Below are 113,427 nucleotides of genomic sequence, written 5' to 3'. Positions count from 1 at the left end.
AAAAATTTGCTTTTCACTTTTTGAAACTCTAACTTCAAGTCACAGCCAACGCCAATGCCAGCTTGAAACCAGAACGCTCTAAAGATTCGCCGGCACGTCGACTGGCCAACTAGTTTCAATTTTCGATGCGATTTTTTTTCCCTTTTTCTTGCATCTCCTACTCGTGAAAAAAAAATTAAAAAAAGATAAAGAAAAAATAAAAGAGGAAAAGTTGAGAATTAGAATATAATATTTATGAGCAAGAAACTTACAAATATCATAATTGATCGAGAACGCTTCTGCAATGACAACGCAAGAGAGAGAGTACGCAGACCCTAAATTCCATAAATGAACCAAGCAATCGACTCAAAGCGATCACTTCTTTTTCGTTTTCATCAAAAAGAAAATATATTACATTATTTCCTTCTTGCTGCTCATCAGAAGAAATAACAAAAACAAGAAAAGGAAAGCGGAAAGAACTTACATGGATGAAAAGATTATTAGGTAGAGAGCTGTCCGCGAGAGCATGCACAAGATTGATTCGTACAAACTCCAGAAGAAAGGAGGGTTCAGAATGAGGAGAGTTTTACATGATAATGGCTCGGTGTCTGGCCACCGAAGGAAAGCTGTTGAGCCCCATGACCGGGACGGCGCACGTCGCCTCCATCAGCATCCTCTGCTGGAGCGCCTCCACCGAGGCGCCGGCCTCGATGATGTCCGCGACCACCGACCTGTAGTACGCCTTGAGCTTCTTCAGCGCGCACGAGTACTGCAGCTTGAGCCACCGCAGCCTCATCTTCCGCCACAGGTTCGCCAGGAAAAGCCCCCGCCGCGGCCTCCTCCCGCCGAGCCGGACGGTCGGGAGCTTCCGCCGCCGCAGGAAGATGGTTCTCCGGCGAGGAGGCCGGCGGGGCGCGGCGGCCATGTGGGTGGTGGTGGTGGTGGTGGTGGTGGTGGTGGGGGTGGTTGTGGGATCTTGGTGAGCCATGTGGTTTTTGAGTGGCGAGTGGTTTTTTTGGTGCGGGGTGGGGGGGAGAGATGGAGAGGGTGGTTATATGGAAGGGTTGACTTGATGAGAAACGCATCTTTGAGTTTATTTATTTATTTTGTTTGTTGCATGGGACCAAAGTTGAGGGATAAGTTTCATGTACTACGCATTAAATTTGTTTTAGCAATTATTATGCGCCTACAAACACCAAAGTAATAAATTTCTGGCGGTTCTGCGTCACGACTTCGTGTGATTTTCGTTGAATCAAAGCTTGTGGGTGGCTTGTTGTTTTGTGGGCACCTGGTGTTTTCTCTCCCTTTTCTTATGCTTTGGCATCGGTGGTCAATGGGACGTGTGGCGGCTCTGGAGGTTACATTGCATAGGAATTATTGGGATATATACGGGAAGATTGGACGGAAATTTTTCTTCTATAAATTATTCGAAATAATGTTAATGACGAGGGAAGTGATCTATCTTATTTTTAGCCAGGTTTTCGTCATAACGGATGAGTAATGATCAAGACTTTTGCATTGTTTAGAAATAGGCTTAATGCATACGTAACACTCGCCAATCCTTATCTACTTGATATTCTAAGTTTTTTAAGATCAAGAACCGCAAGAAGTTTGATTTTCCTCGATTATAGATGCATGGGTTGGCGTATATAGATTTTGAAAGTTTTGCTTTTGTGAGTATGATAATAATTATTAATATCAATGATCGCATAGATCTTGCATGGCAAATCTTGTTTTGTTGGATTTGTTGGAAGACATCTCAAAAATGTGTTTCAATCTCTTCTTGGTCAAATTGCATTAATTTCATATTTGCAGTATAACACGCTAAATAATGATATTTTTGGATTAGACGAATATTTCATTACTTTATGTTGAATGTATTCCTAACTCTTTTGGAGGGTACATACACCTAACTCAACTTCGTTGTGGAGCTCCAGCACGTCCAGACGCATGACAGTGATCTTTTCCGGTGAATTTGATTTTCGATTACTCAAAAGCTCGAGTCATCTAGAGAGAGAATCTTCATAGCTTGACAAAATTTGATAGCCTCTTCCTCTCTTGTCACGACAGGACAGACAGATCAAAGAAATGCGGTCTGGCTAAGATTACATTTGTGCTGATCCAGCACAAGAGTCATCATCCCTTGCAGAGAAAACACCAAACTCTGCTCAAGAAAGCGTGCCCCTTTTGCTGTAGTGAGGTGAGCAAAGATGGAGGGAGGCGAGAGTAGGACGGGGATGTGATTAAGTGGAGTACTTTACCCGAAAAATTTAAGATTTGAGCAACAATGGCGGTGAAGTGACCTCTGCGCTTTGTCTGTTCTTTTCCTGACACATATTTAATGCCGAGCGTGACCAGCTGGATCCTCGTAGGTTTGGCATGTCCGGGCTGACCATTTGCATTTTAATAAAAAGATTTAGAGAGTTGCGTCTCTCCCTTGAATGCTTAAGGGTGGTCCTGCCTTGGAGACTGACGTGAGCGAGCGATAAATGGCCCTTAAAATGGGTGGTTTTGACATTTGAGGGTACCCTCTAGTGTTTTATCTGCAGAAGTATTTCGAGGGAGAGATTCTCGATGGGGTTTTGGTCTTTGAGACAAATTGGATTATATTCATTAGGTGGACAGGCGAGGTCTGCACGTTATGTGCCTTGGACACTCTAAAGCGTCGCCGTCCATGAGCCGTGAGGACCTGGAAACAGAGTCAAATGCTTCAGCAGCTTCAGTTGTTTTTCCCTTAATGTTTTACAAAGGTTGGGAGGAGATGGCTAAACTCGAACCCGATTTACAGCGTTGTGTGCAGACGTTGGATCGTGGAGTTTTGACGGTTTATAGCCTTGAGCCGATTGATCGGATGTAGCAAGTATGCGATGGAACTATTTCTCCAGCATGAGTTTTCTTACCTCCGGATGGAAATCTTTCTGATGAATCATTGAAACACTGAATTGTAACGAACATCCAAGCTCTAGGACTGAATGTCTCTCGATGAATTCCTATACTCTTCTGCATTTTGTTTCCCGCGTCGTCTGCTCACTGTAAAGCACGATGTGACCCCGACTCTCGCGAAGTTACTGCTTTCCTTACTGGAGTCTTCCTAAAATACACCTTTAACAGTGACTACAATTCTGTATCTTCAGCTGTAATTGGAAGTAGTGTCACATCTATCCTGCTTAAACATTTCATCCTTATTTCTATCCTGCATTGCTCTTTCTTTTGTCTTTTAATGTGACCAAGGATCACTAAAGATCTATTAAGCACTTGAGGCAAAATAGTTTCACAGTAGAATTTCATCTGTATGGGCAGAATTTCAAGGTCATTAAATTTAATAACTATATGAAATTACTGATGTTTATTTTAGTAATCGACTAACTTTCATGTGAATTTTTCTTTTTTGTCTCACTCTTCTCTTCTATATACATGAATGTGCGGTGCTCACGGAGATCTAACCTTGGGCCTCGTACTCTCGGGCCTCACCCCCATCCCTTTATCAGTAGGGCCGCATGCCTATTTGATTGCTCTATGTGAGTTATTGGCCAACTTTCTATGATAAAAAATCCATTTTTTATAACCATCGAAACTTGGTTTGGAAAGTGAATCGGACAAATAGTGAGCTAGATGCAAAGCATATCTACAAGATCTAAGCGGTAACCCTAGGTGACAAAACAAATATCTTTTGCGATGCGTGTACTTCAAAGAAAATTAATTAATTGAAAAATATTTCGTAAAAATAATTGCCCGTATCTTTTGGAAATAAAAATTAGGTGAAAAAATATTTCCATTTATCTTAATGACATAAAATATTTATCCTTAATCCAAGCAACGCCATAATTTTTGTGAAAGTATTAAGGAGTGGATGGAAAGAGAGCTGTGAGTCGATCCTTTCAAAGTGATTCCTGAAAAGCCAAGGCAACATCGGGTCCGGGATTGTAATTCTGGACACAAGATGTGTTCTTCAGTTTCATCTTTTGCTTGTGGAGTCGATTCGGATTCGGGTGCAATCACTTTGTCTCATCGACAGCTGCGGTTTCAATGCAAGAGCATCATCCAGGCTAACAACGGGCTATTTGCACGAGGTTTAGAAGATCAGTAGAAGTGTTTTCCTAGTCCGAAGGAGACCAATAGTAACCTATGTCCGAAAAGAGAATCCAGGAACAGAAGATTCTGGGTCTAGTATGCTTCTTGGTATTGCATATTTCCTCCTGCCTAATTTTTCCTCTAGATGCTAACATACCCTCTTCGATTTTTGTTCTCACTGAAGCGTCGAAGTTCCTCCTGGATTTGGACAGGTCTACCATCTGTGATCCCGGCTCTCCAACTGCATGATTTTGCGACTTGACACACAATCAATGTTGTGTTCGACTTTCGCATAAATCGTCCCTAAGCAGATCTCTTGGTCTCTGCAAACGAGTAATGTGCATCAAAAATGGAATGCCGATCAAGAAATCGAGGAATAAGTACAGCCATTCTAAAGATCAAAAGCGCAAACTCCATGGAAGCTAGAGATTCATCTTAAAAAGCGATGAAAAGCAAACATTACAGAGCCTTGATTTCAGCACACAAAGTGATGTTTTCTGCTCCGGCATGTCATTTCAAACCAGTCTAATGTAAACAAACACACCAGAAACTAACTAGGGAACTCCGAATCCAAGCCTAGAGCTATCATGATTTCAGTCGTCAAACACAACATAACTATTCGAGAATTGCCGAGGAATTTCTGCCACCGTTCCATGAATGGCGCGCTCCGTCCATTTTTGAGTTTGTAGTGCACAGCGGTGACTTTGCAAATTAGATAGATTCCACCAGCTCCTGATGCCACTTGACTGCAATCGGGCTCCTCACCCGGTGAGTCCCATCCGTCCACTCGATCGATCCAAATTTTGGAGTGGACGATCCCAATGCGATGCTTGAGAATGTAATCTCATAGGAAAGTATCTGGTTTTCTGCAGAAAATTCAAGCTTGCTCGGTGAAACACTGACTTCGACATTTTCAGGAGCATCCACCTTAACCTCATAAACTGCATCAGCAGAACTCCCGACATTCTTGACCACCCTCCTATACTTCACGACATCGCCATTGGATGTTAGAACGACCGAGAAGGATGGATAGTTCAATTCTCCAGGAGAAGCCATTCTATTCGCGCATACGGTAGAACTCATAGGCTCTCTAAGGAAGACTGCAATTCTTCGTGGTTCATAACCAATGGCACAGAGAAACCCCACATAGTCGTCGACATCAATGTCGTAAACCAACCCAGGATTAAGTGCCCTGTTCGGATCCACATGTCCTGCTCCGTGAACGAAAGGGCTGGATTCATCGCCACTAGCAAGATCCTTGATGTTCCTCCCCCCATTATCTAAGTTATAAGCAGTTGTCATCAGTGCAGATTTTATCGCCGCCGGAGACCAGTCGGGATAAGCCTTTCGAAGCAGAGCAGCTAATCCACTAGCATGAGGGCACGACATCGAGGTGCCAGAGATGATGTTGAACTCGACCCTTCTCGGGTCGATGTCAAGATCCGTCGGGCCATTGAAACCAGTCCAAGCTGCCAAAATATTAACGCCTGGAGCTATAACATCTGGTTTAAGGATCTCGGCAGTGAGATGGTTCGGGCCACGGCTAGAGAAAGCAGCGACTTTTGGAGCAGGCGGCGAGGGACCGATCACCGTGCCAATGAATTTGATAGCTGCTGTTGGGAATTGGTCCGAACTGGCATATTCTCGGATCTTATCTCCCGCAGTCTCGCCCACCATAGTGGCTGGTATGAGGTGCGAATCGGCAATCAATTCTTCACCACTCTCTTCAGTGTTGGCAAGAATCATTCCCACGCCACCCGCAAGCTTCACCGCACTTCCCTTGGCAACTCTCGCATTTCCTCCTCTATCACAAACGACAATCTTTCCTGCAACTTTGGTGGAATCGAGGCTGTCATCATAGCAATACCGACTTCCGCAGTCGCCGGCATAGACCAAAGGAAGTTTAGCATCGCCAAGCGGCTCGCCGGAGTAAAGGGACACGCCCTTGAAGATCCTCCCATCACCAAGAACCACATCAGCAGGAAACTCCCTGTCAATTGTGGAGGCACCCACTGTCAAAATCCAAGGAGCAATGTTCACAGCCGTGAAAGGGCCGGGACCAGAATTCCCAGCAGAGCAAGACACAAGAACCCCATGTTTCACGGCCCCGAATGCGCCGATCGCGATCGAGTCGTGATCGTACTGCGGCGCATACCCGTTCGCGCCCACGGATAAAGAAATTATGTGCACACCATCCGAAACAGCCTGATCCATGGCTGCTAATATATCCGAATCGAAACAACCTAAGCTCCAACATATCTTATAAGCAGCAATTCTTGCTTTCGTGGCCATACCTCTAGCTTCGCCCACCGCATACTCGTAGAAGCTCGCGTTCGAAACCACGGATCCCCCGGCCGTCGACGAGGTATGCGTGCCGTGACCCTCCGTGTCCCTCGGCGATTTCGACTCTTTGGTCTCGTCGATCGGCCTCTCCAAATAGGCCTCGTACCCTTTGTAAAAGGCCCTCGCGCCGATGATCTTCCGGTTGCAGGCCGAGGCGGGGAAGTCCCGCCCCACCTCACACGTGCCCCTCCACGCGCCGGGGACCGGGCCGAGGCCGGAATCGGAGAAGCTCCGCCGCTCGGGCCAGATCCCGGTGTCGAGAACCCCAATTATGATGTCGTCGGCATAATCGGAATTCGGCCAGAGGCCAAAGCTCTCGGTGAGACCGAGGAAGCGAGGGGACCGGGTGGTGTGGAGGCGGCGGATGCGGTCCGGGACGACGGAGAGGACCCCGGGGGCGCGGCGGAGGGCCTCGGCCTGCGGGGCGGTGAGGCGGGCGGAGAAGCCGGCGGCGGCGGCTCGGTAAGTGTAGAGGATGTGGGAAGGAGGGTGTGAGGGGGGCAGGGAGTGGAGGAGGGAGGAGTACCATTGGTGGTGGGAGGAGAAGAGGGAGGGCTTGTGGGAGGAGGAGGCATGGATGATGAAGGTCTGATGGTGGGATTGCTCTTGTGGGGTTGAGAGAGATGGAGAGATGGAGAGCAGGAGGATGAGGATGAGGAGGAGGGAGGAGGAGGAGGGAGGGAGATTGGCCATGGATGAGGATTGGCTATTCCTCAGGAATTGGAGGAGGAGCAATGGGTCTGTGTCTGAAATTCTGAATCTTTCTTGGAGGGTAAATGAGTGGCAATTGGACATGATGGGAATCTTTTTTGCCTTTTGAAGGAAACCAGGTCCACATCAGCATGGATGGAACCAGGTTCTGCAACTATGTTCATCTCTTGCAGTTTCCTCCTTTTTCTTTCTTCCTAATTATCTTGTTTTGGCGTTTCATGTGAATCATGGGGATTCATGTGCATCAGCACTTGCTGTCTGAATGGCATTGGATCCGACAGGGCCAATGAAATGGAATGGGGCTCGCGTGGGACCCACGGATGGGTAGTGGGGCCAGTCCTTTCTTGGCCATTGGCCAATCGGTTACTGACACCTCGTCGTTGAGCTGTTCCTTGATGATTTCTCTTTGCTTTTATTATCGTGGCAGAAGATAGGATCGGTGTGCAGAACGGTAAACGTCATCGCCTTCATGGACGAGAGGACAAGCGACCTTGGCGAAATTATTTGCGTGCCCGGACAGAATAAAATAAAGCCCAATTTGCTTGGAAATATCTTGCATTTCCCTTTGAAGTTGGTTCGTGATGGGCTCCTAAAATCAAGCTTAACCATGGGGCCGCTTGATTGGATATCTCATCGTTCCAAATCCTAGAAATCGCATGACAAAATTAATCTTCTCTCTTCTATAATGGAGTGCAAATGGGCTTGTTTTTTTTATAGACAATACTTAGAAATCTCTTCGAGACTAAGATTTTATTTGTTTCCTGAATAATATGACGTTCTTAAAAAATATTTGTTAAGAAGTAATCTTTTTCAAGAAATTTACAGTATTTTCCGGTGCTCGATTGAAATCTCAAAATGAAGTTGAAAATATTTTTCCGCCGTTTGGTAAGGAAAATTGTTTCCTTTGTGTGCTCCATTTAGTGATTTTTTATTATTTTCCTTTTGTTTCTTTTCTTCTTTTTCCTTAATCGATTGCTAACCACAAGATAGCTCGAGCCTCACCTAATTCAGTGAGACTGCAATCTAGGAGGGGCTCAAGTCTCCCTCAACCTCTAGCAATTTTAGGGGAGACTCGAGCCCCACCTAGCTTGCCAAATTTGGCAAGGCCTCAGTTTGCTCAGGCCTCATCAAATTTGGCAGGGCTTGAGCTCGCTAGAGTAGGCGAGGTGAGTGTGCCCAATGGCTGGCCGAGGAAGAAGAAAAAGAAAAGGAATAAGAATAATAAACAACTCGATTTAAAAAATAACAAAAATGAAAAGAAAAAAATGAAAATGTGTTTAGCGAAAGAAAGTGAGGTAAAAGAAGATAAAAAAAAAATGTCTTTCCTCTTTATAAAAAGCGGAAACTAATTTCCCCTATTTTAGAAAACTTTTTTGCGTTGATGGAAGATGTTTTCCCTTACAAGTTCATTTTCCATGAAATGAAACTTAATTTTCCTATACTTAGATCATAATCTTTTTGGTATATATACTTAGGATGCGTATGATAACCATTATATTTATCTGTTTTTTATTTTTCTATTTCTAGGAATAGGTTAGGATTTTTTTTTTTAGTAATGTAATTTCATTTTTCTAATTCCATAACATTTTTTTGCTAAATAAATATGTTTGGAATATAAATGAGAAGTAAAAATTTTCTACTTTCATTTATTTATTTTTGAAACAAAAGTGAAAAATAAAAACTCTTATCATCTCACTCTAACTATTAGTTGGTTGTTCATCCATCATTGTCTGCCAATGGTTGCTTATCGTCGCCACCGATTGCTTGCTGTCGATCGCCAAACGCTAACTGCTAGTCATTGGACAATGGCCACTGGCCATTGATTGTTGGCCGTCAATTGTCGAACGCTGGCCACTATTCACCGAACTTCAATTGCCTAATGTCGGCGGCCCATCGCTAATCACCCACCATCCGTTTGCAATTGCCTCCCACTGCAGGTTGCTAGATACCCACCGATGGTCGCCGGACGTCAATCGTCGGACATTGGTTGCTGAACGTCAGATGTTGAACTCCAATTGGCTGATGTCTGCCGGATGTCGGACGAGCATTGACCATTGATTGTTGATCAGCAAATGCTGGCGGCGCGTTCACTAGATGTCAAATGATGGTCACCCACCACTAGTCGCCAGACTTCAGTTGCTTAACATTGGGCACTTGCCGCTGATTGCTTGTCGTCCATCTGCAACCACCTTCAATTGATGATTGTTGGATGCCTGCCGTCGATTTTCCGAACATCAAAGGATGGCTGCCCGCCCCCTAGACACTGATCATTGGACATCGGTCATCAAACGCCGGCCGCCAAACTCAAGTCGCCTGACATCTACCGTCCATTGTCGGTTGCCCCCCATCCATCGGCAATTACCTCATATTGCCGCTTGAGAGGAATAAATTTTGTGTCATTATTAAACGAATTTCAAATATTATAATAGAAATATTGCGTGGTTATCAAATGCATAATTTTTCTCAGAAACTCATTAAGAAATAAAAACTTGTCAAAAATTAGTTTCTAGAATAAAATGACTATCGTTGGCACTTGTGGCATTACCATCCGAGAAGGATCCCCCGGACAGAATTTAGCAGTTCCCATCAAAGTCAAGAAACATGCAACACAAAAGAAGGAAAAAAAGGTTTGTCTTTTATTATAGTTAGTCCAGGTCTAGAATTGATGACTTTTTTTTTTTTGGTGGTCGGTTAGAATTGATGACTTGACCATGACCTGCTTCGTTGTCTAAGAAAGTGCAGAGTCATTTGTGTCTCTCGTGGTAGGTGAGCTGATCTTTTCCTGGAAAGTGGGGAGATGAGGCCAGGAAATTTTGCCCGGTCTCCATATTCTTTAAATTTATCGGCAGGCAAAAAGGACCATTTCAAAGGGAAAACGACGCCTCGTTTTGTAATATTAGGATCTCTGTCAGCCTTGCTGGAGCTCATATCTTCACCTAAATATGTAATATTACATTTCAATTCCTTGTGCTATTATATCAGAGTGGACTAGGAGTCGTCCAGAATTAAACCTCATGGTTTTGCTCGGAAGGAGGAGCAAGACCAAGAAAGCTAATTGAACAATTTTCTTGAATAGTTTTTTCAATGCATCCTCTTGAAAATGACTGAAATACTTCTTTTTCCCTTCTAAAGATCAGCAAGAACTGATACTTCCGTGTTTTTGGTCTCGAATCGAAAGAGCTAAAGTGCCTTGTATTTACTGGTTCTGACCAAAATGGGAAAACAGATTTGAAAACTTTAATTACAAGCATTTTCCAGGAAAAAACAGTGATATAGAGGAGACCTTGTCGATCTTCTTTTCCACTTGACCTCAATTGTGTTTATCATAAACTGCATTTCCAAGAAATAAAAAAAGTCCCATTTTTTCTTCATTTCAGTATCAGCTGTTTCATGGCATGGACAGCCATCCCAAGTGAATCATGATCAAGCCCTCAAACCAAACAAATGAAACATGTTCTAAGATAATCATGGTCGCGTTCTGGAATTTCATTTATTTATATACATTCTCACCCTTTCGTATACTCCCCTCTTTTTTTTCTTTTAGATTTCTAACAATTCTCTGCCTCTGAGTACATATACTGATATCAACCAAACCACCACAGTGAAAAATCTTTTTTTTTAATCTCCGTTTCCCTTTTGTTGCTATACCTGTCACATATTATATGAACCATACCCAATTGCAATTTGCACCTATTTTTAAAGTCTGTAATTCACTCCTGTCCACCCCACCGTATTAATCAGCCTTTGAAAACAACTCTACGATCAGACCAGTGCGCGAACAGCGGGGATTTCCGTCAAGTTCCTAGAAGGGCTTCCAGGAGCCGATCTCGAGTCCAAACCCCTCTTCAGGATCTGCCTCACCGCAGATATCAGAAGCACGGTCGGATTTGGAGGCGGCCCTGTCGAATCACTAGACCTCTTGCAAAAACTCCTGAGCTTGGCCATTGCCTCTTCAGTGCCCGCGGCGCTCTGGCTCTCCTTGTTTCTGAGGATTTCATCCTTCACGGCCTCGGCGCACAGCCCGCATATCCATTTTCCATGGTGGCGCTCCCGGACACGCTCTATGTAGGCTGGCGTGCACTCCTCGGTAAGGCCGCAGCAGTCGCATACAGCAATCGAGGACTCTGGGTCCATATTGGGAACGACCATGGACGACTGCGTTCCCAGGGCCAGTATGATCACGGGGTCGTGAAACACGGACGTGGCCATTGCCGGATCAACTCCTGTGCTCAAACGAGGGAACGCGATCGCCTGTAAATGCGATAGCTTGTTCAAAACATAATATGGGGAAGCCAAAAATAGAAAAGGTTTTCGAATTACTAAGGAAACACTCAAAAGTTTTTCACAAGGCATCCTTCAAAACTCAGCATACGAACAGGATGACACGATCAGCAAAACAACCCAGTAATCGAACAGAGCCCGTGATGAGAATTACCTGCAGAAACAGATCGAAAACAGGGACACCGGATCACTGCCTCCTACCTCTCCTTCTCCCACTCCAGATCCCGAACAATCGCTTCTTCGGCAATAAAAAACTCAAACATCGAAATCAAAACCATTTCATTTACTCCCATCTCGCTCCTCCTTGTCACGAATTCTTGCTCTGTAATAGTCACGTTCTCATCCCGATCACCCGAAAATCCTCAACTCCCTCTTTGATGGTGTTGGGCAATCTTCGCAAATCTTGCTAATTAACTAGAGAAGAGAGAGAGAGAAAGAGAGAGATTGGTTTTCTCTTGTTCTTTTGTGGGTCATGAAAATTTCTGCACATGGGGCCTTTATATACTGGAAGAAGGTCTTGGACTAGCGTGGGGAGAAGATCTTGCGGGTTTCAGGGAAAGAGGGGGGGATGGCCATTAAAGAAAGCTGAATGATTGGGATTAGGAAAAGTAGACAGGTTTGAGTAAACAACAGGATCCACGTCGGTCCTGACATTGCATCCGCTGTGCTGCCAGCTCAGGTTAATCCTAGCTGACCTGCTCTAACGTCTTTGACTACATAATCGATTCTGCTGACATTGAGACGGCGAATTGGAGTTTTGATCATGGAGAAGGAGATAAGTTTAACACTTCCGTTTGTTTCGCGTTCCAAAAATATTTTTTTAAGCAATAATTTTTCATTATTTACTTAAAATAGTTAACCGATGAAAAGTATTCTCATACTTAATGATGATTTATATTTAAATATTTTTAAGATGATGAATATATTTTTTGTTCATTGATTTTTATAGTGCAAGCGATTATTTTTAAATCGTTTATTTTCTGTGAAAGAGATGGAATTTGTAAATAAATTGAGATTGTAGTTCATAGAAGATAATATACTATTTTTCTACGTGATATATAGCAGGTCAGCCTATGGGAATACCTGAATATTCGCAAAAGCCAATTCAGAGGCATACACATGTCTATGAATATTATCACAATAGTACTTTGGAACTGTTGACTTGCCCCACTTTCTCATCAAATTCTTGACTTTTTCTCTTGAAGCTTCCCCACAAGAAAACGAAACGTGCCGGAAAAATAAACGCAACTTTGCTTGTGCTTGCATAATGATTTTGTGGTGCAAACTCATGAAGCCTAATCGCTAACCCCAAAAAGGGAAATTGCAATTCTTCATGAACTAATTTTTTTTTTTATTCTGTATATTGTAAAAAAATAATAATAATGCTGAACATTCCCAGAAAAATGCACTCAGTAACAATGTCCTTGACATTTAATCGATTTAGCCACTACATAGCTAATTTATGTACCTTTTCAATTTGTTAAATCTCATCGGTATTCTTTATGTTTATAAAAATTTTCATAAATATCCCTTCGACTTTGACCAAACTTGGCTAATTTGTTCATTTTCCATGAAATAAATGAACCATAACTCTTAGATTACTCTCCGCCACAAAAATAAAAATAAAGATAAATCATTTTCGTTTAAATCTTTTGAAGAACCTTTGTGAGATCCACTAGTTTGAGTTCTTTCTTCCACGCAAGAAATCTAAGAACTCTCATAAATGAGAAAAATATCAAAGCCCAAAGAGAGTGGCGGAGCACAAAAGATGACCCCATCAGTTAGCTAATAGTCAATTATCGATTCACATTAAATGAAGTTTCACATACAGTGAGCAATTACAAATCATTTTCTATAAATTAATGCTGTTTATTGTTTTGGTTTCGTTACAGAGTTTTCATAATCAATAGAAAAATGCACGATCCTCACGTGTTATTAGAAAATAATTATTGAATTTTGGGGGCGTGATTTTGAATTAACATTGCTTTTCACATATTTTCTGGACGATGGCGTGATTATGAAAATTGGAATGATTACACTGATTATTTTCGCAATTGGTGATGGGATTGATATGAAAGTTTCCACCACATCTTCAAATTGTCACAGTGATTCAATTCATTGGCGATGGGATTGATATTGAAAGTTTCCACCACATCTTCGTATCGTGGTTCTTTAAGGTAGATGCATTGAATTGGAAACAGCTGGAACTAGCCATAACGAAACACCCAAGTCGCAAACGATCTAGTTGCAAGGACGATTGCAATTCCATATTCTAAGTATCTACTAACGGATATAACTCACCACATGTATAATTGGTGTCGAATTGTTTTTATCATTGTTTAAAGTTATTATTTTTACAGTAAATATTAATTGGAGAGTCAGTGACTATCCTTTTATCCGAAGCACGTAACCTCATAGATGACTAGCATATGTGCACTTGTTAAGTGGCAAGCTAGTTAGATGGCATGGGGTTTTGATGTCCAATAAAAAGAACGAGTACATCTCATCGGTTTTAAATTAGGAAATTTAAAAAGACCAAATTATTTTATTCATCTTTGATGATTAATGAAACTAAATTTGACATAAATTACTGTACAAATGAAAATATGCACCCTTCACAACTGCTCTTATCTTATTCGGTCGTAGCTTTAAAACCTTGAAAAGATCGAATGGAATAGTATAGGCAAACCATAGTTCGGTAAATAATATTAATATCTTTTAAGTATATCGGACAATCATTATGCATTTGTATGAAAAATGCACACCCACTAAAAAATACAAATCCAATTATAATATATGTAAAAGACCATATACGAGGTCTATCATTTCAACACTTTTATGTATTAGAATTACTTATTTGATCAATAATTCTAAGGCAAGCATCAATTATCCAGTCTTGTGGTTAATTGAGATAATTGTCTAAAATCCTAAATATATCATATGGCAATTAATTCAGTCATAAATATTTTAACGACCTTTTAATGTAGTATATTTGGTCATTTTTGGCTGAGAATTGCTAATTTGATGTTAACCATCTTACATGACATAGTTAATGTTGATGTGGATGATCTTTGCAATTTTATTTCTTTTAATGAAATGTTATGTTATTTTCCTCCTTTTTCCTTCTTCCTCAGGGGCCTTGACAAAGGTTGTTGGCCATAGGAGAGGGTTGCAGCGGCCTTGCCAAGATTTGGCGACGATGACCCTGCCAAAGGCTAGCGATCGACAGAAGAAGAAGGAAAACAGAAGGAAAAAAAAAGAAAATAAACAAAGAAAAGGAAAAAAAAATCGGAAAACACAATATAAAAATTGTTAACGCCATCGCCAATTGTGCCACGAGAATGACCAAGTTTATTGGACTGCCACATTAGTGATTTATGATCAAAATTGGTTAGATAGGGAATATTGAAAAATCATCAAAATGTTAATGATTGAATTAACCAAATTGTTATGACAAAAAAAAAAAAAGTTAACCAAACTGAAATGTTCAAGACAAATTTTTTGTTGCCGTATGATAAGATTATGATTTTTTTGACAATTTTTCCACAACCAATTTAGTGCTCTGCGTCAAAATATTGACCATGCTTGATGTCCGGCGATAAGGTTTACAGATTCTCCCTCGACGACGTAACTTCCCCACCTAATCAGTCGATGACTTGACCAAAATGAAAGTCCTCGAACGGCATGCATACTCTTTAAGTTGATGCTTGGTTCACCTATTAAAAAACTTGGCAAAAACTTAATGCTTTGTCCGGAATCTTTTTGGAGGAAAATAACATAAAATGTGTAGAGAATGGATGCATAAAAAGGGATGAGGGCCTTCTCTATGAAAATATTTGAAAATTAAAACTCAAAAATTTATCTCACCTGCAACTTTCAGTCCCCAAGAAGACGCTTCACCACCTTGGGCCACTGCAACGATGGAGCCAGCGCCGGCCGAAGCGTTTGCGAGGTTGGCGCGGCCCCGTCGATGCCGTGGTGAGGAGGAGATTCCGATGTGACGCATGAGACATGCAAGATCTGACCTCAACTTGATTTTCACGTCGCTCCTTGGGGTCGGCGGCGAGATCGTTGAGCTTTTATTGCACCCGAGTGGGGCTATAATGAGAGAGGCAGTCGTCGTCGCTTGGGTCACACGACTCTCCTAATTGAAATTTGGCTGAACTCGGGTCATTTAACTCGACAGGCCCACGGCGGAGACTTGAGAGGAGGAGGAGGAGGGAGGGAGAAGGGGAGCCCCGTTGAAAGTTTTTATCTTTTTTCATTTTTTTGGCTCGGGGGGTTGGGTCTATGCCCGTCGGAGACCAAGAAATGTATATAATTTTGCACGTTAATAACTTAATTCTCCAAGACTTTCAATTATGTGATCCCTACGTGGTAAGATTTTCCCCTTAGATAAGAATCAAATTCTAAGGGTCTCCGTAGAAGTGAGGTCAACCTCCTTTAGGGTGAAGGTAGCCCTTGCCGGATCGGGTGAGGGGGACCTTGCCCAATCCTCTTCGGGAATTGTTGATGATCGGCCAGCTTGGCCACCGACAAAGAAGGAAGAAAAACCAGAAAAAGGAAAAAAATTAAAAAAAGGATGAATGACAAGAATACCCATAACCGTTAGAGAGTGAAGCCATTGATTGAAAATGATTATAATTACTTCACGCTCTTATTTGAAATATGATTCATTTTATATTATTATTTAAAAATGACGACACTTTAAATCTTTACTTGAAATAAGATCTATTTTGGGTTTTTATTCGAGAGAATGATAGTATTTCGGATTCTTATTTAAAATAAATTTCGCTTTAGGTTATTATTTAAGAAGATGAAGTCATTTCGGGCTAATTTTTGGAATTTTTCCTAATAAAAATACTCGTTTTTCGTTTACACCGAGGAAATAATAAAAGCACTCGGGATTCGGCCATTTCGCCCTTCGCTCTCCCGCCTTTTCTTCTGCAGCGCTCCGATTTGATTCCCCGGCGCGCTTTCCCTCCCTCCCTCCCTCCCCAAATCACCGAGGAGGAATTCTCTCGACTCCCCCAGAAAATCGGAACTTCCCAGCATCCAATCCAACCCCTTTCTGCAATCGAGCAGGTAGGTCGGAGCCGCTCGTCTCCGACGGTTCCGTTAGGTTTTCCGAGACGATTCGGTTTGTCGACGGCGAATCGCTGGTGGTCTGTTGGCGCCGCTTGTCGATTTGTTTCGCCCGAATTTTCAATCGCTTTTTTTCTTTTTTTTTTTGGCTGGAATTCAAGGCGTTCCGTCACGGATGATGCTGTTTTTTCGGTTGTTGTTAGATGCTCCAGATGACGGTCCGCCCGACTCCGTTCCTCGCGAGATCGATGCCCTTCCGCTTCTTCTTCTTCTTCTTCGTGTTGTCTGTTGCCAGGTAATTGCAGCTAGGGTTTCGTTTTCCGGTTGGCTGTTGTCAGGATCGCCTTTTGCAGTAACTTGGAAATGGGAAATGAAATTGTTGGATGTGCGGTTTCGTTACATTGGTTCTCTCTGCAACCACTTGCTGAGCGAGTTTTTCTTTTGCTGTCTGCCACTCTGTTATGTGCGCTGTCCGACAATCGTTGCCTCGAATGCATTCTATCAAGGTTAATGATGTACGTTGTATGTAATAATGTCGGAAAAAAAGTGCAATGGAAAGATGAAGCAATAGCACATTTCGGGACAATGCATCTTTCCTGACTTCCCACGTCATCAGAAATGGGCTACAAATTAGGATTTGGGTTTTTGAAATATGACGGTCGGGAGGAAAGAAGAATTATGAGAATTTCACAACGGAAAATCATTTCTCTTTGTATCTTAAATTGTGGGCAATACTGGTGTTTTGTGGGTTGTGATGACGCATAACTGCTTGAAGGCGTACAGGTCTTCTGGCGGTGGGGAAGCCAAGAGTGAAAGAACATTGGCTATCATAAAGCCAGACGGATTGTTTGGCAACCACACAGATGCCGTAAAGAAGATTATTTTGGAGTCCGGCTTCAGAATCTTAAAGGAAAAGATCGTTCAGTTAGATCAAGAAAGCGCAGCAAGCTTTTATGCTGAGCACTCTGCAAGGAGCTTCTTTCACAGCCTCGTCCAATACATGACGAGGTATATTACCTCTTGTCCTAATAGTGCGGTGCTGGTATTTTGGGATTATCATGCATACTGAAATTGTGACCTTGGTCTTCTGATTATGATCGTCTTGAATGGTACATTGTGTTCAGTTTCTGCTAGTCCAGAAGCTGCTTTCTCAATTTGTTTTTTTCTCCCTCTTGGTATTCTAAGGTTTTTTAGCTTGTGAAAATAGAAAAACATGCCTGTACAAGTTCACAGATAATTTCTTGTAGGCTTGGATATTTTTTTTTAGTGGAAGTTGACCCAGCTTGTGCACTTAATTTCATTCTGGTTTTCGTCTTTCTCACATAAAGGATCAATTAATTGTTGACTCTTCATCTATCTGCATTCTCCTCCTTGATCCTCTTGCATATGTGCACCTAACAGTGTGCTTCTGATAGTGGTCCAGTGTTGGTTATGGTTTTGGAAAAGGATGATGCTGTTTCAAGCTGGCGTACTTTGATTGGGCCAACAGATGCAAGCAAAGCTAAAATTACTCATCCTCAAAGGTAATTAAAGATAGCTTGCATCTAATTGGTTTTTTATGGTGGCTCATGTTGCTAATTTCTTTTAAAATAAAATTTTGGATTCATAAGCTAGTTTCCTAACCATTCTCAAATAGTTAGCTGTCTGTTAAGCTGCGAAACGATTGTTTCTTCTTTGCCTACAGCATTAGAGCAATGTGTGGGACTGATGCTGAGAAAAATTGTGTTCATGGTTCTGATTCGCCCCAATCGGCCCAAAGAGAGATATCATTTTTCTTTGACTCCATGCCTTCAGGTGAGCTTCTATTGCCCTTTTCAGAAGGCATTTGCTTTCACTTAGATTCACTGTAAGGAGAAATATGGAATTGACAAGGTAGTGGCCATTATACATCCACTGAATTTTGCCAAAATTGGGAAATGGAAGATTTGTCAAATAGAAAATTTTTAAACTTGAATGTATTAGAGAAATGGAATTAGAATGTTGGATAGGCTCATAGTCCTACTAGAAATGAAATGCCATAGTGGAAGATGGACTAGCACAGCAAATGATGCCCTTTCTTGTCCTAAGGTATTGATGCATCTTTAATTGGATAAACATTGTAAGAGTAAAGAAGAAAATCAACAGAAGCATGACTTTTTTACATATATTCTATTAGCAGGGGTGCAAGCTATTGAACACGACGAACTGTAGCTGGAAAATGCAGAGGATCCCTTTGAGCCTCTTTAACCTCTTCAGTTATAACCATACGACACAGATTCCTCATCTACTTGAGACTGGCATAGAGGATTATTTCCATAAAATTTTGATTCTGTTTGGCTGAATGTATTGCTTTTATGCAGCCACATTGACATGGTGATACCTGCTGAGGTAAGCCCTGTATGCTTAGTTGTCAGCTCAAAATACATTGCGCGTGTTGCTGCAAATGTTGAGCCTGAAGTGTATAATTGGACAAACAATAGGGGGACCTGCTTAATCAGGTTTGCACTCATGGAGTTGCAGGATTCATATGTGTGATCATTAAACGCACCAAAAAGTGGTTCTGGGTTTCACCTGATATACGTAATCCAATTGTTTAGTCATTCAATATTTATCTGATAGGATTTTCATGGATAGTTTGCATAATGTAGCACTCTTCCTAAACGGCGATATGCTACTCTCTTGATGTGGTTTGTTACTTTTTCGCTAGTCATTGCATGTAAAAGATTCAGCTTCAGATTTTTGTTCTCTCTTATTGGGAAACCTGCACTCTAGGCAAAGGGCCTTCGATTGCTGGCTGCCCAAGGTCTCTGGACAAGATAGTTCTTCTAGGATTAGCTGTTTTGTAGAAAACATTGTATTCGGACAACTAAAGTTTAAATTAAGAAAGTAATCAAATAAAATTGAAATAATGCCTTTAACTTAGGATTAGTAAATATGATATGTTTCTGTGATAAGTAGAATTTTATTCATGGAAAGGATGTACACAAGGGTAAAAGAGAATGGATAAGAGAATGAGAAAACAAAACGGAAAGGACTTTGTTACACAAAGATGATGAAGAATTAGAGACCCAATTTGTAAGTGGAGCAATTATGACTTTAAGTTGGTAGTGGGCTTTCAATATGGAATGCTAAAATGGGATAGCTGGCAGCTCCTTCTGGTCAAGTGTCAAGAGCTCACGTTTCCTTCCAGCCATTTGACAGAGGATTTTTATTAGTACCTCCTGGCTCTGTCTTCAAGATCTAAGTGCTTTACGATGGAGGTTGTGATAGATAAGGCTGACACTTAAGTGCACTTTGAATATCATATGTCATTCATACATAGTGTATGCATATATTGTGCATGTGGTGTTGTTAGGGCACTTTCTAGAGATTTTCTTTTTTGCTATAAAGAATCTTTAAACGTGTACTGCTACTGTCCTGGTTAACTCTATTATCCAGCTGTGAACTTTCTAGCCTGAAGAAGATTAAACAGTGAGGACGAAGTGAGCGGACGAATTACTTAGAATTTTTTCTCTTTAATAACATAGGTAGAGCAGAGTTGGTTCGATCGATGTTAAGACTTGGAACAAGACAAATCAACTCATTGACTGCTTTGTTTGGCCTCATCACATCTTCTAGTGTCTCTAAGTCATATGTAGGGATTGGTTCCTCGTATCAATCTCTGCAATGGAATAGCTGAGGATACCCTGATTCTATATGGTGGAGCCGAGTACTGCTGAGATGTGTGCTACAAATGTGAGCTCGAACAAGTTTCCTCTGCTTTCTGGGATTTCATCTTATTTTGCTCTGTGTTGAAGGCAGCTATTGTGAGCAGTGCCCTTTCTTCCTACCACCTCTTGACAGCAGTTGCCTCCTGTCTGATGCACATCTTTAGTGATGAAGATGGGCATGGACTCCTGCTTAAAAAAAGAAAAAAAGAAGAGAAATTAGAAACGTGCGTGCACTCATTGCATTTGGATACTGGGGTACATGGCCTTGTGTCTTACTTTGATGAGATTGTAGCTTGACTCCAGGGCTAGTTTTGTACTATGCGGAGGATTTGCTCGGGGATACTTGGTGCCTTAATTAATGGGATGATCCAATGAAAGTCGAGCTTAGTCAAATTTCTAGGCCCACCACTTTCCTGGAGGATAGGCGTCCACATCACCCAAGGTCTTAGTTTATTTTTGGTAAGATGTGTAACATTCCAGATATGGTAAGCCTAGCTCATGGTTGCGATTAATAGCTTGGATTCTCCAAATCCTAGACGTATAGTCGATGTGAACACCCCACATGGACTGCCTATCAACCTTTTGAGAATCCCTTCTTTTCCCATCTTTCTCGTTTTTTTTTTTTTTTTTACCTTGGTCGGAGTGATTCTTCAGAATTCTCTTTCGGTCTTTGCCCATCGCATTTTTCTACATGCATCTCGAGGTAAACCCTTTTTTTCATGATCTGTAGAATTTCTAGGCTTCAGGGTGACGAGTCGAGTGACGATACCCACCTTAGATATTTTTTTGAGGTTTAATCAACAAATGCACTGTGATTAGCCGCTAGTCACAAAGTTTCGAGCGATGTTTTATTTCTGACCAAGGAACATCGAACAGCTATGCTCCTGGCCTTGAAGGATGTTTCTTAATTTGCTCGATTTTGGGTTAGGGAGCGACGTGAGTCCATCAGAACCACATAAATCCACGGCAAACCGCCACGGGAAGGGGCGGCATTTATGCAGATGCAGGAGGAAAGGTGAAAAGTTTTGTACGCGGCCCGATGGAGTACTTATGTCCACCAATGACCCCTCTTTCGGATTTAAATTAAACTAATCTTGTGATTAGGAAATTGAAATAAAAAATCATGGGTTTTTAAACCCATCGTTTGGCGTGTCGATTCTGAAATTGAGACCGAGAAATCTACAAGGGAACTGTGTTCGGGTCAAAGTTTAATCACCCTGGTGTGCTTTTTTGAGATCCTGTTTATTATTAGTTCGATCCAATCAGGTTATAGAGCCCTGAAAACCTTGAAGGGCAGACATCATATGAGTTTTAATCGTATCTTTTATTAATGTATGATTATTTCGTGGGGAGGTGGTATTTTAATGGTGGGGAATGGGAATGGGAATAAAGAAACATGTATTTTTACTCAATGGAGGGGAGTACAAAGTCAACTGCGATCCCTTTGGTACACGTGTCGGGCCGACACGATGGGGCAGGACTGATGGCGGCGTGACACGTAGCCACCTTTCCTGATGTGCGCTATGTATCTCGAAGGGGATCGCGTAGAGCATTTTGGGGTGCCTTGAAAGGCAAACAAGGGAAAAGGGGGCATGCGCAGGATCGTCTTTTTGAGCTCTTGCATCAAGGATTTGATGGGAATTTGATATTTGCGAGTGTTCATGTCATTCTGAATTTTTAGTGAATTTTCTAATACTAATAACCATAGAATCAATAATAAGAAATGAAAGTGAAATTTATTTGTGAATAAGTATCGTTATTATTGTTCTTAACTTTATAAATCGAAAGGTGCGGTTTCAAACATAATTATGATCAATTTGTTATCAAAATATACATTTATATCTGATTTTTTTTATTATTTATGCAAAGAATGTGTACATTTCCATTTAACTATTAAATTCAGAAGTTCATTTCGTGTCGTTGTCAAAATATCTTTTTGATAACGTAAACGTTCTTATCTTACTCGCAACTCGTTAAAGAACTTTTGAGATCACATAAAACTCCACTATGGTTTTGGAAACGGTCATTGCCAACCCCATTGCAACCAATACCATAGGTGGGGTAACATGGTTGCCTCATGGCCATGTTCATTTTCACTTGATTCTCCTTTTGAAGATTTACCCAATACCGTATTATAGCTTTTCTGGACCTTCGAAACTGCAGAAGTGCATTGAAAAATCGATCCCAAAAAAGGGTCCAGATCCGTTTTAGGTGAAGACCAAGGATTTATTTGGTGCATTCGAGCCTTTAACCAAGTCCCAAGTACAAGCAAGTTGATCATAATTTCTGTTTATGCATCTTCCTATCCAATATCGATAAGCAAGTTGTCGAACCTTCTTTCTGTTTTCTTTTTTCTTTTTAAATTAGAACACAGCAAGTGGTCAAGTAAAAAGCATCTCCAGGATATAATAAGTCTCAGTTAACAAAAAATTTTCCTGAAAGATTAGACAATCTGGTTGGTCTATGTGATTAGACGATTAGACTTTATATTTGAAAAAAGAAAACTGAGAAATCTTGGCTCTGAAATATGCTTAACATAACTATCAACCAATCCAACCGCAAAGAAAAATTAGGGGGAAGATTACACAATTTCTTTGGAGGGCAAATCACCCCCGAAAAGTGTCACTATAGTTCGTGGAAAAAATCAACGTTTTGGAAAAGCTCTTGCACTCTATCATCATATCCTTTTTCTCTTTCGCATGGCAGACTAAGTTCGCATCTTGCGTGGGGTCGTAGATTGACCGAGGAATTATTTTCTCGAAGCATGGCCCTCGAGCGAACGCACGAGTAGGGATTCCAATACCTCGCACTTTTCACGAAGTAAGTTCCAGATCCTTTTTCCAATCAACCAACCCTTTACTTCCTACTTGCCATCTCAAGTGTTCTTTCGGGAGATTTCTTTCTGCTAACCAAGAAAGAGGAGTCCAAGTACACTCCCCTTCCTTTTCTTTTTTAAAAACAGTCGGAATTAATAAGAGAATTCACCTGAAAAAAAGGAGGGAGACGCTGTTGTCCCTCAGGACCAGACCAATATTTAGGGCATCCCCTCGTGTCACTCCCCTTATCGTTAGATTATAAAAGGTTTGTGTATAGAGATTGATATCACCTTTCTTTCTCTCCACTTAATGGGTTGTCTCTGGATCTCTGCCAACCCCCCAGATCCAACGGCTGACATGGGCGCCACTCTTTGTGGCCCTTCTTCAGGGTTCGTTCCAGAAAAAGCTTATTTAGACCCCCATGTGTTTAGAATACTTGTACACGCACGCATTGACAGATGATAAGAGTAAAATATCAGAGGGAATGTTTTTGTGCTGATGGGATGCGTGTATATTAGTTGTATTTTGTATAAGATAGGCTCCCTCGCTCGCTCAGGTGGGTTCAATGCTTCGTGAAAGATTTGCATGTTGAGTGGGGCAAAGCAAAGCTGCTTTTAGGAACTTGAACCAAGTGGGGAGCTTGGCTCAGGTTGGCCATGAAATTCACCAAGGCTCAAAATCTTGAATTTGCACTCCCAAAGCTCAGTTCTCATTGGCCTTTAAGATCTGCATTCTTCAACACCGGGGTCTCAGTCTGTCAAGCAATCTCCCACTGAGTTCTTTCTGCCACCCTTTTGGGTTCTTCTCAAAGCCAATAGTACAGCTTCTTACTCATACAAGGAGAGTGAAGAGCTTTGAGCTTTGTGCTTTGAGCTTTGCCTTCTTGTTTCACTGAAAATGAAGGTAAACATTGTTCAAGGTCATGCTGCACTTGGCTTCGTTCATGTGTTCAAGTCCTATCCGAGTTCTAACTAGACATTTTCGGTTGCAGCTATTCAGTTGGGTGCAGAACAAGCTAAATGGAACAAAAGGGAATGCGAAACCAGAGCCAGTTCCCTCCAATAGACGTAAGTGTTCATAGACTCTATCAAGTCAGCTCTTTCGCTTTCTTAGTGTCATGGTCAACTCTGTCCTGGACATGTCTTGCTTCATATTGGCCAAGAATATACTAATTGTCTCGCTTTAAAAGGTGTCAGAAGAGATCTCCTGGCTATTTGAATCTCTTCTTTCGTCTGCCATCGAGCCTGCTATCTAGAATTGTTGCTTTTTGCTTTATGCGAGTTTGCGCATGGACAGATAGAGAGGTTATTCGCCTCAAATTCTAAAACAATTGACTTTTGGACCAATCGTGTTAGTTCTTCAAAATTAATACTAAAGGTTGGGGTCAATGAATAAGATCTATCTGAATGCAGCATGCTGTCCTCCCAAATGATCTGAAGTCGCCTAGAAGTTCCTTTTAAATTTGCCGAAGTGGACTTTTCTTGGTGATGATTACTAGTTGCAATGAAATAGAACCTTTTTCTTGTGAACAGAAAACTGAAACACAAAATCGTATTTGAATTCATAGATTTGAAGAATACAGTCTGAGCGGGCAAGAGGTAACTTGAAGATTTTTGTTCATACACTGCGTAGCAGAAAGTGCTTTCTTTTTTCTTTTTGGGGTCCATAGGAAGTGTTTACTTTATCGTTTGTTTCCTTTTTCTTGACAGTGGTATAGTAAATACGTACGAAGATCCAAGTAGTTCTGATAGGTGAGCTTACTTCTACACTTGGATCAATTTTTTAAATTAGTATGGTTCTTTATTGTGCAGATCATCATGTGAAACAAGAACCTAGAGAAGAATTCAGCGACTGGCCACAGGGATTGCTGGCAATTGGAACCTTTGGGAACAATGATCTAGGAGAAAACCAAGAAAGCCAAAACAATCTTCAGGAAAATAACCAAGAAAGCCAAGACAATATTCAGGAAAATCCGTCTTCCTCACCCGATTTATCAGACTTCACGCCTGAAGAAGTTGGGAAATTACAGAAAGCTTTGACTAAACTCTTATCCCGTAAACCTTCCTCCAAAGTTGAAAGAGAAACCACAGATCAGCCACTGGACAGGTTCCTAAACTGCCCATCAAGCTTGGAGGTCGACAGGCGGGTTAGTAGTTCTTTGAGCAGCGAGCCAGGGGATAGGGAAGAGGACATTGAGAGGACTATAAGTATTATCATTGGTAAATGCAAGGAGATTTGTGCAGATAATAGCAAGAAAGCAATCGGGAAAAAGTCCATTTCGTTCCTTCTTAAGAAGATGTTCGTTTGCAGAAGCGGATTTGCACCGGCACCTAGCCTGAGAGATCCGCTCCCCGAATCAAGAATGGAGAAGGTACAGAGAAAACACACTAAGATCGTATCTCTAGTTAGATCATATCTCTAGTTAGATCATATCTCTAGTGAGATTATTTGATTTAAACCATGATCATGATGGAAAGATTGACGAGTCAAGGAGTGCATATGAGGAGTGCCGATCTACTTTAATTCATCTTCGTCTATGAAGATCTTCAAATCTCTGTATTCATCAGATGTGGAGACAGGACGACTGCACAAATAAACTAGCTGGTCCAAAAGTTCGATCTCATAGAACACAAAAAGGATTACGGAAATTAAGCTACTTAGCACATAAAATAGGCAAATTGGGCAACATATTGACTATAAAAACAAGCTAATGCCTAAACTTTTCTGCTTCTATATAGATATATATATGTCTTTCCTCATGTTTTTTGACTAACTTTGCCATCTTCATGCTTCTTCCTTGCAGCTTCTGAGGACATTGCTTCGCAAGAAAATGTACCCGCAAAATACTTCTCGGGCATCGTCCATGAAAAGGTATTTAGAGGACAAGCCGATCTCGAGAGCCGATAAAGAAAAGCAGGAGGAAGCAGATGAAGGCTCTAAATGGGACAAGACAGATTCTGAATGTAAGTTCACTTTGGGATCATCCCAACTTCTCGCAACTTATCTAATTCACTGAAAATATTACAAGAGCTTGCATTAAATCATGCGTCTCTTTTGTTGCAGATATTGTCCTTGAGATCTGATCTACTTGCCATCCGCTACAGAAATACACTACAAGGTAATATGACATATTTCAATTCGCTTTTGAACGAGTAATCTTGTGCATCTCTTACTTCTCTGCCCTCAAACAACACATTTCCTAACAGGATCGGACCATATTATGCAGATTCATTTTTCATCGCTCAGTTTTTGCGGCTCATATTCATTAGCTGGGACCTCGGACACGGAGAAGCTGTTGATATATCTTTGAAACAAAGTCGTCAATAACTTCATCTGAGGATCTAAGTTGGCTCATAAGAAGGACCAGAAGAGAGTTGCTTTCATTCTGTTTGACTGTGCTCAAATTCCAAAATCCCTTTCCCCTTTTTTTCATGGTTGTGTCTGTTGATCAGTCTCAACACATGTTAATGGACAAATCTCTTATGGATTATCTGTGGTGCATATTCTGGGAAAGCTAGACAGAATCCACAATTTCCCATCTTTCTTACTGTATTCTCTTCTCTCTTGACCATTTCTCCTTTTCGTAGTCTGTAAAATAGTAAGAAATATTATAAACCTCTTTGAAATAATCTGCTTGAAAGTTCTTCTTTCAAGAGGGAAAAGGGCTCAAGCAATAGTCTTAATGCCAAAACTAAAGAGAATGAATATCACATCGCGCTGAGGATCGGATCAGAATTTTCTCATAGATTTCTTTTGCGCCTTATGCAAAAAGCAAGTCAAGCACATCGACTCGAATTAAGTGAGTTTACTGAACCCACTTGACTGATCTTATGACTAGCTCTAGATAATACCTCGTGGGTTCTTCGAATTTGCAATAAAAAAATTCAGTTTCCAAGTTTAAATTAACTTGAAGTCTTGAACTGGGTTGGAAAAAATAGGTTGAAGTTGTTTTAGTATCTTGATTCTATCAATGTGAGAATAACACATAAATAACTGATATCAACAAACATAAGTCACAAGTTTTAGTCTGATCGGTCAAGAATAATATAATCTGATTGATTTCTATTTTTTTTTACGTGATTCGAAGATGACTTATGCTTGGAATTTATGGTAGTAATTATCTAATTTCCAACTCTAATAGAATCAATTATTAGGAAATTCAAATTTTCACATTTGATTACTGTGGGGTGTGTGTGTGTGTTTGTGTTGGTTCAATTGTCATCCAAGTCTTAACTACTCTTCTACAAAAGGGGCTAAAATGTAAAAGAAAGTCAAACCTCCTGGCCGAAAGTAGAAAATCTCAAATCTGGCCATGCCATCCAGAATTCTCAAAAGTCTCTTCCGCTCGCACTGTCACACTTTTCAGCTGCGCTCCACCGAAAAAATCAAGATCGAGTCTTCATCATTAATCACTCGGTACGCTGCTTAATTTCACTCGATAGGGAAACCCTCTGAGCCCTAGAAAGATCAAAAACCCAAATCTTTCTCCATCCCAAATGCTGCTTTTGTCCCAATTCCTCACTCTCTTGGATTCTTGATCACAATCTCTCGTAAAAATCTCATCTTGGATCTGGTTGCTCCTCGCTCACCTCCTAAAGTTTCCATCTTTTTTGTCTGGTCTTGACGCCTGGTGAGAATTGGGGGAGTTTTCTGGATTAATCGGTCAAAGCGAGCTTCGGGTCGATTGATTTATATTGGGAAGTGGGTGCAAGATTTGCTCTTGCTTTGCTCTGGTATTGCTGTTGAATGCGAGGAGAAGTGTCAATTCGCGCCTTGAGAAACCGGCGGCTTGCGTTCGATTGCTTGTCGTGTTTGAAAATTAGGTTTCTTTAGCGAATTGGGTATTGTTCTTTTTGCTGGTTAGTGAAGGCTTGGGCGCTGCGCGAGGCGGGGGAGTTAAAGAAAGAGGAGTGGTAGCTGTCAATGCCATTTCTGGATTGGTATTTGGTGAATTCTGAGGTGGTTCTGTTAGAGTTAACTCCAAAGTCGAGGCTAATTATCAATGTCTTGGGCAAGCCCTGAAGACACTTACCTGTCCACTTCCCTCGCCAGCTATCTTGACAGTAGGTTTTTTGCATTAATTTCGTATTTGCATAGGTTAATGCTATTGTCTAGTTACTTATTTTGTTTATGCTGGTTGAGTTGTTTGTTAAAAATGCTGCTGTTAACAAATGGTTGTGAGACTTTCATCTCTTGTGTTAAGTTCTGTATGATGGCAGTACATCTTGATGTCTAGGTTGTGTATGGATCCGGTGGGCTTTGAAAGGGAGGGCTATCTTGGTTCTTGTGTTGGCTTCTTGTGTTATTGTTTGTCGGTGGAATCATGTATCTAGTTGTATATAGAGATGTGTGCTCATGCATAAAGACACCAAGCCCGCCCATGTTTATCTGGTGCTATAAAGGCTTCTAAGGGAGAATTAGTGACAATGCTCTATGTGTTTGCAAGGGAAAATTAATTACATGTTTCCACTAATTTATGTTTAGTGGGCTGTGAGGCTATATAGTCAGTCGCTAATGGTTAAGCCAAAGATGTTGTTGCATGTGGTTTTCCAGTCACCGATCCTTTTGCTCTGATATTTCCGAAGTGGAGATGATTAGGTCATTCATGCTAATACACATTTTTCTGACCCTAAATGATATGTATGACTGCCTTTGCCTATACTGATCTGGTTCATTCCTTTACCGAGTGGAGAGAAGAGCTAGCATTTTGTTACTTTAGAAGAAGTTGAAAACAAGCCTAATAAGACTCAACAGAATGTAGCATTTGGTGGGTTGGCAGAAGGATAAATTTGGTGCCCTAGACATTAATTCATGTATGTTGTCAGCTGCAAGAATCTTCCTCCTGTGAAAATATTAAGCTCTGTAATCCAGGTTAGCTGATGTCTCTGAAGAATTATGAATTGACAGAGTTTGGTGAGACATAAAGCTACCATAGCACTCCTCAGGTTATATAGTTCCTGTCTATAACCAGTATGAATTAGTTCGGATAGAGCCTTACTCTAATACTTCTCCCTGAAATGCCCAGTTGAGAGAGCTAATATAGGGAAAGAACAATACACAGCTAAAGTATTGTCTTTGAAGAAATAGTAGGCTTTCTAATGAATTCATTCTACAAGAACTTCTGCTTTCGTTTTGAATCAATGGAAAATGTATACGGCCTTCTATCAATTGAAAACTCCCAATACGGCAATATGTGCGATTAAGTTTTGATGCTGAAACTGTTTAACTGCCATATTACAGAAGGTGGCTAGCCTCCTTTACGAGTCAGTCATTTTCTTTTATTTTCCCTCAATACTTTGTCATGCTTTCCTTTTCATTTTTTTTTTTTTTTTTTTTTTTTTTTTTGGTTTTCCTTTTGTTGATTGTCGGTGAAACATGTAGGTCTTTCCATGAGATACAAATAAAATATAGCTGTCGTTTTGTGGCATCATGTTAGTTTCTTACGTCCAAATGATATTCTACTTTACAGAGAAGCTTCTTGTACTGCTGCGAGATGGTCGAAAGCTGTTGGGTATACTTCGCTCATTCGATCAATTTGGTACGACCCTTTGGCTTGTTATCCTTTGTCCCTGCATAAGTATATGCTTCAATAGCAAAGTCCTGTATTCTAAGTTCTGCTATCACTCTTTTTTATGCAGCAAATGCTGTTCTAGAGAGTGCATGTGAAAGAGCTATTGTTGGCGACCTATACTGTGACATCCCTTTAGGTCTTTATGTAATACGTGGGGAGAATGTAGTTTTGATCGGTGAACTGGTAGGAAATCTATACTATTTGTCAATTTCACGTATAGCATTTATTCTATTTAGTTCCCTCATATATGTATTTCATGTATCAGGATGTTGAAAAAGAGGAGCTTCCCCCACATATGAGACGGGTTTCAACAGCTGAAATTAGAAGGGTGCGTGTACTATAAATTATTGAGTGTGGGCTAGTTGTACATTCCTACAAAATGACAGTTTCGCTAAGTGTTTGATCATATCTATGATAGTAGTTTTTAAATTTTTGATATTTCCACACTTGTTGATTTCGGCAGATAGTTTTGAATTTGTTGCAATATGTCTATGATTTGAAGGCTCTAGCGGGATTAGTCAATACTCATAATTTGGTGGTATTCTTTGGTTAATATCTGGATGAAGGTTCTGAGACTTCTGTTTTGTGTCAAAGATCTTGGTCATGTATACTCTTCTACTCCCTTCAATGTATAAACTCATTGAGTCAGACTTTTGGAGCACTGAAAAAATAATTTGTAGGAAATTATAAGTTTTTTGTACACTTCCAGCTGCACGCTGTTGTATTTACTTGTCAATGACTTTAGTTGAAATGGAACACAAACGAAAAATGTTGACTTCTGAAGCCATTTCTAACCTAGCAGTGCATGGGAAAATGATTTCATGTAATGTTCCTCTGTCAATAAACCTCATTTCCTGCATTAGTGCGATCTTAATCTTGTTGTATTACAAGAAAGTATAGATTGCATAAATTGATTTTGCCTAGAAAATTTCTTAGCCTTTTTACTTTGATGATGCTGCAGGCGCAGAAGGCAGAAAGGGAGGCTTCAGACCTTAAAGGCACCATGAGGAAAAGGATGGAGTTCTTGGATCTGGATTAATCTCTTTTGATCATAGTGTGTCGAAACCATGTCTGCAAATATTAGTGCGGTGGTGTTTTGGTTATAAAATTTTCAATCGAGCGTTGACCTTCAATATTCAGATTCTTAGCAGGGTGGTTCATTTTCTTATTGTATTTTTAGCATGTAAGCTCAAATTGGATCTTCACGGGAACTCTTAAGATTCTGTGGAATTAGCAGGGTGTCTGCACTTTGGAATACTGAACTTCATCATCATATTATGGATAATCTGTCACCGTATTCATGTTGGCATCATCTGTGTTCCCTAGTCTGACGGTTGTCATCAAATTAGTCATTAGATCGTGATTTAGGTAAGGCTGCAAGCTTCTTCACTGTTACTTCAGCAAAGCTTCAACTATGTTTGATGTAGTGAGATATAAACGTGATTACATATATTGAGGTTTTTCGTGTTCAACAAGCCGGTCTTAAATGTCATGCTTTTGGTCTTGTGAAGGGGCTGCGTTGTTTCTTGGCGATCTTGACATTTGTGATATCATTTGGAAGTTATAACTTCACAACTCAGCAGAAGTATCTTCATTCCGGAAATTGGGACCATAAGCAAAGCAGAAATAATCAGTTTCAGATACGAGGGTTGGACAAGGTAGATGATATGGATTGAATATGTTGGCTTGTCTGTTTTGCCGTTAGACGGTTAACCTCGGCAGATTCGAAAGCGTAGAAGGAAAGGAAAAAGTACAACTAGTTCATCCCATTCAAGGTGACATTTAATAATGGGAAAGCAGGCTGAAGAGAAAAGCATGTACAGAAAACTTACAGTTTGAGCAAGTGCAGGAGTCGCCATTTAATTGATCTAACTACATTGGCTTGATAAGTGCTGAAAATTTCTTGCACCTTCTCTGTTGCACGAAATATACACATATTGGCGCACCAGATAATCCTATAGATGTCAGTAACACGCTTCTCTTTGAATTTGCCATGCATTACCACTTAATGTCTACGGACTCTAATCGTGATACGCCGATTGTAGACCTATTGCCATCTCTCGACGCTCGAAACTATTTGATCAGTTTCTCTATCCCGAGTTTGCACTGTAGCCTTCTTGTAAACTCAACACATGGAACCGCGGCGAAACATCTATTGTCCTGGACTCTGCACCTTCCTCCATCTGCATCTCCTCAATTCTCCTAATGGCCTCTCTCATGTCTAATCTCTGCTCGGGATTAGCTTCCGTGCAAGCCGCCCCGATATGGAGAAGCTTTTCCATCTCAGGGAACGAATTTGTTGAGTTTGCAATCTCGGGATCAAACAGTTCGGCTTCTCGTCCATCAGAAATCGCCGATCTCACCCATTCAATGACATCGGTACCGCCTTTCCCATTGCTGAGGTATTGTGAAGGGAATTTTCCAGTAAGCATCTCAAGGATTACAACTCCGAGACAGTATACGTCGCATTTAGGCGATAATCCACCGAACCGTGCGACTTCAGGTGCCTTGCACGCGAATAGTGCTTGCGGGACATGGGACGTGCCAAGTAACGAGCTGAACCCGTAGTCTGCCAATAGCGGCTCATATTCTGAGTTTAGAAGAATATTGCTTGATTTAAGGTTACCATGGGGCAAGCTGGAAGAACTGAGTTCGTCATGCAGAAAGCCGATCCCTTTGGCTACTCCTTTGATGATCTTTAGGCGCACTGGCCAATTCAGATCTCCATGAGAAGGCCCACGATCACCTGAAACGTTCGATCCGCCAACCAAATTTTGTCAAGACTAAGTTGCCACAAAGAAGGAATCATAAAAGCAATCACCAAAAGCCAGAACGAGTAAGATACAGGAGCAGAGAACTTTATGAGATCATACCATGTAACGCATAAAGCAGACTTCCTTTGGGAACATATTCACAAACCAATAGCTTCTCATCCTTCCTGTAATGGTAAGCCAAAGGGGTCAAAACGTTGGGGTGTTTTAGCCTGCCTAGCTTCCTCATCTCTGCATCAAACTCATCCTTACTCTTCCCGTCCGCTGTCTCTCTTATTCTCTTCGCCACGACTGTGACCCCGTTGGCCATCACGGCCTTGTACGACGACCCGAGTCCTCCATTCCCCAACACTTCGGCCGCCGCTTTCATCAAATCTGCCATCCCAAAGACGCCCTTCTCATCGCTTAACAGAACCAGGTCGCTGGTAGCTGAACCTTTGGCAGCAACAGTGGCAGGACTCTTACGGCTCGAGCCCATTCCTTTGCGACTCAATTGCACTTCCTTTTTCTCTGTTCCGAGAATGTCTTTCTGAATTGGGTCATTAACATTTTCCTTCCCGAGCACATTGAAGTCCTGTTGGACCTTCGCTCGTCTCCTCATTCTGATTACCAAGCAAACGACAATAATCAAAAGCACCACTCCTAGCGCAAATATGATGACAATGATCTTTTTTCGGCTGTCTGCTGAACCATTGTGCTGATCATTACCCGAACCACGATCGTTGCTCGGTCCTACGGCGCTAGTTGCATTCGGTGCGGTGGGCGGCTGCTCAACTTCCTTTGGACACTCTTTACCTATCTTTTCCCCACAGAGGCCAGAATTTCCTTCGAATGAACTTGCATCAAACTTTGATAAGCTTGGAGGAATTTTCCCTTCTAACTGATTGTTCGACAAATCGAGCGACACCAATGCTGGTGCATCGAAAGAGGGAATAGCGCCGCTGAATTCATTGTTTTCGAGGTGCAATTCGATGAGATGGGTTAGGCGGGCTGCCGATGATGGGATTGTCCCGGTGAACTTATTGTCAGAAAGCCACAATTTCTTCAGAGACCCCATGTTGGAGAAATAATCTGCTGGGATCTCACCTGAGAATTGATTTCCAGAAATGTAAATGGCCTTAAGGGCGCCGAGACGGTTGAACTCCGGAATCGGACCGGAAAAGGAGTTGTTCACGAAGCTAAGAGATCTCAGGCCCGTGATCTCGGTCAATGCATCGACGTCTACCTTCCCCGATAGACTCATCTTCCCGAGCCGCAGGCCCGTGACTATCCCGTTATAGCAAACGACTCCGACCCAGGAATCCTCATTGCCGCAAGGATCCGAACTAGGCACCCAAGATTCCAGAGCCTGAGAATTCGCGAACGATCTCTTGAGCTTGAGCAGTGCGTCGGATTGCGACATCGAGTATGTCGTCGGCGGCAGGATCAGGACAATGGACAAGACGACCAGGGACGGCCCGATGAGGCGTGCAGCGACCATGGTTCAGCCGGAGATACGGCGCCTCAGGACAGGTTTGGCCGTCGTACTTTTGTGCGGAACTCGTCCCCTGGTTTCTCGTTGCTTCATGCTTCTTGGCACGATGCAGGAATGCTTATCCGGATCGACAGCTAGGGAGAGAGAGAGAGAAACGGGAAATCTGTTATGAACCGGTCAACTAGAAAGGGCCGTTCTTTGCCAATTCTGGAACTCGTTTCATGGTGGAGATTGAAAAGGCCGAACTTCACAAATTCATTCTCGTTTGCCCATTTCGATGGCTGTCGGTGCATCTGGACAAAACAGAAGGATGTGAATTTTCGCCTGCTCATACCATAAAGCATCAATCAAGAGCTAACTAAACCAGTCTGCATAATTTCCAATGCCGTCGACGATGCCGGGGCGGTCACGTCGAGCGGGAGAATACCCGAATGCCGAGTTGATCGGCCGATGTTCGTCTCTGTCTTAGATCAGAGTCTTCATGGATTCAGTAATTTCGACTGTTCGGCATAATATATAGTTTAGACTTGTGGGGATATCAAAGAATGAGCAAACTGATTTGCAAGAATAGAGAGACTGCCAAGGTGAGAGAAGTGGCATGATTATCTTAACCCAAACTAGGAGTTTCATTAAGTTTCACTTCAGGATATAATTAGCGAGAAAAATTTCATTTCTTGGCTGGCAAGGGTACTATTATTAACTCATGAAAACTGACCCAAAAATAAAGTCATGAAATAGATTGTATGTTTCATAACGAATTTTTTTCCGAAAATAATTAATTTAGCATGACCAACACCCATCCAAAATTTGATTGCATAATTCTAGCCAAGAGTGTATGGTAAAATCGAAGTCTAGGCAGTCTTTTACTAGAAAGGTGGAATTAAATTAAACAACACTATTTCGAGACTCGATTACACTTAAATTAGAAATTTCGATTAAACTAAATTTGAATTTGGGAACATGATCCAAGGATTAAATAGAATTTGAGGTTATCGATTTTTTTTTTTTGGTCAACTAGACTATCGATTGAGTATTCATGAAAGTGTTGGTCCGAAGCATGTACGAACCCCTTCCACTAACAAAAAGAAGGAAAAACAGAAAATAATAGGCACTCTAGTAGCGGAAAAGTGATATCTTATCACATCTCTCTCTATACAGGATTAAATTATCTGTGGCACTAATGGAAATTGACCATCGACTTATAACCATGATAATGAAGGTTCGAGAAAACTTGTCAAGACTAATTTGCTTCTTAATCATTCAAATTAGATATAGTTACATTTTTTTTTTATGATCGAAACTGACCTATGAATTTATGAAAATGCCAAATTTATTATAAATAGATTGATTTTTATCACTCTCCATTAGTTCCTGGACCAAAAAATGTAGTTTTTTCTTAAGATATAAATAATTCCTAAGATATGGATTTGGATGTACACATAAAAAATATGTAATGTTTTTTTTTTTTTTTGTGACTCAGGAAACTTGCGCATCGTACCAACATAGACAGCCCGAAAGGCTCGGGATAACGGAGGTGAATCTTGGGCACGATACGTGCTAGTCACCATATACGTGCCACCGGATAAGTCGCCGTGCGACGCTTGGGAATCGAACTTTCCTTGCGTGAGGGGGAGAAGCTCGCTGCCAGCAGCTCCATCCAAGTGAGTGGTAAAAAAAAAAAATGTGATGTTCATTTGGAAAAAAAGTGTAAAATTGGGGGTAAAGAAAATGAATATCCTACACAGTAACTTGCTTACGTGTCATTTTCTGGTTGGCCTAACGGGATAGGTAAACCGAGGCCCAACTTTACTCAATTTTACTCTAAAATAATCGAATATCATCACCGAATTTATTCTCGACATTAAATTTAAAGATAATATAATCGACTAAAAGATTTTTATAAATTGGCAAAAAGTAGAATTTAATTTCCCCGACCCGACACGCGAGGAGCGAAGACCACCCAAACCGAACCCAACGAACGAACCCTAACGCTCGATTTTCTCGGGAAAAAAAAATTAAGTGGGGTGGGAAAAAGGGGGGAAGAGGAGGAGGGAGCTCCGACCCTCGAATTTTGACGGGAGAATCTGCGGGAAAATCGGCGGGAAAATGCAGCATCACCGGCTGAAGCAGCAGCAGCAGCAGCAGCAGCAGGCGTTGATGCAGCAAGCCCTTCTCCAGCAGCAGTCGCTCTACCACCCAGGCCTCTTGGCTCCTCCTCAGGTTCCTCGCGTTCTCCGTCTCCTCTCGTGTTTTGATGTCTTTTGCTTCGGAGCTTCTCGAGGCGCGAGAATTTCGATCGTTTGAGTGGATGCGTCTCGATCGTGATGATTCCGGGCGTTCGGGGGGGTTTTTGATCCGAGGAAGATGATGGAGCGTGAACAGTTTGATCGCAATCTGATTTTTGTCGCCTTGCGGGGTCGGGCTGTGTTGTTGGATTGAGGTAGCAGGAAGTGGTTTGTTTGTTTAATTTTTTTGCAGCTAGGTTCCTGCAGTGTTTGTCCTTGGGTACCCGTAAGTGCTTGTGTAGTGTAGTTGCGATTTTCTTCGTTAGATGTTGTGAAGACATCTTCTTAAGTAGGTTAGTTATCAGAAAGAAGGCGGAAATGAGGTGCAGCTTCTTGTCTTTCATTCTTCAGTTCCATTTGTTAGAAAACAGATGATCTGTGCAGTTTGTAGAGTTCGCCGATCACCACCCATTAGATACTGATTCTAGTGCGAGTAGCTGTTGTTGTTAGCCTTTTCTTTTATCAGGAAATAATTCCGTCTGGGATTGTTTTTAGTTGAGCAATGTTTGGATAAGCCTAAGGACAATACTAGAACATGCTAGACATGATTGAAGAACCCAGCCTTAAGCTATTAAGTCTTAAAGGTATGCTTCAGGGTCCAAACATGATCTTTGACACTTTTGAGAGACATTCAATTGCTCATCATGGAAATTTATTTATTTTTCAGCCTGAGCTTATGGGATGGTCTGTAAATTGCTCTAATTCCCTTGAGATACTAGGAAGAACTGAGACCAAATTACCACTTATATTAAAACTTACAAGCTTCTATCTGGTTAAGGTCAGCTGCTACTTGACCATAGACTCTTCCTTTGATAGTCTTTTCTAAGACCAGGAACTTCTACAGCCACTGTAAGAAGTAAGATGGCTGCCATGTCATTTCACCTTTCTTTGGCTGTGCAAGCTTATTTAATCCCCCATCAATCCACTTCATGAGGGTTGGGTGAATATCTTGAGTTGACGGACTTGCGGTTGTATGCTTAAGCTTCAGCTCTTTTACCTTACATTCTAAAGGAGAGAACAGAGAAGCTCTGTACAAGTGGATTAAATGGAACTTAAAAGAATAGTTCACTAAGAAGGAAAATAAGAAGATATTATCTTTTCTCCAAGACATTATGCTTGGCGAAATTTTTTGAATTCCATTAAATCTCTCTGAATATTCCCTTAAGCAGGATAGGGACTTAATTCCTTCTATATTCATCTGTCTTCCTATACTCCTTTTAAGTACATGGCTGTTGTTTGTGTAGGGTTGCTTTAAATAGAGTGTATGAGAAACTTTTGATGATTAGTCAAGCAAAAGTGAAAGGACCTATTGAGAATTTTCCTGTCGTAGAGATGGAATGCAAAGATTGGGATGGTTAATTATGCAGTGAGGCGTGTGGCATCTTGGGATTTGTGGCATCCGGTTATTAACGAGCATGAACATGGTAAAAAGCTAGCAAAAGAGGACCATGGGTTTGGGGGATTGGGGCTGGCGGTAGGGAATAAGATTGGATCACAACAAAGATGGTGATGATGGGCCAGAATTATATATGTTCAGAAATTACTTGTAATGCAGTATTGATAAGATTTGACAAGTTCACATATAGATGCTGTAATGTGCAGGCACAATAAATTGCTTGTGTGTGGCAAGGCATGGGTTGATGGAACAACCATTGCAAATATTGAAATTTTAAGTATTTGAGGTCATCATTATGTGAGGAGAGGTGAAAATAGGGAATACTTCCATAGAATATATCCTCAAGAATGATAATTGTTCCAGGATTTTGTTTTATTCCATGTCTATTGCATTTAGTCTGAATATTTGGTCTTTCTTTGTCCCTGGAAACTTTCAGATTATCCTTTCTGCGAAGCTCCCGCTAGGCGCTAAGTCATTCTTTCTTGAATATATTGATCAATGCTCAGGCTACGCATTAATGAATATCCTGACTACATCACAGAAGGTTTTTGTTGGGACTTGATGTTAGAAGCTGGTTATTACAGCTCACTATTATTGCTTTAATGGTGTAATTTAGTTTGTCTATTGTAGTGGAAAAAATTGTATTGTATTATTAATAAAAGTCTATTTATATATTAAATGATCAGCGACAAAATTAGCCCTAAAGCCCTAAAGACCACTTTACCCTTTTATACCTCTTAACATATATCATGATTCATTGGAATGGCTGTTTTGTTGGACTCTCTCTGTTAATCTTCTTTTTGATCTTGTCTTGCCCATTATAGATCATTTTTCGCACGTATCTTGGTTCATCTATGCCTGCTTAATTAGATATTACCATGATGTCTCTTTGTCTTTGGCTTATAATACTCTCAAACAAAGCAATGTTCCCTACTTTGTTGGTTCTTTCTTTTGAATTTTCTTTTTCCCTTATTGTTCTGCAGATAGAACCGATTGCAAGTGGAAATCTGCCTCCTGGTTTTGATCCAAGTACTTGCCGCAGTGTGTGAGTCTTTTTCTGGACTTTCTTCCATACTTTTATTTTCATTTCACTGTTTCAATCACCTGTTTATTGGTTATCATATTTCTTTGGTTGCCTCAAATTGAGTAGCTATGTAAGGCTCAGATTTGTGCGGTGGATAATTGCTCATATATGCTCATTGAGTTGTAAATATTCTGACATTAACACTTTTACTCGAAAATGCACCGACATATTTCTTGTGGGTTTTCTCTCATCTTTGTTTGAGTATAACTCACGCTAGGAGTTCGTTATTTGTTTTCAAATTCTCAAGTTAGAAACTTATTGTTTTTGGTATTCGTTGTATAATGCAGCTATGTGGGCAACATTCATACTCAGGTGACAGAACCACTTCTTCAAGAGGTTTTTGCTAGTACAGGTCCCGTTGAGGGCTGCAAACTTATTAGAAAGGAGAAGGTATAGGTTTCGATTTGAAAGATATAATTTCTGTATTTGGTTTTTGATGAATTGCCGAGGCACCTGGAGAAATTAAAGAGAAATGATATAACCTGTTGCTTCACTTGCTTGGATGTCTATTGCTAACAATTTTGTTCTCCATGCTTTACACAGTCATCCTATGGGTTTATTCACTACTTTGATCAAAGATCTGCTGCTCTTGCGATTCTTTCTCTGAATGGAAGGCATCTGTGAGTAGAAACTATACTGGATTTTGAGTTACTGATGTTGCAATTTCAACTTGAGCATTCATGCCATTTATGCTGAGCTTGTCCTGTTCCATCACTTGCAGATTTGGGCAACCCATCAAAGTTAATTGGGCATATGCCAGTGGTCAGAGAGAGGACACTTCAGGTTTGCTCTGGTTCTTGTTCTGCAATAGTATATTATTATGTGCTCATGGTGCTATAATACATATTTTCATCAATGCTTCATATAACTACATTTTGGTTGTGTAGGCCATTACAACATTTTTGTTGGTGACCTCAGTGCTGAGGTGACGGATGCCATGTTGTTTGCATGCTTTTCTGTATATCCCAGCTGTTCGTAAGTTTCACATGTCCTTATCTTGGTTTTTTTTTTCCCCTCCTGAAAGTGCAAACTCTCTATTGAAAAGACATAGTAAAAAGACATTATGATAGTGTTATGCATTCTCGTCAGTCAAGTTCAAATAAATGTGGTATAAAATTGGACCTTTGTGCTAAAACACAGAGATGCACGGGTTATGTGGGATCAGAAGACCGGACGTTCAAGAGGGTTCGGCTTTGTTTCTTTCAGGAACCAACAGGTGCTTTATTGCATTCTTCTGAACCTATTGTCATTTCTTACATCTATATGTTCTACATCCATTATACACACACATATTCTGTTGTTCTGAATCTCCAGTATTAAGATTGTCTTTTAATCTGTGGCGGTTCTGTTTGTGTTCAGGATGCCCAGAGTGCAATAAATGATTTGACCGGTAACTGTTCTGCCTTCTGAACAAAACTATTTTTCTCACTCTTACATGTGTTATGGTCGTCCATGTTAAGGAGATTGCCTTCTTTATCTTGGATATTGCAATAGTGAAACAGATGAACTGTTAATAACGAGGTTCAGATTTTTTTTTAAAAGAATATTGAAACTTCCAGACATCCTTCTTATCTTTTGTCTATAGTAACTAGTTCATAGATGGGAAGCTTTTTCTTGGATCATAATCATGCTGTTTCCCTCAGATACCTAGATTGGCTCGATGTCTTGGGGGTAAGATATTAAGGGAGATCCTCAATTTTGAGCCATTTTTCATTTTTAAATATATGTGGTTGTCTTTTGCCAAAAGAAAAGGAAATTTGGGGTTGTCACCAAAATTTTTTGCATTTTTGTTCCATTCATAGTTTTTTACAAAAATCAATCCGGTTGTCCACTTGTTGTCACAATTGCCAAAAAAAGAAAAAAAAAAAGAAAAGAAAAAAAGAAAAAAAGAAAAAAGACAAATAGGTGGTGCCTTTTTGTTTGCTATTCGTGAGCACATTGATTACTGTAGATTTGGATGATGCATCATATTTAATAGGCCCTGTGGGTCGATAAAATATGACTTTCTTTTAGACATTTGGACATTTGGGCATAGTAAGAAGTTGGCAACAGTTGCATTATTTTGGATAGTATAGTGGTAGTTCAGCGGTTCAGTGACGTGCCAGAAAATTGAACAGTCTTCCCTGGTAATAACATGATGGCTAGTTCCTATCACTGTCTCCATGTAAACTCAAGTTATTTTTGCTTTATATTTCAGGGAAATGGCTTGGCAGTAGACAGATACGTTGCAATTGGGCAACAAAGGGTGCTGGTGGCATTGAAGATAAGCAGAGCTCTGATGCCAAAAGTGTGGTGGAGCTAACCAATGGCTCTTCAGGTTAGCCATTTTTTTAAGCAGAATTTTCTTGAATTCATCTTGGTTGATATGCTATGCTTGAAGGAACAAGCAATTTAAGTTTTACTGCCTGAGGCATTGTGTTATTAACTGTTATAGGCATTTTCTTTCTCATGATTGAATCACATATCATCTACTCTATTTTTTTCATTGCAGAGGATGGCAAGGAGGCTACAAACAGTGATGCTCCGGAAAATAATCCTCAGTATACAACTGTTTATGTAGGAAATTTAGCTTCAGAGGTAAGACCGATCTCTCTCTTTTTTTGTACTAACTTTTGGTGCTGCTGTCCATATGGTAGATTTTTGAGTAATTTGGGGGCAAATCAGAGTGGATTTTTCCAGATTATCTGTAGGGAAAACTAGTATTTTCATCATGAACTGGGGGTACAGTAAACTTTGCATCACATGTTTTTGTAATTACGCTTTACATCTTCATATTGACATTGTTACATTAGCCATCTGTGCTTTATTCTTTTTGTGACCAGTAATAAAATTATTTCAAAAGAAACTGTAAAAATTTTTATTAAGAAAATTTAAATATGCATCAACCATCTGTGTATTTTTGCAACTACCATCAGGCTCTTCTTTAGTTATAACTAGTCAAGAAGCCCATGCTATGTATGGGTCTCTTTTATTGTTATCAAATAACTTAAACTTCAAGCAAGTGTTTGAAAAGGTCTAGAAATTGAATTGTTACGAAAAGGATAAGGATTTAGACTGAACTTTAGTACTGATCTAATATCTGCTATGAAATGAAGAAGAGATCAAAGTGCAGTTCATGTTTTCTTCATATCAGATTGAATTGTATTCATTTCCTCTTCATTAGTTATTTTGATGCTAACTTTTACAATAACTAAATGTGGATGTATTGTATTATACTCTTTGAGCGCCAACATTATGAGGAGACAAAATCTCACAAAAAGTTTACATAATTTCAGTTTACAAAATTTAACAATTATTAGAAGGCAAATTAGAATCAGAGGTGAAAAAAGGCTTTAGTAAATATCAATTGAAATTGCATATAATTGGATTGGTGATTGCACATGAATCAAATAGTTCTTGGAGAGGTGTAAGAAACGAAATAATTTTTTAAGTTGTAATTCTATCCACCCTATTTATCTCTTCTGCAAATCTTAAACTCAATTTGCTTACATGATAATTGTTATGGAAAAATTAAATAGTGAACCAAATGATATCGGAGATTATTTGGATTGATCTTTTTTTTTTCCTTTCAAATTTTCAGTTTTCAGTATTTGAGCTTGAGCTTTGACTTCTGTTTAATCTTGACCATTTCGAATTCCTAAAACTATGTAAATACAAACTTTACAGATCTTTTAGAGTCTTTAATTTTTTTTTTGGTAGTTTCTTAAAATTAGCATTCTTTTTAAATTTATGCGAAGGATGCTTCTTTTACTTTGATAATTTCATATTTTCTTAATTAGTGTTTTTAGATTTTGAAAGAAAAATAAAAGAAAGAATGGTTTAAATAAAAAATGAATTTTTCATTTGGTGAAATATGTTTCCTTGATTTGTTTAGCTAGTGGGACATATGTCACTCAAAGAGAGAACCACAAGTCAACATTGATAGTCCCCTTGCTTTTGCACCAAGATACATATACGGTATTAGATTAAGTTAACTATGATTATTGCAACCACATTGAGTGGGTTCATACTGAAATAATTTTTTGAGACTAATTTATTCTGTTATACTTTTTATCATAAGCCATTTGATGTTGGTACTACGTTAGTTCATACTTAGAGCCGTGTTTAGAGGAGAGAATTTCAGGAAGTGGGTGTGTGAAGAGTAGGTGAATGAGCAGAGAGGAAGAGCTGATGAGCTTATTCTATCAAAGTTGAACCTACTTATATGGAAAATGGCTCCGATAATTGCAAGTTTAAATTTGGCCTTTCAAGTGACTAAAATGACACTTGTAAGTATTCAGATTTTTTGGTGATGGGCATTTAACAGAGATTGTGGAGGTTATGGAGTAGGAGCTACTTTTGTGAACTATGCCTTGTAAAAGTGTTATTTCTCTTGAAATGATAGGGTGCATCTTACCCCATGTACCATATGTAGATTTCCCATATGTTTGTTGCTCAAGTTTAGTTCTCTATACCACCTTGGAAAGGTTGTTTATAACTTAGCAAAATTTATGCTATAATTGAATTGTGGTAAATATGTGTGTGTGCCTGCGAGACTGTATAGGCTCATTTTCAGAAGTTATTTGTCTCCAATTCTATGGAGGAAATTCTGAGTCATATTAATTTGCAGGTCACTCAGCTTGAACTCCATCGCCATTTTCATGCTCTTGGTGCTGGAGTGATTGAGGAGGTCCGGGTCCAAAGAGATAAAGGATTTGGTTTCGTGAGGTATAGTACTCATGCAGAAGCAGCATTGGCCATTCAAATGGGAAATACTCAGTCACTTCTATGTGGAAGACAAATTAAGGTGGGTTCTTGGGCTCTTTGCAAATGCTCTTCATATCTTTTCTTTTTCTTTCACAGAGTGCTGATGGTTTGAAAACTAATCTGTTCCATATAAAATGTAGTGGGAGATTATTAATTCTGCAGTTATGCTAATATAAGTTGAACTTACCGCACTTTTTTCTTTTCCCTGATCATAGATCTGACCAGTTCCCATACTTAACCTTTGGTCAAAGACCTCATTTTTTGTTTACACCGAGATTTAAATTCAAGTTGTTTTTGAGTTTTGTGCATTTAGTGACTGCACTACGCCCTTTTGGATGAGCTTAGTGCTCTTTGACTTAGGACGGTTGGATTTAAACTCAATATGTAAATGCCGTAGCTATGACTTAATCAGCATGTTGTGCCACCACATGTTCAGCTGTACCTCTTAGTCCCTCTAAAAGGATAAGCAAAGGTGGCATGTGTTATGGTAACAAGACATGGTTCTCTGGCAATACAAGTGAAGTGTTCTATTTCTTCTATAATTTAAACGGGCTTTTCGTGACATAGTGTTTAAGATATAATTTCTGTCAGCATCTTGGCAGTGATAAAAATAGATCAGGGGCTTTAGCATGTGAAAACGGTAGTCAATACAGGACTTCGTCCTCGGGTGTTTTTACATGAACCAAAGCTGACTTATGATTTGTTTGTGCTTGCAGTGCTCCTGGGGTAGCAAGCCTACTCCCCCAGGAACAAGCTCTAATCCCCTTCCTCCACCTGCTACAGCGGCACCATTACCAGGCCTCTCTACTGCTGAACTATTAGCTTACGAGCGACAATTAGCAATGAGCAAGATGGCCGGCATGCATCCTCTCATGCAAGGACAGCATCCCCTCAAGCAGGCAGCGATGGGGATGGGAGTTGCTGGCGGAAGCCAGGCAATATATGATGGTGGGTTTCAAAATGTTGCAGCCGCCCAGCAGCTCATGTATTATCAGTAACATGCCTGGTTTTTGGTTTACTGAGTAGATGGGAAAGAGAGAGAGAGAGGGGAACTTTTCTTGAGCTACATATATTATTGAGAGTTTATGAGCTCTAGGAAGTCGCTGATGTTTGCCGTCTCTGTGCATGTTGCCCTTTTCGATCTGTTCCTGTCGTCTGTTTGTTATTCTATTTATGTATCTGTATGGTTGGCTGTTCAAAAATGAATCCATGTCTCTTTGGACCATTTTCCCCTGAGGTTCTTTTGCTTGTTATAGGTGCATTGAGCTTATTATTTCAATGCATTCTATTTCTACTAGATGAGGGCGAATCACATTTTCAAAACCAGCGAGATTGAGACTTTTGCTGTTTTAAATTGAGGCAAATCACATCAAATGTTGTAGGTGCATGCTACTAAGGTCAATCATACTACAAAACATCTCGAGACTCGCTAGTGACTGCATTATTGGGGCATCTGCATTATAGGCGCATCGAGAGCATAAGCCCAAGTGATTTCATTTTTTGTGGAGTGGTAAGATTAAGACCCAATATCGCATGGTTCACGTGCTTTCACTCCTTGAATGAAGAGGAATGGGGTTGCCTCGTTGTAGTAATATTGATACTCCCTAAATGGGTAAAAGTATAAAAAAAGTCTAAAATTTATTGTATTAATGTCAATTAAGTCTTAAGCCTTTAAATTGGACCTATTTAGTTTTAAATCTTTTTACATTGGTATCGATTGAATCAATCTAGCTAATTTAGGCCATAAATTGCTTACATGGACGACAATCATTTTACATGACACGGTTGGCACTGATGCAGATAATTTTATAAATTTTTTAATGATATTTTTGAATTTTTTCTTTTTTCTTTTCCTTCTTTCTCTTTTTATCCCCTCTGCCGGCTTCCATGATGGCTGACAGAGGTCATTGTCTACTAGTAAGGGTGAGGGCAAGGGCCAACCCTTACTGTCCTTTGGTGAGGGTCGGGCGAGGCTGCCCCTTGCCATCCTTTGATGTCGCCCCTTGCCGGTCTCTAGGGATGGCTAGGGGCCTCACCTAGGTGAGGGATGGGCAAGGGTCCCCTTGCTTGGATTTGGTGAGGGGCATCGCTCAGCCCTCGCTTTCGTTGGCAGTGGACGACCTTCGTTGTTCATCATGGAGGTTGGCAAAGGGAAATGAAAAAAGAGAAAGGAATTAAATAAAGAAAAGAAGGAAAAGAAAAAGAAAAAAAATAACATAACAATTAAACATTTACAATTTATAGAATTGTTCACATTAGTGCCAATCGTGTCACGTAGAATGGATTACGCCCATACTAGCAATTTATAACTTATATTGGCTGGATGGATTCAACTAATATCAACGCGAAAATATTTAGGACTAAATTGGTCAAATTGAAATGTTTATGATTGAATTGGTATCAATGTAATATGTTTATGCTTTTTTTGTAAATACTTTTCCCTCCTTGAATGTGGTCGGAACAAGGATTGAGGATTGGTTTTCAAAGCATTAGGTTGGTGGAACAAATTGGTTTTCAAAGCATTAGGTTGGTGGAACAAACAATTGTCTAAAGCTCGACTCAATGAGATTTAGGCAAAGAAATCAATAGGGAGTCGAGATAACCCTATGTAAATTATGAAAAATTTGGATTATTTTTTTCTTTTTTCGGTTTCCCTTTGGCCATGGAAGAAGTATGAGTTGAAGGGACATGAAATGAACTTCGAAGATAAAGTTCGAGGGAGCAAAAGGCATCTTCCCCTTGAATTTATGTCACTCTTGCTTTTCAATAATCTAGGGACAAAAATGTGGAGACTTGAGTCTCTAGAAACTCAAGGAAAATTCTGCAAGTCTTATGTAATGGTTAAGTTTAAGTCCCTTTCTCAAAAAATTATAATCGCTCCATTTAGCAAAGAAAGCTTAGGGTCTCTTTTGTTAATATATTTCACTTTGTGTCGTGATACTCATGGATAAGGATAATATTTTATTTATTAAGAAATTAGGAAAAATTGAGATGAGTTTAAGTATTCTTATTTCTATGCATGTGAGAAATTGAATTGTTAGTATAAAAAACGACACTTTTGATGTTAAAAATGAAAAAAAAAATGAAAAATATGATGTTGTGATTAATCCGTTAATCATGCTTATGATTAATCCTTTTTTTTAAATAGTGTGCAAACATAAGACATAATGTCGAAGATGTTTTTTCTTATTTGGAAAAGAAGAAAGAAAATCTCTTTATGATGAGAAAGAAATAGGAAATGCTGTGTGTCAGTAGATACATAGAAATAATTTTTTTTTAGGTATTTTAAATTATTTCAGAAATTTGGACATTGAAAATCGAAGGCAGATATGCGTTTAAATGTTTGTGGGTTTTTTTAATTATTATTATTATTATTATTATTATGGACATCCTTTGACAAATTGAAGTTCCGGATTTTGCTCATGCTGTCCCAAAAAACAGTAAGGATGGGCCTTTCGGTAAAAGCATGATGATATCGAAAAGTAGACGTGGGCAGCTTGGTCGGCTCGTGTACGTCGTCGTGTTCGCGAGAGTTAGAGATGCTTTATTCTTTAATTAGAAGCTGGTGGTGGGGATCCACACCTCCTCCTATAAAAAAGCTTGCTCGCTGCCAATTCCCCCATCCAAACAGCCTTCTTCCCCAAATCATTCAACCTCGGACGCTCCAAAATTTTCCCTTTTCCTTATTTCCACCCTGAAGTGGCCATTTCCAGTTTCATAGCTAAATCACACTTCTCGAGGCTTGAGCACCTCGAAACCGAACGGCCAGCACCGGGAGCCTCCATTCCCTGGTGCGCGATCGTTTTCTTGAGCCCGCTTGTGTTGCGCAGACTTCCTTCGATTGTTTCCTTATGGAGGCATCTGAGGGACAGAGACCCCGAAATCCTCTGGCAAAGACTTTGTCTTGGGTCTGCTCGGGATCTTCTCGGAGCCGACAACCAGGAAAGGGCGAGACGGGCAAGATGTTGGCTCCAGAAGTTGGAACCTCACGGCTCAATGCCAAGAGGAGCATTGTAGCTTCATCACCAAGCGAACTGCCCCAAGCAAGGAAGATGAAGGATGAGTCCCATATTTGGGGTCGCGAAGATTTTGCGAAAAAACTCGTGTCGCAGTTGATTGATGAAAAAGGCGAATGTGCCAACCTGAGAGTGATTTCGGTGGTCGGTGAGGGAGCCATCGGCAAAACAGCTCTAGTGAGGAGCGTCTGCAACGGAGCAGACGTTAAGAATCATTTCGACTGCTGTGCTTGGGTCCGGGTTGGGCTGGAGCCTAACCTGGTTCATCTCATGGTCGATTTGGTCAAGCAGCTGAGGGTCCCGAGATTGCAAGACGTGGATCATATGGACAAGAAAAAGCTGTCCGATTTGCTCCTAGGAGTCCTGATGAAGTGCCGTTATCTGATAGTGCTGGATGACTTGTGCGATCTCCATCTCATGGATAAGCTCATAATAAAGGTGCTTGCAGACTCGAGGAACGGGAGCAGAGTAATCATCACGACTCGTAACACCAAAATACCCTCTTCCATCGATTCCTGGTATTCCGAGCATCTCGAGTTGAGGCCTCTCGACCAGGGACAGAGCAACAAGTTATTGGAGGAAAGCAGCGGAGCTTTTGATGGGGTCGATCTGTACGGAAAACTCCCCCATTTCAAAGAGAGGATCCTTTGCAAATCGGGCGGTTCTCCCGCAAAGATCCTTCTACTTGGAGGACTTCTATCCACCACCACGTTGAGAAGATGCACCGAGCTTCTCAATCAGCTTCCCGATGACCCCACAGTTCGGGATGTTATGGATTTGAGTGTTAATGACCTTCCAGAAGGGTTGAAGAAATGTGCTCTGTACTTGGCTCTGTTCCCTAAGGAATCTGAGATTCCCATGAGGAGGCTCTTCAGACTCTGGTCAGCTGAAAATCTCGTATCTTCAGCGTTGGAGAGCAGTGCAGAGGAATATTTCGAGATTCTAGTGTCTAGAAACATGGTCCATGTAACTCGACAGAAATTGGACGGGAGTGCCCGATCATGCCGCTTGCCTGGATCGTTGTACGATGTCTTTTATCAGATGGCAAAGAATGAAAAATTCTTCAATATCTACGACTGTTCTATTCATGAGGAAGGAAAGTTCGATGCGCCGCGTATCGCCATACATAGGGATATTTCTGCAGGAGGAGAAGCGAAGGCGCAAATAAATGTGCCAGGAGCAGGACGAGAGCGATCAGAAATACATGCACAAGAAGCACACTTCACCCCCACCGAGCCACATCAAAGGATGTCCGCCAAGGACAATTCCACACCATGCGGCATCCAACAACTTTGTTCTTATGTGTCATTCAACACCATGAAGCTAGGAACACGGGCCGGAGAGATAGTGGCGTTACTTAAACCACTAGTGCCGAAGAGGGACTCGAGTTTGTTGAGGGTACTTGATCTTGAGGGTGTCTACAAGCCTTTGCTTCCGGAGGAGCTTGGCAACATATTGCCGAACCTAAAGTACTTGGGACTGAGATGGACTCTCCTTGAAAGGCTTCCGAAGTCAGTGGCACAATTGCCTTGCCTGGAAACTTTGGATCTGAAGTACACTAACATATCCAGTCTACCGGAATCAATCTTGGAGGCAGAGAATCTGCGACACCTCCACATGACCAAGGTGGACTTGGATGACTCCGCTCGTCGTCTGTTGGATTCCAAGAAATCATTAAACTGTAACATCCAAACCATTTGGGGCTTAGTCATAAATCATGATGATAGTCCCATGTTGGAAGTGTTGGGCAAGTTGACAGGCCTAGTGAAGCTGGCTCTGAAGTGGGATGGCCAGTTGGTATCGGAAGCAACCGAGTATATTTTGAATCTGGAGATGCTTAAATCCCTCAAATTGGAATTGGATGTTTCATCCGGTGAAATGGGTGACATGAGCAGGCTCAAGTCTCTTTCCAGCTTGTACTTGCTCGGAGAATTGCGCAAGGAAAGCTTGTTGGAGTCGGACATTCCTCCGAACCTAAAAGTACTAACCTTGTCCAAGTCGAGACTAAAAGAGGATCCGATGGGAGTCCTGGGGAAGCTGAAATGTTTGACCACTCTCCGATTATTTGCGTTGTCATACGAAGGCAAGACACTAAGCATCTCAGAAGGAACATTTCTGAGCCTCCGTGTATTGAAATTGTGGAGGCTGCGTTTTTTGACCGCATGGACTATACAGGCAAATGCAATGCCGTGCCTAGCAGACTTGGAAATTAAGGATTGTGAGAGGTTGAAGACGATCGATGGACTGCAGCAGATCAATACCTTGGAAGTAATCACATTGGTTAGAGTGCCGGATGAACTCGAGCAAAGGGTCAGAGATGTGCAGCCGAACGTGCCAATTATAGCAAAGGTATTAGTCATTGAGTTTGATACGCATGCCAATAACAAAGGCGTGGTGTGCGTCTATGAGCTGCGTGCGTCGGGTTTTACCTCAGAGAGCATAGCTAAGTTTTTATAGTGTTAATGTCGTGGTTCTTTATGAATATAAGTTTGTGTTCTTGATCATGAACAGGATCTAAAAAAAATCAGAGGAGCAATCGGATGAAGAAGACGGCAAATGAGGAAAAAGACGAAGATGACTATAGTGAATGACTTTGAATCCTGTCTCGAGGAAGATAATGATGATGATATTGATTATTGTGAATAAGACGAATATGATCATTAGTGATATTATATTAGAAATTCTTAAAATTTTCTATAGAATGTTTTCCTATGTTAAAGACAATTATGATTACACGTATATCTCATTTTGATTGTGTATATCTTCATTCTTGTGTACTCTTCTTCAACATCTATTGAAATATATAGAAATTTTATAATCTCTCCTTTCTGCATATTCTTTCTTATCTATGACAATGAAGAAGAAGAGGATAAGGAGATATATCTTTATGGGAAGCGTGACCAATATTTTGGGGAATAAATTTTATCAAAATAATTCAAGTTAGGGTGAAAGTGCCATATAGGACAACCGGTTTGATTGAACGTTAATGCTGGAGATTTCAGGCCAAAATTGATTAGAATAATTATAATAGCAAAATGTTTATAATTAAATTGATCAAAATAAAAGAATTATCACTGAATTAATATTTATATGATATAATAGGCTTATGACTTTCTTGATAATTAAAAAAAAAAAAAACAACGTGACCAATTCGTATCCATTTCACAAATGGGATTGATGTGGTCTTTTTCTCTCATTTTCCTTTTTCCGTTTTACGATTTTCGGTTTTGAGAGAGAGAGAGACGCACGATGGTAGTGGCTGGTGCGTGCATATGGTGTCCGATAGAGGTCAGTGAGAAAATATTCGGTGATTGTGCTGACGTGGCGCGCGTTTTAATTCATACCCAATAACAGATCGAAAAGTGTCAGCTGAGGTGAAATAAAAAAATAATTTTTTAAAAAACTTTCGGCACGCCACGCTCCTCTTCTCTGCAGTTCCGGTCCACCTGCCCACTCTATCCAGCCACCGCCTCCTCCTCCATCCAACGACCGTCTGCCCAACCCCTTGAGAATCCGGTGCGGCCGTCTCCACCGTACAAGCCGTGGGGAACTTGAGCTGTCATGGAGTCTCTCTCCCTGGTTATCCTCTTCCGTCGTCCTCCCTTTGAGTTCCCTACGGCGAGTTCCCTTCCGTGAAACACGGCCATGACATATCTGGAGGCATGGCCACGACCAGATCTGGAACCGCGGAGCCATGGCCGCGACACACCTCGAAGCCATGGCCGCGACAGACCTTGGAGCCAGATCTGTTGCGGCCAGGGCTTCACAGGCGAGGCCGGCCCTCGCCAGATCTGGGCGAGGGACGGCCTCGCCAGGCTTAGTTGCATTTTTCTGAAGGCTCGGCCATGATGGCTCGACCGAGAATTAGAGGAGTTGCTCCTGGAGAAGGCTTGCCGCTCAGCTTTTCTGAAGCCCGACGACGGATTGCTTGTGCAAGCTCATTGGAGGAGGGAGTCGCCGAGATCTGGAGGCTTGGCCAGGTCTGTCACGGCCATGGCTCCGCGGTTCCAGATCTGGATGGGGCCAAGCGACGCCGGAACAGGCGGAGATGGTGACCGGACGGATTGTGCTCTGTGATAGAGGAAGAGGATGACGAGAAAAAAAAAGATTTTTATTTTTTATACCGTCTCTGCTGACACGTGGCGATCTATTTTTGGATATAAAAATGCGCGCCGCGTCAGCCATTGACGTGGCGCATTGCGATCGCTGAACATTTTCTCCAGGTTTTTCTCGACAATGGTAGGCTGTGGCGATTGGTGCAACAGCTGCACGGCTTGAGAGGAGAAGAGAAAAAACCAAACAAGAAGATGAAAAATGATGAGAGTACATCTTGGCCTTTGAATTCGTATGGCGCTGATCATGCGAAAGTCTTTACTTACTAATCTCCACCAACCTGCGGGTGCAAATTCGGCTACATACACTGCCCGCTACTCCTTATAAACCCTTAACTGAATTTTACACAGAGAGAGACTTCCAAATAATTTTTTTTAACTCTTAATTTATTTTCTGTTTGTAACTAATTTTTTTGCAACGTGATTGCGGCAAATTGTTCATTCATTTCATAAAAAAAATGAGTTAACTTGTTGAGTTATAACCAGGACGACTCTATTGTTTTGTTTGAAAGATAGACATTCTCGTCAACAATAAATCTTTAGAAATATTGGTTCACCGCAAGTGCTATTGGGTTTACAAAAGGGTTTCTAGAAAATTATTAGTTAAGTAAATTATTAGTAGGTCACCAATTCACATGTTAAATCACCAATATCTATTTGCCTGTCTACAAATTACCAATAGTTGCAATAAATTACCAACTTTGATTAGCGTAATGCACCAACATATCAAAGTTATCCAATTTATTTGAGCAAGTTACCGACTTTTCTGCATAAAGCTAACAATTAGTTTTTGATTTTAATTTGAATCGCTTACCAAGATATATTATTTGATCGATTTTAGATAACCAACTTTTCTTATAACTTGCTAACTTTTATAGAATTTATTGACTCTTAATCAAATTGGGAGAATGATCAAGAAATTCTTAAATATTAAACTTATACCAATTTAGTTCTTAACTTTTCAATTTAGATAATTTAGTCTTAATTTTTTTGACCATTGTCAATGTAATCCATCTGATCAATTTTAGTCGAAAATTATTGATGTAGATCTCGACTATCCTACATGGCATGAATGACGCTGACATGAATAATTTTTAGAAATTTTCTAAATTATTTCAGACTTTTTCTTTTTCATTTTCTTTTTCCTTTTTTCCATTTATTTTCTTTCCCTTTTTCTTTTGCCAATGATGGTTTGCCAACCACTGGCAATAGGCAGTGGCTAATGTGGGTGAGTGTTGGTGAGGTAGACCCTCGTCCAAGTAAGGGCAGCCTCACCAGATTTGGTGACGGGGCCCTCATAAACACTTGCCCCAACACGGCCATTAGGGTAGCCTTGTTAGGTGTCGCCCTCGATAGCTATCGCCTATGGTTGATGGTTGGCAAACGGTCACTAGTAAAAAGAAAAGGGAAAGAAAAAGAAGGAAAAAAGAGTAGACAATAGAAAAAAAGGAAATATTCATATTTTTTTTTAAAAATTATAAAAATTATCAACGTTAGTGTCTATTGTGTTACACAAGACAGTTGGTATTCACGTTAGCGATTTCTTGCCAAAATTGGCTAGATGGACTAAATTGATAAATCGTCAAAATGTTTATGATTGAATTGCTTGAATTGAATAGTTTAAGACTAAATTAGCATAAGCGCAATAGGTTCATCAACTAGTATTTTATTGTAGCCATTTACCTACATTACATGATCTATTCCGAATTACCAACTATTATTATAACTTACCAATTTTTGTTGAAGTTGTCTACTCTTATAGGAAGTTACCAACTTTATTTGTATTACCAATTTCTTTTGCAGACCAAATTAGTATTGATTTTTACATTACTAACTGTTATTTAGACGCTCGGTTACGGCACTACACATCCCGTGCTCTCTCTCTCTCTCTCTCTCTCTCTCTTTTCTTTTTGAAGGGGTTTTGATTGGTTACGACACAGAGTTTGTAGTGAAGAGAGAGAGTCCATCCGTCGTCCATCGAGGGCAGCGTATTCAACCGCTCACCATGCTAATGATTGGTACGTTGCAATTCAACGATAACTAAAAGACGTTTAATGTGGTTGTTATCCTTTTGAATAGACCTTTCCTTCTTCGCATTGCTAAGCCATGAGTCGCATTTTGCTTGTCAATCGATACATCACCCCTGTAGTTACTGCTTAAGGTTGCGAAAGCTTGCCATGTTTGTTTCATGCTTGAGTCATCACTTTCTCTCTCTCCATTAGCTCTTAGTTCTCATCTCTGAATCATTCAGCACCCGCTTATCTGTTACCGACGACATGTCTCGCAGTCATTACTAGTTTGGTCCTCATGAGGGCGTGGAGTCCGTTGGAGGTGCCCTCTTCTTCGAGTGACGTGTGGAAGGAGTGGGAGCTGAGAGGCGTGGTCTTCTTGAGCCTTGCCCTCCAAATCGTCCTCATTTGTCTTGGTAGCTGCCGCAAGTACTTCCCTTATACTTGGATCAAGGTGGTCACTTGGTCGGCCTACCTATTGGCCGATTCGGTTGCAATTTATGCAATCGGCATGATCTCGAACATGATCAGGGAAATCAAGGCCGGCAAATCGTTGAGCAACCCACACACGGAGCTAAGCACTTTTTGGGCGCCGTTTCTGTTGCTGCACTTGGGAGGCCCCGACACTATCAGTGCCTACGCGATTGAGGACAACGAGCTCTGGCTTAGGCACTCGTTGATGTTGGTGAACCAGGCAGGCTTGACTGTTTATGTCCTGGTAATGGCGTGGACTCATCCCACCCTTTCATTCCTTGCCATTTTGATATTGCTCTCGGGTTTCTATAAGTATGGTGAGAGGGTTTGGGTCCTCCGCACCGCTAGCCACGAATACTTCAAGGACTCCTTTGCCAAGTCCCGACCCAGCCGGAAGGATTCTGGCAAGATTAAGGCAGAATGTGAGTTGAAGCAGGAGGAAGGGTACGACGTCGTGCCTCATCATGTAATTGACATAGATAATGAAGATGCTATTATGATCGATCTTGCGATCGCAGAATTTTCCTCTAAAAAACTGAGTTTTGGGAAGGACTCAAAGGACGAAGAATACAAGAGCGTTGTGGGCACACTGCTATCGGCCAGTCGCTTGGTTGACACTAGTCAGCGACTTTTCGCGGATCACTTGTTCAGTAAGGAGGAATGCGACAGTTGCCTATCGATACTGAGAGGCAAGCATTGTGCAGGGGATTTCAAGGTCATTGAAATCGAGCTGGGCCTCATCCACGACATGTTCTACTCGAAGGCAAATGCGGTCTATACGAGATGGGGTTTTATTTGTAGACTCACCATATTATTCTCGATTTGTGTTGCCTTGGTGCTCTTCTCTTTTACTGACAAGCGACTATACTCAAAGCCGGATCTATTCTTAACCTTCCTGTTGCTAGGAGCGGCCATTTTCATGGAGTTATACGCACTGGCTCACGTTCTTTTCTCTGACCAGATCGCCTGTTGGCTCATTGACAAAAAGCAATCGGCTGTCTTTCATTTCATCACTCGAATCCAACCACTGTTGAAAAGGCGCAGGTGGTCCAATTCCATGGGCCAATATAACCTGATGTCCTTCCAAAAAAATTACTTCCGCTGGTGCAGTTTCCTCAAGCTATCGGACGTCGAAGAGATGGCGGTGAAATTTCTCTACCCACGCCGCGTGCCCGTGAGCGACGATGTCAAAAAACTAATCATGTCAAAGATCAAAGAGATGGAAGCGAGGGTCCAAGAGATGGACGAGAAAGAACTCCAAGACTTCCAAATGAGAGACAGGGGAATCCATGCGTTGAGCACACACGGGTTGCTGAATGATCAGTTGAAAGCGATCATCGAGGGGCTGGAGTTCGACGAGAGCATCCTAGTCTGGCACATAGCGACAGAGCTCTGCTATTACCTCGATTACGGATGGCCGGACAGCACTAAGGAGCTAGAAAGGAATAACCAGAGCCCTGTCAAAAAGAAGTGCTTGATGGGTTTGCACTTGTCTCGGTACATGCTGTATCTCCAATATATGTGTCCTTCGATGCTGCCAGCCAGATTTGGAAGTATCAGGTTCCGAGACATTTATAAAGAGCCCAGCAAGCGTTTCGACTTGCCTAAATTTGCTCAGATTAGACCTGCTTGTGGCCGTAATAGGAGAGAGCGCAAGCCTGACATCGCCGAGGCTCGTGAAGCGTTGGGTAGGAAAATGGGGGACTTAGCCTTTGGGGACGTGTCGGAGGAGGACCAAGTCGGGTCTATGCTTCGCAGGGGGTGCCGGGTGGCGATGGAGCTGCAGGGTATCCCGCGTGGATGGAGATGGTCAGCGATCAGCGAGGTGTGGGTGGAAATGCTGATGTACGGGGCTAACAAGTGCAAAGCGAGGGATCATGCTCAGCACATGCGGGGGGGCGGCGAGCTCATAACCCATGTCTGGCTTCTCATGTCTCATTACGGGCTGACTGACAGCTTCAAGAAAAAGCACGGCCCCCCGGCAACATCAGAGATAATAGTGAATCCCTGGTGAATAATAAGTGGGGATTGAGGAGGTTATCGATTGTTGGAGTTTCAGATACTAAGTTTGAGATTAAATTTGTTATTTTCAGTGTTCCCCGTTGATTTGTGGGAATAGAATTAAAAAATAAAAAAGCATGACAATTCAATAAATTATTATTGTACAATTGTTCCGAAAATTTAAGTTATTAAATAAATGGGTAACTTAATATTTAGATATTTTACCATTTGAGAATGGTGGTGATTGAGAATTGCAAATTAGAGGAGATGTTAAGAGAGGAAATTTCGTATGTGGTGCAACGATTAAACTTAAATTCGCATGAGAAGTGTTGATAAATGACATCAAGATGCGCCACCCCGTCTGCCCGATGGACTGAGTTGTTTGTCTCTAGCTCTACCCAGGCTGGAGGCAAATCGTCTTCTTTATTTGATTTAAGCAACTGATTTTTTCAATAATCGAAGCGGGGGCACTTTTGTCAAAAAAATTCTAAATGAAAAATCGCAATCCCAGAAAATAAGGAAATTCCTTCTTTCTTCCTTATTCCTGTCATAGATGGGCCCAACAAGCCCAAGCCCAAGCCCATGTCTCCCAAGCCCCGACCCAGACTTTTATCGGATGTCTCAGGGGAGCGACAATTCCCATTTTCTTCGTTTTTGGGAGTGAATATCACACGCAATCTTTCTGATTGCTTTGTGAAAAATTAAAAGATTATCCTGGTATAATGGTTAAGAAGGGATTGTGAATTGTTATCGTCTGAATACAACAAATCACCTTTTTTGATGTAATTTTTCACTCTCTTTTTATCAATATATATACCGTTAATGCAAATTCTTGATTACGATAATTAGCACATGGCCAATAAATAAATAATAATGAGTCGGCACAAGTCAATCGATGTCCCATTTTATCCTTCGCCTTGGTTAATTTTGTCTATTTATTAAATGGATTCAAACCGTTACATGGGTCCGCAAAGGGATGAGCCCCAATCAACACTGCTACAGCTTAGGTGTCGAGCCAATCCATGAGTTCAAATAAAAAACTGCAAGATGGTAATTACGTGTACATAAAATCAGGATAAGTCTCATGCTTCAGATTATTTTCAACATAGATGGAGATCATTTGTAGTCCCATAATAGGAATTTCCTTACTACAAGAACATAAGGTTATGATTTTTCTCATTGTGTTCATGTCACATTAAATGAATATAAAAATCTCTTTTGTAATTAAGGATAATGTGATCTAGCTAGGAGAACTCTTCCTCCACCGCATCGAACTGGTTATGCTTTGTTTAATCCTTGGGATGAATAAGAACGCCCTTGAGGATGAGGCCCGTCTTTTGAGGATGGATCCTCGTCCCCTGGAGGGCGAAAGAAATCGTCCCCACGGTCTTTGGGCCCATCTCGAACTCACCGGCACGGAGATTTATCCATTCCTCCTGCCGCCGGCCCAGATCCTCCGTGTTGGTCTGTTCGGTCCCATCCGGCAGGTTTAGCTTGAGCTCCACCCTAGAAGACCATTCAGAGTCAGTTCGGTTGAGTTTGACCACGAATGCGACCTCATACGTAGTATTGGGTGAGAGCGCTCTTGTCTTGAATCTTCCCTGTATGAAGAGCCAGGATAACTTCTTCGATTTGGGGACACGTATGTTGGCATCTCTGCGGAAACTGAACCTGGAGAATTTTAGTATTTTCAAAATCGCGATCTGACGCATGCCAACCAGATATATAGCACACGAATGTCACATTGAGTAGTGTACTAATTTCCTTGTAATGGATCAAATTTGTAAAAGAGGTACCATTTTAATTCCATGGTGATCCAATACCAGCAACTTTCTTCGTCGCCCCCAGCAATTACACACGCCTTGGGAAGCACCATGAAGCAGTTCTTGTGGTGCTTCGCATCGACCCAAAACTTCTGTCAAATCCATTGAGGTGAAAATTTCTTCCTAGATAATCACTATTACTGATCATAAGAGTTTTGTCATTATTACTACATAAATGTGTGAGATGAGCCTTTCCAAGTTAAAGCAACGAAATGGCATCATTGAACAAAATCTAGCCTTCGATGTCATCATGCAAATTCTACCTAACCACTATTTCCTTTTAAAATATGGTGTGCAGTAAGCTTAGTTCCTAGGTTGGTTCGATTTATCGCGTAAAAGGTCCTTCCAGACCCCATGCAATCAATAGACTGACCTAAGCATACGTCTTGCAGTTAGTGCTGAAAGATAGATAGATGGAGTTGAAAGGGAAATAGGACTTTGCCTGTGTGTCGTTTTTCAGGAGCACTCCTTCGTATACCACATGATGCCAATCCTTGATGTCCATGGACAAAATGTTGTGTGGTGTGGTTGCTTTTCTCACGAGCGCCAAACTGTTGAGAGAAGGCCCTCCCTCCTTTTCTCTGCTTGGGCGATTAGTTTCCTTACCAGCTGAGGTTGAATCACCTTTTGTTGCAGCTCCATCTCCCATTTTTTTTCTAGGATTCAGAGTACCTGTCGCAGTACATATTAATAAGTTTATTGCAATTGTAAAAATGACAAAAAAAAAAGACGAGGAAAATCTCATTTACCGATTCCGTGCTTTGTTTGGAGTAGGACCGTTGAACTCTTCGAGTTATCACAAGTCACAACTTAGTTTAGGGAAGCCTGGAACGCTTTGCTTGGGAAAACATAGAACTATAAATCATATAATATTGGCTTTTTATTCCACATGTGAGGCTGTTAAGTTATCGAGGTTCCCTTTTTAAAGAATTTTCAGACTTTTGCAAGTGAAAAGACACAATTGGGCCTGATGCTCTTGTTCGTTCAATTATCTAGCTAAACAATTAGGGTGTGAACGTGAATGCCATGGGAGTTGTGAGTAAAAAAGAAGAGTTCAGGTATGGAGCCGAGAGATCGTGAGTGGTGACTTAAAAGGAAAGAAGGGAAAATCACGCTGGCATTAAGGACATGGTGCATGGCAGAATTGGTGGCGTTTTAGAGCAAGAAAACAAGAGTGTTGAAATATCCGTCACTATTAGATTTTATAAGACGTGATCTCCTTCTATTTATTTGATTAAATTTTTGAGTTGAATTTCCTAGCATTGTATCTTTTTAGTCAAATTCCACATACTAGAGCTCGTTGGGAGGCTTTGATGCCATGTTGAGTTGATGTAAGAGAACTTTTGATTCAGAAGCTGATAAACGGTTGGCTTAAATTAAGAAGAAGATCAATAGTAAAGGGAAAAGAAAGAAGAAAAGAGAAAAATAAAGATGGCTTGGAAAAGGAGAATTTATCAAATTACTCAAAACCACAAAGGTCGTTTTGTTGGACTATGGATCGTGTCACGTAAGATGGTTGGTAATAACTCGATCGTCACATCGGCTTTTTCAGTAGAAAATTGACATGAAGGGCATATTGAAAATTTCATGCAAAAGTTTAAGATTACATTGTCAAAATTCAAAAAGTTTTGGATTAAATTGGCAATCATATAAAATTTCATTTTTATATGTAACTTGTGTTAGCAGCATAAGCAAATATGTCCTTAATTTCGTCACTGTTTCACTAGATCTTTGTGAACAAAAAATTTTAATGATAATTTTTATTCTCTTAACCTGAGGGGAAAACACAAATTTTTGTATTCGCTTGAATTCCTTGAACCTTTCGACCTTAAAAAAAAAAAAAACTCCTTGAATTTGTATAGGTTGTGATCCTCTCTATTCATTAGTGGCTTTTTGAATGCTTAAGTTCTTCTATATTTCTTCCTTAGATCAAATTCCACCATATATAATCTTCCGATGAAATACAAAAGCTGGATATATCCATCGTTCAAAACTCATTTTGATCGAACACTCTTATCCTGAACATCTGCCAAGCCAAATACAATCACAGCAATCCGAGAAGAGGAATTATAGTGACAACTGTCTCCTAATCACAACATGGAACGAATCGAATTTTTAGCATTCGCAAGGTCAACGACACAAATGCTCCTCACTCCCGTATCTCACGAAGACCCTGCTCAATGTTGCACTTATATAAGGTTGCATGATTTGGCTGCAAATTGAGTAGACAGTCTCATCTTCACCGACTCAATTCCACTACATCATTGTCCTTCTAGCTAAATTAATCTATTAAAATGACAAAAATATTTTCACGTTTTATGGATAATTTTGGGAATCCCATTCTCCTCAAGTTGCTGTAATGTAATTGATCAAATTGAATCTATAATCTTAGTAATTACGTGCATCGAGAGGGAGCCACCAAGAAGTTGATATGTGGCCTTTCCTTTAGCTGATACTTACCCCGATTGTTTTCTTTTTCTTTTATTCTTAGACTAAGCCATTTTTTTTTAATTTCTTGCTTATTTTTTCAATTGCAAATTAACAATAGTAAGACCTTTTGGTAAAAAATAAATTCATAAAGTGGAATATGAGAGTCCAGAATTAATTTATTTTTTCTCCTTGTAGAAGGTTGCTTCCTTTCCAGAAAAGGCAAAAACAATTTTGCTAAGAACATGATTAAATTCTTTATTCATTTTTAGACACACAAGTCAATAAAAAATGACTTATCTAATAAAATTAATATCCAATTGAGATTTAAAAAATTAATTACGAGGTAAAGAACTATATTCTCCTAAGTCACTGAGTGGTTTACTAGAGAACTTAGTTATCACATCCAAAGATCGAAATAACAATTGATATTTCATAATGAATTAGGTAGTTAAAGGTAAGAGAAGTCTTACCCTTTAGTATAGCAATGAATACATCCATCTTTCCATTTTTTAAAAGTTACACTTTACATCAACCATTTTTTTATTAGATTATTAAGTTTTATGCTCAATAACGATTGATTTACTTACTTTACCAAAAAAAACGATTGATTTACTTATATTTTTCATCAATCAAATCTCTTCTTCAATTTTTTTTTCTTTATTTGGAACTACATCAAAAGTGGAAGCTACCTGTTAATAAGAATGTACATTCACTAATCTCATTTATCAAAGTTTGACCATGTTATTAGAAAATGCTTGAGAGTATTGCCAGATTATTTATCGATGGTTTCTAGTCCTTCTATTTATAAGTATTTTGACGCACATAGTGGAAGTCCATTGAGAATTTGACTGGCGGCCCTTGCATTGTGGCCCCCAGGTTCTACCTTTCACAAAGCTTAGTAATAGAATCCCAAAATTAGGCAATATGAAAAATGCCTTACTTCATCATGAAGTCAAGACCAGAAATTGGGAAGAGTGTCTTTCAAGGATAAATACTCTTGCAACACCTACCCTTCACCTTCTTTATTATTATTATTTTTTGAATTCTTTATTAAAATATCTAATTTCTGAGATATAGAGGCAGAAAAAAAAATTAAAAGCCACGTCTGAAAATTTTTAGAGAGCACCTTTGGAGAACTTCTAAATTTATAATGTGTAGGTTAATAAAAAAGGCAATCCAAAAAACGAAGTTATCCATTTGTGTAAATTTGAAAAAATAGAAAAAGAATCAAAATTTTACATGAAAGGACAAAACAACTATGTGTACAAGTAAATTTAGAGATAAATAAATATTTATGGTAGAAACTTTCAGGAGTTTTCACCCATGGAGCAATAGAGGGAGTGAAATAAAAAAGTATAATATACATTACCTAATAATGAATTTTTAAGAGAAAAGGCATAAAAAAAATCTTGCAGCAATTCAGGAGAATAATAGCAAATGGATACGAGAACAAGATATAAGAAAATCCAAGGTAAAAAAAAAATAAAAAAATCTATAGTCAAGCAGAGAAATAAGTGCTGAGAATGTGATGAAAGTGTCATAAAAAAGAAATGACAAGAAAGGAGATTGAATGGTTGACTAGAGAAATCATAGGGTGATGTGTTGATTATTGCACTCATTGGTGGGATCCATATCTACCTTGAACCTGTCTACAAGTATCGCATCTTGTGAGTACTTTCTCAACCAATGGCTAAGCTCAATAAAATTATACTGCAAAGTGATTTACTGAGCATAATGTATTTGAATAGGCCCATTCTTGCATGATATTACAATGAAAGATACATATCCTTTGAATGAATAGAAGTAATCTAGATAATCGACTTTTAAATCCTCTATTTGAGATAATAATTTAATGATAATATTTATTCTCTTTACCAACTTGACAGGCAAACACAAATTTTTGTATTTACTTGAATTCCTTGAACCTTTCGATCTAAAAACACAAGAAAAAAAAACTCCTTGAACCTATATAGGTTGCTATCTTCTCTATTCATCAGTGGCTTTTTGAATGCTTAAATTCTTCCATATTTCTTCCTTAGATCAAATTCCACCATATATAATCTTCTGACATAATACAAAAGCTGGATATATCCATCATTGAAAACTCATTTTGATCGGACACTCTTATCCTGAACATCTGCCAAGGCAAACGAAATCACAACAATTCAAGAAGAGGCATTATAGCGACAACTGTCTCCTAATTACAACACGGAACAAATCGAATTTTTGGCATTCGCAAGGTCAATGACACAAATGCATTTCTGCACTTCTCACTCCCGTATCTCAATCAGCAAGACACTGCTCAATGTTGCACTTATATAAGGTTGCATGGTTTGGCTGCAAATTGAGAAAACAGTCTCATCTTCACCGACTCAATTCCACTACACCATTGTCCTTTTAGCTTTTTTTTTGGGGGGGGTAAAGATTGTCCTTTTAGCTAAATTAATCTAGGGTTAATACCCTGAAAAACCCCAAACTGGTACACTTGTGACAAATTTACCCCAAATTATTTTTTTGACCATGAAAAACCCCAAACTGGTATACCCGTGACAAATTTACCCCGACTGTCTATAAAAAACCCTAAACTGATATATTTATGACAAATTTACCCCAAACTAATTTATTCAACTGCAAAAAACCCCAAAATTGTAAAATTTGTGACAAATATACCCTATGCTAAATTGGATTAATACCACAAAAAAATCACAAAAATTGTAAACGGTGACAAACGGAACGTAAAATCCTAAATTGGTCTACCAATTAAGTGTCACGTGTCATTTAACTTAATAATTTGAGAATAAAATTTAATGAAAACTAACAGAGGGTAAATTTGTCACAAGTGTACTAGTTTGGGGTAAATTTGTCAAAAACATACCGGTTTGGGGTTTTTGGTGGTTAAAAAAATAGTTTGGGGTAAATTTGTCACAAGTGTACCAGTTTGAGGTTTTTCAGGGTATTAACCCATTAATCTATGAAAAGAACAAAACAGATTTTGACGTTTTATGGATAATTTTGGGATCCCGTTTTCCTCAAATTGCTGTGATGTAATTAATGAAATTGAATCTATAATATTAGTATTTACGTGCATTGAGATGGAGCCACCAAGGATTTGGCGCGTGGCCTCTCTCTTAGTTGGCACTTACCCCAATTGTTTTCTTTTTCTTTTATTCTTAGACGAAGTCATTTTTGATATTACTTGCTTAGTTTTACAATTGCAAATTAATAATATTAAGACCATTTGATAAAAAATAAATTCATAAAGTGGAATATGAGACTCTAGAATTAATTTGTTCTTTGTTGCTGTAGAAGGTTGCTTCCTTCCAAAAAAGGCAAAACTAATTTCATTAAGGGTGTGTTTGTTTTGCGAAAAACAATTTCTGGGAAAACGTTTTCCTCATTTTCCAACGTTTGGTTTATTTAAGAAAATGATTCAAAGGAAAATGTTTTCCTAGTCAACAGAAAATGTTTTCATTCCAAAGCTTAAATTTAGGAAAAAGATATCCCCTTTGAAAGATTCGGAAAACGTTTTTCAAAATGTTTTAAGGTCATTGCTTAATGAAAAATTTATTATTAAAAAGAATTTCTAATTAAAAATTTTGAATTTGTTATTATTATATCTTTTCTTTTCTTTCTTCTTTCTTTTTTTTTTTTCTTGTTTTCTCTTTTCTTTCTTTACCTGTGAACATAAACCCTAACTCCTCCTCCACTTTATCCTTCTCCTTCGCTCCCTCCCTTTTGTCATCGCTGCCTCCTCCAGCCCTAGCCCCTCCTGCGCTCTTGTTGGCGTCGCTCCCTCCTCCTCTTTGTCGGCGTCTTCTACGCCTTCAATCATTTTTCAAATGCAATCCAAACACCAGAAAAAAAAAATTTTCAATCACATATCACAAAACAAAAGAAAACTAACCGTTTTCCTGGAAAATGGTTTCATGGAAAACATTTTCCAAAAACGTTACGTTTTTCGTGAAACAAACACACCCTAAGAACATGATTAAATTATTTATTCATTTTTTGATACACAAGTCAATAAAAAATGACTTATCTAATAAAATCAATCTCCAAATGAGATTTAAAAAATTAATTACGAGGTAAAGAACCATATTCTCCTAAGTCACTTAGTGGTTTATTAGAGAAGTTAGATATCTCATCCAAAGATTGAAATAAGAATTGATATTTCATAATGAATTAGGTAGTTAAAGGTAAGAGAAGTCTTACCCTTTAGTATAGCAATGATTACATCCTTTTTTTTTCCATTTTTTAAAATTTAAACTTTACATCAACCATTTTTTTATTAGATTATTAAGTTTTATGCTCAATAATGATTAATTTATTTATATTTTTGATAATCATCAATCAAATCTATTCTTCAATGTTTTTCTTTGTTTAGAACTACATCAAAAGGGGAAGCTACTAAGAATCCACATTCACTAATCTCATTTATCAAAGTTTGGCCATGTTATTGGAAAATGCTTGAGAGTATCGTAAGATTATTCATCGATGGTTTACAGTCTTTGTATTTATAAGTATTTTGATGCACATAGTGGAAGTCCATTGAGAAGTTGACCAGTGGCCCTCGCATTGTGTGACCTAGCTTCCACCTTTCACAAAGCTTAGTAATAGAATCCCACAATTAGGTAATATAAAAAATTGCCTAACTTCATCATGAAGTCAAGACCAAAAATTGGGAAGAGTGTCTTTCAAGGATATATACTCCTGTAACACACGTCCTCCACCTTCTTGATTTTTTTTTTTAATTTTTTTTCTTTTGAAGTCTATTTTAAGATATCTAATATATAGAGGCACAAAAAAATTAAAAGCCACGTATGAAAATTTTTGGGGAGCACCTTTAGAGAACTTCAAAATTTATAATGCGTAGGTTAATAAAAAAAAAATCCAAAAAAAAAAGTTATCCTTTTGCGTAAGTATTAAAAAAGAAAAGAAAAGAAAAAGAAATAAAAAAATCAAACTTTTACAATGAAAGGCCGAAACAACTATTTGAGCTGCCAAATTGTGTACAAGTAAATTTAGAGAAAAAGAAATATTTATAGTAGAAACTTTCAGGGGTTTTCGCCCATGGAGCAATAGAGGGAATGATGAAAAAAAGTATAATATGCATTACTTAATAATGAATTTTTAAGAGAAAAGGCATAAAAGTAATCTTGCAACAACTCATGAGGATACTAGGAAATGGGTACGGGAACAAGATAAAAGAAAATCCAAGGTAGACAAAAAAATCTATAGTCAAGCAGAGAAATAAGTACTAAGAATGTGATGAAAGTGTCACAAAAATGAAATGACAAGGAGGGAGATTGGATGATTGACTAGAGAAATCATAGGACGATGTGTTGATTATTGCATTCATTGGTGGGATCCATATCTACCTTGAACCTGTTAACAAGTATCGCATCTTGTGAGTACTTTGTCAACCAATGGCTAAGCTCAACAAAATTATACTGCAAAGTGATCTACTAAGTAATATGTATTTGAATAGGCCCATTCTTGCATGATATTACAATGAAAGATGCATATTTTTAGAATGAACAGAAGTAATCAATATAATCGACTTTTAAATCTTCTCTCTTTGAGATAATATTATCAATTAAAACACGAAAAATTTATGTAAAAAGCACATACCTAGCAAAGGCTAAGAACTAGTCATTATGTATTGAGAAAAGAAAAACCTTGCTTTGCTTGTAGCATTAAACTTGTCTATTGATAAATCCAATTCTATATCTAGTAATAGCTGATGGAGTAACTTAGTCATTATGTTTGGTAATATTTCTATTTCGGGGAGCAATTTCTTTTCAGAAATAATTTTTTTTCTATTTCTATTTCCTAATTTTTTTTAGTAAAACAACACATTTAGTAACTGCACAAAATTTATATTCCGGAAATAGAAAAAGAACATGCATGCATTTGATATAATCTATAATTTTTTTTTTTGTGCCATAGAATTTCTTTCAATTATTTAATTTTTTTTTTAAATTTTTCGTTTTTTCTTTTCTCTCTTTCCTCCCTTTTTTCTCGTCCTCTAGTCGGGGGCGATGGCGACGACCGGTGACGGTGACTGCGGTGGCAGGCGACTGGTAGCGGTAGTCAGCGATCGAGGCTAGCGAGCAGCTGGCGACAAGTGACCGGTGGGGGGAAGCGAGTTTCCGCCGATCGATTAGAAGAGGAAGAAGAAGAAAATAAAATAAAGAAAAAAAAAAAAGGACTTATTTCTAGAAATTGTTCTCGGGAACATGAAGTTACTTTTTTTCTACCTTTTGTTTCTATTCTAAATCTATTTCCTTGCCACTTTTCTATTCCCAGGAATAGAAAAATTAATTGACTTTACTAAACGGATTTCTGTTCTTTTTCTACTTTGGGGAGTAAAAGAACAAAAAAAACAAAAGAATGGAAACATTGCCATGCGCGCCTTTACAAACCAATTTGTTAATAGAGATTCAATCCCTTTCTATGGCTGAACCATATATGTTTTTCAAGTAAACTTTTATGTTTTTCTTTTTCTTGCTTTGAGATTCGACCTCAGTTGATTTTAAATCTAATGAAGAATTGACAATGTAATTCCGTGAAACTTCCAAATGCAAGGTCTAAACAAATCACATGCCATCTGACCATCAAGTATGTAGAAATTAGCCTAGAACATGGGAGCTCAACATGCCATCTGATTGTTAGTAGGCATGATAAAAATATAGTTAATTTAGAGAATCTATTATCTAGTTAAAATCGGAGCTCAATAGATGTTTCCTCATATGCTTTTCACATGTCACTTCACTTTACCTTTTTAATTGTTAGTTTTGCCATGTGGCTCACATTGACTAATAAGATTTTAGCTTAACAACTTGTCATGAATCATTTATATCTCTCCTAGTAAATACATAAAGAGAAAGCATATAGATATCTTATCTCTTGTTGAGTTTGAACTTGGGAAAAAAAGGATAAAATTTTCAGTCACATTCTATCATCTCCCAAAGTTTAGCCTTTTTATTCATGGAATATAAAGGCTAAAAAATTGACAAAGAGAAAGCATATCAGTATTGTATCTCTTACTGTAAATTGGAAAAAAAAAAGCTAGTTTAGAGAACGTATTTTATATTATTCTCTACACGTTATCTTGAATATAGTTCCTTAAATATACTTCTAAACAGTGAAAATTATAAGCCAGTTACAAAATTCTATTAGTTTTAATGTAGTTCCTTAAATGTGCACGTTTTCTTTTATTCCAGTGAAATGAGTATAAGTGGAAAAAGAAGAAGGTGAAATTGTTTTTCTCCCGAAAGTTGTAATTTGGACAGCAAAGCATAAGATTTTGCACGGTACATCAATTGTAAAACATCTCAGTTTTATTTTCCCCATGCAAACATGATATTACATGATTAAGTGCTCGGTTAGATAGATGAAATTATATTTAACAAAACTTTATAGGCTACACAGGTTTAGCAAAATTAACCCTTTCGTATATAGGGTGAATTTGCAAAAAGTACCAACCTTGAATAAATATGTAATTTAAATATCTTATGTATATGTTTTCTTTTCCACAAGTAGCAATTTCACCTTTTGCATCGGATATTCCTCAACATGGGTTTAGAGTCTAGAGCTATATTCTCTTTGCTCCAATTTTCAATCAGCCATTGCATAAGAGGACATCGTTAATTTAACACGTATGCTATCTCATTTCATCATCTAACTTTGGAGTTTGGATTATTGCTCGCAGAATTATTCTTCTTACGAGAAATTGCCAATCATGAGAGGTTTATAACAACTTGTGAAGAATGTCCCCAATAGAGAATCTACTACTTACTTCATATGACCTGCAAAAATTGCCGATCACGAGAGGTTTAGAATAACTTAGAGCAAATGGCTCCAATGAAGAATCTAGTATTTATGTTATATGACACACAAGGAATTACCGATTGCGAAAAGTTTAAAATAACTTGTGGTGAGTGGCCTTAATGAAGAATCTAGTACTTATCTCATATGACACACAAGGAATTGCGGATCTCTAGTATTTAGCATAGCTTGTAGCGAATGGCCCCAACGAGGAATCCAGTACTTGTTTCATATGACACACAAGGAATTTTTGATTGTGAGAGGTTTAGAACAACTTGTGGCGATTGGCCCCAACAGAAAATCTAGTACATATCTCACATGACACTTAAGAAATTGCTAGTTGCGAGAGGTTTAGAATAACTTGTGACGATTGGTCCCAACAGAGAATGGTTCTTATCTAACATGACGCTCAAGGAATTGCTGATTGCACGAGGTTTAGAATAACTTGTGGCTATTGGTCCCAAAGGAGAATCTAATACTTATCTCATGACACACAAAGAATTGCTGATTGCGAGAGGTTTAGAATAACTTATGGTGATTGGTCCTAATGGAGAATCTAGTAATTATCTTACATGACACACAAGGAATTGCCAATTGTGAGAGATTTAGGATAGCTTGTAGTGAATGGGCCTAGCGGAGAATCTAGTACTTATCTCATATGACACACAAGGAATTACCAATCACGAGGGTTTAAAATAACTTGTGGTGAATGGCTCCAATAGTATATTTAATATCAGAAGAGGTTTAGAATAACTAATGGTGAAGGACTCCATAGAGAATCTAGTACTCATATCATATTACACACAAGGAATCACGAGAGGTTTAAAATAACTTATGGTGAATAGCCTCAATGGAGAATCTAGTAATTATCTCATATGACATACAAGAAATTGTTGATCACGAGAGGTTAAGAATACCCTGTGGTAAATGACCCCAATGGAGGATCTAGTACCATGAGACTTTTAGAACAACTTGCAATGAATTGTCCCAATGGAGAATTTAGTACTTATTTCATATGACAGACAAGGACTTGCCGATCACAAGATGTTTAGAATAACTTCTGGTGAATGGCCCCAATGAAGAATCTATGTTTTATATCATATGACACTCAAGGAATTGCCAATTGCAGAAGGTTTACAATAACTTGTGGTTGTTGGTCCCAAAGGTGAATCTAGTACTCATCTCATGACACACAAGTAGTTGCTTATCATGAGAGGTTTAGAATAACTTGTAGTCATTAGTCCCAAAGAAGAATCTAGTAATTATCTTATATGACATACAAAGAATTGCCAATTGTGAGAGATTTAGAATAACTTGTGGTGAATGGTCCCAATGGAGAACCTAGTACTTATTTGATATGACACACAAAGAATTGCCGATCACGAGAAGTTTCGAATGATTGTGGTGAATGCCCTAAATGGTGAATCTAGTATCATGGGAGTTTGAGGATAACCAGTGGTGATGGCTTCAATAGATAATTTAGTACTTATAGTTATCTCATATCATACAAAAGGAGTTGCCAATCACAAAAGGTTTATAATAACTTGTGGTGAATAGCTCAAATGGAGAATCTAGTACTTATATGACACATAAGAAATTACCAATCATGAAAGTTTAGAATTACTTGTGGTCAATGGCACCAATAGATAATCTAGTACTTATCACATATGAGACGCAATAAATTGTTGATCATGAGAGGTTTATAATAACTTATGGTGAATGGCCGCAATGAAAAGTATAGTATTGATCTCGTATGACACAAGGAACTACCAATCACGAGAGGTTTAGAATAAATTTAGACGGTTTCTTCTAAGATGTCTCCTTTTGCCACAACTCCAACATACAACACCACTAATTCTAGATTGATTTTGTTTGTTCAAGTTTATATTACTTTTATTAATATGTGTACTAGTCTTTCCTCTATTTTTACCTACTAAAGCAACAAATATGAATTCACCAGATTCTCTTTTATGAATATCTTCACTCAGAATCAAATATCGAATCCTATCAAAGGTTAATCTTGTTGACCTAAAGGAATTACTAACAATAGTAATGGTGGTATTCCAACTATCAAGCAATGAGAATAATAGAATCAAAAAACGTACCTTATTATCAAAGCCGATCTCAACTGAACTCAATTGACTTATGGTCACATCAAGTAGACTTTGTTGATCGCAGATGGCTTCTTGTACATGTCCGATAGTGCCTCCATTAGTCTCACAATGGTCTTCTCATTCACAATGTTAAATGCAACGTTACGAACCAATGTCAACCAAAAAACACCTAATGCTTGTCTATCTAGCAATTCTCGTTTTGCTTGCTTCATTGACTTTGACTTCTCCCCAAATAGGGATAAGTGCAAATTCCTCTAGTAAGGATAATCCTCAATTTGCATAGTTTAGAAATCAAAATCTTTCTGATCAAATCTGTCGATTCTCACTTTTCCTTCTTTTGTCACCATCGATTTACTTCAACTTAACCAAATCTGAATTTGATAAAAATTGTTGTGAAAGCAAGCAATCGAATAATAAAATAAACAGGATGACAAAATAAATTGGACATCGGATTTACATTATTTGGTTGTGGTACCTATGTCCATGAGGAAAGTAATAAAGAATTTTACTATAAATCAAACGATATAACAGATATTACAACTACAATCTAATCACTTAAATACTCTCATTGTTTTCCAACCCCCAATTACATCAAATAATTCACACAATAAATAACCCTATAATTCCTCACGAAATAATCTCTCAATCTCACGACAAAATTACACAAATCTTACAGCAAGATTTAATTTGCTTCAATGTCTTTGATAATTTTTACAAAGAACATTCACTTCTTATTTATAGGCAAGAATTCTAAACTTTGCCTACTGTGACACATTTACCCCAAACTTTTTTTGTGACAACGAAAGCCAAACTTGTACTTATGTGACATATTGACCCAAAACTTGTACAGTGTGATACATTTACCCCTAAAATTTGGCGCCATAGAAAAAAATTGGAATAAACATGTGACATAAGTTTAGGTTTTTTACGTCACGGAAAAAAGTTTGGGGTTAATGTGTCATACCGGTATAAGTTTGGGGTCTTTGATGTCACAAAGAATAGTTTAGAATGAATATGTTATAATGAACAAAGTTTGGGTTTTTTTGTGGCATTTTCTCAATCTAAAATAGGAAACCTTCTTCGAATAGGAAACCATCTAATCAGGAAACATATTCAAAATAAGAAACCTACTTAAATTAGGAACTTTCCTTTTCGGGCTCAAACTCAATACATATTTAAAAAAAATAAAAATTGATGATCACTTGAGCTTTAGAATAACTTGTGGTAAATGGCCCTAATAGAAAATCTAGTACTTATCTCATATAATACATGAGGAATTGCCAATCAAGAGATGTTTAGAATAACTTATGGTGAATTATTCCAATGGAGAATCTAGTATCACGAGAGATTTAGAATAACTTGTGATGAATAACCTCAATTGAGAATCTAGTACTTATTTCATATGATACACAAGGACTTGTCGATACGAGAGGTTTAGAATAACTTGTGGTGAATAGCTTCAATGGAGAATCAAGTACTTATCTCATGTGAGACACAAGGAATTGCTTATCATAAGAGGTTTAGAATAACTTCTGGTGAATGGCCCCGATGGGGAATTTGGTACTTATCTCATATGACAAACAAAGAATTGTCAATCATGAGAGGTTTGGAATAACTTGTGATGAATCTAGTATCATGAGAGGTTTAAAATGAATTTGGTACTTTTATCATATGACACATAAGGAATTGCTGCTTACGAGAGATTTAGAACAACTTTTGGTGAATAGCCTCAATGAAAAATCTAGTAATTACCACCCCAATGGAAAATCTTGTACTTATCTCATATGACACACAAGGAATTGCTGATCACAAGATGTTTAAAACAACTTGTGGTGGATGGTCCTAATGATGAATCTAGTACTTATCTCACATAGCACGATGAATTGATGATCACGGTCACGAGAGGTTTAGAATAAGTTATAATGAATAGCCCCAAGGAAGAATCTAGTAGTTATCTCATGTGACCCACCAGGAATCTTATGGTGAATGGCCCCAATAGGGAATCTACTACTTATTGCGTATGACACACAAGGAATAACCGATCATGAGTGGTTTAGAATGACTTATGGTGAATAGCCCCAATAAAGAATATAATACTTATCTCATATGACACTCTTCTTCAGTCATTAGCTTTAGAATATGAAACTTCACTTTTTCCTTTTCCAATGAGACACTTTGAATCTTTTTTGTACCTCTTTGCACAATATTCCTCTAGCAAATTAGACAAGATCCAAATGGACAAGATATTTGTACTTGTCATAAGCATATACGTCTTGGATATACGTCTTGGATTGGTATTTCACACCAACCTTTGTAGACTGCATGACACCAATCCTTGAGGTTGATGGAGGCAACATTGGCTAGCGTAGTTGCTTGTCTCACCAAGGCTAAAGAAATGAGGGAAGGGCTTCCCTCATCTCCTTAGCTTTGCCCGTCTCACTCGGTTAATTTCAAATCTCCATGTTTAGCCGAGCTCTTTTCATATATCTTCTTTAGGGTCTACTTATTTCGCAGAATATGAATGATTTGAATAATATTTTCTTAAATGATCGTTTGTATCATTTGAAATAATTAATAATAAAAAATATTTTTATTATCAACAATAAATTATATCTAAACATTTTCAAAGATGATGAAAATATTTTTCATTCATTCATTTTTGCAAGGAGAATGAAAATGATGATCTTGATGATTAGGATAGACCCACTATATAATGAGAACAAGCTCACCATAAGAAAGTCGTGTCTATAATTCTTAATAGAAGTCATATCTCATCTATAATTTTTAAAATTCCTATACTTTTCCATGAAAATGAATATCGCGTATTGATCAAATTGGGTCACATGTGAATCAAGCAAATTTTTGTTATCAGGTCTAGCATTTGCCATTTGCTTTACTTTTTGAAACATCATTGTGTTTTGGAGTGACTTGCTAGCTTGTGCAATTCTAAAAGACTAGTAACTTAATAATTCAAGGAACATATTGTTAAGATTTTAGAGTAGTAAAGCCCAATTATTTATGGGTTTTAATGGGTTTGAACTATGCACACTTGCCACCCACTAAACAATGCCTCCTCATGTTTGGGCTAGTTGATGCAGTTTGGGCTGTTGTGAGGCTGGGCTTACAAATTCACTCATATCTTGCAGATTTCAGACAATAGCGACCATGCACATCGCATGGTGGATTGGTAACATTAACAATCATATTAAGTTATATGACATGTACTTGTAATCATTGTTAATAATCATAGATGAACATAATACTAATATTTGTAAGGTGACGAACCCACACATCTTAAACAGGCTAGTACATGAGAGCATATTGTTGAACTACTAAGTTCACAAGTGTAAGAAAATTGGATTCAATATGTATTTGCCCAAACCAAAAGATCATAATCAATAGTTTCAATGCGACTCGATCATTTAAATTCAAGTCTAATTTGGTTGAAATTTTGGTTAGGATATATATATAGAGAAGAAGGATCATACTCATGACTTATCCTTTTATTTCAATTGGTGCTTAGACTGGATGTTGTGGATTTTTAGCTCTTGCAAACTTTTCGGTGAAGGCAGCAAAATTATTAATAGACACTAGCTTGATGGAGTCACTCTTACCGTTGAATTGGAAATCCTTGTTTTGACCCTAGTGATGTTGTGGAACACTACCTCTTCAACTTCCAATTCAGTTTAACAATGCTATCAATGTGGCCTTCATTTATTTGGTTACCCCACCAGAAAATCATGCGAATAAAAGACATATTTTTACTGAGAAAATTGACTAAATAACACTATTGGTACAAGACAGTAAAATAGAGAAATTCTAGTGTGTTGCATATTTTGGATACTCCGGCTTATTTAATAACAAGAATGCACGTAAGAACGCATAGTTTCATTTTATGGGTTAAAGTCAAGTGTCATTATTTATGAACAATTAAAGGGACAAAATTTAAGTTCATATGATTCTTCAGGAAAAGAAAAAATTGTCTCCCAGCAACAAGGTGAGTCAATGAGGCTCTAGAAGAGGAGGAGGCCACTGATAGGGGAGCGAAGATAGAGGATTGTGGCTTAGTCAAAAGTGAGTATGGGCCAGGAGAGGTTCAAGAAGGAGGTGGAGAGTGAGAGGAGGAGGGCGATGATAGTGGACGCTGGTGATGGGGAGGAAAGAATTTTGCGTGCACTTTGGTGGTGAAGAAAAGACGAAGATGAAGAGCAACGTGAGATGATGAAGTAGAAGAAGAACATGGGTTGGGATGTGAATGGTATGAATCCGATCTAGTCAAATATGAGTTATCAAAATTATTTGACATAAAAATGGGCTAATTTTAATATGAGTAATAAAAATGGTTGACATAAGTGGTTGGGAGGAAAGAGTTTTGTTGGGGGCTTTGGTGGTAATGAAGAGAGAAAGATGAAGAGCTATGCAGGATGATGATGAAGAAATAGAAGAAGAACATGGGTTGGGTCGAGATGGGTCAGGTGTGGATTGAGTCCGAGTTGAAATAGGTATTTGTTGCTAAAGTTGTATCACATAGAATGAGGCAGTATGGGTTAATTTTGGTTGGACCCTTTTCTTGACCCATCCAATCCAGATTCAACCACTCAAACTCCATTTGACCTAACCATTTGCTAAGTGTTGACATTGGTGTTGAGGAGGAGAGAGTTTTGCAGGGGACTTTGGTGGTGAAGAAGAGACAAAGATAAAGAAAGATGCAAGAGGATGAATAAGTAGAAGAAGAACATCTATCAATTTGGGTATGGATTGAATTCGGATTGGGTTAAGTATGGATTGTTAAATTATATTACATAAAAGTAGGTCAATTTGATTAACTTGGTCTATTTAGATTGGAATCATTTTCGACCCACCAAACCCGACTGGACCCATCGTCTAATATGTCTAAATGCCGACTCATGTGGAAGTACATAGCTATCCATGTTCTCCATGGTAGAGTTAATTGACGTTTCGAGGTACCATTTGAATCTATACTAAACATGTGAGCTTGCCCATTTATTGAAGGAAAACTATATTTTATTATATCAAAATGGCATGAAGGAAAACTAACATACCACTAAATTGAGCTAGAAATATCATCAAAATCCTCTCAAAATCACGCTCAGTCCACGGCCCAAAATAACACCTAGTAAGTATAGTCATTACACACATAAATGACATCCAATTTGTAACCTGCTCATCAAAATCGTCAAGGTGACTAGAGATGAACTGCACACTTAACATGCACTGAAGAAGCATTAAACCAATAGCAATAAAATCATTCAAGTTCATGCCTAAGAGATTCACTGCAGCGTCCAGCTCATCAAGCTTGGAAGATTTACAAATTATCCACTACAATAATGCCCAAATATGTCCCTATAACTAGCAAATCAAACATACATTGTCACCTTATCATGGGTAATCAAAACCACACTCAAATGAGAATTAAACTAGCCCACCTCATGATTAAAAAAGCAAATTCAACAAAATCTAGAATAAAATCAAAACATTAAAGGCCAAAATTCATCATTATATATTAAGTACTTGAAGCATATTTTCCTGTAGGTGCATATGGGCTCACATGCTCAAGGTGAGAACAAATTAAAGTCAAATGAAGATCATCAATGCTTTTACAGCGGGCACATGATTAATTTCAGCAAATTCAAGCATGCCTCATCTCAATTCATATGACCAAGATAACACATAGACAAGTTTTGATGATTGTTGTTTGAACAATGAATGGATATGGACAGCAGGCATGAACATGATCCAGCACATTTAAGTCACAAACAGCACTTGTAACCATGACTACAGCTTTATGAACATACAAAGCATTCATAGCCAAGAAATCAACATATTTTTGTACACGTACAGCAAGAACAACAATGAATCCTGTAAATTTGAGCCCAACAATAAATGGAGTAAATTTGAGCCATGTATAGTAAGAATAGACATCTTCAGCGAGCCTACAATGCGGTGGGTGTACAAATTCAGCTAATGATAAACCACCATGTACTTGCATGTACATTGCAAACATGACAAACAATACTCCAACATGTCCATCACATGTGAAGTGAAGTGTCAACCGAGCCCAAAACAGAGCAGCAGTTAGTATGTGAAACAAAAACTACAGCTCCAACGTATGAACAATTTATAGTGATAGAGGATTTCTATGCATTAACACCTTGACGATTATGATACATGCGCACTTTGAACACCTCAAGCTCGAAATAAATCCAAATGCTCTCAGTTTGGAGAACAATTCTTCCTCGCTCCCAATGCAAATATTTAAGTCACTGAGAACAAAGTAAAAACGCAAACACCAAGGGAAGGAGAACTCTAGGCCGTCAAAGGATGAAGCATCGATTCGCAATATATGATCAGTACACTGAACAATGACATACAAATCACTCCCACGCAATCTCAAATTGATCAATGAATTCATCATTGTCGTCTCCGAGGCAAAACGTCGAGCAGGTGGTGAGCATGAAGGCGAGGTGTTAGACAAACGGGAATTCCCATCAATTGGCGAGGAATATAACATGACAAACCCAGCTAAAAGTTGCTAGAGAGGAATCTGAGACCAAATAATAGGCAAAAGTTGAAAAAACAATCTGAAGCTTTCGGCAAAAGGCAATACAGAACAATCGAGTGATTGAGCCTCAATGAATCGGCCGGATCCTACCTTGGGGAGATCCGAATTGCTACCCGCTAATAAATGAAAGACACTGAAAGGCTTGGAGAATCTATCTCACGAAGACGAAGCTAGGCGATGAATTTCTCGGTCTGTGCGTGTGTTGTTGCTTCGCTCGATTCCTCGGGCTCTCACGCGCGCACCAAGCTTCAAAGAGTGCGTTGTCATTCTTGTCTCCTGCGGATCGTGAAATCGTGAGCTTAACAAGAATCTCCAAATGCGTTAGACGAGAGTGAAAGAGCAGGAGAGAAGTCCGATTGGCGGTGATGAGCGTTGATGCGCCGCTCCGTTGCGGCGGAGGCCGTGGTGGCCAGGGAGGGAGAATTGATGGTGATGGAGCTGAAAAGGAAGAGGCAATAGCTCTGCCGAGAGAGACATCTCCCGTGAATGGGATTGGAACTTTTTCCACGGTTGTTATTTTTGTTCGCTAGTCATCATCATCATTATTATTCTTGTCCGATATGTTAGCAAAAATTCACGTGTCAACATATATTTTTTGATCAGAAATAAAAGTAATAAGTCACCAAATAAAGGTAATTAGTAATTTCATATAATAATTGATAAATTTAATGTGATGGTAAGAAAACTAAACCAAATTTGATAATAGATAAGAGAATTTATTTTTTTAATTGAGAAGTTATTATTAAAAAAACAAATTAACATTGAAAATTAACTTGAAAAAGTTTAGTATCACAAAACTACTTGGTAACTTAATAGCAGAAAACTGGATGGAAAGCAAGGTTCAAAAATTGGGTGTAAATCACGCATAGACAAGATCGCACATCTTGACATCAATCAAGCAATCCCCAAGTTTCTATTGTCAAAATAGCTAGAGAGTTGAGAGGCTGTGTTCTCCTCTCTACACCTTCCTCGGATTCCATACTAGTCATTTCCATCTTTCTTCCTGCAAAGGTCGAGAATACTTGTCATGGATGAACAACTGAAAAACAAGTCATTCTTACAAACACCAGCACTTATATTTTTTTTTGCCTCCCTCTATTTCTCTCAATCTCTTGACATTGAAGCTCTTCAATTTTTTTAACGTTCTCTCAGGAGTTTACTTCAATTCCCTCCACAACTAATGAGCCTAGGGAACACAAATACGACAAGAAGACCCATATACCGTGATGCCCACGAAATGCGCCACGCTTACACACACGAATCTCGTCTTTCATGAAGTTTTATGGTCATTTTGCAATGTTTAGTCTCAACAAGAGAGATTTAGATTTAACATTGATTATACCTTGAGGAGAGAGAAATTTCACATGAGTATTGAGTAGTATAAATCGAATATAGACCTTTAAAATGATAGAGCTCATTCGGGTTTCACATAGGTTTCAACAAATCTATTAGTATGAATTTATCTTCTAGGGCTTGAAATTGTGCCAAAGTCCTACAACTAAACTGATCGGAGCCCGTGATGAACAGTGTGTAGTGGTTGGGCTGTGGATGGTACTTTGCCCCATCATAGCCACTTCTCCTCCCTATAACGATTGTTGTAGGTTTAATCGAGTTAATCCCTTATTCAAGAGGGTTCGCACCTAATTATGACAGTCAATTAGTTTTTTCACAAATATCAACTTGGAATCGAGTCCCACGTTAATATCCCCACCCTTCTTTCAATTTCCCCCACTAATCTAAAGACAACAGTACTAACCATTCAAGGGTACATTAGAGCACACGATGAGTAAGTTTGTTAAGCTTGGGCGATGAAGACTATGCATTGCTTTTCCTTGGGGAGACCACCCTTGATTGCAGCATAACAAATCTAAAAATGTGGTTTCCAAATGCGTCGCATATTATTTGAATATAGGCGGGGATTTTCACTAGACCATGGTCCTTAATAGATGCATATAATTTTGATAAAGGTAGTGGTGATGCTAATGTTAGATTGAGTGTATTTATATACATAAATATTGGGTCAAATTATAATTTGGTTACTCCAAATTAGATGTTTTTTCATGCTTGATATGTAAAGTTTGTTGAGGCTGCATTTTGTACGAATCTACAAAATATGCTTTTCGTTGTCTGAGTACGATTTCTGAGGCTGCACTGATCTGTAATTCCTTTCGTTGGTTGGGTGTGATTTGGGAAATTGGTCTAATTCAGCTTCATTGAGATCATCCTGTCTACATTTCCGGAAAGGTCCTTGGTCTTAGTTGACATCTGAATCAGCCAATATGCACAATCAATTTGTTTCCAATGGATCCGAAGATCATGGACTAATGCAGGAGTTGCAGAGAATCTTTTGAGTAAAAGATTTATATATCAAATTTCTAGTCATAAATATAGTTATCCCCCAATGCAATCGACAAAGTGTTTAGCTATATATAGAGCCCTCAGGCTAAGAATGCGCAGCTTACTCAACCGAGCCACCATCCATTGAGACGCAGAGACTGCAATTGCTTTTGGAATTCTGAATTTTATTAACAAGGACGATTTCCTGTCCTAGCGCAAGGTTTGCCACCTTTAGGAAAAGGAGCTCCATCGGGATGGCCCCAAAGAAGGTAAACCCGCTCTCTCCCTTTCTTTAGTTTTGGTTCTTTGGGCGTTTTGATGACGATAATGAGCTCTGATCTGGCTATCATATGATATTCATATAAATGGCCAGAATAATCCTAGGTTTTGGTGAGGCTGTTAGATGGGTAGGTCAGGTAAAAAATGTCCTACCTAAATTGACATTTAATCCAATATGACTCATTTATAGACAATACAAATCTAATTATCCATACTAGACCTTATCCATTATTGACTCAAGCCATATTTCTAAAATATATCCATTTATAATCTAGCCTATGAAAACACGTACCTACCTATTTATCTCACTTTAAGTTCTTCAAGTGTATATGTTACTTGGATAAATATTTCACACCAAATTTAAAAAGTAAATTAGTGCAATTAAAAATGTTAGCAAATTAAGTAGAAAACATAAAATAAAATAAAAAAATCTATAGATTGAAATACTTTTTAAAAAATGCCTACAGATAATCCTATCAACCTTCGCCATAATCAGCACAATATTTACTCCCATCAGTACAACCATGACTTTTTGCCTATAATTCATATCAACATTTAAAATTGTATTCACTTGATAAAAACTATACCATACCATACTATAATATGGTAAAGATTTGGCTTTCAACATTGCATAAAATTTTCAATTTTAATATTATTCAATTTTTGCCAAAAAAACTGTTTTAGCGAAAGAAAAAAAAAAAAGAGGGGTGCAAAAATTAGTTATCAAAATTCTCTCTGCAAAATAAGAAAAATAAGCTGCCAATATTTTGCAAAGATGACGTCACATACACAAAGTTGCCCAAGCTCACGAATGCTATGCAGAGAGAGGATTACGAAACAAGCGCGTCGCTCAGTCACTCGCCCACGAACACTCTAGGCCACTCAGTGACTGCCAGCTGATGCCTATGTTGGATCAAAATGGGTCTTGTGGGAATCGATTAAAGACCCAATCTCATTAAGCTGTAATATTTTTGACCCACTTACACCTGGTCCTTAAATATTCAATAACCCCTATATAACCCTATATAACCTGATCTAGAAATTGCGAGGCAAAAAATTGGCTCGTGATCCATTTTAATACCCTTATATTTCGGAAAAGCTTGATACTATGTACCATATTTAGCTGCACTAGAGAGTTGTAAAGGCCTTTTTGAAGTGGGTGGTCAAATTATTTCAGGGTATTTCTATAATGACCGTTTTGATCAATTAGATTCACATATCACATGTCTGCTTTCTAGATTCATTATTAATGAAAGTTGCTAAGCTGTGAATACTTAATTGCGCTCTTATTTGTTAATTTTGCCGTTTAATGCGCGTGGTAAAGAATTAATAGGTCTAAGAACAAAAGTCCAAGGTTAATCATGCGTTATTATCCTAATTAACTTCATTTCATCTATTTCTTTGAGCTATGTAAAAAAAGAGAGTACATTATTGGAAGTCCATTGGCTTATTACATTAACCTGGGCATTTTATGGGTGAGGTCCGTGAGGATGATGACTTCTGCACATTGCCAGACTTTCAGGAAGCATCGGTCGATAGACGCCTCGAGATCTAGTGGCCTCGGCAAAAACCAGAGTCGCTCTTAAGCCGTAGTGAAATTAAGCAACACTTCCATCTTTCTTGAACTTTTCTCCAGCTTCCGAGTGTCAAATTATATACAACAACGGTGATCGGTGACACCATACTGAATTTGATGAGGCCTTGCAGATACGTTCCTCTTGGGCTGGGTCCACCTTCATGCGGGGGCCAGCTAACACATAAAACAAAAGAAAGCGATAAGAAGTGAAAGTCAAAAAGTAAAATGAACAAAAGAAGGGGCTGCTTCGTCCGTGCCAAAAGAGAGCCCAAGGAGGGAGAAAAAGAAAAGGTTGAGAGAGAGGGAGAGAGAATCGTCTCACCGGAGCACACCAAAGAAACGGGCGAGAAAGAAGAGGAAGAGTGGGCTGCAACTTTGTGATCCCTATTCGAAGGCTAAATGTTAATGGAATTGGCTCGAATTTGAATATGTTATTCATGAGAGATCAAGGGTTACGGGTTGATGATTTCATTTGTTGAAAACCGCCTCCGAATTCTCCAATTGCTGTTAGGACTTTCTAGTCCAATTTTTACTTATCTATATTTGTGGTGAGAAAATGAGCTTGTCATACTTATGTGAAGCCTCTAGTATCTAGGTGTATCATACTATTCTTAGGGATTGCTGAAAGTTTTTGGGCGGTTTATGATTTTTTTTCGCATTGGGTTTCCTCGTTAAAATCTTGGTGGTAGTATTGGCTTTGTCTACTTATAATTTTGGCATTATATTTGTATATTGTGGGATACATATGACTGGTTGTTGGTGGGGCTAAGTTGATTTTGATTGGTTTAGTTTTGGTAAAGAAATTGATCTGGAATTGGATTTAGTTTGTGGTGAATTGTTGTCCCCAGGTTCTCCCCCACACCTCTTAGTCCCTGTATGGCGTAGTCCGTGGGGCGATGAACTTCAATTCAATCATCTAGTATTTTGTGGACAGAGGCAGAGCCATCATATGTTGCAAAAATACCCCATGTCTGCAGCTATTCGAGACTAGAAATCATACAATAGACTTGGCAGGGGACGTCTTCTCACATTTCCGTCCCACTTTCGTTCGACCTTGTGAATTCTGGAGAGCATTGTTTCACAAGTAGCCTTTACCTAACTCTGCATAACTTCATAATTGTTGGGCGCAGCCAACTTTTTATAATTATACGCATTGCTGGTTCTCTTTTTCTCCAATAGGACTGCCTTGTTGGCTGATGAAGACCAAAACGTCTTGCGCCTTGAATTTCATCAATTGGACACAACCGCTTCTAAAAAGGCAGAAATGGTCCGACCACGGGAGATCCTACACATCAAAGACGAGGCGGAGAAACATCTATATGGGAGCCACGGGGTAATGACAGATGATACGAAACAACCGATCATGTCTCCAAGATATACGCACCTTTAGAGGCGGTCACATACTCCATTGGGCTAAAACGTTGGGTACTTCCGAATGGATTCTCGATTTGGATTTTGACTGGAGTTTTGCGATTTGGCACATTGCTACGGAACCCTGCTGCCACCCCAAAGAACGTACGAATCTGGAAGATGCCCACGTAAAGAACAACTGCAGGTTTAGATCTAGAATTGCTAGCCGTTTGTCTTGATGTGTGCTATATCTACTTGTCAGATATCCTGCTATGGCTAGCGGAATCGCACGCATACAGTTCCAAGACCAATACACCAATGCCAAGGCAATCGACTTCTTCAATGAGCTTCCATCAGAGAACTCCAATACATGGAGCAGAAGCCGACTAATCCAGCCGACGCAACTTGAGGATGGAGAAACTTCATTGCTAATTTTACGGATTGTTTTACTCGGACTACAGACCATCTGTGGAAGCGAGAGCAAAAGTTGGACATAAGGATGCTTGCAATCAAGGAAGGGCGCAGGTCACCACCAAGCTAAGCCTGAACATACCGAAAGGCAATGTTAGCAAACAAGTGCTATTTCACTGATGACAACTAGCATCGCATCAAGATACTATCATCGTCAATCAAGAGCAAAAATGGTCGATCATCAACAAGGTTTGGGCGGAAATGTTGGTTTATACTGCCATCCGATGTCAAGGAAGTTATCATGCTTAGCAACTAAAGATGAGGAGGCAAGCTCCCCCAACTCTCGTCTACCTCCTGAAGGCTCATTTCAGCTCAACTGATCACTTCCAAATACCGAATGCTCTGGAAATAATGGAGCCAATTGCGAAATAGCATACTAGTTCACCCTGTTTTTGCTACCTGCTTTAGTCCCTTCTCATCAAATAGTTTGTCGCGACCCTCCCTAAGGGATTTAGGGAGAGCAGGTTTAGCGGCATGTTGAATGGGAATGGGCAGTCCCCTGCTCAAGGTGCTTGCTCTTGTTCATGCATGATCTCGCAAACCCTTACTGCACATGACATTAATTGATTTAATTTGACTAATGAAAAGATTCGATTTAGTAGGAGTCACCATAAATGACTTGGAGGCAAGTGGAATATTGATAGGCTACTTCCTATATAAATGAGAGTTAGGATTGGAGACTTAGTTACACTAATAATCTAATTAGTATCCTATCAATACCTAAACTTGGCTTTTCATAGAAAAAAATGAGTCATGCAGTCTTTTTCATTTTAAATCTCCAAGTACACCCTCATAAATGTTCATGTATGGTTATTTTTAAAAATGTTTTTCACTTAATCATATGAGACAAAGATAATGTCAAGTCAAAAATAAGAAAAGTCACATGTTCAACCATGTAAAGCACAAAAATAAAGACATCGAAAATAAAATGCAAAACATAAAACTCAACACGAGTGAGAAAAAAATATGCAAGGTTTCGTTATTTGAGCACCGGGACATAAATTCTGGGGATAAGTACACTAATGGTGCCATAAGTTGTGTACGGCGCTCACTTTGGTGCCAAAAGTTTCCGCCGGATCACTTAAGTGCCAAATCGGAGAAAAACGATCACTTTGGTGCCACCGGCGAGAAATTCCGGCCAAAATGATTACGTGGCATTTTTATTTAAAAAAAAAAAGTTGCTCAGCTTTTAAACGACGTCGTTTTCCATCCTCTTCAAGAAACGACGTCGTTTTGCTCTTCTACGTGGACACCCTCGCAAAAATGACGCCGTTTAGCTCGTATATGGGTTGGAATTAGGGTTAGGGTTTCTTCCTCGCCGCTCGGCCACCATTGTTCGCCGCCAACGCTCGGCCACCGTCGCTCGGCCACCATTGTAGATGCTCGACTAGGTGAGCGAGGAGGGAACCAGATCGTTGCTGAAACAAAAAGTGGCAGAAAGAATAGGAGGCGAGGCGGAGGAGGAGGAGGAAGAAGAGGGGTTGAAGGTGCCGCAACGGTGCGCCGTCGCCGCCGTCGCTAGTGCCGTTGTTGGTGCTGCTACTGGTGCGCTGATGGTGTTACTGCTGGTGCCGTTTGCTGCTGGTGTCGCTCTTCAAGGAAGAAGACGGCGTGCCTCCTCTCTCTCTCTCTCTCTTCAATTTGGGGATTTAGGGTTTCGATTTGGGGGAAAAAAGCCAAACGACGTCGTTTTTGTGGTTTAGATGCTGATTGTGCTCTCCGGCAAGCCACGTCGGCCTAAAAAATTAAAAAAAACGCCACGTCAGATTTCCGGCAGTTCAGATCGGCGTTGGCACCAAAGTGAGCATTTTTTTTAATTTTTTTGGCACTTAAGTGATCCAATAGAAACTTTTGGCACCAAAGTGAGCGCCGTACACAACTTATGGCACCATTAGTGTACTTATCCCTAAATTCTGCGAAGCTAACTTCTAAATCAAAGTCAAAATCTAATTTCAACCAAAGCAAATTCTCTACTAAACAAAATTTACCAAGGGATATTTTAAACAAAAAATTCATCAAAGTAATCCCTAAATGCAATCCAAAGCGAGATTTTTTTTTTTTTGTCAATTTTCTTTTACTATTATTATTATTATTATCATCATCCTATCTTTTCATCCTTCTCATTTAAGACAAGCATGACCTAAGAGTCGGTTTATTCCAAAAATCAAGTAATGTAACTGCCTAAACAAGATGATTATGAATCAAATGAAATCCAATTAAAACTATTTTTAAAATGTAACTAACAACTCGAGACTTGCATGTTCCTACCAATTTATTTTCGTTTTCCATTTTTTTTTTATATTTTTGTTATTATTGTTTTGTTTCTTTCTTTCCTATTCTTCGTTCCACACCCGTTTCGTTCCATTGTTTTTTTTATTCACATCCAGACACTCACCAGAGAAAAATACACGCACACTTTATACCGAGAACAGCACACACATGCTTTACCCCACCACCGATCGTCTCCAACCACCGCGGCATTCTCACCAATACTCGCCCGCCGTTGCACATACACCACCAAAGCACATTTTAGGTATGTAGAATACAAAGATGGAAAGGGAAGCGAAACAGAGAAAGATTGATCGATCGCAGAACGGAATGTCCAAACAACAATTCGAACCCTTGATTCTGTTCAGGGAGATCCGCAAGCTATGATACACGGTTTTTATATTGAACATTAAGTCGACAAACCGCATGAATCATTGAATTGATTCAAGCGTGGCCGACCACAGTAAGACTTCACGAAATTCAAGTTCTAATTGGAATTAATATGACTCTCAGATCAAGCATGAAAAGGAAACATGAATGCCTAAATCTACAATAGTCCAATTGTGCGAGGTGAAGGATTAAACCAAATGACTATAGAACTCATACTTCTAGGAACCGTGCATTTTGATGTTATTCAGGCATTTCATTGACCAGGTAAAGAACACCTCGGCCAAGTAGCTTGGATGCAGAATCAAAGCAGTGATTCATCTTAGATCATCACATCAGCAATGATACGAGTTCAAACAACCAAAAACAGATTCAATCGTAGTCGATTTTTGCGCAACCGCTTCCCTACGCGCGCGAGTTCATTTCCGACTGTTCGAGAGAAGAGGAGGGGGGTGCTCGGTTTGATGGGTTCAGCTTGTGCTCGTGTTCATGGTTGAGCCGGGCTGAACCAAAATTGGACTTGATGGTGACAAGCTGGGCTGGGGCTAGATGGACCGGTCCGGGTCATCGCATAAATGGACTCTCTCTTCTATCTTTTATTTTATTTTTCTTTTACTGTTATTTATTTTTATTTTTACAAAAATGCATGCTTGGCTTGTCGCCATTAGCCAACATAGTGAAACACATGTTTGTTCTAACATGTGTCGTGTATCAAAATGTGTCGACGAGCATAAAAAATGCCCCAATAAGTGGAAAACTATTGATCCGTTTCAGAGCGTTCTTGGAGCATTTAGTCAAAATAAGTGTGTGTTTTATTATCTTAATGTGCTAAGCTCAAAATTCCACAATTATTGAGCTAGAAAATGACTTTTATCATTGTCAAATTTCCCAAGCATTGACGACCGTGACTTTATATTACACGAGGGCTCTTGGATAACTTTGGAGGGGTACATTGCTATTGGGAAGCCACAACCATACCCGGACTTCGATAACAAACAGTTTAGGCAAGAATGGCTAGATCATGTATGAGAACTTTGATGAACCCTTTCAGATGGGACTTATTCAGGGCAAGGGAAGACCTATTAATTAAGATGACAATTCTTTATCTATGACACGATACAAGTACAATGAGAGACTCAAATTTTACAAAATACATTATGATTAATTCAAAATTGGCATGAATTGACACTTTTTCATGCACTTGATTTCAAAAAAAAAAAAAAGAAAAAAAGAAAAATACAATGCGCAATCACACTAAAACATTTTGATAATGAAACGACATAACAAGAACAACCAATAAGGACGTGACCATCCGTCATAGTTGAATTGCTACCTTTACCTATTGAGGATAGCTTTTTACATGTGTATGGAGAAAGTTCAAGTATGAAAGTATTTGATAAGCGAGCTGGCAAGACCAATTAGGGCTCAAACCCATTTAGCTCAAACCTCACTATTCATTTTCATTCATAATAGGGGTGATATCACAACAATGAAGGGCCGCATCTTTAGCGTGACATCATTATCATCATTACTTCCTTTGTTTTGATAATATTATTTGGGTCCCTTTGTCTCTACTTGACTGTGAAAATCTGAAAAATCAGAATTCGTCATCATTGTTTCATCTCTGTTTCTTCCGCCATAGCAGGAGCTGTAAGCAGCAAGACGTTTTGGGTAGAATCCGAACGTCTGGACCAATAAATCAACCTTTCCTTTAGTCTAAGGCTAGACCAACTCAAACCTGCGCCCTTTTTTTTTTTTTTCCTCAGTGTACCTGCATGTTAGGTACAAGTATACCTGGAAGAAGATGGAAGGAGCTTCTGCAGCAGGCGATGCGCCAGACTCATCACCGTCAGCAAACGCCTGAAACGGCATAAGTGAAACGGGAAAGCCTCCTCTCATTTCCCTTGCGATCTTGAGAAGAGTGATTGATGATGAGATTGCCTCCCTCAATCCAAAAGAGCTGAGCCGCCGAGTCTATGCAGGAGTGCTTTTGAAGGACAACAAGAAGCAGCGCGAGGCGAAACATGACCGACTACATTTGGAGAACAACAAGAAGTGATGGTTTTATGTGATGGGCTTAAGGCCCGTCCGCCCATGTTGGGCCTAAAAGCCCGGCCCACAAGATTAGGGCCCATGGATGAAGGGGTACGTTCCTTTCTGTTGGAGGGACGTATAAAAGGAGAAAGAGAGAGGGAGGAACACACCCGTTGGTATAACGAACGTATGTTCCTCTCTCTCTCTCCCTCTCTCCCTCCAAAAGAAAAACGAGCGCAAACGGCGATGCGATCTTCCCTTCAAGGCCAATTGACGTCATCGGATCAAACAGGATCGGTTTCTCTTCCTCAATCTTCAGCATTGGTGTTTAATTTGTGGCTAACAAGGTACGCTCGATTCCGTGGTGTGCTTTACGATCGGTGATACATGTATTTCCCGGGCTTATCTTCCGCATTCCTTTTAGGGGTTCGATTTAGTGTCGAATCCGGTTTTTGGGAATATGATATTCCCAACATTGGTATCAGAGCCCGAGTTCATGTTTTCCCGACTCATTTCATGTTTTTTGATTGATTTTTCGCGAAAATAATCGGCCGACACGGATCGGGGCGAGAAATCCCGACACCCGAGCACTGTTCATCCATTTTTTCGAGTTTCCGTAAGTCGAAATCAATTTATGAAGGCATAGGGTGAAAGAGCTCGTTGAGACGAGTCCGTTGACATGTCGTGAGCCGCCGGGAGACGCCGCACGCGCCCACACGCGCGGCCAGAAGCCGCTGCACATGGGCGCCACACGCCGGAAGCGCTGGCTTGGCTAGCGCGTGCGCCACATGCGCCAGTCGGCGAACCGGCACGTGCGCGCCGCCGGCCGGCGAACCGGCACGCGTCGGTCGGCGAACCGACGCGTGCTGACGTCACCGTGACGTCACGGTAACCGCCGGGTTGATGTCATCGCCGACGACCATTGGACGGCGATCACCGGCCGGCGACCCAACCCGACGAAGACCCCACCCGACCCGCGGAAGCTCCGGGCGCGTGCTACGCAGGCGCGAGCACGTGCCGGTCGGTCCATCCGACCCGGCCCGACCGGCCCGACCGGTCCAACCGGTCCGACGACCCGCCGCCCGTTGACCGTTGACCGACCGGTGACTGACGACCGTTGACCGTTGACTTTGACCGTTGAGCCGAAAAAAGAAAAGAAAAAGGAATTTGTTTCTTTTTCAATTATGCCTATGTGGGTTATATGTAATCCATTGTTTATTCTGCATTAGTTGCATGAATCATGAAAAATTATTATTTTCCCTTATGTACATTATGGATTATAAGTAATCCATTTTTAGTTATGCATTTGTTGCAGGAACTATGATGTGTTATGCACAGATACCTGCAATCCCGAGAACGGACGAGGGAAGTGCAAGACTTAAAAGGCTGATGATAGAATTAGCTGATTATCGGTGGCATGACGGTGATTTAGTATCACATGTGGTCAGGGTCAATCAGATGATATAGAAAATCATCTGGAATGGTTATCTTATGCCAGATTTTGAGAAGGTACCGGCTTTGATGAACACTCTTCCACCTAAATGGCAAGCAGCGTTAGATCGGCTATGGGAGGTCAACGTGGTCTCGGGTTATAGGAGGCTAGTGGTAGCTTTTGTTAGAGAGTACTATAGGATTGAGTTAACCAAAACTTCAACCCTTAGATTGAGCGCCACATGACGCAGAGTGAATGCGCCTTAGAGGCGACATGAAAGCTCTCCAAAAGTTTTTCCATGGTTGGCAAATGTGCCTTCAAATTTCTTAGATATTTTGACTGATAGATTAGAAAGGATATTCCCTATTTATTTCTTAGATTAATTTGAGATGTTTTTGGGTGTAAATATCTCTTTCTATGTTGATATTTCTTCTTTGTATATATTACTTAGTGTAATGGATAGTTGTATTATGTGAAAGCATTGTTATTCTATTGGATGTTAGATATTATTTGTTTTCTGTTATTGTTGACTGCTGTGGGTAGTTCATAGAAGTTTTTGTAACTTCATAGAATTTATTTTGCATAAGACAATCATATTAATAATAATTTTGAGTTAGGATTTTTGGAGGATGATTGGAAACGTAGTGACCTTTTGATTCTGAAACCTTACTTGAAATTATTCATTGATATGATGGGTCTGTGCAAAGTGGATGCATAAATGATAGGCATTAATTATTCGTGCATATATGTCTGATGTGTTCAGATCGATGGTTTCAGCAACTAAGAACGTAATTGCTGATATGAACAGCAACAATTGTGAAATATTGAATATGAAGATTCAACATGTGCTGGAAAAGAAAGAAGCACTAGAAGCTCTTGACCATATTATGGAAGATCTTGAGGATGCCATGTGCCACCTTGAGCTAGTAGAGGACCGCCTAACGGCATTTGAGTCGAGATTAGACATTTGCAATGCTGGTTCTAGCTCAGAAAGGGCTTTGAGCTCTAAGCGTAAGCGTATTGATTCGTTCAATATGTGGGATTGCAAAGGATCAAGTTCTTGTTGCAAGAAATCAAGAGTTAATCAACACAAGAGAGGAAAACGTCCTCAAGTGAAGAAAATTTCAAGGGTGAGGTGTTATAATTGTGACAAGAAGGGTCACTATGCTCGCAATTGTTGTGAGCCGAAAAAGGTAAACACCTCTTGTACATTTGAGAACTTTGCTTATGTGTCAAGTTCTACATTATTGGCTGAATCCAATCCTTTGTGGATTATAGATTCAGGAGCGACAGACCATGTAAGGAAGGATAGAGAATCCTTCGTGGAATTCCGACGATACCAACTGGAACTAAGTGGATCTATGTAGGAAATAACTCCAGAGCTGAGAGTTAAAGGAATTGGCACCTGCCAATTGAACATGCGTGGTGGACGCACCCTGTTCCTACATGATATTCTATATGCTCCGGAAATTCGTCGAAATTTAGTGTTTGTCTTGGTGTTGGTTAAGCTTGGTTTTAGTGTGAACTTCCGTAATAGCGGTGTAGATTTGAATTTGAATACAAACTACTATGGTTGTGGTCACTTTTTAGATGGTTTTATTGTACTAGATGTTGGCTGTGGTGATGTCAATATTTGTTATTCCCTTGTTTCACATCTTCTACTTAATATAATAATGATGTGATTATGTGGCATGCTAGACTTGGTCATATTGGCCAGCAACGAATGAATAGACTAGCCAAAGAGGGCTTGTTGGGCAACATTGAAAAAGTCGATTTGCCCAGATGTGAGCATTGCCTAGTAGGGAAAACGACAAGGAAACCATTTGAAAAAGGTAAAAGAGCTGAATTTTCTCTGCATTTAATCCATTCTGATGTATGTGGTCCAATAAATGTGAGAAGAAGGCATGAGACTGTTTATTTCATCACTTTTATAGATGATTATACTCGATTCGGATATGTCTATTTGATTTATCATAAATCTGAAGCATTATGTTGTTTCAAAAGGTTTATGAACTTGAAAGAAAATCAATTAGACAAGAAAATAAAAGCATTGAGATCCGATCGAGGTCGAGAATATTTATCTGATGAGTTCAGAAAATTATGTGATGAAAAATGAATAGAAAGACAGTTGTCTGTTCTATATACTTATCAACAAAATGGTGTTGCGGAAAGAAGAAACAGAACCCTACTGGAAATTGTTAGGTCCATGATGGCGCATGCTAACTTACCTATCACTTTTTTTGGAGTTATGCGTTGTTAACTGCTGCTTATATACTTAACCGGGTGCCTTCCAAATTAGTTACTTCCACTCCATATGAGTTATGGACAGGTAGAAAACCGGACTTAAGTTTTCTTAAGCCATGGGTTTGTGCTGCCTATACTCATGAGTTCTCTCACAAGTTTGGGAAATTGGGTCCCAAAGGAAATAAGAGTATTTTAATGAGATACTCTGAACACTCGAAAGAGTATGTGTTCATAGGTGAACAGGAAAGTGGGAGTATAATTGAATTTGAATCACGAGATGTCACATTTTTAGAGGATAAATTTCCTAAGAAGGGCGAAATAGGGGAAGATTACTCCCTATTTGTAATCTTGGATCAAGATAATGATATTAGTGGAGTTCGTCCAAGTGGGAGTAATATGAGAAGTGATGAATTGAATTCAACTCATTCTCAATTACAACCACATGATGAGACATCATCATTATCTAATCCTAGTGGGAGCATAATGGGGAATGATGTGCTAAGCGTACAATCTCCCATACGGCGAACAAGTCGCCAAAGTATTCCCGTCGACGTTTTGACATTGAAGGGGAAACTTTTATGATTGCTCCACAAGATGAGGATGAGCTAAGAAATATTAATGAGTCTCTGAATTGCCCTAGTAAGGAAAAATGGATTTATGCAATGAAAGAGGAAATGGAGTCAATGAAGTCAAACCAAGTTTGGAACTGGTTGATCTTCCAATAGGACGCAAAGCTATTGGGAACAAGTGGGTTCTCAAAATAAAGCGTAAAGCTGATGGCTCGATATAAAGGCATAAGGCTCGCCTTGTGGCGAATGGGTATAATCAACATGAATGAATTGATTATGAAGAAACATTTTCTCTTGTAGTGAGATTTACCTTGATTCGCATAATTCTGGCAATAGTGGTTAGTATGGATCTTGAGTTACATCAAATGGATGTAAATACTGCTTTCCTCAATGGAGAATTAGAGGAAGGAACATATATGGAACAACATGCTGGTTTCATAGTGAAAGGCCAAGAAGAAAAGGTATGTCAACTTTTGAGGTCGATATATGGCCTTAAGCAGTCGTCAAGACAATGGTATATACGATTTCATAATGCCATAATGGCATATGATTTTACAATGATAAATGAGGATCATTGTATATATATCAAAAGATCCAAGGATCAATTTGTGATCATATCATTATATGTTGATGATATACTAATTGCCGGAAGCAATATGGAGCTTGTCAATACTATCAAAAGTTGGTTGTCTTCCAACTTTGAGATGAATGATATGGGATTGTAAACCCATAGACATTCCTATTGCAAAAGGTGAAGGATTGAGCCATAGACTGTGTCCAAGGAATCCACAAGAGAATGAACAAATGAAACATGTTCCTTATGCTAGTGTTGTTGAAAGCTTGATGTACGCTATGATGTGTACAAGACCTGACATATGTTTTGCAGTTGGAATGGTGAGCAGATACCAATCCAATCCAGGTCAAGCACGTTGGAAAACCGTTAAATGAATACTAAGGTATCTAAAGGGGACTGCTGATTATACGCTGAGTTATTATGGAAAGGATCTGCAACTCTAAGGCTATTCAGATGCTAATTGGAGAGGAGATTTAGATGAAAGGAAATCTATCTCTGGATTTGTTTTCTTACTAAATAATGACGCCATATGTTGGAGCAGTAAGAAACAAACATGTGTAGCCTTGTCCACGATGGAAGTTGAGTTCGTGGCATTATCAGCAGCAGTATAAGAAGGTGTTTGGCTTAAAAGATTTTTTGGATCATTTAGGTGTTATTAGAAGTGCTGCAGACTCATTGTTGGTTAACTGTGATATCCAAGCAGCAAAAGTGTACACCAAAAATCCAAAATATCATGGCAAGACCAAACCTATAGATACCAAGTATAACTTTTGTCAATGATATGATTGCACGAAAAGATGTGAACTTAGAGTACATACTACGCATAAAATGGTAGCAGATCCTATGACAAAACCAATACCTAGATATGTTTTTTGTGGCCATATGAAATCTCAAGGATTGCGTAGAGTCTGATGTACTGGATTGTAATTTCCCTAAAGTGTTCACTTTTGATGAATTTGTGTTTTCATCATTAATGCCTATGAATCTTTGTTTGATCTTTACGCATCTTAATGCTCAGTGCATTATTTTAAGTTGAGAAAGTATGTCGGACAGATATAAGATTAGCCCACTCACACGAGTAATCGCCTCTATTTACTGTGTGATAAATAGAGATGAGACTGTTTTTAAGCTTATTATCTAGGTGATAATCGAGAGCTCAAGCTTAAAATATGTATGTCGCCGTAACTGGGTGTTAAGATGAGGACATAATACTTACTATGTTCGAAAGTAAAATACCCCACATATTTTACTTTATCTGTCTATGATGCTAGATGTGAGTTCTGATGAATTTTGTGTATGAGTAGATACGTGAACTCAAGTTAGACATTGGGTATGTCCGAACTATCATCTGTACGGTATTGAAATGTGTAGACATACGCTCCATGGGAAATGAGTTAATACCGTAATACGTATTTCATATTACGTATGCATGAGACGACCAATAAGAGTGACAAAAGTTTGATCTCAACTTTTATGTCGTGAGAGACTCTTGAGGAAAAGAGTTCCCTAATTTTTAGTGCCCTCATGACTCTTACTTATTCTCAAGATTTCTATTTAGTGTTTGATATCTTATGATGTTGCCAATGGTCACGAGTTTGATTCGATCTAATGGGACATTTCTAGAAAAGCAAGCTGAACTGAAATTGAGAGTTTGAAGAAAAGAGGAAGATCGAATTTGGAAAATCACATTGTAGTTTTGTATTCACTGGTTAACCAATTATGACTGTCTTTGGAATAATCATAATTGTGAATACAATATATATATCATTGTTTAAAAGAGATCAAGAGAGATATAAATGTGATCGTTCAATTTAGGGAACTGCATACTAAATCTACTCATGATGTGATGCCTACTATGAGCTGCTATATATTCCTAACAGATGTATGGCAACGAGCTCTCAAAGTATGCTGGTCGCACGGATTATTCACCGGTATGAATGTTGAAGAGAGGTAAAGAGAATCCTATTCGGCCCACCATGTGCGAGTGGGAGATGATGGTTTTATGTGATGGGCTTAAGGCCCGTCCGCCCATGTTGGGCCTAAAAGCCCGACCCACAAGATTAGGGCCCATGGATGAAGGGGTACGTTCCTTTCTGTTGGAGGGACGTATAAAAGGAGAAAGAGAGAGGGAGGAACACACCCGTTGGTATAACGAACGTACGTTCCTCTCCCTCTCTCCCTCCAAAAGAAAAACGAGCGCAAACGGCGACGCGATCTTCCCTTCAAGGCCAATTGACGTCATCGGATCGAACATGATCGGTTTCTCTTCCTCAATCTTCAGCATTGGTGTTTAATCTGTGGCTAACAAGGTACGCTCGATTCCGTGGTATGCTTTACGATCGGTGATACATGTATTTCCCGGGCTTATCTTCCGCATTCCTTTTAGGGGTTCGATTTAGTGTCGAATCCGGTTTTTGGGAATCCGATATTCCCAACAAGAAGCAAGGCGAGGCAAGAGATGACGAAACCCAGGCAAGTTCTGAAGGACAAAAATAACATGTTCTGCTCAGATCAATAATAATCTTGAGAAAACATTTGGCTCATGTTGTAACGCCCGCCATGAAACTAGAACTGCATGATATGCAAGAAAAATCAGAAAATGAAGACCCCTTTCAGATGATAAGTGGATCAATAAATTAAAACCACTTCCAAGATCTGCCATATACACATGAGTATTGGGTCGACGAGCAACTAAGCAAGAGCTGCAGGATGGTTCTGGTTAAGGGCTTATCGATCACTAGAGGTTCCAGCACCTTATTCTGGAAATGGACAGAAGAGGAGTGGTACCGCTGCTGCTGCTATCCTAAACAGTTACGTTTTAAGTCAAACCTTATCAAGACTCTAGGTCGGCTCGGGTACAACGTATGAATTCGCTTCAACAAATATGACTCGCAAGCGATGAGAAACGTTCTGTTGCCGCTAAATGAGCGCCTTTGTCTTGGCATGCCTTTAGCGTTATTTTGGCGTTTCTTATTCCCTGATTCCGCTGAAAAGATGCCGCTGAATATGCACCTTTTTCCAGCTGCAAGTTGCCCATTTAGCAGCAAATAATTTTTGCTGCCGAAAAAGCTTTCGATTGCTTACATGAAAATGAGGTACATTGCTAATCATCATCCTCTTTAGTAAACCAACCCTTTGCTTCTTAAATATTTCTGAGTTTCAGCTATGATGGCAACAAAAGTTTGCCCATTGCCAAGCTAAGAAGAGTTGACTGGCTACAAATCGAAGGGCAATTCAAGACGATCATGCTCTCTCCTATGACCACGTACGAAGTCGCAATCATTGTGAAGATGAGCCATCGAAGCTTCAGATGACATGTTCCGGTGAACCTCAGTCTCGCTCTACCAAATGGAAACAAGCAGGGATATATGGAAAGGTTGGACATTCAGACAAAGGAAGAGTGGATTCCCATTAGCATCCGCAATCAGTACGACACCCAAAACGGTCGGCAAGAAAAGCTTTTCCCTCACGCAAACTGATATCCATTGCAAGTCCGACCCCCGCGTCAAAGGCATTGTTTTTAGGCCAAAGTCAACAATGGGGAGCCAGCAGGCGGAAGAAAAGTGAGCTCTTAACAGAAGAGTTTTCTGTATTGAGGTCGGCCGATGAGGGAAAATGTTTAGTTGCAGCCAAATGTCCAGCTGCTGCAAGCAAACCTTCAGCTTGCAAGTTGGAGTTTTGTAGTCAAAATCTTCAAAAAATGATCAAAATATTATGGCTGATCTTGTGTTGGATGTCGGCAGAGCAGTCTATAAATAGATCTCATGAAGCTCCCGTGGCCTCCCCAACCTTCCTAGTAAACTCCCAACTATTCAATAAAATTCTATATTTCGTACATTTCTTGTCCCTTGCCATTCTCTGCTCTTTTTGCTGGGTTCCACGGGCACATCGATTCTGCAAACTAACACCAACCAGCAGGGAATAATCAGCCGATATAATACGTGAATTGGGGCTCAGGTGTTTGTATTGATCTCCTCTCTGTGTCTGGCAATGCACCGTTGTAACATGGTATTTTTCTGAATTCGTATCAGTTGGCAAACAATCCAAATTCATTGTAGGACTTCCGATTCGAATCATGCTGAGCTCTTAAGGTTTGCTGATCAAGGAAATTGCAAATTTGTAGCTCACTGTGTTTGGACAAATTAGAAGGTCGAGATGATGATGAAATATTATAACTCGATGTGATCAAATCATAATGAAGAAACCTTAACAGGTGGATAAATGATCTAATCTTTTAGGCTCTATTTATTTCGTGAAAAAAGAATGATTTAGAAGATATTTTCATAAAAATAATAACTTTTATTTCTTATAATTTATTAGTACATATAAAATGTTTTCATTATCGGCAATTATGTTTAAATTTTTTAGAAGCGATGAAAATATTTATCGTTTATTCATTTTTATAAGTTATACGAAATATTTTTTTTTAATTACTTTTTAAATTATTTATTTTTCACGAAATAAATAGCCTTAAATTAATTGAACTCACTTGTTTTTAAATTCCACAAAACTACTATTCAAATCTGTACATTGTAGCGTTCGTAGAATTCTAAAAGGAAAGAACTCATTGCTCATCCTCAATTTTGGGCCTTTAACCCAATCAAGTCATTGTACTTGCATCACTTTACTAATCAAGTTCCTCCCACTAGAGTCTAGTACGAAAAAACTTTTTGCCGCTCCTGGGCTAAAAACACCGAAGATGAAGATCGCCAAGAACCTAGAACGATAAATTCTTCAAAACAAACACTACCCTTGAGTTTCACCGTCAAAACTTTTGTCGACTCAAATGGACAAGTGAGTGCCAATTAATGGAATTTGGAGCCTGAGTGCTTAATTAAAATAACTATGCAAGTTCGATGATTTGATTAGATAAATCAAAAGTTATAAAGGACTTGATTGGAAGAAAAAAAAGAAAAAAACAAATGCACAAGTCTGGGCGCTGTTCGCGCTGCTGCACCTGGGCGGTCCCGACACAAGCTCTAAATGAGGCATTTGGTTGGACTAGTCGTCCAAACGGCCAGGACGCTGTTCATCTTCTTCCAGGCATTGACAGGCTCTGATGATCTCTCAGTGCTTTCGCTTCTCACCATCGTCTCTGGCCTCATAAAGTACGGCGAGAGGGTTTTCGTCCTCCTTGCCGCGAGTAGCGAGCAGTTCAGGGACTCGATCCCTGACCCTCCTCTCCATTACTCGAAGATCCTAGAGGAATATAAGTTGAAGAAGGCTGAGGGCTACGACATCACGCCGCACGAGGTGATTGAGATACGCGGAGTGAACGTGGAATGCAATTTGAAGGCGGTCGCAGATCTTTCGTCTCCTGATAAAGGTCTCTTGTCTGAAGCCAAAGGTACATTCTACCTTTTCCGGCACCTTTTTGGGAATGAAAAGCTTTTACCTGAAAAGGTGAAGGAGCGCAACCGGCAGTAGCCAAAGACTTGATCGACATTTTCCGGTGCCTTTTCGCTGGTCTCGTGCTTAGCTTCGAGGACCGTGACACTAGCATGTTAATACTCAAGGATAAACATTTTCAAGTTGTATTCAGAGTTGTCGAGATTGAATTGGGACTCATGTACGATTTGCTCTGCACTAAGCCGATGGTGATCCACAATCAGTGGGGTTTTACTCTCCGCACCGTGAGTATCCTATCCACCGTCATGGTCGTGGTGCTTTTTTCCAGGTCAGACAAGGACAGATACTCCAAGTTAAATATCCATGTGACCTTTTTGTTGCCCGGGGTCGCCATTTTCTTAAAGATTTATGCGTTATTCGTTCTTCTCTTCTCCGACGAAGCCGCTTGTTGGCTAAATAAACACAGTCCAGTCATCTTGGATTTTGTTGAACGGTTACAACCACTGTGTAAGAGGCGCAGGTGGTCGGGTTCTATGGCGCAGTACAACCTACTAAGCTTCGCTTTCAAAGAGAAACTCCTCCCGTTCCATCGAATCCTAGAGTTGCTACACGTCGACCAGAAGGTTCTGAAGTTCTTGTACAAGGGTGATGTGGAAATAAGCGACTTTATTAAAGAACGGCTTCTCGAACGTTTCAAGTCCCTGGCAACAAGCGAGAAGGAAGTCCAGTCCGTAAGGACCTACCCGGGATATCTCATCCTGAAAAAGCATGAGTTATTGGACGATTTTAAATGGAGCAATGAGTTAGAGCTCGACCAGAGCATCCATGTCTGGCACATTGCAACCGAACTCTTATGCCACCGGAAAAACAGGAGATCTTTCAGGCGCTCCCGAAATGAGCAAGCAATTGTCTCGGTATATGCTGTATCTTTTGGTTACGTACCCTTTTCTCTTGGCGCTTGGAGTCGGACGCGTTAGATTCCGAGACATGCACGCGGCTGCAACGAGGTTGCCTAAATAGCCTGAGTCAAAAAAGAAAACCCATAAGGCTGTAGAGAGCGAATCCAACATACGTGAAGCTTGCAATGCGCTGCGCAAAAACGTGGACACAAAACTAGCTCCGATCATGGCAAAAGGAGACAAGGGCAAGTTCGCCCCGTGCCAGGGATGCCGGCTCGCGTCGCAGCTGAACAACCAAGAGAACAAATGGGACGTTGTAAGTTCTGTGTGGGTGGAGATGCTTATTTATGCGGCCGTCAAGTGCAAGGGGGTTAAACATGCTCGGCAACTACGACAAGGAGGCGAGTTCTTGACTCATGTTTGGTTCCTCATGGCTCATGGCTCATTTCGGCTTGACCGATCACTTCCAAATACCGTATGTCCCAGCAATTCGTGGAGCTGCTGGTTAAGCAGGAGTGACTCATCATCCCCCGACTCTTAGTGAACCATATGTATCATGTATTAGCTCCTCATGTCTCATTTCGATTGACTTATCACTTCTCTATGTAATCTGCATTAGTGATATAAGCAAATCTTTCCGGAATTTCATCTTTGTTTCACCAGATCTACGGAATATTCTAATGATAATATTTTAGTCCCTTTACCAATCTAATGGTAAAATAACAAATCATTGTGTTCGCTTAGACTTTATGAACATGTATAGGTCACAATCTTCTATATTCATTAGCAGCTTTATGAATGCTCAAAATCTCAACTTAAGACCCGGTTTTGCCTTTGTATATCTTATGCTCAAGAAAGGCGAAACCAATAGAACTAAAAAGGTGACTTTCCCCTGATTTAATTTTATATTTTTTCATATTTAAACACATAATTTTGTAAAAATAACTTATCTAAAAAAATTTAATGTCCACATGAAATTTTTAAAAATCATTATGAGGTAAAGAACCACATTCTCCTAGTACAGGTTTGCTAGAGAACTTAGATATCCTATGCAAAGATTGAAATATCCCATGATTTTTCTCCGTGAATTAGGTAGTTTAAAGTTAAGAGAAGTCTTTACCTTCAGTATAGCAATAATCACAACTATCATACCACATTTTAAAAAGTTACACTTTACGTCAACTGATGTTTGATTAAAGTATTAATTTGTCTACTCAATAATGATTAATTTACTTAAAATTTTAATAATCATCAACGAAAGTCTCTTCTTTAATTTGTTTTCCTTGCTTAGGACTGCATCAAAAGATGGAAGCTAAACCTGTTAATATAAATGCACGTTACAGTTGAAGAACTTGTAAGCAAGATCGAAGAAATAATTCATTTCAGGTCATTACAAACCACCCTAATGCGAACTCAACTTATCAAAGCAACTTCAATCATAATCAATTTTTACAAGAATGAAGCTATGATTCTTAGTTTCTTCTTAACGTGTAAATAAACCTAAGTGGAGCGTGTATGATATTTACCTTGAAAATGTCATTGAGGACTGCGAATATTGGTCGAATTGAACGTATTAATCCCCAGGAACTATTCGGCTGTGAGTCAGAGTCGCGTTCGAGATCCGAGATATGGGCTAAGGGTTTTGACTCCCACGGGCGTGGTTTTACTTTTCATGGGCTGAGATGACTTTTGAAATGGTTTGGGCTTGTACTTGCGAATTACATTGAGCTGAACCGGAGGTGTCGGCCTGAACCGATTGTAATGGGCTACCTTTATGATCAAATGGGCTGAAGCTTCGTCATTTTTTTTTATGGGTTATTTGTTTTATTGTTTTATCTTTATTCTTTTATTACAAAAAATGCATATTTGAGTTATTTGCGAAATTTCAGGTTTCTACAACAAGCCAACTTGTTAACAAAAAATCATCCCTCTTCATGGAGCGAACTGTATATGGTAACTTTTTCTTCTTGTTCATTTCTTTTCTTTTCCTTTTCTTGCTTTCGGCCTCAGTGAATTTAAATCAAATACAAGATTTTGTTTGTTTCACATAAAGATATTTCCAAGAAAATATTTTCTTCATTTTTCGGTGTTAGAATCAATTATAAGGATAAATCAATAGAAAATCTTTTATTAGTCAATAAAATAACAGGAATAGCCTATACAAACGTGATTATACAACATAACTAAATGGCTATCCATACCTATTGAGGTTAGATTTTTCCATATGTGAAGGAAAAGTCAAGTTCATAAGTCAAAAAGAGATTTGCTTAACAAGCCTTCGATAGGACTTATTAGGGCTCAAGCCCAACAATAAGGATATGTATTTTGAGGCTCTATTTGATCTGTAGAAAATATCTTCGGGCATTTAGATTGCTTAGGAAAAAGAGTCAATAGAAACCACCGTCTTGGTGGCCGAGATGGTTCGAGCTTTCTTATTCTCACGAAAGGGAGGAGTTTGAATCCTTTCTTGGTCACTTGGAGTCTTAAGCGTGACGTCGGGGTGGTGAGTCCTCCGCTAGCGTCACCCCAAGTTTGCTCTGCTGCTATCGGCTTACGAGGGTTCCTGGATCATAAAAAAAAAAAAGAGTCAATAGAAAATATTTTTCCACCATGGCTTAAATTTAGGAAAATGATTTCTTCTTTTTCAAAATATGACAAGATATCGAGACTTAGACCAAAAACTCTACGCTTGGGCATAAGAATCTCAAAACTCATTTGAGGTTTTTGACATCACCAAAAAAAAAAAAAAAAGTCTATAGTAAATGTCATGACTATAATACTTTAGGCAAATCGTCAAAATGTTTAAGATTTAATTGGCATAATTGAAACGTTTAGAAGTAATTTAGCACAAGTGCAACAAGTTTTAGACTTTTTTGGTAATTTTTCTGCTTTCTCACAGCTTGCTTAGTCTCAATCTTTGGGCAATCCTAAGGATGTAACTCTCCCACGTTGACCTAGCATATTCATGATTTTACTCTTAGAGAGCGCTTGTAGCAAAATTTGAATTCAAAGATCACAAAAAAAGAAGCAAAGTAAACTATTTATCCTCTATAGTTGCATGTTATTTGAAAAATCAGATAAGACTTTGCTAATCTAAAAGAATGAAATCAATACAATTAAATTGGTGGAAAGGACAAGTGATGAATGCCTAGTCTGCATGCAAATGTGAAGACAGAGTCGCGTGGAGAATTTGCATTTTGAAAAGGAAACAAAGGACCTACTCGCATGGTACTTACCAAAAAAAAAAAGTACCTACTCGCATGGACCCCTTAAAGCTTGATTTTAATGCCCACTAAATCTGTTATTACAGATGATCCTGACATTCTTCACATCTCCTTTAAGGATATGTACAATGATTGTGCTACAACTAAATTGCTGAAAAGACTAGTGATAAATGATGCATGGTGTCCATGCATATGTAATAAAGTCACGTGAAGCATATGCATGCTGAAAAAAAAAGAACGTATCTACTCAACTAACACTGACCAATTGACCCCTTAAATATTGACTTTATTTCTCAAATTTGTTATTATAGATAATCATGACATCCTTCATTTCCTTAAAGGATATTGCACAATGATGCAGAAAATCTCCAGGCATTTTGTAATAAAATTAATTAACCTTTCAACCCCACTTAGGAGGATACACATGCGTCCCTGTATGTCGACAAATGCCAAAAAAAAAGGGCACAAAATGACAAAGAAGAGCAAAAGGGAGATATTGAGAAGCCCTCCTAATTATCATTTACAGAATAATTAACTATCCAACCCCATTTAGGAGGAAACAAGTGTTCTCGTCTGTCAACAATTTTGAACCAAAAGTGCCATAAAAGGACAAAGCAAAACGTGTAACACGCACATATAGACACAGGTTAATAAGTTGAGGTGAGATGGACCCTTCAAGCTTGACTTTTAATGCCACAAATCTGTTGTTAGAAATAATTACGATCCAAGAAGATACAAAGAATCTCTCCTATTCATGTCCTACAATATTAATTAATCATTCAATCCCATTTAGCCGGGAACATGTATGTCCTTATCTGTCAACTAACGCGGACCAAAATATAACTTTGGAACAACGTTGAATTAATTATCACACTGGGCTTTTGAAAAAGGATTTTCTAGCTAGGTCTTTCAATACTTTGTCATCATCGTGAATGTCATCATATTTTCAACATTCTATTTAGGTTAACAACGTTCGACTTTTTGCAACCATTCACCTAAGTTTGAAGATTTTGCTAACTTTTGCAATTTGATAAGCATTCAACACCCTCACCCTGAAAAAAAAAAACAGGCACGAGTGTAGGGAATTAAAGTTCCACTACATGTAATTTATTCCGGAGTATATTGATAAAAAAGAGTTAAACTTTCATTTTATAAAATTGGAAACTTCATAGTGTGTTTGAAACGAGTCACATTATGACCATTAATGCAATGTACACCTCAAATGAAATGTTGCAAAATTCTTCTACAATTGATCGGCAGTTCATTTCATAAAGTAGCGTATGGTATAAAACCAAAGTGAATTGTGAAGCATTTTCATGCACATTTACAAATAAAAGTTAGGGTGTATTGAAATATTTTATTTTGTATTTAATAAAATAGAAATGCACCAAAGTAATTGGCTGAACTTTGGAATGTGGAACTTATCTTGACCTCTAACACAACAAGAAGATAATGAGAGACACTTAAACTTGACGCGATAAGCTTAAAATTAATATGAAGTGATACCTGTTGGAGGTAATAGGTTTGAGAGAGAAGAAGTAGTTGCTTGAAGTATTACACCAAGAGACGTCAAGTTTGGAACGCTCAACAGTGTTCCCTCCAGCGTAGGGAAACCCTAGAGTTTTTATATGCACGTTATTGGGCTTCGGCCCATATGGACCCAAATAACCATGCTTTTACCTATTGGGCTTGTATGTGAACATATTATTTTGGACTATATTAATAATATATCCAATAATCTCCTCCTATGTTCACCATACATCACAATCCAATAAGGTGGTCAGTGTAATGTTCAAACAAACATGAATCATCCACATTCAGTCCAAGGCAATCAACTCGGATCGGTCAAAGAGTATTCCAGCAATAAAGTATTAAACTAAATCATCATGTGCAAACTAAATAAGTGAATCATTCTTATCATGAATCTGTTCTAAGATTAAAAAATCCAAATCCCAAAATAAATCTCAGATTCAGTTCACAACCAATATATGCATATTAATCAAGTATAAGTAGGCCAGTCAAAATAGTCTAAGGCCTTACAAATATAAGAAACAAGCATAATAATGTCCACAAAATAGAAATAGCAAAATGCAAGTCTCAAGTAAATGGACTTCATCAAAATAGGCAATAGTAGGTAAATTGTCAAGTCCCCACACGCTCTAAGTGATATATATATTCATTCATCAAGTAGGTCATCCTGGTTAGGATCCCACTCATTAAGCTCTCCTCCATCTCTGCCATCCCCTGTAGAATGTCAAATATGAATTTCATATTATCATGAATTCAATCAATTGAATAAAAACTTAGCACCATTCCATCAGGCGGAGAAGAACATATATTGATGTCATAAAGCATCATAATATCATGTCATAAGCATCAAGCCAGTTTCATAAATTATGAACAAGACCTAAACAATGTGATTTACAAAGAGCCATCAACTTAAGTTTATTTGTAGGAGAATAACTATTGTATAGTTTCAAAGAACAAGACCAATAGTCAAGTCACTTACAACAACCTAGTCATGTAATATCAAGTTTCAATTAAGAACAAGACAAATAGGCTTCTTATGTAAACAATTGTTTCTATGTTTCAATTTGGAATGTCACAATTACTGATTCCTTAAAGTCAAATAATCTAGCATCAAGTTTGGAATGACACAATTTTTCCAGATAGAACATTTGAATTAGGTTAAAGTCATCTTCATCAAATTTGGAATGAGACAACTCACCATCTTCAATTAGTCAGCAACTGTGAACATCAATGAAACATATAAACTGTGCTTATCATTGTAGCCAATAAAGAAAGATTTGATAATTCAAAACACACAATTAGAAGGTAAGTAAATGGTAGTTAAGACTTGCCTATATAGTCTTTAATCCCAATTCCCCCACTGTTTTGAATAATCGATCTTTAGGCATACCTTTAGTGAGAGTATCGGCTATGTTATCCTTCGATCTCACATCGATCAAGGTGATAACCCCTTGTTCTCTCAGATAATTCAACAACGCATGTCTCAGTCTCACATGTCTTCTCTTTGAATTAAAGAGAGAATTCTTGACGACTTGGACAGCTGCTCGATTATCACAGAATATGCTTAAAGAATTAATCTTTAGCTGAGTCAAAGGAATATCCATAATCAGATTATTTATCCACTCTGCCTCTTCACCAGCTGAGGCTAAAGCAAAAAGTTCCGATTCCATAGACGACAATGCAATACAAGTCTGTCGTTTGGATTTCCAAGTAATAGCAGCTCCACCCAAAGTGAATACATACCCACTAGTGGACTTACTATTTCCAATATCTGAGCACCATGAGGCATCAGAATATCCATCCACAGTTGGAGGATAACCGGAATAATATAGAGCATAATCTTTAGTACCTTTAAGATATCTCATTAGCCTATTAAGGGCATCCCAATGCTCTTTACTAGGATTACTAGTAAAACGACTCAGCATGCCAACTGTAAAGGCTATGTCGGGTCTAGTGCAACTCATAGCATACATGAGACTACCAATCAGTTTCGAGTACTTTAATTGATCCACGCTGGTCCCTTCATTAGGACTCAGTCTATTATTATAATCACATGGTGTCTCACTCGATTTACACTTATCGTATCCCCAAGTAGAAAGTAGCTGCTCAATATAATGAGTCTGGCTAAGGGAGATGACTTGCCGTTCAAAGCTTACTTTCATACCAAGAATGATATTAGCAATACCAAGATCTTTCATGTCAAATTCTTTAGCTAAAGTAGCTGTCACGTCACTCACTACAGAATGATCGGAACCAAGAATTAACATGTCATCAACATACAAGCAAATGATGACTATCTTATTTGACATAGAACGATGGTAAATGCATTTATCTGAATAATTAGACTGAAAGCCATAACTCTTTACCACTTCATCAAATTTAAGATGCCACATCTTAGGTGCTTGTTTAAGACCATATAGGGATTTATTTAATTTACAAACTTTTTCCTCAAGACCTTTCATAACATATCCTTCCGGTTGTTCCATGTAAATTTCCTCATTTAAATCTCCATTTAAGAAAGCTGTTTTTACATCCATTTGATGCACTACAAAGTGTTCAATAGATGACAAAGCAAGAAGAATTCTTATAGTTGATAGATAACACACAGGTGAATAGACATCAAAATAGTCTATTCCACTCTGTTGTTTATAGCCTTTAGCTACTAAACGTGCTTTGTATTTGGCTATTGATCCATCACTATTCAGTTTCTTCTTCAACACCCATTTACAGCCTATAGCTTTAGCCCCTTTTGGCAAATTTACTAGCTGCCAAGTGTGATTCTGCAGCAGAGAACTCATTTCATCATCTATGGCTTCTGCCCACAGTAGAGATTCCCTAGATCTCATTGCTTCCTGATAGGAGAATGGATCATCCTCAAGATGATAAGCAACAAAGTCCTCACCAAAACTTTTGGGAATTCTCTCTCTTGTAGATACTCTAACTGGAATTGGTTCAATAGCCAACTGTGTGGAATTAGTGTCAAAAGGGCCTGCTTCAGATTCTACAGGAGATTCTGAAATCATATCTGTAGATCCAGAAACATTCAAGCCTTGATCTTTGATAAACTTGTTTTCAAAGAACACTGCATTTCTAGATTCTATCACTGTGTTAGTAGATAGATCTAAAAACCTATTTGCAGTGCTATCTTCTGCACTACCTAGATATACACAAGTAATAGTTCTAGATCCCACCTTAGGTTTTTTAGGATCTAGTATACTTACATAAGCAATACAGCCCAAAGTCTTAAGAGTATCATATCTACAAGGGCGCTTATGCCATATCTCATAAGGTGTCATGGACAACTTAGAGTGCGGCAACCTGTTTAAGATGTGATTAGCAGTTAGAACTGCTTCTCCCCAGTAGGAGGAAGGCATGCCAGCTGTAAGTAACATAGAGTTTAACATTTCAGTTAACGTTCTATTCTTACGCTCTGCAACACCATTTGATTGGGGGTGAATAAGGAGCAGTGGTTTCAAGTATTATACCTTCTGAAGCACAAAATTCCTTGAACCTTGACACAGTATATTCTCCTCCTCTATCACTCCTAAAAAACCTCTTAATTTTCAAGTTGAGTTGATTTTCTACTCTAGACTTGAAAATCTTAAATTTTTCAAAAGCTTCATCTTTCGATTTCAACAAATGGACATGACAATATCTAGAAAAATCGTCTATGAATGTTATTAGATACTTCCGACCACCTTTAGTAATGTAATTTCTAAAATCACAAATGTCAGAATGTATTAGCTCAAGAAGTTGTGTGCTTTTAGAAATCAATTTAAAGGGTTTTCTAGTAATTTTAGCCTGTGCACACACTTCACACTTATCAAATCGAATAGAAGTATCTAATGGAATGTTATGAGTTTTAGCTAAATGTTGCATTTTCCTGTAATTCACATGTCCAAGTCTATTGTGTAGCAACTTTGGATCAATCAAAGTAGAATTCACATGGTTTATGCTATCAGCATTTAAACTCAACCTATACATACCATTAACCATGAATGCACAACCAAAATCATATGAGTTAACAGATAAAGTTACTCTACCATTCATAGTAGAAAAAGACATACCAGCTTTATCAAGTAAACTCATAGATATTAAATTCTTCTTAAGTAAAGGTACTACTCTAACATGTTTCAGAGTTAGTAATTTACCTGAAGAAAGCACCAAATTTGCAGTTCCAGCATGAGTCACCTTTGCCTCACCACCATTGCAATTTTCCACAGTGTCTTTCACTTCTGTGACCTCAGTGAGTAAATTCTTGTCATTTGTAGCATGACAAGTAGCGCCCTGTCCAACCACCACTCGAAGAGATGCTGGCCTTTCCATTCTTCATCATTCCAATAAAGGCTCGAGGCTCGATCCTCTAATTAGCATATTGGCCTCATTATGTGGTGTGTCGTTATTTGGCTTCCTTGGCAACTTACACTCTGCTGCCCAGTGACCCCACTTTCCACAGTTATGGCACTTGCCCTTCTTCTTCTTCTTTTTGAAGATAGTCTTTTTGGCCTCTAACTGTAAAGAGGATTCACCTTTTGGTGACTTGGACTTTTTCTGAGGTTTATTAGAGTGTGAAACTAAGTTGGCAACTGACTTTTGTTGTCCCACTTGTTCCAAACTCTTCCTAGTGATATTTTGATCCTCAATGTGAATATACCTCTTTAATTCATCCAGTCCCATCTATACCTTCAGTCTGTGCATTTCAGTCTTGAAAGAACTCCATTCGTTGGCAGTTTGCTCAACACAAGACCGACAAAGAGATTATCGGACATATCAGAATTATCATCTTTCAACTTGTTCCTCATGTTCTCAAATTCAACTAACTGAGAGGTGATGCTTGAATTCATAGTGAATTTAAAGTCAAAGAATTTCTCCGCTAGGAGGGTTTTAGATAACCCCTCTTGTTTTTGGAACTGAGCGTTCAAGTGATCCCATATCTCTTTCGCCGTCTTATACTCACTATAAGTCATAGCCAAGTTAGGATTTAGAGAGTTCAGCAAGTAATCTCTACAAAAATCCTCATCTTTGTTCCATTGATATTCATTCACATCTTCAGTGGTAGATGTAAAATCGCTCAATACAGTATAGAATATGTCACGTTCTTTCATGCCAAATTGAACATGTAATTTCCAGCCATGAAATTCAGTAACATCAAAAGATTGCAACTTTATAATATCATAGGAACTACGCTTTGCCATTTTAATCAAAGCAAAGTGTTAGAAAGAGTGCACCTTGAAGTCCTTAGAGCAACAAAGTTGAATAACTCCCCTAACCTTGATCAAACCGCTCTGTAGAGATGGAATTTGCCAAAACAAACCCCAAAAACAGATCTGGAGCGCCCAAAAACCTTAAGATGGACTGCCCTTGTTGCTGAAACTCGCTGAAAAATTTCGCCCCCGAAATTCGCTAGAAATTTCGTCCCCAAAATTCGCTAGAAATTCAGATGGAAACTTCCGGGTGCCATAACTTCTCCGTCCGACCTCCGATTGACGCGAGTGACCACTCAAAACGTTCGTAGCGACGAGTAGATCAAAGCCCAAGTGGTTTCACCCTCTTAAATTGGCTATAATTTTTTGGTTTTTGAATCAAAGATTTCGGAAACCCGAATCTTCAAACTCAGATCCCGGCCAATATCACCGTCGAAATCGAAAGTAAATTACAGCCGCGAGTTCATCTTGACGAAATCTTCAAGAACACACTTTACTCGCTCAAATCCGACACACGAACCTAATACTTCAAGATTGTTGGAGGTAATAGGTTTGAGAGAGAAGAAGTAGTTGCTTAAAGTATTACACCAAGAGACGTCAAGTTTGGAACGCTCAACAGTGTTCCTCCAGCGTAGGGAAACCCTAGAGTTTTTATATGCACGTTATTGGGCTTCGGCCCATATGGACCCAAATAACCATGCTTTTACCTATTGGGCTTGTATGTGAACATATTATTTTGGACTATATTAATAATATATCCAACAATACCTTATCACGCACTAAATTTCAATAAAAAGGAAATGCCCTTGGCAATCGCACTAAAGTATTTTGGTAATGAAATGAAATAACAGGATTAGTGGATATGGATGTGATCAATGGCCATATTAGATTGCTACGTTTCCTACTCTATCCGGGTTCAGATTTTTCCGTGGGTGTCAAGAAAGTAAAGTCCAAAAGAAGCAACCTTTGATAAGCGAGCTAGCAGGACCGATTAGCCTCGAGCCCATTTAGGCTGCGTTTGGTTCAGCATTTGCAATGGGCTTTGAGTCCAATGCAAATGCCGAAAGCCCAAAGCTACTTGGGAAAAATGCAATAGTGTTTGGTAAAAAAATTTTGCAAATGAACTTTGAGTTGAATGTGTGTTTGGTAAGAAGAACATTTGCAATGAGCTTTTGATGGGTATAATGTGTGTGTGTATATATATATATATATATATATATATATTTTTTTTTTTTTTTTTCTTTTGAAAAATCAGCTAAACCCTTCGCCGGTGGCGAAGGGCTGCAGCCGTCGGCCGAGGTCGCCCGAGGTCGGGCGACCTCGGCGAGGGTCGCGCGACCCAGCCGAGGGCCGCCGGAGGTCGCCCGTCCTCGGGCGACCCTCGGCGAGGGTCACGCGACCTAGGCGAGGGCCGCCGGAGGTCGCCCTACCTCGGGCGACCAGGGTCGCTGCCATGAGACCCGGGCGGCGATCGCCCGGGTCGCCCGAGGTCGGGCGACCTCCGGCGGCCCTCGGGCTGGGTCGCGCGACCCTCGCCGGAGGTCGCCCGAGGTCGGGCGACCTCGTCGACGGTCGCTGGCGCCCTTCGCCGAACCAGCGAAGGGCTGCTCCTTTTTCATTTAAAATAAATAAATAAATACAGGGACAATAATAGAAATATGAAAAATTAATGAGGGTAGTTTAGGAAGGAAAAAAATGTTTTCAGCATTTCCAAGGACTCCACTTTCATTTGAAAGCTCCTTCAAGGGTTTGCCAAACACCCTTATTTTGGCTGAAGGGGCTTTGGGGGCTGAATGGGCTTTCTAAATGCCCATCCAAACGCACCCTTACTTCAAATCGCCTTTGTCATCGCCTTTGTCATCTTTAGCGTGACATCATCATCATCATTACTGTTATTCTATTTGGGCCCCTTAGCTTCATCTCTACTTGACTCTGAAAGTCCTGGAAATCAGAACTCTACCATCATATTTTCATCCCTGTTTCTTCCGCCATGGCTGGAGCCGCAAGCAGCAAGAGTTTTACGGTAGAGTCCGAATGTCTGGACCGATAAATCAACCTTTCATTTAGTCTAACGTTAGAGCATATCAAACCTTTGATTTTCTTTTTCCCCCTTCGTGTACATGTAGGGTAGGTACGAATATACCTTGAAGAAGATGGCAGAGATTTCTGCAACAAGAGATGCGCCGGATTTGTCACCGCCGACACATGAAGAAAAGGCCCAAATCAGCACAAGTGAAACAGGAAGGCCTCCTCTCCTTTCCTTTGCGATGTTGAAAAGAGCGATGGGCGTCCAAATCTTCTCCCTCGACAAAAACGAGCTGAGCACTCGAGTCTATGCAGGAGTGCTTTTGAAGGACGAAAGGGAGCAAGGCGAGGCCAAAAATGGCGAGGATCAGGTGAGTTCCAAAGGACAAAAATCAACTAGTTTTTGCTTAGATAGATAATGCCCTATTGAGAAAGAATTTGGCTCGGATTGTGAGGCCTCCCATAAATTTAAAACTGTATGATATGCAGAAGTCTGTAAATCAAGACCACCTGTGGATGATAAGTAGATCTACAAATAGGTCATCACGGACCGGATGGGAGCTCGGTCGCTCCGGATTGGACAAGAGCCGAGTTTTGTTCTGATGTTGCTAATGCCTCACTCACTGATCATTACTTTGGGCTTACAGGAACCGCCGTATACGCGCAAGTATTGGGTTGACGAGAAACTCAACAAGAACTGCTGGAAGATTCTGGCTAAAGACTTATCAATTGCTTCGGATGACAAATACTGGCAATGGACAGAAGAGGAGGAGCCATGGTATCGTTGTCTCTTGTATCCTAAACGAGTACATTTTAAGTCGAACCTTCATGTGCTGATCAAGACTCTGGGTTGGCCCGTACGAATTCGCTCCAACAAATATGATCCGCGAGCAGTGAAAAACTGTGTTTTGCCGCTAAATGGGTACTTTTGTGTCAGCATATCTCCAGCGTTATTTCGGTGTCGCGTATTTTTGGGTGCTGCCAAAAAGATGCTGCTAAATATGCACCTTATTTCATCTGCAAGTCGTTCACTTAGCCGCACCTGTGCTTTGAATTGCTTACATGAAAATGAGATCATTGCTAACCATCATCATTGCTAGTAAACCGAACCTTTGCTTGCTTTGAATATTTGTGAGTTTCAGCTACTCGGGCAACAAGAAAGTGCACGTCGCCGAGCTAAAAAGGATTTGCTGGCTAGAAATCAATGGGAAATGCAACACGATCATGCTCTATCCACGGACGAAGTACGAAGCCGAGATCCTCGTGAAGATAAGAGAAGGAGGCCGCGGATGGGATGCTCCAGTGAACCTCAGTCTCGCTCTCCTAGATGGAAACAAGCAGGAACGCATGGAAAGATTGGAAGGACTGGAAAAGGAAAAGTGGCATCCAATTAGCATCGGCCAGTTCGAGACAACACCCAAAACCGTTGGCAAGATAAGCTTTTCGCTCAAGCAAACCGATGGGAAATGGAAAACCAAGCTTTGCGTCAAGGCCATTGTTTTGAGGCCAACAACATAGATAAGCAGTCAAAATAATGCGTGAATTGTGGCTCTAAGCGTTTGTAATTGATCTCCACTCTATGTTTACTGATGCACCGCCGTAATGGTATTGTTCCGAATATGTATCCATTGACAAACAATCACAGTTCCACAGTCGGAAATATTTTCGGCTCGACTTATGCTGAGTTCTTCGGGTTTGCCCACCAAGGAAATCAGTTTTTTTTTTTTATCAGCTTACACTGTTTCTGTAACGACCCGGGTCCCACTTGTGTGATATTGTCCGCTTTGGACACTGAGTCCTCACGGCTTTAAAACGCGTCACGCAAGTTTAAGGGAACCCAAGCCTTATATACAAGGCCCATGACCCCTCCCTAAGCGATGTGGGACAAGAGGGAGAGGAATCCCTTCCCCCTCCCTTGCCTTCCCTTGCGCACGTCCGAGGACCGGAGACGACCCGAGCGGCAGTGCGCGGGGAGGAGGGATGGCGGTGCGTCCGCGCCTCCGGTCCTCGGACGTGCGCAAGGGAAGGCAAGGGAGGGGGAAGGGATTCCTCTCCCTCTTGTCCCACATCGCTTAGGGAGGGGTCATGGGCCTTGTATATAAGGCTTGGGTTCCCTTAAACTTGCGTGACGCGTTTTAAAGCCGTGAGGACTCAGTGTCCAAAGCGGACAATATCACACAAGTGGGACCCGGGTCGTTACAGTTTCGACAAAATTAAAAGGCCGAAATGGTGATGAAATACTTGAATTCTACATGATCAGATCGGACAGAAGAAACTTACTGGTGGATAAATAATCTAATTTCTTAAGATGAACTTAATCATAGTTGCTTGTTCTTAAATTACATGTAACTAGTATTTGATTCTACTATTCAAAAGTCCATTTTTCATCCCCCAACTTGTGCATTTTTTACAATCAATTCCTTGTATTTGCATCACTTTGCTAATCAAGAGTCTGCACGGAAAAGCTTTTGCCACTTCGAACTAAACCCCCAAAGATGAAGACCTCGACCGAACCTCCAGTAATAGCATTCTTCAAAGAAAACACCACCCCCAAGTTTTCCGACTCATACGGACAAGTATATACCAACTAACTGGATTGGGAGCCCGAAAGACTTAACTAGAATAATTATGCAAATTCAAGGATTTGATTAAACAAATTAAAAAGTCGAAAGACTTGATTGAAAAAAGAAAAGCGCAAATTAACAAAACCGGACACATCACTTCCATAAACAAGACATGGTTGATTTGATGATGTGTTGTTATTGCAGAGTAGCACGTGGTTTTAAGGATAGACAATTTCAAGTTCTTTTCAGATTCCGCCTAGAGCCTAAAACTAGAATCCACCCATCAAAGCACATTCCCTAATTTTTGAACATAGGAACCTGAAACCTACCATCTCTCAAATTCCAAAATTGACTCTAGGGTCTATTCAGATTTCACTTATACCAATTGTAATAAATCAACATCTTTAATGACCACAA

General features: G+C 39.4%; 12 protein-coding genes and 1 long non-coding RNA gene across 15 annotated transcripts; 7 read left to right on the top strand and 6 right to left on the bottom strand.

Moving 5' to 3' along the window:
* Window positions 1-231: 231 nt before the first annotated feature.
* LOC104422978 lies at window positions 232-1,025 on the bottom strand. Its single transcript, XM_010035426.3, has one exon. It carries the CDS (start codon window positions 965-967, stop codon window positions 566-568), a length of 402 nt encoding a protein of 133 aa, XP_010033728.2. The 5' UTR covers window positions 968-1,025; the 3' UTR covers window positions 232-565.
* Window positions 1,026-4,433: 3,408 nt separating this feature from the next.
* LOC104422976 (subtilisin-like protease SBT1.4) lies at window positions 4,434-7,281 on the bottom strand. The gene has a single exon (XM_010035425.3). The coding sequence runs from the start codon at window positions 7,186-7,188 to the stop codon at window positions 4,762-4,764; it is 2,427 nt and encodes an 808-aa protein (XP_010033727.2). The 5' UTR covers window positions 7,189-7,281; the 3' UTR covers window positions 4,434-4,761.
* Window positions 7,282-10,537: 3,256 nt separating this feature from the next.
* Window positions 10,538-12,085, bottom strand: LOC104422975. The gene is made up of 2 exons (XM_010035424.3): window positions 11,540-12,085; window positions 10,538-11,355 (listed from the first exon to the last, which is right to left on the bottom strand). The coding sequence occupies exon 2, from the start codon at window positions 11,311-11,313 to the stop codon at window positions 10,867-10,869; it is 447 nt and encodes a 148-aa protein (XP_010033726.1). The 5' UTR covers window positions 11,314-11,355; window positions 11,540-12,085; the 3' UTR covers window positions 10,538-10,866.
* A 4,250-nt stretch (window positions 12,086-16,335) lies between these two features.
* On the top strand, window positions 16,336-19,132 carry LOC104422974 (probable nucleoside diphosphate kinase 5). Of its 3 annotated transcripts, none has more exons than XM_010035423.3 (6): window positions 16,336-16,470; window positions 16,674-16,765; window positions 17,254-17,478; window positions 17,886-17,993; window positions 18,155-18,264; window positions 18,629-19,132. In XM_010035423.3, the coding sequence occupies exons 2-6, from the start codon at window positions 16,674-16,676 to the stop codon at window positions 18,658-18,660; spliced, it is 567 nt and encodes a 188-aa protein (XP_010033725.1). In that variant the 5' UTR covers window positions 16,336-16,470; the 3' UTR covers window positions 18,661-19,132. The 3 variants fall into 3 exon arrangements, with proteins under 3 accessions (XP_010033725.1, XP_010033724.1, XP_018718925.1); XM_010035422.3 differs by having other exon boundaries at window positions 18,626-19,132; XM_018863380.2 differs by having other exon boundaries at window positions 16,338-16,470; window positions 16,683-16,765; window positions 18,626-19,132.
* A 4,740-nt stretch (window positions 19,133-23,872) lies between these two features.
* On the top strand, window positions 23,873-25,991 carry LOC104422973 (protein DEEPER ROOTING 1). Its single transcript, XM_010035421.3, has 4 exons — window positions 23,873-23,878; window positions 23,967-24,042; window positions 24,787-25,346; window positions 25,779-25,991. Exons 1-4 carry the CDS (start codon window positions 23,873-23,875, stop codon window positions 25,989-25,991), a joined length of 855 nt encoding a protein of 284 aa, XP_010033723.2.
* A 1,311-nt stretch (window positions 25,992-27,302) lies between these two features.
* Window positions 27,303-30,858, top strand: LOC104422972 (sm-like protein LSM1B). The gene is made up of 5 exons (XM_010035420.3): window positions 27,303-28,038; window positions 29,445-29,513; window positions 29,614-29,729; window positions 29,812-29,874; window positions 30,508-30,858. The coding sequence occupies exons 1-5, from the start codon at window positions 27,978-27,980 to the stop codon at window positions 30,583-30,585; spliced, it is 387 nt and encodes a 128-aa protein (XP_010033722.1). The 5' UTR covers window positions 27,303-27,977; the 3' UTR covers window positions 30,586-30,858.
* A 407-nt stretch (window positions 30,859-31,265) lies between these two features.
* On the bottom strand, window positions 31,266-33,962 carry LOC104424123 (pollen receptor-like kinase 3). The gene is made up of 2 exons (XM_010036500.3): window positions 32,420-33,962; window positions 31,266-32,292 (listed from the first exon to the last, which is right to left on the bottom strand). The coding sequence occupies exons 1-2, from the start codon at window positions 33,795-33,797 to the stop codon at window positions 31,637-31,639; spliced, it is 2,034 nt and encodes a 677-aa protein (XP_010034802.2). The 5' UTR covers window positions 33,798-33,962; the 3' UTR covers window positions 31,266-31,636.
* Window positions 33,963-35,737: 1,775 nt separating this feature from the next.
* On the top strand, window positions 35,738-44,538 carry LOC104422971 (oligouridylate-binding protein 1B). Its single transcript, XM_010035419.3, has 12 exons — window positions 35,738-36,011; window positions 38,456-38,517; window positions 38,844-38,946; window positions 39,100-39,176; window positions 39,278-39,339; window positions 39,444-39,531; window positions 39,697-39,772; window positions 39,916-39,946; window positions 40,754-40,873; window positions 41,048-41,133; window positions 43,166-43,342; window positions 44,019-44,538. Exons 1-12 carry the CDS (start codon window positions 35,898-35,900, stop codon window positions 44,298-44,300), a joined length of 1,278 nt encoding a protein of 425 aa, XP_010033721.1. The 5' UTR covers window positions 35,738-35,897; the 3' UTR covers window positions 44,301-44,538.
* A 2,615-nt stretch (window positions 44,539-47,153) lies between these two features.
* Window positions 47,154-49,909, top strand: LOC120286299 (putative inactive disease susceptibility protein LOV1). Its single transcript, XM_039303023.1, has 2 exons — window positions 47,154-49,731; window positions 49,830-49,909. Exons 1-2 carry the CDS (start codon window positions 47,154-47,156, stop codon window positions 49,907-49,909), a joined length of 2,658 nt encoding a protein of 885 aa, XP_039158957.1.
* Window positions 49,910-53,353: 3,444 nt separating this feature from the next.
* LOC104424122 lies at window positions 53,354-55,927 on the top strand. The gene is made up of 2 exons (XM_039303022.1): window positions 53,354-53,448; window positions 53,718-55,927. The coding sequence occupies exons 1-2, from the start codon at window positions 53,436-53,438 to the stop codon at window positions 55,925-55,927; spliced, it is 2,223 nt and encodes a 740-aa protein (XP_039158956.1). The 5' UTR covers window positions 53,354-53,435.
* A 952-nt stretch (window positions 55,928-56,879) lies between these two features.
* Window positions 56,880-58,812, bottom strand: LOC120288669 (uncharacterized protein PHLOEM PROTEIN 2-LIKE A4-like). Its single transcript, XM_039302741.1, has 4 exons — window positions 58,487-58,812; window positions 58,180-58,409; window positions 57,711-57,829; window positions 56,880-57,579 (listed from the first exon to the last, which is right to left on the bottom strand). The coding sequence occupies exons 2-4, from the start codon at window positions 58,384-58,386 to the stop codon at window positions 57,204-57,206; spliced, it is 702 nt and encodes a 233-aa protein (XP_039158675.1). The 5' UTR covers window positions 58,387-58,409; window positions 58,487-58,812; the 3' UTR covers window positions 56,880-57,203.
* Window positions 58,813-76,428: 17,616 nt separating this feature from the next.
* LOC108955509 lies at window positions 76,429-77,191 on the bottom strand. Its single transcript, XR_005546941.1, has 2 exons — window positions 76,785-77,191; window positions 76,429-76,676 (listed from the first exon to the last, which is right to left on the bottom strand). It is a non-coding gene; the product is annotated as an uncharacterized LOC108955509 (long non-coding RNA).
* A 33,170-nt stretch (window positions 77,192-110,361) lies between these two features.
* On the top strand, window positions 110,362-112,137 carry LOC104424120 (uncharacterized protein PHLOEM PROTEIN 2-LIKE A4). Its single transcript, XM_010036497.3, has 4 exons — window positions 110,362-110,444; window positions 110,548-110,817; window positions 111,094-111,224; window positions 111,589-112,137. Exons 1-4 carry the CDS (start codon window positions 110,412-110,414, stop codon window positions 111,962-111,964), a joined length of 810 nt encoding a protein of 269 aa, XP_010034799.3. The 5' UTR covers window positions 110,362-110,411; the 3' UTR covers window positions 111,965-112,137.
* Window positions 112,138-113,427: the final 1,290 nt, after the last annotated feature.

The sequence above is a fragment of the Eucalyptus grandis genome, chromosome 10 (genome assembly GCF_016545825.1).
Source record: "Eucalyptus grandis isolate ANBG69807.140 chromosome 10, ASM1654582v1, whole genome shotgun sequence".
NCBI lineage: Eukaryota > Viridiplantae > Streptophyta > Magnoliopsida > Myrtales > Myrtaceae > Eucalyptus > Eucalyptus grandis.
The sequence above is the reverse complement of the archived record's forward strand: the minus strand, read 5'-3'. Positions and strand labels throughout refer to the sequence as shown.

What these genes read in the sequence shown, in the direction of transcription:
- LOC104422978 (XM_010035426.3), bottom strand. Translation starts at nt 967, where the DNA reads ATGGCTCACCAAGATCCCACAACCACCCCCACCACCACCACCACCACC.
- LOC104422976 (XM_010035425.3), bottom strand. Translation starts at nt 7,188, where the DNA reads ATGTCCAATTGCCACTCATTTACCCTCCAAGAAAGATTCAGAATTTCA.
- LOC104422975 (XM_010035424.3), bottom strand. Translation starts at nt 11,313, where the DNA reads ATGGCCACGTCCGTGTTTCACGACCCCGTGATCATACTGGCCCTGGGA.
- LOC104422974 (XM_010035422.3), top strand. Translation starts at nt 16,674, where the DNA reads ATGCTCCAGATGACGGTCCGCCCGACTCCGTTCCTCGCGAGATCGATG. An exon ending in CTCGTCCAATACATGACGAG is followed by an intron (nt 17,479 to 17,885) that starts GTATATTACCTC and finishes TGCTTCTGATAG; the next exon opens with TGGTCCAGTGTTGGTTATGG. An exon ending in CTTTGACTCCATGCCTTCAG is followed by an intron (nt 18,265 to 18,625) that starts GTGAGCTTCTAT and finishes ATATTCTATTAG; the next exon opens with CAGGGGTGCAAGCTATTGAA.
- LOC104422973 (XM_010035421.3), top strand. An exon ending in GCCAGTTCCCTCCAATAGAC is followed by an intron (nt 24,043 to 24,786) that starts GTAAGTGTTCAT and finishes TTTATTGTGCAG; the next exon opens with ATCATCATGTGAAACAAGAA. An exon ending in CCGAATCAAGAATGGAGAAG is followed by an intron (nt 25,347 to 25,778) that starts GTACAGAGAAAA and finishes TCTTCCTTGCAG; the next exon opens with CTTCTGAGGACATTGCTTCG.
- LOC104422972 (XM_010035420.3), top strand. Translation starts at nt 27,978, where the DNA reads ATGTCTTGGGCAAGCCCTGAAGACACTTACCTGTCCACTTCCCTCGCC. An exon ending in CCTCGCCAGCTATCTTGACA is followed by an intron (nt 28,039 to 29,444) that starts GTAGGTTTTTTG and finishes TCTACTTTACAG; the next exon opens with AGAAGCTTCTTGTACTGCTG. An exon ending in TAGTTTTGATCGGTGAACTG is followed by an intron (nt 29,730 to 29,811) that starts GTAGGAAATCTA and finishes TTCATGTATCAG; the next exon opens with GATGTTGAAAAAGAGGAGCT.
- LOC104424123 (XM_010036500.3), bottom strand. Translation starts at nt 33,797, where the DNA reads ATGGTCGCTGCACGCCTCATCGGGCCGTCCCTGGTCGTCTTGTCCATT. An exon ending in TCTGCTTTATGCGTTACATG is followed by an intron (nt 32,293 to 32,419) that starts GTATGATCTCAT and finishes CGAACGTTTCAG; the next exon opens with GTGATCGTGGGCCTTCTCAT.
- LOC104422971 (XM_010035419.3), top strand. Translation starts at nt 35,898, where the DNA reads ATGCAGCATCACCGGCTGAAGCAGCAGCAGCAGCAGCAGCAGCAGGCG. An exon ending in TGCAATAAATGATTTGACCG is followed by an intron (nt 39,947 to 40,753) that starts GTAACTGTTCTG and finishes TTTATATTTCAG; the next exon opens with GGAAATGGCTTGGCAGTAGA. An exon ending in TAGGAAATTTAGCTTCAGAG is followed by an intron (nt 41,134 to 43,165) that starts GTAAGACCGATC and finishes ATTAATTTGCAG; the next exon opens with GTCACTCAGCTTGAACTCCA.
- LOC120286299 (XM_039303023.1), top strand. Translation starts at nt 47,154, where the DNA reads ATGGAGGCATCTGAGGGACAGAGACCCCGAAATCCTCTGGCAAAGACT. An exon ending in GGTGTGCGTCTATGAGCTGC is followed by an intron (nt 49,732 to 49,829) that starts GTGCGTCGGGTT and finishes GATCATGAACAG; the next exon opens with GATCTAAAAAAAATCAGAGG.
- LOC120288669 (XM_039302741.1), bottom strand. Translation starts at nt 58,386, where the DNA reads ATGGGAGATGGAGCTGCAACAAAAGGTGATTCAACCTCAGCTGGTAAG. An exon ending in TCCTGAAAAACGACACACAG is followed by an intron (nt 57,830 to 58,179) that starts GCAAAGTCCTAT and finishes TGGATTTGACAG; the next exon opens with AAGTTTTGGGTCGATGCGAA. An exon ending in ATCACCATGGAATTAAAATG is followed by an intron (nt 57,580 to 57,710) that starts GTACCTCTTTTA and finishes CTCCAGGTTCAG; the next exon opens with TTTCCGCAGAGATGCCAACA.
- LOC104424120 (XM_010036497.3), top strand. Translation starts at nt 110,412, where the DNA reads ATGGCTGGAGCCGCAAGCAGCAAGAGTTTTACG. An exon ending in CAAGCAGCAAGAGTTTTACG is followed by an intron (nt 110,445 to 110,547) that starts GTAGAGTCCGAA and finishes GTGTACATGTAG; the next exon opens with GGTAGGTACGAATATACCTT. An exon ending in CCAAAAATGGCGAGGATCAG is followed by an intron (nt 110,818 to 111,093) that starts GTGAGTTCCAAA and finishes TTGGGCTTACAG; the next exon opens with GAACCGCCGTATACGCGCAA.